The 144,179-nt window shown below is 40.3% G+C and overlaps 2 protein-coding genes across 5 annotated transcripts in view; both read left to right on the top strand.

Annotated features, from left to right (window-relative positions):
• Positions 1–1,099, top strand: part of ODAD2 (outer dynein arm docking complex subunit 2) — a 128,942-nt gene extending 127,843 nt beyond the window's left edge. Inside the window, exon 20 of the mRNA XM_037510160.2 lies at positions 672–1,099. Coding sequence (XP_037366057.1) covers positions 672–785 — 114 coding nt within the window. The 3' untranslated portion in view covers positions 786–1,099. The remainder of the gene's footprint in view (positions 1–671) is intronic.
• Positions 1,100–54,031: 52,932 nt separating this feature from the next.
• MKX (mohawk homeobox) lies at positions 54,032–113,017 on the top strand. Of its 4 annotated transcripts, none has more exons than XM_037510162.2 (6): positions 54,032–54,240; positions 55,924–56,083; positions 63,159–63,312; positions 63,742–64,077; positions 110,305–110,338; positions 110,445–113,017. In XM_037510162.2, the coding sequence occupies exons 1-6, from the start codon at positions 54,053–54,055 to the stop codon at positions 110,629–110,631; spliced, it is 1,059 nt and encodes a 352-aa protein (XP_037366059.1). In that variant the 5' UTR covers positions 54,032–54,052; the 3' UTR covers positions 110,632–113,017. The 4 variants fall into 4 exon arrangements, with proteins under 4 accessions (XP_037366059.1, XP_037366061.1, XP_037366062.1 ...); XM_037510164.2 differs by having other exon boundaries at positions 110,450–110,480; XM_037510163.2 differs by lacking the exon at positions 54,032–54,240 and adding an exon at positions 55,197–55,358.
• The last annotated feature ends 31,162 nt before the right edge of the window (positions 113,018–144,179 follow it).

The following is a 144,179-nucleotide window of genomic DNA, read 5'->3' on the forward strand; positions in this document are numbered from 1 at the left end:
TTGAGTAAATTGCTGAGAGTTCTAATAAAGGAGAAATGATATGTTGCTTAATGGAAATTAGTAAAAGCCTTGGGGAAAGGCTAGATGGGTCATGAAAGTCGGTAATATTTAGAAAGTCAGAAAAGGGGGTGGGAGGGCATTCTAGGTAGAGGGATGGCAAGAAACCTAAGGAAGTATGACCTTAAATTGACATTGTTGACATCGAGTTGACATGTCCCTTAAGTTGACATTGAGAGTTCACTGAGAGTTTCTACTAAGGGACTGATATATTAGATTGGGACATGATCAAGTGGATTGTAATGTAGAGAGATTAAATCAGAGAGGACACACCAGTAGTCCAGGCGTGGTTTGCTGTTGGCTTGTCCTGAGAGACAGAAAAGTCAGAAAGGATATGAGATGTTTCAAAGCAGGATCTGTAACATGGAGATGACCAAAGAAAGGAGAAAGAAGGATCTAACTCATCATCATAAAATAAAAACATAAGCATTTCATGAGAAGTGCCTGTATCTGATTAGGCATCATTTACATTTTGGTGACTTTTAAGAATATTTAACTATAATGCAGTGTTAGTTCAATGAGCAAAGAATAATATTTAAAACCAGCCTAATGTTCTCTTTTTGGATTCATGATTTGATTCTCCTTTCCCTCTCCTCCTGTTTTATGCGTGACAGCTTCTGCTGGATATGGTCGGGTCCCCGGATGAGGAGCTCCAGGAAGCTGCAGCTGGCTGTATTTCCAACATCCGCAGGCTGGCTCTTGCTTCAGAAAAGGCAAAATACATTTGAAACCTGAATAAACATTACAAACGACCAAATTTTACATGACACAGAACATGTCACTCCCATGGCCAGGAAGCCTAAATTGGGAAACTTTTATTAGCAAACCCTTTAACAGCAGACAAATGTCTGAAAGAAAATATGCATTGTAAGATGCAAAGGATGTTGTTCATCTCAAAATTACATGGGTACTTTTGTTCTATGTATGTTTTAGGGACATGCCATGTAATGAATTGAAAGTCAATAAATGTGTGATAATTTTCCAGGAATTTGAGATGAGCACACAGTCTGTATTTGTGAAGATTTTAATAAAAACATGTGACCCTCCCCTTGTGCAGCTTCGTGGTTATTCACGAATTCCTTCTGTTAAATCTATCTAACTGGCCTGTCATGATGCTTTTGTCTGCTCGATCACTTGTAACCCATGAGAGAGTTCTGAGGAGATGTGCTGATTTCATAAACTGTTATTAAATAGAATTTAGAGTTAAGCAGCTGGACTGGGGGGATCATCCCGAGGTCATTCCAAATTCGCCTAAATACTATCAAACATCTGAGAACATAATGTATAACCGTCACTGTAGCAGATAATGCTAATCACAAAAACATAAGTGGCGGTGATTTCTCTTTTTTACTTTCTGGACTCATCACGCATAAACACTGATAAGTTTTATTTCCCTCCCAGAATTCACCAACATTTTTATAGAAAGAATTAATTTATGCTGATGTAAGGATAATAGTACTTCACATAAAACTTCTGTGAGTTTCTGAACTTGTTTTCAGCACACAAAGTACTTTTTAAAAAGTGGCTACAAAGGTTAATAGCATTTTATCAGGTTATAGAAACATTAGAACCCACTTAAAAGAATCACATATGTAATCTCAGTGTGCTGAAATGTTTGGGAACTAACTGTTCCAACCACCTAAATAGTAGCCAAGAAAATAGCGAGTGCACACCAGGTTCCTGACGACAGTCTCACTTAGTGCTTTAAAGAGCAGGCAAACGGATTTTATTGAAAAATATCAAGGACTGTCTATATTTGTCATAATTTGGAGATCATAAACCTAATTGAATTAAATGTAAATAATTTGTGTGAAATGAAAAGGCTGTGCGGGAGGAAAATCATACCAGCGATAGATTCTCCAACAAAATATACGGCCTTTCCGAGAATTTTAACGTTTCATCAAACAAAAATTCATCTTCACTGTTTTTTAAGAGGGTTATAAAACAACAGTGGGAACAAGGGACTGTTATTAATGGTAATTAAGAATTGAATTTTAAAAATGGTTTAAATCCTATAACTTTCAACAGTAACTATTTCTAATGTTAATGTCACCATTTTAGTTGTTTCACTAACATTAAAAATGAGCCTAGAAACCTCAGATTATGACAGCCTCCGAAAGTTAGTAAGTATAGTACAATTACAATATCATTAAAGCAAGCTTCCACAGTTGTTTTAGGATTTTAATATATTATGGGAATTAGAGGGTCATGGAGTCAAGAGAAGCAACAGCAAAAAACATCAATGTCAAAAAAAGAATTGGAGTTGGCCTCTCCAGTGGCGCAAGGGGTTAAGATGCAACCTATGAAGCTGTCCTCAGCCTCTGCAGCATGAGTTTGATCCCCGGCCAGGGAGCTACCCACATGGCGCAGCAGACCTCTCCTGTCTCGCCCTCTGCTCCCCTCAGCAGTGCATTTCAGTCAGTCTGCCTGTTCTGTTCCCCACTCTGTCTCTGGTGAATCCTGTCACCCACGCCCCCACCTCTGGCCTGTACTCCAGTTCTTGTTTGCATAAATAAATAAGTCTTTAAAAAAATTGGATAAATGGTGGGAAAAGAGTGGAATTACCCTTCCCAATAGGCCAAATAGAAGGAAATTCTCCTCTCTGTGCAGTTATCAATCACATAAAATAAAGCAAAAGAAATGAAACAGATATCTTGAAACAGATAATGGAAATTAATGTGAAAATTGACCTGTGTGTTTCTAAGTAAGAATTTTCTTTTTAATTCTTAAACATTGGCAATGTTGTACCTTCAGAGTAAACAAATGATAGGCTAAATTTAAAGGTCAGTTTTTGGCTTCTGTGTGTGTGTGAACTGGCAGAAAATTCTGATCTTGCTACAAAAATGTCAAAGCCAATGAAAGTTCCCGAAGTTCCCTGAGACCAGTGGTGCAGAGAGTCACACCATTTCTCTGCCTCCACTGGCTGCAGGAGCACTCACTTTTCAATTGGCTGGTTTTTGTGAGATTTTTTTGGTGTTACGTTTATTTCGAGCTGTTTCAAGCTGGCAACATTAATCCCTTATATGCAGAGACAAGGTACTTCTCTAGGTTTTATTCTTCCCCAGTACAGCGTGGGGTGATAGCCAACTGTTATATTTTGAAAGGCATGTAAGGTGGAAGGAATTTCAACAGATATTCTTTGATCTTCCACTGTCTTGGTTTGCAAGGTTTCCTTTCAGAAACTAATATCATCCTGCTGTTTGTAGTAAATGTTCTTTTGCCACGATCAGGATGGCTTGCACTAAAATTAACTTGTTTCTTTTGAAGACTTTTAAAGCTCAGAAAGTGAATGGTAGGTCAGTTTCCTTAGGAGATGGCATTGTGAATCCTGTTATTTTAATAGAATCTAGGTGTTACCATTATACACCTCTGTAGAATTTGCATGGAATTGAGAGACTGCGATCCAGAATATCTGGAAAATTTATTTCCACTCAGGAAAATGAGAATTTCAGGCATTGATAAACAGACAACCGAGAGCCCCGAATAAATCCTTCCCTTTTCTTTTAGGTTTCAGTTAAAAGGATAAATAGAATTTTCCAAATAGCTGGAAATGTTTGATCTCATTCCATGGAAGAGAGGAATGGACTAGGATAGATACATCCATTCCTGTAATTCAGTGAAAACAATATGAAAACCCACATATTTAGGGACCACACTGTTACAGTGTGCCCAATGAGGAAAAAAATGTACTTAAGTGTACATGTACTTAGGTGTAGAAAGTGGAATTCCTTCCCTGAATGAGAACGGATTAGAAAGGGAACCAAATTTCGTATAATGCCACGATATGCCTGCAGGCGCGGCTCTCGATACTTCCCACCCACAATCCCACTTAAAATACAGGAGAACTGTTAAAATGGATTATCTCATATCAAACTTGGGCCTATCCAAATGGGCACGCTCATCCTACAAGGGCAATTTGGCAATACACACCAAGAGCTTTATGATTTGTGGGCCTTTGGAATATGCCCAAGGTTTTCTCTCCACTGGTGTTTACCACATCATTGTTTACAAGAGGTCAAAATGTCAAGAAAAATTGAGTTAATTCTATTATGGTTCGATCACATAATGAAAATGATATAGAATAATAGCTAATCATAAGGAAAAGTTCTCATAAATTGTTAAATTGCAAAACAGGTTCTGAAACAATACAGAGTATGAACATATTTTAAAAATATTATCTACACCTACCTTGTTACAATGAAGCAAAACCAAAGTACATATACCAAACAGTGATTATTTGTGCAAGTGGTTGTCTCTGAGGGTGGAATAAAAATAATTTTTGGTTTTTGTTTGCTCATCTGTGTTTTCTAATGTATTTAAACAATGAACATGAATTACTTTCTTTTTAAATAAAAACACTCCTGATGGATTTATTATTATTATTATTATTATTTGGAAATTTCTAAGACAGACATTCTTCCTAGTAATAACTATGAGAGATCTTCATCTTACTAATGGAATACACAACCCATACATCAAATAAATGAGTTTTTTTTTTTTTAACAAAATAAGAATTGTAGCTTCAATATTTAAAATACTAAAATATTTCAATTTACAAACCCACATTTGTTATAGTTTTCAACCACAACTAATAATAGTACAGTATAATTGAAGTAAACCGAAATGGCACATATATACATTCAGAATATTTCCTTATTTGGTTTTTGCTAAACAGCTGAATTCTGTTCCAAGAACATAGAAAGCAGACAAATAACTCAAGAGATCATTGATCGATTGCTTCATACCATGTTGTTGTTTTGAAAAGGGATGATTCTGATCCATTCATTTATGTACTCCATTATATATGCCTAAGACAAAAAATACCATGATTTATTAACTCTTTTTACATATCTTTACCTGAATAATTCTAATAGAAATATACTCTAGCCAAATGTGCCAGCCAATAAATATAGCGCAGCCTCATAGGCTTCTGCTCTCCTTTAAACTATTTTATTTTTCCTCCTCTGTGCCATTCCTTTATCGTCTATTGCTATGTTAATTTTCCTCTTTCCAGCGATTGTTTCCCTTCTTTCTCCTTTTTCCTCCATTCTAACTTCTGTGTCTCCCGTTTCCATTTTCTCTTATAAATGGTTTTTACATTTTCTGCCTCTTAAAATGTTTTATGCTTTAATTTCTAGAATTGCAACATGTGAAGTTACTATCTCAATATGTTTCTGATATACAATTGTCATGGCTGACTTGAAATCATGGAACAGATGGAATCCTTATATTCCCAATATATTATTTTCAAGTTTTCAAGTAAAAGTAATCTTTATATCTGTCAAGACAAAAGGGAGTTTCTTTTGCCAGCTCACCACCCTGATTTACTGGCGAATGAAGGACAGCCTGTGCAAATTACATAATGGGCCCATGATGTTTAGAGTTAAATTTTGTTATTATAGTTTAGATTTATGTCCTAATTTATTTCCTCATGGGAGGTATATTAGTGTTTATCAGTATGGTTCATATTGGGCTTGAAGAACAAACAATGTCAATATTTTATACTTTAGAGAATGAGTCCCTGATCAGAAAATGAACACTACCTCTCTGCTGTTAGACCATGTTAGGTCCTAGATTATCTCCAGCTCAGGGCTGCCCATTAGAAATATAAGACCAACTCACTGTGTAATTTAAAATTTTGAACTCAATATCACTAATCATCGGGAAAACGCAAATCAAAACCACAAGGAGATATCACCTCACACCTATTATTTTGAAAACCTAATGATTCCAATCTTTAATTATAAAGACAGGGTGGCTTGGGTCATCCTTTCCAGCAGTTGGGGGACATGAGATGCTCACCGTCTGGCTAGAGGGGAGCCTTTTCCAGCAGCTTCACAGCCACTGACTCATAGACAAAGAATCCCCTCAAGTTGCTCAGTCAGTTCAGTATATTTTTAATTCTGAATGAGCCAAGTTCTCCCAGTGTGTGATTCAGTGAGTGCAAATTAGGCATTTAAGAAGGTATAGTCATACTTTTGGAAAAATAGTCAGATCTTGTATCTGTGCCACTCATAGTACCAAAGTGGCCTAAAAAATGAACATAACTGTCGTAAGTTCCAAGTGAGATGTTTAGGTTGTGCTAACGGGAGAATGTGAGTTTTCTGCAATTCCTGTGTACAATGCAGCATTTTTAGAGAGAAAAAGCGGCTGAGAGCCTGTGAAAAAATTGTGCTGGAGCTGTGAAAAATATTTCTTTGGTGGCAACTGCTATAAAAATTTGCTCAATTTGCATTGTGGATGTAATCCAAATTTACATACAAATAGGCACACGAAGTCGGCAAGACTGGCTCCCTCCCTACTTGCAAATTCCACTCTCTGCTTGGGCACAGCCTCTGCCTCCCACCGTGTACCTCTCCATCCAGAGAAATGGCAGCCCCCACCCAACCCAGCCTTGCTTGAATGTCGACCACACTCTGGGAGGGTGGGGAGGGTGGGCCTCTCACTGTTAGACTCTGGTTTTGCTTTGAAGGGAAATGTATTGCTTTTTAAAGCTTTGATGGTCATTCCTAATCTTCTTTTGCAAGGTGTAAAACATTAAAGCACCACCTTAATTTTTCTGTCCTGTTTGAAGCGATAAACAGGTGGCGACATTGATTTAAAACAGAAGACAAACTAACACGTTATAATCTCCGAGGTCAACTCATTTGGATTATTCTCTTTAACTGAACTAATTATGAGCTGAAACAACAAACTAGAAGGTGCAGAGGACAGCAGTCTTTTCTCTCTGCCTCTCAGTACCGTGAATGTGCTCCTGCCCAGTCCTGTGGTCTGTCTTCTCAGATGTGCCCCTGTGCACAAAGAAGCTCAAATGGACTTGCCCTGCACACTGACTGTGTGAGATTTTAACTTCTTGAATAATAACATTAATACTTTCCTCAGAAAAGATATCTCTTATTTATGCAGCGAGGAGCAACCTCTGAGCAAGCAGGTGGCGCTCGTAGCCAGCTCAGCGGTAGAAGGTGGAGCTTCCACACTTCACGCCCTGAGCAGGGGCTGAAGGGAAAGAGCTGGGGCCTTGGCAGTTAAAATGTCTGGCACTCTGGCAGTTGAATGACTGGGAGGGGTGTGTCGGGGGAAGTCCACAGCTTGTCACATGCAGCTTCAGCTCGGACCTGCATCTCTGCTCAGTAGATTCTACAGAGGGTAGGAGAGACTTCTAGCATTTGGATATATGGCAGCCTGAAAACGCTCTCTCTCTCTCTCCTTTCCCTGTCTCCCTTCCTCCCTAGCAGCCTCCCTCCCTACCCCTTCCCGTCATACTCTCCTCCTTTTTCTGACTCCCACTGTAAAGAAATCTTGCCGATGTTTCTTACCATGTGTCTGCTTTTGGATCATCTACCGTGTTCTTGTTTTTGTTTTTTTTTTCTTTCCAAGAGTTTATTTTTTTAAATGATTTTTTATTGAGGTACTATTGGCTTATAACACTGTATATGATTCAAAGGTGTAGGATCACCCCCTTCAGGTGTTGTTACACACTACACCACACCAAGCCATCTATGGTCCTCCACCATTATCCAGTGGGCTCCCCCTGACCTCAGGTAGCACAGTCAAATTTCTAGAATTGGGACCGTATGGTATTTTTCTTTTTCTTTCTGGCTTATTTCGCTGAGTATGATCCCTTCCAGCTCCATCCATGCTGCTGCAAATTGCCTGAGTTTATCTTTTTGATTGCTGAGTAATATTCCATTGTGTATATATACCACATCTTCTTGATCCAGTCATCTATAGCAGTAATTTAGAAAGCCTAAATAAGGGACCAGGAAAAAGGCTAATTATAATAAAATCAAAATCAACAAGCAACTATAAACCAGAGACACACTACGGGGTGGGAGGAGGGAGTAGGATCAAAACAAGGGAGGTGGGTGGGAATTGTATGGGGACTATAACCAAGATGAAAATGCATACATTGTGCAAAAATGAAAAATGATGTAAAAAATATATAAAATTAAAAAATAATAAAAAATAAAAAACAGATTAAAAAATTTCTAGGATTGGTTATTGGTTTGGTTTTATTTGACCTTTTGTTTTGTTTCTCTGTATTTCACATATAAGTGACATCATCTGATATTTGTCTTTCTCTTTGTGACTTCATTTGCTTAGCATTATCCTCTCCAGTTCCAGCCATGTTGATGCAAATGGCAAGAGTTTATCTCTTGTTATAGCTAAGTAGTATTCCATTATGTGTGTGTATGTGTGTGTGTGTGTATGTGTATTACATCTCCCTATCCACTCATCTGTCTTTGGGTACTTAGGTTGTTTCCATAGCTATTGTAAATACTCCTGCAGAGAATATAGAAGTCCAAATATCTCTTCAAATTACTGATTTTGCATTCTTTGAGTAGGTGCCTAGGAGTAGAACTGCTGGATCATATGGTACATCTATTTAATAATTTGAGAAATCTCCATACTATTTTCTATAGAGATTGGATGAATCTGCATTCCCATCAACAGTGTATGAGTGTTCCTTTTTCTCCATCCTTACCAACACTTGTTTCTTGTTTTTTTTTATATGGACCAATTTACTGTACTGATTCATTGTTTCAACTAGTGTTCTAGTGGAATCTTTAGGGATTTCTGTGCATATTATGACTTCTGAAAATAGAGTTTTATTTCTCTCCCAATTTGGATTCCTTTTTATATCTTCCTTTTGCTTAATTGCTCTAGAACTTCAATGCTGTGTTGACAAGTATACCATAATCAAATGAGAGTTATTCTGGGGACACAAGAATGGTTCAAAAATCAACAAAAATTCGGGCCTTGCTGGTGGCGCAGCAGTTGAGCGCTGGGTTGTGAAGCTGCCCGAAGCCTCTGCAGCGCTGGTTCGATCCCCGGCTGCTCCCCGGCCACCGGAGGAGGGTCTCACATGGCACGCAGACCTCTCCTGCCGCCCGCTGCTCCCCTCAGCAGTGTACTTCAGTCCTTCTGCCTGCTCTGCTCCCCGCTCTGGCTCTGGTGAATTCTCTCACCCTCCTGTGCTTCTGACTGTACCCAGTGCTTGTATGTATGAAGAAAGAAAGAAAGAAAGAAAGAAAGAAAGAAAGAAAGAAAGAAAGAAAGAAAGAAAGAAAGAAAGAAAGAAAGAAAGAAAGAAAGAAAGAAAGAAAGAAAGAAAGAAAGAAAGAAAGAAAGAAAGAAAGAAAGAAAGAAAGAAAGAAAGAAAGAAAGAAAGACTTAATGGGTGCCAAAAATTGTGTTTAAAAAAAATCAACAAAAATTCAAAAATCAACAACATAAATCGCCATATCAACAAAAGGAAATATAGTGCATACAACTCTTGCTTTTCCAAAAGGCAGAATGGAAAAGATAGGAATAAAAAGTTCCAAGCTTGAGAATGTTCTCCAACCTGCCATGGTTTGTTGCAGCTATCCTGTAGGATAGCCTTGTTGCTATTACGTGCCTACTTATTCATTCAGACCAGGGCAGATTAGTAAAGGAGAGTTTATTCCTGTTTCTCTTCCACAGCACAAACTCCTTGAGCTAGGTATAGTACTAGCTCCATCCATAGCACACTAACTTGGCCATGTGGGTTGGATGAGATGGAGCCACTCATGTTCCAGTCTCTACATGACCCAAGTAAATCAGCATAAATACATATATTCACTTGGCTCTTCAAGGATGGACACACCAAAACCTAAGCCTATCTGTATTATTACCAAAACTGGTTCAATCAGCATGAAGCTCATACAATTCACTCAGTGACTTGAGGAACAGAAACTTCTCAGAATGATGTGGTATGAAGAGAGGAGATTTGGAATTGCTGTAGCCATTTTTCAGCCAGGAGGGAATCCAGCTGAGAAGAAAGCCAACATACAAAATAGGACACAGCCCGGATAATCTCAGAAAAATAGAATTCCAATCCTGATGAAATTTTACTTGAAGTTCACTCTATTTTGGACTTTTGGTTATAAAAATTAAAATTCTTTTTATTTTAAAAAACATTTTGAATTAGAATTTCTGCTACTTGCAGTTGAATGCATCTTATTTCCTGCTGATTATGGTGCCAGACAACAGTCTTGCAGAGAAATATATAAAATCCAGAACTGGTTATCTAGTCAAATGGTAACATAGTCAACAGTAGCTTGGTTTTTATTAATGCAGCTGATTAACTGCTTCCTGATGTCTTTCATGTCTACCATACACTATATTATCTTTCTCACTTTTGATGTGGTCCCTACACATTTATGCCCCTTCTTTTTGTTCATCCTTGGTGATCTGGCTGCACATCTTTCCTTGGTTCTCCAATTTGCCTTTCAGAACTTTGCACAGTTCTACTTTGCCAATTTGGCTGACTGTTCCCTGTCCTGCACTTTCCATACAGTTTGTTCACCTGCCAAAATTGTTTGTTTAAAGAGCATCCAGCTCTTCTGGCTCATTTCTTCCCATCAGGTTTTTTTTTTTTTCCAGTGCTTTAAACTTTGATTATTTTTTCTTCATCAGCTTCTTCCCTTTTCCTTAAGAAAGAAATGTTATTTTTTTATTACTTTCACAGGAGATTCACTGATTTTTTTAGTTCTATATTAACTAACATTATTGAAAATGTAATTAGAAATAAACTTTCCCTTATGATGCATTTTGTAGCAAGTAGTTATCTCCAGTGTACTTGAATGTGTGGCTGCCACATTCTGTACAGCAAATATTAGAGTAGCTAGAAACCTGTCTAATCACCACGTGCAGTTGTAGGTTACATGTCTTTATGTAATTCTGTGTGGGATGAAATAAAATAAAGCAGATGTAAATGTATGTTTATATTGTTTTCTTATCTTAAAGTCACTATGATAACCAGCTTTGAAAATTAAAAATTAAATCATCACCATAATTCCAGGAGCCAAAAAATGACTTAATTTTTCATAACTTCCCTCCTTTGCCTTCTCCCTCTGACTCTCACTCACACTGACATGATTTCCAGGTGTTCGTGGGAAGGAAAAAAAAAAAAAAAACAGAAGTTGTCTGCAAAATTCTGAGGGAAGAGAAATATCTGTTTAGTCAAAACAATTTAAGGATTATTTTGATTGTGGAAATATAGTCCTTAGGATTTGTGCAAAGGGTTCAGAGGGAGACAAAGAGAATTTAATGGCTCTATATAAGAGAAGTAAGAAACTGCAGTGAATTAACTATGAAAATGGCTGCAATTATTACCAATTTCACCCTTCTCCACCATATGGACACCACTTTGCAATGTGACTGTATAGCTCACGCCATCAAGTGCCATCAGTAACTTGCTTTGACCACAGGATGTAGCAGAAGAAATGGTGAACCTGTTGATGCTAAGGCTCAGGAAACCTTGTGTTCTTCTGCTTGTCTCTTGGAATCTGGCCCCACCTCCATGTGAACAAGCCCAGACTAGTCTACTAGAGGATGAGAGAAACTGCACAGAGCAGATTCAAGTCAACCCAGTTGTCCCAGTTACTAAAAGAAAAGTCAACCAGTAGTTGGAACAGATGCTTAGATGGCCAGCTGAGTCCAGTCCAAACTGCTGACCAGCAGAATCACAAGCCAAAGAAAGGGTCGTTTGGAATTTTTTGTTAAGCAACAAAAGCTAATTGATGAGATATTTAAATCTCAGAAGACAGCATCACCAGGGTGAAGACAGATTTGCTGGGAGTGGGGTGAGACTATGGGAAAGGAAAATAGGTGGTAGGATAAAAAGCACCACAAGGCAGGTGACATCACTGATTATGAGAATGGCTGGGAGACAGCTGAGATGTGGTAATTCAGAGTGTATGTTCTTCTATCCTGTGCTAAACCCCAAATCTTCAGCCAGCATCTCCTACTCATTTTGCCTTGGATGAGGGGTGCTTTTCAGAAGTCAAAGTAAAGGGATATTGTTACACAGCTAATATCCCAAGGGGGTGATGGGGAGAAGGAGAAAGGAAAGGTTGCAAAAGTGAAGCTTGAGAGAACGGAACACTTAGAGGAAACAAAGACCAGAATCATGAGGGTATTGGAAAAAATCTGTTCCACTCTGGAATTCCTGAAAATACCAGAGTGTTGTTTTTCACTCTATGTAGGTTCAAGCAAATTTTATCTAAATCTTAGTGGTTAAGGTTGATGGAGGAAAGAACAGAAAACCTAAAGGAGGCATTGCAGGACTAAAACCTGACTCACACAAGGAGGTGGGGGTAGATGGGGTTAATGTGACCATTGACTCAGCTGTAGAAATCCAGACTCTTAGGGCCAGTGCCTTATCATGAGGCATAAGGTCCAAGCAGGATCAGACCCTGTAGGGAGTATCTGGAGTACTGACCTGAGGGTAAAGATGGAGATTGGCTTATTTCGCTGAGCATGATCCCTTCCAGCTCCATCTATGTTGCTGCAAATTGCATGTGTTTATCTTTTTTGAATGCTGAGTAATATTCCATGGTGTATATGTACCACATCTTCTTGATCCAGTCATCTATTTTTGGGCATTTGGGCTGTTTCCAAAGCTTAGCTATTGTAAACAGTGCTGCTATAAATATAGGGGTGCAGGTGCTCTTTGGAATTAATGTTTCTGTGTCCTTTGGGTAAATTCCTAGGAGTGGAATTTCTGGATCATATGGATCATGCTCAGTGAAATAAGCCAGAAAGAAAAGAAAAATACCGGATAGTCTCACTCATAGCGGAAATCTAGAAAACCTAAATAAGGGACCAGTATAAAGACTAACTATAAGAAAGAAAAAATCAAAATCAACAAACAACTATGAACCAGAGACACACTATGGGGGTGGGGTGGGGAAAGGAGGGATTGGGGTCAAAATAAGGGGGTTGCAATTGTATGGGAAATATAAAAATAAAATAAAAAAAAGGCCTTCCTGGTGGCGCAGTGGTTGAGTGCCACACTGTGAAGCTGTCCGCAGCCTCTGCAGTGCTGGTTCGATCCCGGCCAGCCGGCGAGAATCCCACATGGCGCAGCAGACCTCTCCTGTCTCACCTGCTGCTCCCCTCAGCAGTGTATTTTGTCTGTCTGCCTGCTCTGTTACCCTCTCTGTCTCTGGTGACTCCTGTCACCCTCCCGCACATCTGGCCTGCACCCCGGTTCTTGTATAAAAAATAAATAAATCTTTAAAAAGAAATTAAAAAAAAAAAAAGATGGCGATTGGGCCCACCCTGGAATCTCCTGTCCCTTTCTAGTTTTGCCAAGTTATCCGACATCAGCAACAAGCAGGCCACTCCACTCTTTGACACCTCCCAAAGAGAAAAGGACCATATCAATGTCAGCACAGGCTGGGCAGCACTCCCACTGCTCACCTGTGCCTATGCAGGTGCTTCTTTTCACCAACTCTCTCTTCTGCAGGGCAGCAGCTTCTTGCCTGCCCACAACCTGTACCTGCCAGGACGCCTCTTCACTGACTTCCCTCAGCGGAGGCTGCTCTCCTCAAGGTCTCTCTCAGCAAACCTGTCCCCTTCAGGGCAGCTCTTCCTGCCTGCTGGTGTCTATGCAAGTGCCCTTCATTCTTCCGTCCCTTTCCCTAATAAACCTGCCCTTTAAATATAACCAATGTCTCTGTCTCGCGGAGAAACTTGCCTGGGAAACTTGCCGCGTGTCGCTGAAACGGGAGCTCTGGTGACACCTTTCCCAGAGTGACACTAAGGACCCCACACTCCAAACCCACAGACTCCAAAAACCCCAACAAGGTCACCTATACAGACCCACATAGACCGGAGAGAAATTTTAGCCATTAGGAGTTAACTTTAGGTTACACGGCATTTCTATCTACCATACATAAATAGTTTGTATTTTGTTTGGAAAGTGTAAAACACCAATTTATCTCTGGCAATAGTAAAAAAAGATTGTCATTGCTTCATTGATATTTCTTAATATATCTGGAATCGCTGAAGAAACCTGTTCATTGATCTTGGTAAAAAATCCTAATAACAGCAAAGCAAGTATGAAGTTAAAACTGAATTCCTGGATGTATTTAAGGTGAAGGGAGCAATGCAGACAAGCAGGAAAATCCAGAATATTTGGAGGAAAGAAACAGTTTAGTTTGGCTGATTATAGTGGGAGAATATTTTCAAATACCATGTGATGTATTTTTTTTCTCCTTAGTATATCTAGAGTTGGTTTCTTTGTTTGTTTGTTTGGTTAGTTAGTTGTTTTCAAAACTCTGCAGCCTTCTATCCATGAAGCCAAGAAATGAAAGATAATTTTTTACAAGACAAAATGCTACTGTAGGGCCTCCCCAGTGGCGCAGCGGTTGAGCGCTGGGTTGCGAAGCTGCCCGCAGCCTCTGCAGCACCGGTTCAATCCCTGACCACTGGACGAGGGTCCCACATGGTGAGCAGACCTCTCCTGCCGCCCGCTGCTCCCCTCAGCAGTGTACTTCGTCAGTCTGCCTGTTCTGCTCCCCGCTCTGGCTCTGGTGAATTCTGTCACCCTCCCGTGCTTCTGACTGTACCCAGTGCTTGTATAAATAAAAAAAGAAAAGAAAAGAAAAGAAAAGAAAAGAAAAGAAAAGAAAAGAAAAGAAAAGAAAAGAAAAGAAAAGAAAAGAATGCTACCCTAAATAAAGGAGTCCTTGCTCAGTTTGGAGTTTCAATTTGGATTTTAAAAATAAAGTTCATAGGTAAATAACAGTCTCCAAAAAAAATCAGACTTTTAAGGATTAAGAGGTTTTCTCAGACTTTGTACGCAGAGTTTATAAAGGAGAAAAAGATTCCAGAAAATTCCTGCTACACAGAGGAGATAGGAAGAGATACCTGGGCTTGTAAGGAGGAGAGGAAGAGAAGGTGCCTGTGAATATGTGGCCTTCTTGGGAATTTGAGGGAAATAAAAAATATCAGATATGGCCAGAAGGTGTCAAAGCTCTCAGAGAAGTCCACGTTTCAGCAAAACACCGTGGCCAGCTCAGCTGGGGATGTCTAAGCTAGTGAGCTCAAGGTGACTCACAAGTCCTCACCACAGGCTGTGTGGCACAGTCAGAAGGTCCCTAAGGGGACTGCCCACACTGAGAAGACTACCTGAGATTCCTGAGGAAGGCAGCAGTGGGGGAACCTCTTAACTACGATTCACGACCCCTATAGGCATTAGCACAGGTGCTAGTACAACCCCCCAAACACCAACCACAGGTCAGCAGCCACTTTTCCAGGATGCCCAGTGACGGCAAAAGTCCAAACTCCTACTTTGTGATGAAGCAAAGGAAGTTGGTGATGAGGGAGCAGCAGAACAACATAATTTACCTGCTGGTTCCTTTGATTCCCTGCCAACAGGTGCCAAGACAGAAGGAAGTATGGGAGAGTAGAACATTCAAGGAGGGGAAGAGCTCTGAAATTTATAATAGTTAATGCAAAGGAAAGCTCTCCAAGGAGGCTAAACACTTAATTGGCAAAATCACATTTTTCAACCACGAAGACTCTCACACACAATGGAATACCATTCTGCGATAAAGATGAACGCTGCCATTTGTGACAACATGGATGGAACAGGAGGGGATAATGCTAAGTAAAGTAAGTCAGAAGGAGAAAGACACAAAGTACATGGTTTCATTTATATGTGAACTAGACAACCAAGACAAAGGATTAGTCAAGACCAAACAAATATAAAACTTTACCAATCTATAAGTAAAATTAAGGGTAACAGAGGGGTTGGCCGAGGGTGGAGAGCAAAGTGTGGAATGGAAACAATGGACTATGCATGCCTTACTGGTGGGAGTGGGGGATGACATGCATCTGAGAAGAGGTATCTGAACCTATATCTCTTAATGCCATACAGTGCTATAAAACAACATTAGCTTAATAAAATTTAAAAATCCAATAACTGATCATGTACAAAGTACCACTCAACAAAACACAATACAATAAAATTACACACGCAATCAATAACTAAAGATAACCAAGCAACCATATACTCAGAAATTTAAAAATCCACTTCTAAATAATTCATGGCATAAGAAGACATCACTGAAAATTCTCAAGCAGAAATGATTGACAGTTTAAACACCACATATTCAAAACTCACACAGGATATTTTCCAGGGAAAAATCTTTCTGAGCAAACTGGAGCTAAGCTTTTTCTGACAGAATATTTTGATCCAAAATGTTGACAATGATAGAGAAATTTGCTAAAACACATTACCTCTTCCATATACATTGGGAAAACTGTCATTATTCTTTCTTTCCCTGGTTGTTTTCATGAACTCTCAGCTAGAGTCCATATGCTGTTCATTTTGTCTTTATTAGGCATTTTTGTAGCAATCTTTATTGGAATAACCAGTCCAGCAATGGTCAGTCTTTCTGCACTGCCACCTACAGAGGAATATTTTCCTTATTCTGTTAGGTAGCTATTGGAAGAGTCTGTTACTCTCCTCTTGAACCACTTCACAAAGAAATCCAAATTGACCTAGGTATTGCCAACCTCATTTTCTGCTTGTGAGCTCTGTCATTAGCTTCACAACTCTGCACATTGGTAACCTCCTCTTGTTAAAGCATCTTCATATACGAATTCTTAAATCTATAGAGATGAGAGACATTTGTTCAAAGCCACGCAACACTTTCTGTCAAGCAGTAACTCAACTGAATTGCATGCTCAGCCTGGTACAAGGAATAAGGAAGAAAGAAAGGAACATTTCGGTTTGTGCCCTGTTTAAAGAGGGTATGCAGAGTCTTTCACTTGACTTGTCTAAAGGGGAAGATAATAAATTCAAATAAGGAAGATGATTAGAATGACAGCAGCTTTCAAGTGTATTATAAAAATAACATTATTATTTAAAATTGATTTCTTCTCATGGGTATTTTAAGATGGACATACTTATATAGATCATCTGTTATGGGATTTTACAAATGGCTGTATAAAGGAAAATCCATTTCAGTTTCCTTTGACTTCATTCTAGATCACAGTGTTGGCACTTTCACAGAACAAAGGATGGACTTCCCTAAGCATGTTTCATGACAATAATTTTCATTTTATTTTGGTTGGCTAGATGTATATTGCCTCTCCAAGACCTCAATTATATAACCTGGGATTTCCACATAGTTTTTGACAGAAAAGTAGAACAAAAATAAGTTATGCAGACAAAATTTGAAACACATGATATGGAATTGAAAGGACTTCGTTGAAAAAGTTGTCTGACTTAGTGGTAATCAAATCTTGAAATAGATTTCTTCTTAAACAAGCAAAAAGTTCAGAGCATTTGGCTATGGATCGCTGTTTTTTCAAGTCTGAAAATGTTATATAGCTCCATCTCTGGTCTATAGTATATTTACAGCTGAACTTTGAAACTGATGCCGTAAACATCAAACTCTTCTTCCAATCTTGAGTTATATTCTCCATTAAGCAGCATCTGCAAGACTCTGGCTCCAGCCTCACAGAGAGCAAACAAGGTTTTGTAAACTTCATGGAAAAGAACAAGATTTTGAAAACCAAGAATTGTTGTAACAGATGTTCTGCCTTTGTCATTCCAATAGGGTTAAGCTGCTTTAATCTTCTAAGCAAAAGCACCAACTTATATTAAATGCTTATTTGGTATCTATTATTTCATACTTTGTAGGCTCACTCTATTTTGGGGTCATAGATGCTTATGAACATCTGAAAGTCATGGATCTACAATATTCTCAAAACTTTGACTGTCACTTTAGTCATAAATTCTCAGACCCATAAACTCATCACAGACTCCAGTTAAGAATCCCAACATTGGGCCTCCCCTGGTGGCGCAGGCTGTTGAGCGCAGTGCTGTGAAGCTGTCCACAGCCTCTGCAGCGCTGGTTCGATCCCGGCCGGCTGGCGAGGGTCCTACATGGCGCAGCAGACCTCTCCTGTCACCCCCGCTGCTCCCCTCAGCAGTGTATTTCAGTCAATCTACCTGTTCTGCTCCCCACTCTGTCTCTGGTGAATCCTCTCACCCTCCTGCACATCTGACCTGTACCCCAGTTCTTGTATGCATGAATAAATAAATCTTTAAAAAAAAAGAATCCTAACATTTAGGAATCTGAGAATGTAAAATCTGTAGAAAATGAGACAATGTTGTTATTTCTTTAACTCTTGGAGTACAAGGTCCTCTTAATGAATATTGGCTGTACATAGGGATCATCCATTTTAGATAAAAATATTAAAACAATTGATGAGGATTTTTAAGGAAAAAAATTAATTATTAGAGGGATTTTACTATTAGTAATCTTTCTATCAAAAATGTGCATTCTACAAAGTGCATAGCTAAAGTGTTACGTCAGATTCCATGTCTGAATGGTTTTATTTTTTCTTATTTCTTCTAGTAGATTAGAAAATCTTGATTCACAATTATAGGTCATCAGAACTGGCAGAAAATTTTGTCAGAGTGTTTTATGGCTCTGACAAGTGGTTCTGGATATTTGGATTGAAATTATGAAGGAATTTCCAACTAAGGACAGCTTTCAGAGTTCTATCAAAGACTAAATCAAGGAACATGTCACACTTAAAAGCTAGACTGTTGTATGTTCCAAGTTGGGTGTTGGGGCAAATAGTTACTATTTATTGGTTCTGTTTGATTCTGGATAGCTTTCCTACTCCTGGTACAGCACATGGATGTGGCTTTATAAAGTCCCCAATATGATGTCACTATTTTTCTCTAACGAAGATTGAAATTTGAGCATTTGGTGTTTGAAAGAAGTCATAAACTTATAGTGCACCACAAGAAATTCTCATATTGTCAACATTAAAAATTGTCGGTTTTGACTCAACTGATAGAATCAGACTATTAATGAAACCAACTCCTCTATGCTTCCTTTTCTTTATATCACTACCTGAGTCCTTTAACATGTCTTTTAGTTCTCCTTGTATGAACCCTTTACTTCCTTTGATTAATTCCCTTAGTTATATTTAATTATTTTTGAAGCAATTATACATCATGTTATTTTTTTGATTTCTTGTGTTTCTAATTGGTTGGTTGTACACAAAAAGCTACAGATTTTGTATAATGATTTTGTAAACTTCCACTTTACCATTTCACCTATTAATGAACTGCATAAGATGCCTGAAGAAGAGTTCAGGGTAACAGTATAATGATATTTGCTGAACTAAAAAAAAAGAAAAAGAAGAAGAAGAAAAGAAAATAGAGGGTGATATAAAACAGGAATAGAATGAAGACAGAAAATATGAAGCAGTTACAATTCAGGTCCAACTCAATTGGGAACTGAGGAAAGATGATATGATGAAATCAAATGTTGGAAAGACAGAATTTTTAAACAAAATGGAAGACCGATGTTGCAAAATTTTGTTAGCATTAATCTGCTAGATATGAGAGATTATGAAGGAAGGAATTAGCTCCTATGTTCTACTGTCCCTTTTCTATTTAATCCAGGACAGTTAAATACTTTGGGATAAGGATAAATTATAATCTATTCAAGGAAGTTAAGAAAATGCATTTCACTAGGAGTGCATTTCAAAGGAAGCAGTTACTCTGTACCATAATATATTACTGGTCACTGAAATGACCATGAGATAAATATGTGTGCTAATTAGCTACTGATACACTAATTAGGCACAATAAAATTTGTAAAAAATTTGAAAATCAACTTTGAGATGCTATTTTATCAAATTTTATTTACTTGGTTTTAAGCAATAAAGCAGATGTTTGGCAGAACATTATTCAAATAATGAGCCTGGCATCTTCCTAATGGCTAAATACCACAGTTCCTTTGGTCTTCTAAATTTCAGCTCAGTGTTCCTTTAAATTATCTCACATAATATGTAAACTCAAATCTAAGTGGTTCTTAGACCTTTTAGCATTTCAAAATTTAGTCTGTTTTAAAAATTTGGCAAAAATACTTCAAAATGACTCCATGATATTTAGTGAAACTGTCACGTTATTTTGAAGACTTGGAATACAGATGAGTATCTATGTAAATGCTGAAATTGCTTTCTCTTTGGGTAAATTAATTAGAGAAACACAAGAAGGACTTACTAATAAGTTCTTATAACTTAGTCTATGTCTTCCATCTAGGATACAAAAAAAAAAAAATAGGAATCTGACTCTGTGATATGTGGTAGTGTTTTAAAATCTGACATAACCAAGATAATAAGAAATTGCAAACTACGCATGATTTTAAAAAATGATTAGCTATCATTTTTTCCACATTAAAGAGTACTTTTCTGTAAGTGTTATATAGATGTGGTATTGGAGCATCAGTATATTTTTTAGACAAGAACATTTTTGTACTTGAAGAAAACTTAGAGGTCACTTTATTTAGCCTCTCAATTTATAGAGCTGGAAGGTAATCCTCAAATAAATTGAAGCGATTTGCCCAAAATCATGCAGCAATTTAAGCATCATCATGATAATATCTAATACTTATGTAATTTACACAGCATTTTACATTTACTATGTCCATTAATTTTAGTGACAACTTTGTTAAAGTATGCAGCACAGTTTTCATCATAATTTTTTAGATGAGTAAAACAAGGTACAAGAATGTTAAATAATTTATCCAACATCACAAAACTCCAAAGGGACACAACATACCACTACATCATTCTACCTCTTCACGACATCAAATCAGCCCAGCTATGCAAGTTAAATCCATGGTGAGCTGCTGCTATGCACCCGTCAAAATCAGAATGTCTAAACTGAAGGAAAAAACGTTGACCTTACCATGTGCTGATGAAGATGTGGGGGGAAGGGAACTGTCATAGTCTGCTGTGGCATGCGACATGGGTTAGCAGCTTTGGATCACAGTTTGGCAGTTTCTTTAAAAGTCAAGCATATACCTACCCAAAGGTCCAACCTTTTCAATCCAGGGTATTTACCCAAGATAAGAGAAGAGCTGGGGTTCATACAAAGGCATGGACCTGACTTACAGCAGCTTTCTGTCCTAGCCCCGAATTAGAAACTCAGCAACTTAGAAGGTTCTCAAAAGTCATGCTGATTGAAATAAGTCAACAAGAGTGAGTATGTATTTATAATTAGGGTATCACAACGATACACTGTCTCAAATAAGCCTCACCTCAAACTTAGTAGGATCCACAAGTGTTTAGGAGTTTATTGCTTCTCCCTCTCTCTCTCTCTCTCTCTCTCTCTCTCTCACACACACACACACACACACACACACACACACATAAAATCAGTGTTTTTGCATTCTTTGGATACCTAGGAGTTGTCATCTCTGGGCTCAATTTATAAGTTCACCTTTATCATAGGTGTATATGTCTGGGAAAATACGGTCTACACAGAGTTCTGTGCTAACCACGATTTCAAGCATTCATTGGGTGTCTTGAAACGTACCCCCCTCAGATAAGAAGAAATTGCTGCAGTTACCACAGCTCCTTCTAGACATTAGGGAGGAACTGAGGTGCTGAGGAGTCTGTGGCTTCTAGGATCTCGCTCACCAAACAAGGCAGTGATTTCAGGAAGCAAAGGCTCTCCTTGGGGCCAGCCTGGGAGCAGGGTTCTGAGCTGCACGTCTCACAGACGTTTTGTGAAAACTATCCCCAGGAGCTTGTGAGTTTCTTCCACATTTTAAAGGGCCTGTTAACACTGAGCCACATGAAAAAATAATAATACTCTGGAGGGATTTTCCCCCCTCCATGATGTGATTAACATCTGTAACTACTCAAATTATGCTCCAATGAGGAAAACTTAAACAAGAAAGGTTCTCTTGAACATTAAAAGAATCGACTTGTTTTGTAATCTGTGCTTTTATTTCCAAAAGTCCTTTTATTCCTGTCTGATTCTGCAGGATCCTCTGGTGCTTCTTCGCAGCCTGCATACTTTGATGTTTGTATCAACCTTATTGGTGGATGGTCACAAGTTTTGAAGTATTTTGAAAGCGATTCTTGCTGCTAATAGCAGAGACACATGCACTTTGTATGTCAATCCTTTGATGATGAAAATATCTGACAGGATTTGGACACTCACACTTTTGCTTATAGTTATTCTGCCAGGTTTCATCATCTGAATTTGGCAGTTGGTCTTTTTTCTATCTTTCTTTTCTTTCCTTTTAGAATTTTTTTTCTTTCCTTTGATCTCGGTATGCTCTTACAACGAATTTTAATTTAATAGTCACCTAAACAAAAGGAAAGCTACTCAAAGTTAGCAAAAAGAGGCAGCAAGGCATTTACTAGAAAAATCTTCAACTTGAAGTCAGACAGGCCCTAGTCAGATTTTATGACTGCAAGAAGCCACCTACCTCCTAAGGGTATCTTAGATTCCTCAATCATAAAGTGGAGCCATCAGAGGTGGGATTTCTAAAATGTGTTTAATATATGAAAATCTTTAAGAAAAAGTAGAACCTCAATGTTGACTCAAAATGTTTTCTAACTTGGACCTCCCCGGTTCGATGTCCCCCCCCCATCCCCCCGCTGCTCCCCGGCCACCCGGAGGAGGGTCCCACATGGCGCTCAGACCTCTCCTGCCGCCCGCTGCTCCCCTCAGCAGTGTACTTCGGTCCTTCTGCCTGCTCTGCTCCCCGCTCTGGCTCTGGTGAATTCTCTCACCCTCCCGCGCTTCTGACTGTACCCAGTGCTTGCATAAATAAATAAATAAAATAAAATTAAAAAAATGTTTTAAAAAAATGTTTTTTTAAAAAAAGTTTTCTAACTTCATATTAGTGAGCTATGTACAAACATAAAATTAGATAGAGATTCTTTTTGCTTATACTTCTTATACCAAGTAACCTACTTGGTATATTGTATGAGTCAATTGTATGAATCAACTACTACTAAAATAATAATGCTACTACTAAATAATAAAATAATGTTGCAGAACAGAGAACTCCAGAAGTCTGTCCTTTACAAGCTCCATGTATTTGGCTGATCTTAGCTGGGCTGGGTGGGTGAGGATTTGCACCAAGTTACAAATAGATTCAGTTTGCACCCTCCCACTTCAGCTCCCCACCACACACCCCCTTACTATCTGGGATAGTATGTTACTTGGAGCATGAGGTTTTTTTTCACTTTTTTAAATTTTTTACACCACTGTTCATTTTTAAGCAATATTTGCTTCCCCCCACCCCAGGTGTAGTCCCCATACAGTTTCCTTCCCCAAGGCACCTGTGCACCATCACCTCAGTCCCCTGTGCTCCTCCCTCCCTCCCTGGGATCCCTCTCCCTCCTCCTCCCCTGCAGGATGTCTCTGGTTTATAAGTGTCTGTTTTGTTGTGTTTTGTACTGTTATTATTTTTTACACTGATGTCTTATTTGGTTCCCCTATATTCCTGCTATAAGTGAAACCATCCGATATTTTTCTTTTTCCTTCTGGCTTATTTCACTGAGCATAATTCCCTCTAGTGGAGCATGAGTTTTTTGGTGTTTTTTTTTTTTTTAATGACATATCATGGAAGTGCAGAAGCCACGCCAAATCCTGCGCACTTATTTATCTTCTCTTCTAGTGTCATGTTCATTAATATTCTCGCCAAGTCCAGTCTGGATAGGGCAGGGAAACATACTCTAGTGCAGGTACTGCCAAGTCCCCTGGCAAAGGGCAGGGAGGTATAAATCTGCAAAGGGAGGAAGTGTAGAATTGGGATCAATAATTCAATCATCACAGTCTCTCTTGGAGTGTAATTACTTCTTTTGTGCGTTGTAACCCCCAATACTTACCAGAAGCTTCATCCAATCATGGCCTCGGGCTTAAAGTGCAGGACCTGCACTCCGCATTTGGACCAGATGTGGCTTTTCTTGATCCCTATCCTTATAAACTAAAACAAAAACAATTCTGTCACCCTACACACCTAGAAATCACAGAGAATCAGGAATAGGAGTAGCAGTGAACACTACTTTTTTTTTTTTTTTAAAGCAGTGAACACTATTAACTGGAAAAAAAGGGAAGACTAAGGAGCATAAGTGGTCCCTGGTCCACAGGGACCCTGAAATCCCATTTTGAAAATATTGATTAGTCACTCCTCCCTCCAGGAACCTTCCCTGATTTGGTCCTGGCTCTGCTCCCTGTTGATGTCCCACCTCATTGTTGCTCATGACTTTCCTGCCCAAGGCATGACCTTTTTCTGTCATCCTTCCTGGTCACGTCGGAAGGGATTATGGAGAATACTGTCACCTACTTCCTACCTGTAGAAAGCTGGGTGAGCCCAGAATACTTCTAGCTTCTCAAGGTCAATCTTGTTTAGTCTAGCATGGCAGTGCTTTTGCCACAGAGCTCCCAGAAGCCTATTGTTTTTTAATGCAGTTAATTACAGGCAAACTCCGGGTGCCAAAAACCATACTTGTCATTTTGTGAGGTGTGTCCTGATAGTTACAAACACCTTCATTACATCTGGCAGTCATTTTGTGCAGGCAAAGTACCTACTACTGAAGTTTCTCTTTTTTTTTTTTAAGATTTATTTATTTTTATACAAGAATTGGGGTACAGGCCAGAGATGCGGGGTGGGGGGGAGAGGATACACTAGAGACAGAGCGGGGAACAGAACAGGCAGACGGACTGAAGACACTGCTGAGGGGAGCAGAGGGCGAGACAGGAGAGGTCTGTCCCACCATGTGGGTTTCTCCCTGGCTGGCCAGGAATCAAACTCGTTCTGCAGATTGCTTCATAGGTTGCGTCTTAACCCCTGCACCACCAGGGAGGCCCTGAGGTTTCTCTTAATGAAGCTGTCTGGATTCTGTTATTTCTCTGCGGCTGCTAAAAGACCTACTGGTCTTTCAAATACAAGGTATTGTTCAACTTTAACTTTTTAAAAATTTTTTAAATTATTTTTTTATTTTTATTTTTTTAGATTTATTTATTCATGCATATAAGAAACCGGCATTTAGGCCAGATGCGTGGGAGGGTGAGAGGATTCACCAGAGACAGAACGGGGAGCAAAACAGGCAGACTGGCTGAAATACACTGCTGAGGGGAGCAGTGGGCACAACAAGAGAGGTCTGCCGTGCAGTGTGGGATTCTCGCTGGCCAGCAGGTATCAAACTGGCGCTGCAGAGGCTGTGGACAGCTTCACAGTGCTGCGCTCAACCGTCTGTGCCACTAGGAGAGGCCCATCAACTTTAACTTTTTTTTTTAAAGATTTATTTATTTATTTATACAAGCACTGGGTACAGTCAGATGCGCAGGAGGGTGACAGAATTCACCAGAGCCAGAGTGGGGAGCAGAACAGGCAGAAGGACCGAAGTACACTGCTGAGGGGAGCAGTGGGTGGCAGGAGAGGTCTGCGCGCCATGTGGGACCCTCGCCCTGTGGCCGGGGAACGAACCGGCACTGCAGAGGCTGCGGGCAGCCTCCCAGCCCAGCGCTCAACCACTGCGCCACAGGGAGGCCCCAACTTTAACTTTTATTGGAAATTACAAACAGTTTTGTTCATCAACCCTACAGCTTCCGGGAAACCTAGGCTTTCCACATTCCCTCTCCATTTTGTTTGTAAGCTGGTCAATTCTTTTCTGAGTTCATCACTTCCTTGTGCCTTTCCAGATGCAGGGAACGGTAGCCCATTCACATGATCAGCACCAATTCAAGCTCATTATCCAAGGCCACAAGTTCATCAGGTCCACGCCATTTGCCTTCTATGTTGTTAAAAGTGGTCGTTTCGCCAGTGTTTCACATCCTCATAATGCAGGCTGCCTTTCTTCCAGCTTCTTCTAATGTTCTACCTTCTTTAGTAAGACGGGAATTAAAGTCTCAGGACACAAGGCTGTAGGGTTCTATAATAAAGAGTGAGTGGAAAATTGGGACAAATAATCCAATTTGCCACACTTATAAATCAACACATTTGTAAATTTGTAAACAAGATACTCATCAAAACAACAAAACTCAAAGAAGAAAAATTAACAAGGTAACATTTCGCTTAAAATAAATCACAGCACAAATATTAATATTGCAACAGGGTGGTCCCCAGGAAAGGGGGAGGTTCCCTGCCCCACCCAAGGGAGGGTGGAGCTGAGCAGTAAGAGGAGAAGCTGCAGAAGAGACTGAGGAAGGAAGGAAGCAGGATGGAGCCAGGAGACCTGGAGGAGGCGCATGGAGCCTAGAGACATGTGAAGAAACTGAGCTTGTCTTTTGGTCGTGGACTGGGTGACACAGATGTGGGTGAGACCCGTGGGGAGGTGACAATGGCAGCTTTTATCTGGATGTTGATTTTGCTCTTTTCCTTCCGGGCTTGTCCAGTTGTTTGTGACCCTTTTCTGTGGGTCCCCACTGGAAGATGCTTTAGACTTGTGGCAGGCTTTGGGGCCTTGCTCTGGGCCGACCCCATATGGATGGAGTTTTACCCACAAGGGGATGGGTAACTTTGGGTGCTTCATTTAGAAACTAGACTCTTTGCCTTACCTGTATTGTTTCCTAGTTTAATTAAAGTTCCTTCCCATTAAAGTCTCCTATGTTTTGTGTTGATGCGGCGGATGGCAGAACCCATTTAGAATAGGCAGGTTTGCGGGGCTTGGGCTGCCCCTCTCCCTGTCCTATAACAATATGACACTGCTACATGTTTGCCCTTTAGAGTACCACCTTCCTACCACATGCCAGGCCAGGACAGAAGTCTCTTAGCCTGTTGTTAACTTGAATTCCTGCAAAGTCATTGCTCATTTCATATAATGTGAATTATTTTGGCCTCTACTTGGCATGCATTGCCATTTGCGTATTAAGACTGCCTTTATTCCTTTCTAATCAGTCTACCTCAATGAAAGTAGTATAAAGGGATAGTGTGTGAGTCTTTGGCTATAAGTGTGATTCTAAGATAAACTTTCTGGTGATCCAAAATGTGCTTGTGTGTTCCAGATTGTTCTCAGCTTTCTGATAGTGATATTATTAGCTAGGGAAGACTGAAGTACCCCTTTTGGGCCCCCATTATGTGTGGGGAGCCACACAGACATTGTCGACACCAGAGTCAATGCTGTGTCTGGGCCAGCCCTTGTGGTGCTTATTATGACTGCAAGACACATATCAGCAGCAATGATCTGGGAACTTGGGGGTGGGGGAGAGGAATTTATTTCTCATAGTTACGTATGGTACAAGTCACAGCCAAGGGCCTCGGCCTCCCAGAGAGGCAGAGAAACGCGGAGTACCCAGACCTGGGCTCTGCCTTGAGAGTGTCTGATGGGGTTTTGCTGGTTCAACTCTTTATTGAAGAATTTAAAGACTAAGCAGAAATTAGGATGTGGAAGCAAAAGCAAGGTTGGTTAAACGGTCAATTATCTAGGTCACCTAGAGCTTCTCCAAAGGGAAATTCCATGGGCTAGGGGTGTCTTGGTTCTTTATCTAGTTGTTTTGCTAGTAAACTGGCAATATGTTCTTTCTAGATGGGTGTTTTTGAAATGGATGCTTAATGTCACGCACTCATTACCACCCAAAATGCTTATTGTCCAACACTTATACTACATGGTGTTAAATATTTTAATGACATTTTTTGCTATGAAAACACAAACATTTCAAAATATGACCACTCATGTACTACTGAGAATATGATCTGTCGATCCCCAAGCTGAAAACATTGATCTGAAGAATTAATAGGGGTTTTAAATGACATGACACTGTTTAAAGAGCTTAACACAATACTTGAGTAAGAGCTCAATAATTTTTAGTTTCATTCCCTTCCTTTTTCACTTTATAGATTAGAATTTCATAGTCCACTGTGAGCATTAATTTGTTCAGTTCTGCCTTCAGGTGGAACATCTGTATAAATCTAGCTTCGGGAATATTTTTAAACTGAGAGATTTTCCATCTGTTTTGGAGTTCTAGCCATCCACATTATCCTCACTTGAGCTCTTAATGATAGATGTGTGATGGAAACAAGACGTTTTAATGTGTAAGAACTCATAGTCTCCCCATTCCTGTCTGTACAGATTTGACCCCTCCTCCACCATTTTAGGAATTCTTTCTCTGCCAATCTAGTTCTTGGCATTTTTGTAAAACAAAATTTGGAGAAAGGGAGAGCAACCAAGCCAGAGATGCCTGAAGAAAAGGGAAAGACTTTCTGCTTTCTGGGTCAGCCTTGGGTTCTTTTTTTGTGGAGAATCCAGGTAATGAGCAAAGCAGAAATGAAAGTATAAAAAGAAGCTCAATTCTAAATTGAACCAAATAAGAAAAAAGCTTGAAGCAAGGGCAGAGGAAGAAGACAGAAAAGCCATAAAAGGTGGCTGTCACGAGAGTTTGGAAAGTTTGGGGAGACTGGAACAAAGATGTATGAAAGATGAGAAATGATATTTTAGAAAGTATTGAGGGTTACAGCACAGCTCACCTTAAAGGTTTGGAGAAATACAAATTAAATACTAAATTTACTTTTTGGTTACTTAGGCTAAAGAATATATTTCTTCAAAAGGAATACCATGTTCAAAATAATTCATCTGAATACCCTCCATCCTCCAGAAATAAACATACTTTAAATTTGGATCCTATACAGTCATTCTTAACCAGTCAACATCAGGATTACATAGGGTTAGTCTTGATCACACTTAAAATCTAACCTGGAAAAGGGAAATATTCAATTCTAGCCTATTCAATCCATCCTGTCTTGCCTAAGGGGCTAATAAATCATAAGGAAAAAGAAAAATATCAGCTAATAGGAATATAGGGGAACCAAATAAGGGACCAGAAAAGAAAAAAGAGAAAACTATCAGGCATCTATAAATTGGAAATATTCAGCTGGGGAGGAGGAGTAAGAGGGACTAGAACAGTGGTTGGAAGAGCAAAAGAGACAATGGTGATGGTTCACAGGTGACTTAGTGGTGGGAATTTTACGGGGACTATACCTGAGATGAGAAATCAAACAATGTACAAAAATGAACAATGAGGTATATATATATATATATATATATATATATATATATATATATATATATATATTTTTAAGGATCAGGGCTAAGGACGGTAGGGAGCACACTAGAAACCACATGTGAAAGTCATAACCAGGGGTGTATGCTCACTAAAATATAGAAACCTAATCATAGGATTATAATGCTTCCTTTCCTCCCCCCACAACTTGCCATCACATCATAGGACTCATGTATAATAACAGAGTGTACCTGAGAAAGTTGTGTATCTCAAATGATATTTTAGAGTAAGTCTGTAGGGCTAAATAGATACTTCTCTGAACACATGCAGGTGGGCAACAGGCATGAAAAGTGCTCATCATCAAGGAAATGCAAATCAAACCCACAATGAGATGCAACCTTATGGCTCATATCATAAAGTTGAGAAGCAATAGGTGTCGAAAAAAAAAAGGAACCCTTATAAATTGGTAATGGCAATGTAATCTGGTCCAGCTGCTATGAAAAACAGTATGGAGAGTTCTCAAAATATTGAAATTAGGTCTAACATATGATCTAGCAATTTCACACCTCAGTATCTATTTGAAGAATGCAAAAACACTAATTTGAAGGGATATATGCACTCCTATGTGAATATATCATTGCAGCACTTTTACAATAGCCAAGTTATGGAAACAATCTAATTGGTCAAAAACAGGTGAGTAGATTAAGAAAAATGTGGTGTATATTCAGTGGAATACTACTCAGCTATAAAAAAGGGTCTGTAGGGAAACCTGAAAATATTGGGTGTTTACTATGTACAGGACAATATAGTTGTTGCAGATACAGTGGTGTTTAAACAAACAAAAGTTCCCCCCACCCCTCTTAAGGAGCTTCTATGCTAGTAGAGAAATGGAATAATAAGTAACATAATTTCAAGTGTGATAAGTGCATGAAGAAAGTAAGATAAAGCAGAATGTGAGAGGAAGCTATTTTAGATCAGGAAAGATCTCCCTGAGGGCTAGATCTGAATTAAGGCCTGAAGGGATGATAAGGTCTCTTTGTGGAAGCAGAAAATCCATATCCAGTCTTTTTTGGGGGATCCTGACCTGCAGGACCTCCATAAACACCATGCATACCAAAGAAGTTGATGCAAACAAGGTTTGAAGGCCAATGTATTAGGAATATCAATGGATTGATCTGTGATGGCTAAGACTTACAATGTTGGATGAACAAGAGCAAGTTATCAAATCTCTGAATAAGTAAAGTGATAGGTCTATAACCAGAGTTTCTTCCCTTGATAGTTTTTCAGAGATATTCTTCTTATGTTTGTGATGTTTCCATTGAGATTGATTTTCATGGGCTGACTGGTTAGTTACAATTTATTATGTAATGTTCTTTATTAAATAAGATGTTTGTAATTGGTTCATACATCTCCCATTTACCTGAGTGATATGAGTTATTACTATATGCTTACCAAGTATATTTTTTCTAGCCAATAAAATACAGGTGTCTGCAGTAATTTTTATTTCAAAAATTGGACTTTCAGTCAACACCTTTAGTCCTTATTTTGACATTATTTCTACAGAAAAGCCAGCTTCAAATGGTATCATATTATATCACTTTGACAGGCAATGTTCTTTCCAGACAAAGAAACCAGATTCCACATATAATAATTTAAAAATTGGAAAACAATAGTTTTCACACTTTTTATGAGCAGTGGAAGTTCTATGTAAAAAATATGAATTCAGTCCTGCTTTTAATGAAGTATGATGCGAGATCAGCCCCTGCCATCCCCATGCACATTTCTATCATTCCTAGATCTATCTGTAATTGCAACTTTTTTTATACAGTCCTTTACATTGCAGGACCAGAGGGGAGGGTACTCTGAAAGCCCAAGCAATGGCTTACAAACTGACCCCCCCAGAAGTAGTTGTGTAGAGCTACCTTGGAACGTGGGTCAAGAGCTGGGAAAGAAGAAGAAGCAAAGACCTCTCTTTGCTGGAGTAGGAGTGATCAAGTGTTGACTACAGTACCTTGTTTGTCACAAATGATAGACTGTATTGTGGTAACATACAATCCTAGGGATACCCCAAATGTTTATTTCTCACCGGAGGCATTCCATCATAAACCCAGGTCTGGTTGTCACCATTGAGTGATGCCACAGTATGAAGTTGAGGACTCTGCTGTTGCTGCATTGGGGAAGAAGCACCCAACAAAGGGTTTTTGGATCAGCCCAACAGTGACATGTCCCGTTCATATTGCAGTCACGTGGCCTACTCTAACTTCAAGGGAGCCTGGAGACACAGCGAGTACCTGAAACAGGTGGGAAATGCAAAATATTTCTTCCATAAAACACTATTGCTGCATCAATGAGAATAGTTATTTGTTTTCTTGTGTGTAATGTTTCCAAGGTATATTTTATTTGAAGAAAGAGTTCTCTGGCCAAAAATAAATGGAGGAAGGTACTGATTCAATGATAAAAAATTTTATTTCATGTCTAAGATAACCTAATTTTGGTATATATCTGAGAATATAAAACTTTCATTGACCAAGATGAGGGAGGTTGTTGGTTGATTGTTGATAAACACACTGACTTGTCAGAATCAAGGGAAAAAAGGACATCATCACATCCGGATGTTGAGTTTTTGTTCAGGGACCCAACTTCTAGAATGGAGCATGAAAGATAGTTATCTATTACTCATACTACCCTATTTTAGTTGACCTTCTCAGAGGTCAACTATAGAGGGTGCAAACCTAAGATCTACCTTTCCCAGACTCCCTTGCAGTTTGATTATGAACTCGATTTAGGTTTTACAAACCAGATGCACTCTTTTGAAACTTGGCCAGGATTTTTTTTTTATAGAGGCATGTTTTATTTTATTTGTTTATGTGTTTGTTTGTTTGTTTTGTCCATACATGCACTGGGCACAGTCAGAAGCGTGGGAGGGCGAGAGAATTCACCAGAGCCAGAGCAGGGAGCAGAGCAGGCAGAAGGACCGAAGTACACTGCTGAGGGGAGCAGCGGGCGGCAGGAGAGGTCTGCGCGCCATGTGGGACCCTCGCCGGTGGTCGGGGATCGATCCGATGCTGCAGAGGTTGCTAGCAGCTTCACAGCCCAGCGCTCAACCGCTGCGCCACCGGGGAGGCCCTTGGCCAGGATTTTTTAAGGACCTAATATATGGCCAATTCTTTTTTTAAAATATTTTTAAGGAGGTAACATAGGTTTATATCATTATATAAGTTTCAGGTGCATGGCATTAAATTTGACATCTGTATACATTACACCATGATCACCCCCAAATGTCTACTTTCCATCACTGACTACAATTGACCCCTTTACTTATTTCACTCACTCAAAACCCCCTTCCACTCTGGTGACCACCAGTTTGTTCACTGGATATAACAGTTTGGTTTTGTTTGTTTATATTCCACCTGTAAGTGAAATCATATAGTATTTGTCTTTCTCCATCTGCATTTACCTGAGCACAATACCCTCAAGGTCCAACCATGTTGTCTCAAACAGCAAGATTTCATCCTTTTTTATAACTAAGTAGCCAATTGTGTCTGTTGGTATACACCTGTGCACCTCACATCTTCTTCATCCAGCACAATGCAATGAAACTAAAATTTAATGACAATTGTTAAAGTCCCTGTCACCACCAATTTTTAAATCTTATTCAAACCATTCTACATTTGAAGAGATATTTTACTCCCAAACTGGAATATTTCCAAAAATAATGATAATGAAAACTAAAGTTGTCAAAATCTATGGGATATAATAAAAGTATTAATCAAAAGGGGACAATGCTTGAGGGGAGAAATTAAATACTCTACAAAAATTGACAATGATGATGGGCCTCTCTGGTGGCACAGGGGTTAAAGTTTCAGCACTATCAAGCTAGTGCCAACCACTGAGACGTGAGTTCCATCCCCAGCCATTGCTCCCCTCAGTAGTGAGTCTCAGCAGATCTGCCTGTTCTGCTCCCCACTCTGTCTCTAGTGAATCCTCTTACCCCTCTCCCCCACCTCTGGCCTATACTCCAGTTCTTATATCATAAATAAACAAAAATAAAAATTAAAAAAAAAATTTCCTATAAAAATAACGATGTAAGAAAATAAATTTTAAAATGAATAAATATCAAAACAAAAATAAAACAAAAGAAAAGCATATCTTTAGATATAAAGTTCTGTCCAAACAACAACAAATAAACAAATAACAGGTACTTCCATGTGGGATTTGGCATTTGAAAGTCAGGTAGAGGTCTTGCCTCTTAGTTTTGCTGCTTCTTCTGTCAGGCCTCCTCACAGACATTTGAGGTTTTTGCACTAGGGCTAACAGATGTCCCAGCATCCCCATGTCCAAGTTACGCCTGTATTGGGGCGTGGTGCTGGCTTCCCTGCAGCTCATGGGATCAGAGATCTGGAGCCAGCACCAGTGGTGGCCTCTGAGTCATGGCATTTCTCGACCAGCACGAGGCGCCAGTGTCCTGGAGCCAGAAGCTTCCTGATGGGGGATGGGAGAAGCGCTCTTGGTGGAACTGCTCTGTGGTGTACTCGGGCTGTCATTTCTCAATGATCTACTGAGAGTTGACTTACTCAGCACCTTCCCTTCCCGGTCTTATTCTCATAATGATTTTGTATGTCATTTAATGTCCTGTCGTAAATCCCTGCCTTATTAAATTACATAGCTTGCATTCAGTAAGTCATGACACATGACCCAAATGTGAAACAATTATAATTTTTATCTTATCAAGAAAAAGAAAAGATGATACTGTGTAGGAACATTTTGATAAATTTACTCAAAAGATCTCCCAGGACAAGTGCAACTCTCCTCAGACCCTATTGTGGAGGCGGCTGGGTTTTATAAATGACCTGAACTTGGCTGAAGATGAGAGAAGAGGAAAAAATAGCCTGACAAATGTAACAGCATCTGGATTTATGGCCATGGTCTAGTCACTACAGAAATCCCTCTTAATTTGTTTTACAAATCTCTCTAGACCAAGAATACTGCACAGGTAGTTTCCCTCAATTCCTCATCATGTCTGCACCCCTCTCTACAATGAGAGTGTATCAGTGGGTGCTATTTTTTTTTCTACATTAAGAAGAGGATGGCTGGGCCTCCCTGGTGGCGCAAGGGGTTAAGACACAGCACTATGAAGCTATTTACAGCCACTGCAGCATGAGTTCGATCCCCGGCCAGGGAGGTGACCCACATGGAGCAGCAGACCTCTCCTGACTCGCCCGCTGCTCCCCTCAGCAGTGTATTTCAGTTAATCTGCCTGTTCTATTCTCCACTCTGTCTCTGGTGAATCCTCTCACCCCTGGCATCCCTGACTACACCCCGGTTCTTGTATGCATAAATAAATAAATCCTTAAAAGAAGACAAAGAGGAAGACTGAACTACATTATAGCTAAATTCTTTATGGCCCTTGGAAAATAAAAGCGGACTTTCAACCATAAACATAAGGCAGTATAGATACAAGTTGATTCTCAATGACACACAAGAAACTTAAAGTTATACGGGCCTCCCCAGTGGTGCAGCGGGTCGGGTGCAGCGCTGTGAAGCTGTCTGCAGCCTCTGCAGCGCGGGTTCGATTCCTGGCAGGCCAGGGAGATTGCCACACGGTGCCAAAGACCTCTCCTTTCTCTCCCGCTGCTCCCCTCAGCAGTGTATTTCAGTCCCTCTGCTCCCTGCTCTGTGTCTGGTGAACTCTCTCACCCTCTGGCCTGTACCCCAGTGCTTGTAAAAATAAATAAATCTAGAAAAAAGAAACAAAGTTACAATAAAATGTTACTTCAATAAAAGATATTAGGAAGGAAGGCAGACAAACAGGTTTAGAATGAAACAGATGTGTAAGTTTAAACAAATTTGGAAACAACTCTCTAAATATGCACATAATCAGAAAAAAAATCTACTAAATAAAAAAGTAGTGCTGATGTTCTAAAAAATGGCATTTTTATAGAGTCATTTGGAGATCCTTCAGACTATTAAAGTCTTTTAAATGAATGCTTGTATTCCTTGAGTTACCAATTTATTGAGGGTCAGCAAAAAGGGCTATAATACTATTTCACTGTAAATATGTCAATTTCATGAGTGCTATAATTTCAAGAATATAAAATCTTGTTTTCTTCCAAAGAAAAAATGCTGCTTACTACCTAATTGGTTAATAGATTCACATTTGTATTTCAGGGATTTGGAGGAGAGCTACCAATGTAACTAACAGTTTGAAAATACAAACTTTGAAGGAAACTTGAAAGTTTCTAGAATTAAAATGCTGTAAGAAAATTAATAGATAATTTCTCACATTTATTGAAAGTGATTCTGTCTGTTCACAATTTCTAGCATCAATCAGAAAAAATGATTTTATAGAAAGCATGAGAATTTTAGGTAAGACATAAAATTATTAATGGAATATTCCTTTTTTTGATGATATGTTAAAATATATTGGGTAGAATACCGTTGTGGCCTTGGGTAGACATGAAGGGTGGGTTCAACCTAACAATCAATGTATCTCTGCATTAACAGTACTATCTATAATTAAGGTTCTTTAGTGAAAATCAACTCAAGCACTTTACATCTTGTGCCATTCTGTTTTCTAAGGTTTGGATGAAATATTGATGATTACATTACCTTTTCTGAAGAAAAAATAGTGACATTCTTGGGGTCTGTCATACTGGCTTTCAATGTACATGTAAGAACCTATGAAATTAAGCCAGTTGTTAGCTATTTATCAACTCATTTTTAAATAGGAAAGAAAAAAGCTGAAGTTCAATATCTGTATTGTTCAACAGAAAAGAAAATTTCCCAACTAGAGATATCTTGCTTTGACTGGGTGAACAGGTCTTCAAGTGTTGCTTCCCTTCCAGTCTTAGCAAATCCATTTCCAAGACTAAATTTATTTAAATCATGTGAGGTTGACAGACTGAACTTTACATGCCATTACTGGTCACTGATAGATGGCCCATAGGTGCAGTGAAAGGGATTTTCACTCTTCTGTCAACCTCATTTTTTCAAAATATTCATCAAGTTATAGAATTGGTTCTGTTTTTGGGTTTTTTTTTTTTTTTTTTCAATAGCATGACAGTGTAAAGCAACTGATGCTGAATTATTCAACTGATAACTTTTTAGACCAAATACATTTCAGGGATGTAGGGACATTGGCTGAATCAATGAAAATGCTAAATAGATGTTACCCAAAAAAGGAAATGCCCCCCCATAATTAACATTTGAGGTCATTACTAAGTGAATTCTTTCCTCTGAAAATAGGAATCTAATAAGAAAAATTAAACATTAATCCTGCCTTCCATAAGACTATATATCAGAACAACCACAAGAAAAAAAATGATGAGAAAAAAACCTTTATTTTACAGAAGAATAGCACCTCATTGAGAAAAGGAAGGATTGAATTAGATTTTAATCACTCTCAATCCCTAATGAAATGACTGACCCAGGCAAAGATTGTCAACTAGTGTTAAAAGCATTAAGTGCATGATTTATGGGGAATCTGACATTCACAGAGTGCCAAAGTAATACCACAAAGATTTCTTTCTAGGCACAGGAGAAAAACGTAGTGTACATTCATGAAGGGATCAGATTTTCATCACCCTAATCCAGTGGTCAGATTTAGCCCCATGAGTGGTGGAACCATCAAATATTATGTCTCATGAAGTGATATACAGTGAAGTACAAAGTGTGGCTTGTTTTAGGCAAAGTCATTAATGTGAATCCAGCTAACTTTTAGACCTAAATTTCAGTACGAGAAAGTAGAGGGAGTGGGGGAAATTTCAAAGACGGCACAGCACACGGGTACCCAGGCAAATAAAGAGGTGAATCATTCTGTTGGGTTCCTTCGCTGGTCTATTCAACAAGTCAGTGTGTTCAAGGGGAATAAATCAGGGACGATATTAGTTTGGAAAAGAACTGCTCTGGATCCCATAGATAGATCTGAATTAGATCTAGTTTGCACAAGCTAACTCTAAAGAGCACTGTGGGGATAATTAAAGACACTTGACTATGGATAGACCACTCTATATTAGATAAAATAAAAGTTTTGACTTTATAAAGATGAAGACTATGAACTTAGAAATTGAGGCACAAAACTACTTGTAAGTTATCTCATTACAATAAAAATGCTACATACATTTATAAACTATCTGAAAACACAATCCAAAAGATACTCTCCATGGTAGAAATAATATAAATATACAATTATAACATACTTATAATTCAGAAATGTTTGTAATTATTGTGATAGAATAATTATAAAAATTCTTTTATTTTCTTATTTTGGCGTATCTTATTTTCTCACTTTCTCAAGGCACGTACATAGCTTTGTACCAATAAAATACATTCAAGAAACTGAGCATGAATGTTTCATGGTTCAATTACAGTAGAGTTTTAGACTCTCCTAGTACTCGGTGCTGATTACCACAATAATTTCATAGTACTTTATTTTTTATTTTATTTATTTTATTTTTAAAGATTTATTTATTTATAAAAACACTGGGTACAGTCAGAAGCGCGGGAGAGTGAGAGAATTCACCAGAGACAGAGCAGGGAACAGAACAGGCTGACTGACGAAGTACACTGCTGAGGGGAGCAGCGGGCGCAGGAGAGGTCTGAGCACCATGTGGGACCCTCGCGGCAGCCAGGGATCGAACCATGCTGCAGAGGCTGCGGGCAGCCTTGCAGCCCTGCGTTCAACCGCTGCGCCACTGGGGAGGCCCTTCATAGTACTTTAAACAGAGAATTTTTAATCCTAGGTAAGGACTATTGGTGCAGATTTGTTCATTCCCGTTTATTGCTAACGATACGATGACCTTAAAGGGTCAGGCAAAGCCAAACCAACACAAACCTCAGAAATCTGCAGAATTTAAACTACCAGAGGGGGAGGGGACAGCAAGGATGGGAGGGGATTATGGCGCCCGATGGTGGGTGTGGTGTGTGACATACATCGGAGGAAGGAAGGGTGTGGTCCTGTACCTCTAAATCCTGTACCTCAATAAATGTTACCTCAATAAATATATAAATTTAAAAGTTATTCTCTTTTAAAGAAAGGAAGGAAAAAACAAGGGCGAATGGGAGGTAAATGGGAGTGGGCTAGTGAAAGAGGGAGTAAGACGTCCATTTTCTTTTTCTTTTTTCTTTTTTTTTATTGTTTACATCACCGTCCATTTTTAAACAATATTTACTTCCCCCACCCCCTCAGGTGTAGTCCCCATAAGAGTTTCCTTCCCCAAGGCACCCATGCACCATCACCTCAGTCCCCTGAGCTCCTCCCTTCCTCCCTCTGATCCCTCTCTGGCCTCCTCCCCTGCAGGATGTCTCTGTTTATAATTGTCTGTTTTTGCTTTGTTGTGTTCTGTACTGTTATTGTTTTTTTTACACTGATGTCTTATTTGGTTCCCCTATATTCCTGCTATAAGTGAAACCATGCGATATTTTTCTTTTCCCTTCTGGTTTATTTCACTGAGCATAATTCCTTCCAGCTCCATCCACGTTGCTGAGAAAGGCATGAGTGTATCTTTTTTGATTGCTGAATAATATTCCATTGCAAGTGTTATTAAGAAATGCTAACAGGGGCCTCCCTGGTGGCGCAAGGGGTTAAGCACTGCACTATGAAGCTGTCCTCAACCACTGCAGCACAAGTTCGATTCCCAGCCAGGGAGATACCCACATGGCGCAGCAGACCTCTCCTGACTTGCCCGCTGCTCCCCTCAGCAGTATATTTCGGTCAGTCTGCCTGTTCTGTTCCCTACTCTGTCTCTGGTGAATCATCTCAGGTCCCCCTCTGTCCTGTACCCAGTTCTTGTATGCATAAATAAATAAATCTTTAAAAAAAAAAAAAAGATCTGCTAACAGAAGCCTCATCTCCAGCCCTGGCTCCTCATCAAGACCCTCCCCTCCAGGTCCCTCCTCTTCACTCCCCAACTCCTCACCCACCCCCACCCCTACCCCATCCTCCACCCAGCCAACTCCAAATCATACCTTTTGGAAGCTTTTTCTGTCTTCCCATTTTATCCCTATACACGACTTCAACATACTATGTCGACTGCCTCCTCACTTATCTGTTTCTCTCCAGACTGTAATTTTCTTCAGAAGAAAAAGGGCAGAATTTTGAAACTATTGTATCTCAAGAATTCAGCACAATGCCTGGGATAGAATGATGCTTATATTATTGACTCATTCAGAGGAAGCCCTCCAAGGAAACACAAACTAATACCTATAATGGTCCAAGAAAATGCTCCAGCCAGTAATATTACATCTTTGTAAGTCACAGCAATTAAGGAAACACATTCTGAAGTAAATGATATCTAAAACAACCAAACGGAGAACTCCTGCCAAGAAATCTGGCGACCTCAGGAAATCAATACTCCACAAGATCAGCCAGAGATTCCCTATCGCGCAGCCTCTGCTGTGTGCGGATCTGAGAGCAGAGGGCAGAGCAGAGGGCAGCGTCAGCTGGAGGGATATTTGCTTCCTGAGTGAGTAGCATTCAGCACCTCACGTCAAGCAGCTCCTCGGTCTTACTAGAAAGCCAGGCTTGAGCCCAGGGCCAGCTCATCACGACTGCTTGTCCACGACTGAAGCCATCACCCAAACCCGACCTCACGCTCAGATGCCTCACTGGAAAAGGCTAGAACTTGGGCTGTACTTAGAGCACTGTTGGGAATGCAAAATGAAGTGGACACATAAAAGCCCTCAAACAGTACTTGGCATCAGAGATCTTCATAAATACAAGTTCTTGGTACTGCTCTCCCTCTAAAGTGGAAGATTCGCGTATCCACCCAGTGCTTAAGAGCTGACAGTCCTCCTAGAAGTCTCTGCCTCCCTCCCACAGTGAATCAGCTGCAGTGTTCGTGATTGGCATTTCCCACTGATCCAGCCTTACAGGATGAAAATGAAAGCAGTGGGCATAAAATGCAGGGCTCCCAGTACCTGGCATTTGCCCATTTCTGGGTTTCTTAGAGCATTCATTTCGTTTGCTCCTCCCAAACTTCAGCCAAAGTCACAAAATCTGGTGCTTGTCTCAAGGATGTGACTTTTAATGGATATCTGTCTTGTGCTGTTTAAAAATAAAAAACATACAACACTCTTCATCTGCCCCCTTCAGGTAAAGATGACATGTAACAATAGTTGTGAAAAGTTACTTTCCTAAAGGATACTTATGATTTAGAAATGGAATTGTTTACCAAAAGACACTCATGATTTTGAAATGTACCATGTGTTTTTGTTCCTGAAAATGATTCACATTGCCTATTGAAACACTCATCACACTTGAGGAACTTGGAAGTAAACTTTTCAAATCTATTTTAAAAATATCTCTTTCCACAAATTTTTGAAGTCTTTTTTTTTTAAAGATTTATTTATTTATTTATACAAGCACTGGGTACAGTCAGAAGCACGGGAGGGTGAGAGAACTCACCAGAGCCAGAGCAGGGAACCGGAACAAGCAGACGGACGAAATACACTGCTGAGGGGAGCAGCGGGCCAGACAGGAGAGGTCTGTTGAGCCATGTGGGACCCTCGCCCGGCCGCCGGGGATCGAACAGGCACTGCAGAGGCTGTGGGCAGCTTTGCAGCCCAGTGCTCAACCGCTGCGCCAGCAGGGGAGGCCCTGAAGTCATTTATTATTTTTTTTATTTTTATTTTTTAAAGATTTATTTATTTATTTATACAAGCACTGGGTACAGTCAGAAGCGCAGGAGGGTAAGAGAATCCACCAGAGCCAGAGCCGGCAGCAGAACAGGCAGACTAACGAAACACACTGCCAAGGGGAGCAGCGGGCGGCAGGAAAGGTCTGCGCACGATATGAGACCCTCGCCTGGCGGCTGGGGATTGAACCAGCGCTGCAGAGGCTGCAGGCAGCTTTGTAGCTCAGCGCTCAACCACTGCGCCACTGGGGAGGTCCCTGAAGTCATTTTATAAAAATAAAAATGCAGCATTTTGTGATTAATTTATAAGAACTGGCTAATTACAAAGTAGACATATAAGCATAATTCAAGGAAACCCTTTATGTAATTTGTGGCCAGGACTGAAAACAAGTCTTTAATGCAGTCAGATTCTGTGATTCAGTCTTTTCCTGAATTTCTCTTTCACAGATGACAACATTAAAAACAACTCTCTATTTCACCTGAGCTTGAGTCCTACCCTTTGTATCATAATTAAACCATTTTTTTTTTAAAATGTATGAAGCAATTCAAATGATATCGCTTTCACTAAAGATAGCCTTGTTGGTAATATTAGATAATCACAAATTCATTAACAATGGCATTTTTGTGGGAGCAAAAAATATTTTTGTATCATTAACAGATAAAGCACAATTATTTAAAAGTAGTATTTATTTCATTTTTACTTTAAAAACATTTTATTTCTCTATGTTCCACATATGTGTCTTTCCCCTTTTGACTTATTTTGCTTAGTATAATCCCTGCCAGCTGCATCCATGTTGTCAGAAATGGCAAGATTTCATCTTAATTTTCATGTTTTTTAGTAGAAGAGCAATATTATTATTTTTAATAACAGAGCAGTATCCCATTGTCTGAAGCTACCAGAGTGGGAGGGAAGACAAGGGGAAGGGGACACACCTGCTTACACAACAGCAGATAAAGGGGCCCCTCCCCAGGGGGGAACTCTTAGTCACCAGAGCCTGAGCCCAACTCAGGGTCACCTCTGTAGCAGATTTGGTGGAGGGTAAGGGTATCTCGGAGGTGGGTGTGGAGTGTGGTACACCTGAAGGGGGTGATCTTTTACCTCTAAATCATATGCAATGTTGCAAACCAATGTTAACCCCGAAAATTTTCTAAAGTTTAATTTTTTGTGTTTTATAAGATACATGATCTATGTGCACAAGAGTATATTTACACCATTTATGAACAAATGACTATACAGTAAATGTTTTAGAGCTGCCTGATCAAAATATAGTCACTGATAAGGATACACAATCAAAAGAGCTTACGGGGCCATATCTCTGGCCCAGTTTTTCTAAATTTATGGCTTGAGAAGCACTTGCGTAGTATCACCTGAACTTGAGTGTGTACAGTGGGGATCCCAAGTCTGTATTTTGAGCAAATACCCCTGTCTAAGGTGAGTCATAGGCTCTGTGTCAAGAAACATGGCTTTGGAGAAAATACAGAGGATTCTGTGGAGACCACTCATGCCAGTGAAAAAGGCATGTAAATGGTAGCCATATGCCACCCCCCAGCACCCACAATCAGCTGTTTCCTCCTTAGCCCTGTTAATGAAAAGAATTTGTAAAACTGACCTTGCCCAAGCATGTAAACCTCTGACCTTGGTGAAAATATTTCCTAAAGGACACTTGTGTAATGATTGCTCCTACTGAAAATGCACGCTGCCCTGGTAGGCTTGTAAAGATGACCTGGCTTTCTGCAACTTCAGGTGTTATGGCAGGTGGTCATCATTAGGGGATAAATTCATAGGAAGTATGATTTGATTTGATTCATCAGTTGGCCCAGGTTTGATAAATTTTTTAAAATAAGTATAAAATAAGTAAAGCAAGTATATTAGCATAAAAATAAATACATAGCTAACTAAAAAGAACTTAAAAACCTCTCCCAATAGTTGGTACCACCTTTAGGCCCAGCAAAGGGGACATTGTCATGTATACTTCTCGTTAAAGTACTTACATCACACACACACACACACACACACACACACGCAGAGAGAAAGAGAGAGACAGAGACAGAGAAACAGAGAGGCAGAGAGAGAGGTAAATGTATTAAAGAGCACACGGTACCTCTGTCATTTGGGATTTACAGTGCAACTTAAACCTTAACATCTGCTCTTGTGACTAACACCAATCAGGGGCCAGGGAAATGCTTCTACACATTGTTTGCCTTATGTCCTCAAAGTCAAAGGTGATTAAATCCACATGTTGTAAAGGTTTGGATGCTGCTAAGAATATTGCAGGTGAACACTGCTCCCAAGAGCAGGAAGAAAAGACAAATTCATCCTTCCGGCTGTTTCTCTGAGTGCAAGGTATCCTTACCTCATGCAGCGTTGCTTCCCAGTAGTGCTTGGAGTCATTTTCTTTTTTTCCAATTCACGGTTCTGGATGTGTTCAATAATTAGCAGATCTTTGCAAAAGTTGCATCTGGCGACAAAAAAACATTTTGCAATTAAATGTCTAATATCATTGCTAAGTTGTTAAGTGTCTAGATCTGGTAGCCATACCTTGCAGTGACAACCTGCTGGTCGCTGAACCTGGCCACTGCAAATAATTTTGTTTGCATAAAATATTGTAAGTTAAGTTTTATTTAAATTCTTATCTTCCCTGTCATTTCTCATAACAGTTTAATTGTATGTATAATTTGAGTATTTTAGAGTAAAATGGCACTTCAGAAGTTACACATTAAAATAACTTTAACTGCAAATTTTCTATATTTTTGTCAATGCATATTCTTGATAAAATACATTCAATTTTTGAAACTTTCAGTAAAATCAACTTTATTTGTAATCCTTTGGAATGCAAATTATGAGAGAATATTGTATATTGATTACAATAATACAGTTAGTCATTTTTTGCTGAAGTAAAGAAAAAGTTTAGTGGAATAAATACATAAAGTATGAATTTTGTCTCTTTCATTTTATTACCCATCTAAACATATCCAGCCCAACAACAAAATATCCAGACATATGTAATAACAATTAAACTTATTTGTCTTTGCTATTTTTCCAACAAAAATCATAACTTTACAGTTTTCAATTTTTCATCATGATGGTTATTTGTCAAGGTAGAAGAACGGAGCATATTTTATTTAAGTGTTTTAATTTTGATTTATAACTTTTAAATATTTAGACATATGGTATGTGGGTGTTCATTTGTACTTTTGCCTTGGGCTACACAAATGTTAGAGGCAGGCCTGACAACTATAACAAATGAAAACAAGACAAAACAAAACAAAACAGACTAAACAGCAAGAAAAGGATCATGGAGTTGCAGGGGTCACTTAATCAAAGCTACTGGTTTTCACCACACTTCAGATAAGTCACTTTTGTTGCTGCTGTGTCTACTGCCCACACAAAGCAACATTTGTAGACTGTTAGGTTTACCCCACAGCATGCTACTTCTCACTGCTGAACCACTTCATTGCCCACTGGAAGGATGTTCTCCAGATTTAGAGAACCCACAGTATATTCAGCAATTACTGGCTTTTGAGTGTGACCCACAATGAAGAATCACATGAAGAGCAGCTTTTCTACCATGATGTCAAAGCTGCACAGTCACCATATTCCAGGTGACAGTGAGGTCCCACTTCCCCTCACCCTGGAAAAATGTCACACGGAGAAGGTAAAACAAATGCATTGGTGTTGAATTTCCAGCTGTTAAGTAAAAAACTTATTTACCGATGTGCAAAGGTATAGTTAGCTGTGCCTATCATTATGTAGTTGAGTCTTTAAAGTTCTTTTTTCTTATCCTTCCTGTGAACCTTCAAAGAAGCAGTTAGATGGAGTTAGTTGGTGATTCAGCACACAAGCTTCTAGTGCCTGCCTGACTCCTCAAATTTTCCTCCACCAGCTAACAGATTGCGACTTAGAAAGATTCTATGTCTAGGTATCCTCTCCTGCACAGTGGGTACTGATGGATCTTACGCTTTAGAATGTCTGTAAGAATGACATGGGCTTGCACATAGGCATGTAGGAAGTGTTTTGTGTGTATTATGCCAATTTCTAAAATATCCTTAATTAGGTTCCATTTGTAAGAGTCTGAAAGAGCAGGGCAAGGATGTCTGCCTTGAACTGACTACTCCTGCAGGTTCAAGAAAAAAATTCTGACATTTGGGGATTGCAAGTCTCCCCTTATCCCAGACTTGAGCTAAATTGCACAATTAATTGATATATCACACTTTCCTTTTCCCCTTTCTGCTAGCCCAGATTCCTTCTAAACGGGGTGGGAGGTAGCCTGCAACACTGAAGCACAAGTGACAAAGATAAGCGACTATCGAAGTGTAAAGATGGCTGATGATTTAGGATCACTGCCTGGGCTCAGAGGCCCAAGTCTGATGTAAGAAGTAAAAATGCTGTTTTTCAATCAGGCTCAAATTTCTGAAATAATGATCTCTTTTTGCCTGTTTTCGGGAAGGATGCCGGTAATATGGTCACAAAATTTTTAGCAGACATATAAAATGGCTATTCTATTGTCTTCACGCTCCCTCATGCATTTCTACAGATGATTTACAGATTTACTGAATTGAAGCAATCTTTATTTCAGATATCCTAAAACTTTTTGGGTGAGGCATATTTGTTTTCCTGTGCTTTCTTAACAGGTTTGTAAGCTAGTCAATGGTCATGTCTTTTAAATCAAATATGATGCAGTTCTTGGCACAGGATTTTGTGTGCAGGTGCCCCATAAATATTTTTGTTGATTATTTAAAAAGAAAACAATGAAAACATGCTTCAAATTGTATGGGAGTATGGAGTACTTTCTTGGGAGGGGTGGAAGGAGTGGATCAGAAAATAGTAACCCTTAAAAATTAGTTACTATTTTTCCATGACTACAAAAAATTTAAGTATCAAAACCCAAACACCAACTCTGTGCCTAAGACTGTATCAATGCCTTTAAGAACATGGTTAAAATCAATTATAAAGAGGACATAATATAAAAAATTATAGGGGCCCCCCTGGTGGCGCAAGAGGTTAAGATGCAGCACTCTGAAGCTATCTGCAGCCACTGTAGCATGAGTTCCAGCCCTGGGGAAGGAAGCTGACACACAAGGCACAGCAGACCTCTCGTGACTCGCCCACTGCTCCCCTCAGCAGTTTATTTCAGTCAGTCTGCCTGTTCTGTTCCCCACTCTATCTCTGATGAATCCTCTCACCCACTGCACCTCTGGCCTATACCCCAGTTCTTGTATGCATAAATAAATAAATCTTTTTAAAAATCATACAAATAAGTAGGCTCATTGTTTTTCAGGAGAAGAGAGAAGACTGCATTTTCACATTTCATCTCTCCAGTTCATCCTGGTTGTAACATCCTCTACTCACCTGAAACGCACTTTGCTTTAAGCCCTCCCAAGATAAGTAAAATCATCTTAGTGCAGGTATGCATTTCTTAGGGTACAGGCTAAGTTCCTGTAGCCAGGAAACCAAAACACAGTGTCTTAAGTAAGGGGAAGCTTATTTGTCTCCTGTAATAGACCAGCATTGAGTAGTCTAGGTCAGAGGCCAGCAAGCCCTTGGGTCAAATATAACCTGCTCTCCATTCCTGTTTCTGAAATAGGAATAGTTTTTACATGTTTAAATGGCTGGAAAAGAATCAAAGGAAGAATAGCATTTTGTACTACAGTAAAACTCAATCTTCAGTATCTATTAAATGCATTTTATTAGAAGACAGTGATACACATTCATTGATTAATTCACAGTCAAGGCTCTAAGTATGGTTGCTTTTGTACTACAGTGCCAGAAATGAATAATTGCCACAGAGACCCAAACAACCTAAAATGTTTACTGTTTGCTCCTTTATAGGAAGTTCGCTGAGCCTAGGCTGGGAAGCTGTCACTCATAGTGCCTTCAAGGGACCAGGTTCCTATCATCTCGTGACTGCTGTTCTGTAGGTGGTTATCTGATCATGCATTAGAAGTGGGCCGCTGCCATGTCTGTGTGCCAGCCTTGGATAACAGGAAAGAATTAAAGAGGAAGGCACGCAATTCCTTTTTAAAAGCTTGTTAAACAGAAGTAGCACACAGCACTTTTGCTCATATGCACTCCTTTGGTGAATTTATTCAAATGTCCTAAACATAGATGAAATGAAGATGTAAATGAAATCAGGGAAGATGAAATCTGAAGAGAATCCAAACAAAATTTTGTCACAGTCTGAAGTACAAAGAGTAATTAAATCTTAAAAATCTACTGAGTATCTTAAGTCCATCAGGTTCCAAATAAAAAGAGTCATATCAACCCATAGCCAAAAATCTTCACTCTATTTATTAAAATGGTCCCTTTCTGATTTGAAGGCATGTTGATTTTCAGGCTCAAATGATCTGGAGGAAATTCTAGTGCTTCAATGTACATTTTTTTTTTTAAGATTTATTTATTTATTTTATACAAGCATTGGGTACAGTCAGAAGTGCGGGAGGGTGAGAGAATTCACCAGAGCCAGAGCAGGGAGCAGAACAGGCAGACTGATGAAGTACACTGCTGAGGGGAGCAGCGGGTGGCAGGAGAGGTCTGCGCGCCATGTGGGACCCTCCTCTGGGTGACCTGGGAGCAGCCGGGAATCCAACCAGCCTGTAGAGGCTGAGAGCAGCTTTGCAACCCAGCGCTCAACAGCTGCGCCACCAGGGAGCCCCTTTCAATGTACCTCTTAAGGATAAAATGTTCTCTGATCTCCCCTCAGGATGCCAGGACCCTACACTGTGCATTTCCATGTGGATAACATAGTAGAGACTCAATAATTGTTGCTTATTGAAGGTACTTTGGTATCAAGGGGAAAAGTGGTGTGCTGAGACTTCAGGGTGACCTTCAGGTTCTGCCTCAAGCCCTGTGATGTATAACAAGAAATCAACTAACTCATCTGGATCTCTGTTCTATCAATTGCTTGTTATTTACATTTCCTGAATTCATATGTAGCTAAGTAAATAGCTAAAAAAATTTCTTAAAATGTTTTCAGAAATTGTGGTGAGAAAATATTGCATTTTAATCCAGAGTGAATTTGACTGATATGTATATAATTATATCAAAGTTTCCCAACTTCCTTTTTGTGAAAAAAAAAAAAATTAATTCACATACCATAAGGAATTAAGCAAGAAGAAAGATGCATTTTACTTCTTGAGATCATGGGTTCCGGGAATCATCAGTTTACATGACTTTGTATAACTTGTGGTTGGTTATCACTTTGTACAGGATGTATTTGAAACACTCTGTGCAGCCTGCTCCTCTGTGCCTGAAAGTGACCTCCTCCTGAGCAGGACAACCATAGATTAAGTGACAACTTCATTCTAGGACACTACTGAATTAGCCTTCTAAATTCAAACAATAACCAGGCAATGCACATCACTATTTCAATACATGGCATGTTCTGAAATTAGAAACAGATTAATATTGGAAGTCTTTGGGGGTGCAAGATGATTTAAAATTTTGAAAATTAAATTTGTTATTATCTATTGAGTGTTTTGCAACATCTATCCAAGTCTTATTGTACCAAGCTATATACGGAAAGGAATTCACCCATTTGTGAAAAAAGTTATTTCAAATCAATAGGAGAAATCTCTTTAATAAATGCCATAGGAATAATGGGCCATTCAATTGGAGAAGGAAAAAAAATAGATTTCTACTTCACAATATGTAAAAATTAATTCCAGAAGGATTGATGAGCAATGTGAACACACTTTTTCAAAGTATTAGAAGAAAATATGAAGAAAAACCTTTGTAGGAAGACACAAATCCCAGAATCCACAAAGGAAAAGACACATCTATTGCCTTATATTCATGTTTAAACATTACTTAGGGCAAAAGACAAAACAGGCAAAGGTAGACTTCAGACCAGGTAGCATATTGGTAATATTTAAAACATATGTATAAAGGCATATAATTTATAAAGGATCTTTATAAACCAATAATGCATCTAATAAGGATATAAGCGAAGATTACCAGCAGTTTTCGCAATTAAAAATTACAAATGACTTATAAATGAAAAGGTTTTCAAACAATGAGACATTATTTGATTCATCATATAGATAAGCATAAGAAGATGGAACATATGCAATGTGGGGGTGGGGTGGCACTGAAGAAATGGGGACTTTCCTTTGCTGCCAGGGTTTGCTTGGAGGAGAATTTGAAGCACTATCAAAAATGTTAAATCATGTATAATTTAACTCAGAAATTTTGCTTTGGGTAGTTTATTCTAGAGTAAAACATGTATAGACAGAATAATATGCAAAGAAGTTTAACGTTTATAATAGTTAAAAATGGAAAGACAAAAACATTCATAGGGGAATGGCTATATAGATTATGGAACACTACAAAGAGTGGCATTTATATGCACTAATAAGAAAGTTCCCTATGCAATAATTTTAAAAAGCAAGGTTTAGTTTAATAGGCTATATGTGCACATATAGAGAATGGTCTCTTCTATCTAAAAAGCCCCTAACATTTTGTTTGCATTCATGCATAGGAAAGCATGGGCAAAGGTGGAAGGATGCTGAAGAGGAACTTTCTTCTGTACTCTCTCTGAAAGAAAGGGTTATCCATTCTGTATTTGTAATTCAGGTTAAATTATAAACCAAGCAAAAATGACTTATATACCACTTCATTACCAGTTCTTCAGCCGGTTCTTCTACCATCTGCTATGCTGTTCCACTTAGACACTCCAAAATACAGCTCCACAAGTCAAACTGGCCAAGTGTGAGGTGAATCTGCTATTTGTTCATAAATTTACTATTTTATACCATTTAGACAGGAAGCCAGTCCCTCCCTGGCTTTGAAATTTGTTTCATTGCCTGCGTGTAATGATTGGAAAAGAGAGTTTAAAGCAATCACTGTTTTCAAAGTTTGCCTAATATTTGTTGCAAAATGTCAGGTTCCTTGACAAAACAGTAAAAAGATAAAATAAAGTTTCCCTTTTGTTTTTCATGAAAGTAAAAACTACTTATATTTATAACTACATTCTAAGTCCAACAAAATGGATTAAGATTTCTGCCAAATGTTTCGTAACATTTTTTTTTCTAGAGTTAGCAAGAGCAATACATTACTTTCACATTAAAAATTCTTCATAATGTTAGGCAAGTTTATGGAGAATTTAATATCTTTGTTTTACATTTTAGTTAATTGAAGCTAAACATCACATGAACCAGAATTAAGATTAGGATTCAAGTTTTCTGACTCTGGCTGTTTCCATGCATGGCCACCCCCCCAGAAACTAGACATACTTTCTTTAATCTTTTGATAATGTTTTCTCAAACTGGAAGGTTTACTTGAAGATTATAATGCAGCATTTCTTACACTGACATTGAGCTATCACCTTAAAAGCCAAGTAAAATTCATTTTAGCAAAAGATGAGATTTAGTATGATAAAAAATGTACCTGAATTGTGGATTAAAATGGAGAGGAAATTTTACTCTTGCTTAGAAGATGAAGCTACCAAGAATAAAATCTCAGTCTATCATAGAATATGTGGTCATGTGTATATTAAAGAAGGATTCTACACACTATTTCATTTTTTTCATTTTTCTTTCCACTGTTTTTTTTTTTTTTACTTTTAAATGAAATCTAATTACTAAACCATAGTCTAAAGGAACGATCAGGTATTAACTTTTCAATGTCTTAACCTGAGAGTGGGATTATCTCATTTCTACACAAAATAAAAGGAAACATGTTACAGAAAGATTTTTTTTTGCAGTATGTTCTGTGTCAGGCTTTACATTTACATGTAAATTTACCTTAAGTTAAAATTCTCAATATGCATTTTAAAATTGTGTAACTACAGCCATGTTAATTTGTCCTAGATCGACCTACAGTCAGCAAACTGCCCAGTAAGTCAGGGAAGCGCTGTGACACTGCAGCTCGGACATACGCTTGCTGCCTTACCCCACGCAGCTCACCAAAATATATGGCAGAAGGGCATGTTTGCAGCTGACTCATTCTGATGTCTGGTGATCACCATCAGCCATTGAAACCATAGAAACGAACACCCCCCTCCTAGGAATTATCACAAGGGTGACTTTTGTTTGGTGAAACGTGCTCACGGAAGCTTTATGGGGTGTCTAACTTGAAGTCCCCGCAGTGAGGTCTGCAGAGGAATGTCTGTGCTGAACCCACACCACACAAGTCAAATGCAGAGCCAATGACCGGATATGAGCGCTGCAATTGAAAGTTATGTAAGAGAACCGAGGACATCGGGAAAGCTGATCAAATTATAATATTTATCTGTACGATGAGAAAAAATGTCAGCTCACGTCCTTTTCTGCTTTAGAGTGCGCCTTTCTCTGGTTGGCTGTAGCGTTTTGGGGAGACAACAGAATGGGAAATTCGGGGGTGTGATCAGTCTTGGAAATAATAGCTGCAGTAAACATTTTAATCACTGCCAGGTCATTTAAAAGGAAGATGCTTAGGTGGGCACTGGCCCGGCGTGGGCCAGCAAGCTTTAGAGGAGAAAAAGACAAAAGATGCTGTAACTTTCAGGTTGAGAGAAATTTTTCCTTCCTAACAATGAAAAATAAAGAAAGGTCTCGGTGCGGCGGCGAGGCGGGCGGCGAGAGCGCGGACCTGCGGTTGGTCGGCGCCAAGGGACCTTTCCCGTAGAAAGAAGCGCTGAGCTTCCATTCACCTAAACCTCAGGCGTCAGCGTCTGAGGTGGCGGTGGGAAACCAAGAGTCCTCGAGAGGACCTGACAGGCAAGCTCTCTCCTCGCGCAGCGTCCCAGCTGCGGCTCCGAGTTCCATCTCCCCTGCTTCTTGCAGCTCCCTGGCCCCGGGCTCACCATCTCTCCCACCTGGTCCCTTGGGTGGTGGACCTGGGCTCACCAGGACCCCTCCAGCCCTGCGCCCGGCGGCGAGCACAGCCTGCGCAGCGTCGGCCCGGGACGGCGAACGTGCGCCTAACTTGGCGACAGCCGGGGTCTCAGAAGCCCAGCAACGCCAGAAACGAGGCTCTCTCGGGGCGCAAGCACCCCCTGCCAGATACGCTCACGCGGTACAGGCTCAGCCCGGAGCTCTGGTTAACTCGACTCCAACTGGCCTGGAGGAAAATACAGGGCGCGGGGCAGTGGTCCCTCCAGCCCAAGCACGTGCGGTGCAATTCCCCGCGCTCGCGCCGGCTAAGACGCGGGATTTGCACCAAAGCCTCCCCGCTCCCAGCGCCGGAGCCAGGCGCCACTTGCGTCTCCAATTTCGCCCCTGAGAGGGGAGGAAAGAGCCCCTTTCGCTCCGCGCCGGCGAGGCAGGGGGATTAGCAGCCCGGGCCTCCCGGGGCGGGCGCGGCGAGGCCGGGGCATCCCCCGGGGCGCCGGCGGCGGGGCTCGGCCGCGAGGGTTAACAGCGGGCGCAGCCGGGCGGCGCGGAGGCTTCCTCTCCCGCCCGGGAACGTGGATGTCGCGCCCGCAGGATGTTCGCCGGCTGGGCCGGGCAGTCAGGAAACATGAGAAGACCTCGCCATTCCTGTTCCCGGGCCACGCGCGCCTGTCTGGGTAAATAAAGCCGAGACGCCGGCGGCGGCGGCGGGGAGCGCGCCGGAGCCCGCGCAGAGAACATGCGGCGGGGATGGGAGCGCGCGTAGCCTCGACGCGGGAGAGCCTGCCCCCGCCGCCGGCCGCCGGCCCCAGCGCGCCAGGTACGGCCTCGAGTCCGGCCGCCCGCGGGGGCCGCCCCGGCCTCCGAGTCGCTCCCTCCCCCGGCCCTGGACTCCCCGGCGCTCCCGCCCTCCCCCCACGTCCCTCCGAGCGCCGCGGGGACGCGCCCCGGGAGCGGCCGGCCGGGGGTGGAGGGTCCGAGGCCAGCCCGGGGTCCCACCTGGCGGCGCCTCCTTGGCTTTAAAATTGTTCGCGGGCGCTGGGCGGGGCCGCCCCGCGGGGGGTGAGCTCCCCGGGCGGCGGCTGGGAATCCACCAGGGTAAGTGGGGCGCTCTGAAGGCCAGAAGAGGCGCTCGGGACCCGGCCCGCGCGGCTCTCACACCCGCGGACCCCTCTCGACGCGGCGGGGTTCTCGGGCCCGGGTCTCCTTCCCCACGCGCCCGCGCTCGCTCTCGCGGCGCGGGCTGGGGGCCGCGGGGAAGGGCCGGGTCTGGCACAGCTCGGCGCAGACCCTCTGGACCAGAACCACGCCATTGCTTTCCCGAGGACAGGGCGGGCGTGGGAGGAGGCGGCGGGGCTGGGCGAGGGTGTGATTACAAGTGGAGCAGCGTGAACGCAGATCACCAGGCGCACTGATTGGCAAAGTCCAGGCGACTGGAACGCGGGCTGTGAGCACGGAAATCGGCTTGCACACTTATCGCCGGGCGCTGTGCACACCCCGACACGTACCTGTCTGCGCGGGGGGACGCAGCCTGCCGCGCGCCGGCGGCGGCAGAGGTCTTACTGCCCCTCGGCGCCAGCGCGGACGGTAGACGGCGCGGGGTCGCCGTGGCCACGGCCCCGAATGTCGCGCGTGGCCGCGGCTGTGCTCGGGGGCGGGGCGGGGGGCGTCGGCGCGTGTGGGCGCGGGGCGAGGCTGAGCATCTGTGTGTTTGGGGGGGGCAGCCCACACTGTAGTGGGACGGGGCGAGGGGGGCTGGCGGCGAAGCGGAGGCGACTGAGCAGGAAAGGTAGCGGCCCCGGGGCGCGAGGCGCGCAGATGGGGCGGGCTGGGCGGTCACTCGGCTCCCGCGCCGCGGCGCGTCCTGGCCCCCAGATGCCCGCGCGCGGCGGGCGGAGGCTCCCGGTGGCCGCGACCAGGGAGGTGAGCTTGGCGACTTGCCCTGACGGCGGCAACCGCAGGCCGGGTGGTGCGCGCACGGGGGTGCCTCCTTCCCCTGTGACACCTTTGTAGCCTCGAAAGGGCTGCTCGACACCCCCAGAGGGGGGCAGCGTGAAAGGGCTCCCAGCTCGCGGCGGGCGCCCGCACCGCGGGAGAGCGCCCTCCGGACGGGGCCCGCGGGCCTGGACGCCGGGTGCTCTGGTTCAGGGACCCCGCGCGTCCCGGAGCGGGCGCGGCGCGAGGAGGGCCAGGAACACCTAGGGGACAGGGGCGAATGTGGTGCTTTTGTCCCTGCCGCCACGCAACTTTTTAGCTCTGGAATCCGCTAACTTGCCCTGCGCTTGCCCGAGCCCAAGGGAGGCTGCTCGGAATGAGGACGCAGGGGCTTCAGCCAAACCACCCAGGATCTAGAAAACATGAAAATCCCCGAAATCCCGGTATAGCCTGGGACTCATTAACTAGGGCTTGCGGATGCGGCTGTTCAGATCATCCAGTTTTTTCCCTTCTTTCAACCCCTCCTTACGACCCGAGCGGGAGCTCGGAGGGCGTTAGTCTTCAGTTGCCCTTGAAGAGCCGCGCGTGGCCGCGCACCTCTCCGGTTGCGCTGGCCGGTGCGTTTCTTCCAGATTAAAACGGAGACAGGGAGACCCGTTTAGGAATCCCTTTCCTTTGCCTCAGCGGGTAATTGCTCCTGGTCGAGTTCCTGGGGGGACTCTGTCGCCGCGGCCCGAAGATGTCTGGGGCGCGCCCCGGGAGCGTGCGGGAGTGGGGAGGGCCGCGGGGGGCCGGGTGGGGGGCGGCGGCTCCCTCCTGCAGGTGCGGTGGCGCCGCCCCGCCCGTGGGCTCCGGCACTCGGCGCCTCAGCCCAATTCCGACCCGAGCCGCGCCAGGGGCGAGCGCTCTCAGCGAGTAACGTGATGCACCTTCGTCTCCTAGACCCCGAGCCCCGCGGAGCTCCAGGCGGCCCGGCTCCGAGGCGCTGCGGCCGCGCCGCGCGCCCCTGCCCGCCCGCACCATGAACACCATCGTCTTCAACAAGCTCAGCGGCGCGGTGCTTTTTGAGGACCACGGCGCTCCGGAGCGGGAGCGGGGCGGCAGGCCCTACGGCGGCGTGCTGGACAGTCCCCACGCCCGCCCCGAGGTGGGCATTCCGGACGGCCCGCCCCTCAAGGACAACCTCGGCCTGAGACACCGGAGGACCGGGTACGCGCACCCTCCCGGGGCCCCTACCCCCTGCGCCGGAGGAGGGGTCGGTGAGCCGCTCGGCCTGCGGGCGGCAGCCGGAGTGCGGATTTGCTGCCCGGAGTTCCCGAGAGGGCAGGTCCCCGCCTCCTGGACACGGGCATCCTCATTTTAAGTTATTAGTTCTTCCAAAAATGGGGGGTGGGTGGGGGAGCGGGAGTCGACTGGGCAGAGGCTTGATGAAAACTGAGGTCACGAGGAACTGTCCCGGGGTCCTCCGGCATGTGGACCTCAGGGCGAGGGTCTCGCGCCCCTCCCGGGAGCGCGGGTGCGGACGCACAGCCGAGGATGGGTGCGTAGGAACCGGGCAGGGCCGAGCAGTCGGGGATTCCCGGGTCGGGCCAGCCCCCTGGGCGGCCTCTCTTCGGTCACTGCAGCGCCTCGCCGAGGCCTCCAGACTGGCCTTGCCGCGGCCAAAGTGGTCGGCCCTGCGCTGGGTGCCCTGGAGGCGCCAGCGGCTCGGACCCGGGAGGGCAGTGGGGAGAGCGCGCGGCCCCTGGGGCGGGGGGGCGGGGTGAGCGGCTGGGGGGGCGGGGCGGGAGCCCGCGGGTGGGCCGCTGCTGGAGCTGCGGGTGCGGGGGGCTGTCTCCAGCCAGGCCCCGTCCCCGCGCCCGCTGCGGGGGGAGCCGTCCCGGCGGGCTCCACCTGAGGGATTGCATCAGCTGCTTGTTCCGCGGCGCGGCTGGTTAGTGAACTAGAGATTGGATTTCGTCAAAATGTTACTACCAGTCCTTTTGGATGGAATTGTGTTTCAAAGTGTTTAAAGAGGCAAAAGCCCTGGAGGCTGCGACGCAGGCGCGCGGGGCTCCTGGAGCGGCCGCGCGGCGACACCTCCCGGAGCCTCCGGGGAGCGCAGCGCGCGACGCCGACGCCTGGCGGCTGCTCGGCCCGGCCCCTTCCTCCCGAGATAAGGCTTTGCTGAGTTACTTCACTTGATGGGACGGAGCTTTCCAGACTTTTAAACACTCCCTTATGTTGAGAAAGGGCCCCTGGAGTGGTTTTTGGCTTCTGCCTCTTTGCTCCATAAACCGCTCCTTTGGAAAGTGTCCCCTTTGCCCAGCGGATCTAAGCAAACTGGGGTGAGCTCGAAGAGCCCCACGGCTGCGGGCGGCCATCACCCCTTGCTTTATCCTCGCCGCACAGGGCGAGACCCCCCTTCTGACCACAGGCTACGGGACGCCCCAAGAGCCAGGCGTGGATTCCCTAGAAGACAAGTCCAGGGCTGACCGGGGTTCCCGGGGCCAGAGTCCCTCCAGGGCGCGGCGCGGGCGAGCGGGGTGGGCAGCCCTGCCGCGCTCTCTGCAGCTTGAACATTTCCTACCAAATCAGACCCCATCCGTCTCCACCCAGACCTCTGACCTCTGGCTACTGCCAACGGGTCCTTGCGACACCCGGGCTATTTAAAGAGAGATGCCCAGGAAAGAATATTCCCCCCCCCCTCCCCAAATGTGTGTGGCTCCCATTCCTTGCCTCGCCCTAGCCTTGGGCGCGGGGTGGGGCCCAGGGCGGGGCTGGGGGCGCTGGGGGCGCTGGGTGCGGAGCACCGGCTCCTGGGCCCAGTGGCGCGTCCAGGCTTAGGGGGTCCGGGCGGGCAGCACCCACACGGGCTGCTCACCCGGGCCTCCGCCTCTCCCGCTGTCCCAGGGCCCGGCAGAACGGCGGGAAGGTGAGGCACAAGCGGCAGGCCCTACAGGACATGGCCAGGCCCCTCAAGCAGTGGCTTTACAAGCACCGTGACAACCCCTACCCCACCAAGACCGAGAAGATACTCTTGGCTCTGGGCTCGCAGATGACGCTAGTGCAGGTAATCCGGGCCCACCAAGGCCTTGATGGGTCGGGAGCGGGGCGGATTAGCCCAGCGGCTCATGGTGGTGTGGAACAGAGGGTGGCTGGTCCAGCTGAGGCATGAAGAAAGCTGGCACGGGTGCCAGGGTCTGTCGTGGGGCGTCTCTGGGCTTACTCCTCACCATGTCTGGTCCGAGGGGGACAGAAGGTTGTTTTGTTAGGGAGGTAGTGAAAAGTCAATGGCAGGGTTATAAGGTGTTGGAGAGTCTGGATCATACACAGATGGCACAGATAGGACCATGAGAAGTGATTTTCAAAGTTGAGAAGACATCCGAATTGCCCAGAGGATTTGGTAAAATCCAACTTGCTGGGCCCCATAGGGTTTCTCATTCAGTAGTAGGTCTGGGGTGGCGCTAGTAATTTGCATTTCTGACAAGTTCTCAAGGTGATGCTGACATGGCTGGCTTGAGACCACACTTTGAGGGCCAGCAGAATGGCACCCCACATGAGGGCTCCATATTAAAGGTCAAGTACAAGGTGACTTTCAATTTTTCCATGACTAACAGAACTAGAAGGTGGGTGGAAAGTCACTAGTGGGTTTGGGATATATTTTTTTTTTGTAATAATAAGAGACATTCTGGGAATTAGCTAGACTCCACGAAATGTTGTTGCTGGTAGCGTGTGTGAGATGTGAGATGGTTGTGTTATTTTGTCAGGTGTAGAGAAATAGTGCAAATTTGTTTCTTTTTAAGTGAGCATCACCACTTTACATTTCACTAGCTTCATCCATACATTGTCTTATTGGATGTTCACAATCATGGCATCTAGAAATGAAGAGAAAGTCAGGGATAGAGGTAGGCCTGGAAGTAATATAATTCCAGTCAAATACTCATTCTGTCACGCCACGTTTTTCTTTAATAAATATGACATAAACTTTTATATATGTAGACAGATCAAACTTATTCAGAGAGAGGAGGAACTGAATTAAGTCTCAGTTAAGTGAACTGAGACTCTCATATGTTATAGTAGCCCTACATCATCACATTTGTGAAATTTTGGTCATTCCATTAAATGTCTGGTAAGGAAAAATGCCCAAGTAAAAAACATATAACTATAGATAAAGTAAAAATGGCTTTCCAAAGTATTTAAAGTTGCCATTTAGGAATTATTGGAGATTTTGTCAAAGCATGAAAGTTGACATGTATTTAGTTTTATTAAAACTATAATATGTACTTGTCTGCTCATTTCAGAACACAGTTACAGAGAAAAACTTCTATTTTCTTTCATATAAACAGGCAATAGTATTAATAGTGCTTTGTTGTAGCTCGGGAGGGGAAAATTAATTTAGTATTCTTGGCTTAATATTTAAACTAGTTATTTAATAGAAAACTGAATTTTCAATGATTTACAAAAGTTAGTTTCTAAAAAATTTTCCAGTCAGAAAAACTTGACTTATGAAAATAAATACATGTTCAAATTTCAGTTTAAACAGATATGCTATTTATTTTAAAGTACGCTAATTTATGGAGCTGTTTTGTTATTTCATAATGATGTCAGCAATAAAACATTGAATTCTTCTGGTTGATTAAATATGGAAATAGTTCCATTGCTTACCATTTTCACATACACATTTAGAACATTTTTATTTATGAGAAGTTATATTTGTCAAGTGAAGAGACATTTAAATTTTGGGGTATAGTAGTTTGTTGAATTTCAGTATGACATTTAAAATACAGGATCAAATTATTGTTACCTGTAATTACAGTTAAAATACAAATAACTTTAATTTTTCCATTAAGATCTTGGTGAAGCTACATTTTTCCAATTTATGTGAAATTTTATTCATGTACTGAAAATTTTTCTTATTACATTTTCTTTCTCTTACATTATTCCTCAGGAAAATCCACAAAAGTATGTAATTTTAATGAGGCAAAGATAATTATAAAAAGTGATATGTTTTACGATTTCCTAATTTCCTTGTAAACAAAGTTGGTTTATGAAAGTTCAAAGTGATAAATGGAAAAAATTGCGAGTGTATGTGTGTGTGTGTGTGTGTAATCTAATTTGGGTGCAATTAATATTTTCAATTAGGCAAAATGGAATATCTAGGTAAGAAAAAATATGTTTAAATAAGTAAGTACATATATGCATATCTGTTTACTCATATATATTTATATATAGGGTATTTGTATAAGTCAAACAAACGTTAAACATCCAAACCAAATTCTTTATGTGAAACCAAATAAATTATGTAAGAAGAGAACCATAAAACTGTGATCTGAACAAAACTTCTGATTCCTGAAAAATTGGACCCCTACTTTATGAGTCAGGTTCTGCCAGTGAATAAATTTCTCCTGTACAGTCAGGCTTATTGAGAAGAGTGAGCTCGTCTTATTCATCTTCTTCCCCCATGTCACTCCAGTATAGTACTTTCCATATACTAAACCATCTACTAAACCTGTAAATCTACTAAACCTTCCATATACTAAATCTGTTTCTAGAGTAAATAAGCTCAAACCAGGGGAAACCACTATAATACAAAGCAGTTCTCCAAAACATCTTTATGAATTTCTTAGGCATTGAAGAGAATGTCTTAAAATCTAAGATATTCTAGTTTTAAAACCCATCTCAGATACATAGCAGGCAGCTCAGTATCTTTAATGCCATATGGTAGCTCTATAGAACAAGCAAAGTACACATCATTTTATTATTTTCACTGTATCTGGAAATACATCATATTTTTATGTTTGTGGAAAAATATAGTGTACCTTTGTTTCTGGCTCCAAACTCCAAACTCCTATTTTTTATTTATCGCAATATCTCCTATTTCTGTTCCTTATGGTTAATGTTAGCAAGCTCTCAACACAACTGCTTTATTCCTTAAATATAAGAATGTCTTGTGTTTTGATAATCTCTTTTACATTTGACATTTTCCTTTTGGTTGTGTGTGAAGCTGTCAAACTTCTCATAAGAAGTACTTTTGCCTTCTATTGCTACTCTTAAATTGATTAGGAAGGGTGTGAAATCTGGTCATCAATCTCCCTTGAAACCTAGAAGCAAAGGGCCAAAATTTTAGTGTAGGAAATGTGTTTCAGAAACTCTAAAGTATTTTTCTGATGAGAGAAGTTCTAAGGTCATTACTCAGCATCTACATTGAATTCATCCCTGAAAACTGAAGCAAAAAGAATTATTTCTCACTAGACTTGGCAACTTGTCTATATTTGCTATGTTTGACTCGCATTTGCATTATCAACCTGGAATTTTCCTGATGAGAGATAAGCATGCTTATAAAAATTAACAGGGAGATATGTGTGTGAGTGTGCGTGTGTGTGTGTGTGTATTTCAACCTTAACCAACCCAAATATTCCAATATATTTGGTTCCTATGATTGACCATTATTCAAATATTATCAACATAGACTCTGTATTCTCAAAATATAAGCAGTTTTATTGTGGAATGGTGAAGTAGTATGTGATTAGGATTTTGTAAAATTGTAAGATTTGGAGTTTACCAAGGAATAATTGCCTTGGAGAGTTTTATAAAAGAAGGGCAAGTGGGAACTCTATCTGGTTTCAAATATATATACCGTATGTATATATATTTAATTTCTGGATTTTAAAAGTGAAATGTCACATTAGGACCATTTCTTTCATGGTCACCACAGAGAATGCAGCACAAGTATAGTTTGAGACTGCATTTTAATGGTTGGGTGTTCATGCACCGCCCGCCTCCCCAGGCCTCGTAAAGATGTTTCAAATGCCTACATATGTCCATGCACATATGACTGAAACTGGAATATTTTGCCTGATATGAGTATTTCTGATGAGATATGTATGTAATTAGCAAATGCCAGGATATGGCAACTGTTAAATATTCAACAAAATCTCAGATTACTTCTTCATATTATTCCAGGTATTACACTTAATGGTGTGGAAATGTGGTGTTCAGTATTTCAGAGCAATAGTCCAGAATAAGCTTGTTAATTGTGTATGTTCAAAGGTGGAAAGATGCCAGTTAATCCCTTTGGGTTTACTATAATGATTGTTCTATCAATACGACGAAGTATGTAAACATGGCTGTTAGAGTAGGATGAAAATTTCCTAATTTTCTTATCCAGCTTCTAGATATTCTGTTCTCTAAGCTTTCGCTATAAAATACATGATTTTAAAGCTCTGAGTTTGACATTGAAAAAAATTGCAAAATAAAATGCATGCAAATTTGTTAATCAAATATTTGTATTCACAACTTATTGCAAATATCTATTAAGCAGCTTGGACTACATCCAGCTCTAACTTGTACTATAAATTTCTGGATATAAAGTCTTGGTAAATATATTAACAAATTGGATGGCAGTTGAGCTTATGAAATCAGTTTAGAAAGAGCCTATGTTAGACATCAGAAAACATTTCTTGAAAAATCATAGAATATGTAATTAATATACTGTGATAAGACTATGTGTGTAAACAATACAAAAAAGAATGTGACTCCTATATATGAAAAGCATGTTAATTCTCCATGACATATAATGACTCCCATTTTTTGTATGTTAGAATTATAGTATGTTAGTATTTTGGAAATTATAAGGTTATTATATTTTAGTAAAAGTTTTAAGAGGTGTGTGACAGTGATGACAAAAATTGAAGAAAATATGAATAAATAAATATATTCCATTCAAGATATTTTTGGGTTGGAAGAATTTATATTGCTAAAATGCCCATACTACCCAAAGCAATCTACAGATTCAGTGCAATCACTATCAAAATTCAATGGTGTTTTTCACAAAAATAAAACAAAAAATTCTAAAATTTGTATGAAACCATAAAAGACCCCAAATAGCCAGTGCAATCCTGAGAAAGAGCAAAGCTGGAGGCATCATGCTTCCTAATTTCAAACTTTATTATAAAGCTACAGTAATCAAAACCATATGGTTTGGCATAGGACAGATCAATACAGCCGAAGAGACAGCCAGAAATAAACCCACACATATATAATTAATTTATAACAAAGCAGTCAGAATATTTAAAGAGGAAAGGATAGTCAAGTCACATCAATACATGGTGTTGGGAAAATTGGACATCCACACACAAAGGAATGAATCTGGACTACTATCTTACACAAGATACAAACATTAACTTAAAATATTTGTCCTGAAAGTCAGATCCAAAACCAAAAATCTCTGAGAATAAAACATAAGCAATAAGCTCTTTGTCATCAGTCTTAGTGATGATTTTTTGGATTTGATACTAAAATCATCCCAAAAAACAGTTGGTCAACAAGCACATGAAAAATGCTCGTCATCACTTATTACCAGGGAAATACAAATGTTGTATAGCTGAAACCAATATAATATTATTTGTCAATTATATCTGAGTTTTCAAAAAAAGAATGTTCTAAAATCTCTACTTAGTAGTAATGAGAACTTAGATAGACATTTGGCAATAGAAAGAGGTTTGAAAAATGTAGTGAGGAAATGTATGTGGAGCATTTTGTGCTTTTATAATGGATGTCTCCCCAGACACTACAGTTAATTGTGTGTGGTTCTTCACAGCTAGTCTTTCTGTGTGTTCAGTTTATCTATTTCTATCACTTAATGCCAAGGCTTAAGCGCTCGTGTGTACATGTGTGTTTGTGTGTGTGTTATCTGTCAGTAGAGGTTGGAGAAGACAGAATATTAAATCACACTGAATCAATAATAATAGCAGAGCTTGACAGGAAGAGGGATTGATAAAGACTAAGACTTCTGAAATTCTTGGTGAAATATTAGTCATTGCACATAAATTTAAAAGGACAGTTATCATTGCTTAAGGCACTAAGGAGGTACTATTGAATATATGTATAACATATGATATGTCTTTGTATATGTGTGTATATTACATACACTTATAAATTAAAACGTATTTCACCCATGAGGACAAGGAGAAAATGCATTTTCCGTAAAGCAGAATTCACCGCAGGTCCATTCAATAATTAGGGCTTGAAAATGTGCAAAATTTGCATCTTTATAGTGCAAATGTAAAAGAAAAAGAAATTTCCCATGTGTACCTTGCACACAAACCATTATAGTAATATTGGGGTCATGTTCTAAAACATATTGGCAGAAAGACCTAATTCTCTTCCCACACTTTGTTCTTTTATAGCCAAATATTGGCCTTTCAGTATCTATATATATATACACAGTATACACACACACAACTATATGTATCCTGACAAAATAGCCTGTCTTAGAAAAAATATCCTTCAGTATCATTTAGCCTCTAGAAGTCCAACAGCACCTTAGAAAACAGTGGAAGTAACTTTCCTTTGAAGTTTTTGGTCCTTTACCCCTTTTTGCTCTGTCCACTGTCATATCTGTGCATTTGACACAGATCTGCGCTCCCTCTCCCTTAAGTCTGATACCATTTTTATTTTCTTGCTGTGTATCTCATCTGTATGCTTTCCTAGTGCCTTAATCTAAACTTCCACAGACCACACACATCATTTCACCTTTGGGCAGTTCTACTTTCTTCTTCAGAACGCCACTGTCCTTTTCATGGTTACACAGCTTTGATGATTTTGGGTCACTTTTAACTCTTTTCTCTTTCTCACCCACTGCAGAGTCTCTGAGATTTGACTTATATTTGTTTCCGTGACCTCTTTATTGGGAACATATTTCCCTACCCATTATACCTGACGTAGTCCTTCCAAGCCTAGCTTAACTTTCTGTGAAGTCTTAAGTCACATGTGAAAGTAACTGCTTCTTTTGGATTCCTGTATCATTTCATTTCAATGCCTCTTAAGCCATCTATCATATTCTTCCCTATAGCAGTTATTTATACTCTCCTACTTCTCATACCAGACTGAAAATTTAATGGTGAGTCTTCTTCATTATTTTTTTGTTCCCAGGATACAGCAAGTGCTCAATATTTGTAGTAAGTGCTGATTATGTTTGTTGAATAAATGAATGAGTGAATGGTATGAATGTTCAATTCTATTACTTTCTTCTGAGAATATATAATGAGTAGAGATATGGACAGAGGCTTAGGCCCTATCTGGGAAAATAATGCTATGATGCGTTACTTTTCTGTCTTGTTAATTGAAAAATTATACTTTTTTAGGTGTCAAATTGGTTTGCTAATGCAAGACGTCGTCTTAAGAATACTGTTCGACAGCCAGATTTAAGCTGGGCTTTAAGAATAAAGTTGTACAACAAGTATGTTCAAGGAAATGCTGAACGACTTAGTGTAAGCAGTGATGATTCATGTTCTGAAGGTGTGTTAACGTTTTAATCTTGCTTTCTTTGCTTTGCTTCTGTAATAGACTTGTTGGTTTTAAGGTTGATCTCACAAACTGTGATAATACCCTTGTAACTTTTTTATTGCATGAGGTAACTTCATTTTCCAGTACTGTCAATACCAACAAAATTATGGCTGCTTCCTCTTGTTTATAGATTTATTGTGTGTCAGAATAACAATTTCTGTGCAATTCATTAAAATTAAATCCCTTAGGGGGAGATTACATAGATTCCTGCTTTTCTCCTGCTTAAAAAATTAATCTTGAATATCAAGTAAATTTTATACATTTTAAATATTCTTTATATGTTTGTACACACACACATACATACTAATGATTAAGTATTACAATTTGTTGGTGGGGGGAAAGTACGTGTACATACTATCTAATCATATTTTTACCCCTTAGATGGAGAAAACCCTCCAAGAAACCACATAAATGAAGGGAGCTATAGTAATCCAGTTCACCATCCTGTGATTAAAAATGAGAGCTCAGTCATAAAAGCTGGAGTGAGGCTGGAGCCACGGGCCAATGAGGACTACGTGTCACCCCCAAAGTACAAGAGCAGTTTGTTGAACCGTTACCTTAACGACTCTCTAAGACACGTCATGGCTACAAACGCCGCCATGATGGGAAAGACAAGGCAAAGAAACCATTCGGGATCTTTTAGTTCCAATGAATTTGAGGAAGAATTGGTGTCTCCCTCGTCATCAGAAACTGAAGGCAACTTTGTCTATCGCACAGGTAAGTCTGTGTTTCTTGTGATATTTTGTTTCAAACAGACCCAAAACTGCCATAGAGGGGCTATATTTTAGCAGGTGTAAAGACAAAACTTTTATTACTTTTGCATCATCTTTCTTTTTGTTTTTAATTACCAGATATGCTCATTAGTAGGTGATGGTCTACTGGGGAATTTTCATCTTTTTTAATAAAGTAAGAATTTTTATTCTTAATAATAATTTTATTCTTAATGATAAACATTCTTAAAGGAGATATGTATTGGTCTTAATGAATAAATTACAATGGAGAAATATCCTGGATTTACCCAGCCATGCAAATACTTTTTATTCCATCTTTTTTCCTCAGTTATTTCATTGTTAGTAGTGGATAGGAAAGTGAGTGTATTTTGTGGAGGAAATTGCTTTGGGAATTTTCCTTTTATTCCTGGAAAGCAAAAGGAGGGCTGATAAATAACTTTGAAAATTTTACTTTTATACCAGAAATGGTGATTTGATTTCTACCTCTCCGAAACTTTCAAGTGGAACAATGAGTGTACTAAAATTTTCTATCTTCTTGACTTCAGTTCCCAGAGAACGTTGCTTATGAAAAATGAGCAAGTTGCTTCAGAACAACGGTTATGTGTGACCTATATCTGGGCTAGCTGGAGTCTGGTCCTAGATATGCCAAAAATTAGAGTTGGAAATGTGAGAGCTGGAAATAACTTCAGAAGGCATCTCATTCACCCATGTTCTGTCACAGATAAAAAACATATTTACTCTTCTATAGATCAGTCATGCCTTTGAGCTCCCACAAGTGGTAGGAGGAGCATAAACACTATAAAGACCATGGTTACTGTTTATATTACACCTACTGCCACCAGTCATTAATTGAGTGTTAGGATATGCTAGATCCGGTGCTAAATACTACACAAATGTTACTATATTTAGTCCTTATAATATCAGAGAGCTCAATATGTAAACAATAGTGTTTTACAAAGGAACTTAGATTTAGTCTGTTTAACGTATCTTCAGATTATGGAGCCAGAAGTCTGATTTTTGAAGTGTCTGTGCATGTGTACATGGAGACACATATTATCCACAAGGAGTCAGAGGAAATCTCAGTGCATTTTAAATAATTAAATCAAATTCATTTGCTGTTTGCATCTCTAATTCCAACAATGAAAACAGCTCCAAGCACTTAGGAATATAAAACGAGTCTTGTAAGTAGTAATAATTGGGTCTAGAAAGAAGTAAAAGAAGCAATAAAAGACTATTTAACCAATAACAAAATTATTAAAATATGTATTAACATTCTAACTAACGTTACCAGAGCAGGACTTGGAGGTAATTCAGAACTTTATGAAGGAAAATAAATCAAGCTATTCAGGTACATGTAATTGGAAATAGAATCAAAATAAAATAAAAAGATAAACTGGAATGCAAAAAAGGTAAAGAAGGAAAAAATATAGTAAGCTTAACAAGCAAAAATGAACACAGATTAAAGTTGGAAGTGAGAAAGGAGATATAGCAATACAAATTTACTAAAAAAAGTTTATTAAACTATGATGTATTATGTACAATTACTTGACAATGCTATGTGTGAAATATAGATTAAATCATATTCATTATGAGAACAGTGTTCAATGATTCCAAGTTTAGAAGACTTAAAGTGTTTAGCTAACCCAGTTCCCAAAACATACTTTGATAGATATATTGGATTTTCCTCTAAACTTTGAAGAAATAGTTCATTTCTACGCATTATATGTTTTTCAGAACATATAAAAACATGGGAAGTATCTTAGCTTTTAAAAATGTAAATGTTTTCTTAATCCCAACCAGATTAGGATACCATAGAAAATTATGCTTGAAATATGTATTGAATTTGGCATTAAATGACCAGTATTTTTATAAAAAATTTTATTGGTGATATTAATACTGATCATAAAACAATGTGAGAAATATTGATAATGTAATGTTACATGAAAAACTTCTAAAAAGTATGGAAACAACAATTATGAGGATACAAATGATAGAAACATAAAAACGATTTTTGGAAACAATTGCATTTAATTTTGATGAGGTGGCATATAAAGTTATCTTTTTTAAAGATGTCTTACAAATTTCCTTCTATTTCCAGTAAGACAAGATCATAGACCTTTGAAATGTATGAGTGTATGTCTTCTGAAAATGCATGCTTTTCAAAGGTGGCAAATATAAAATCAAAGAGAAAATAGCATGCTTGTATAGTTGATGCTTTTCAAAGTTAAATATCTTGGCTATTTATTTTTATTAAAACATTCCAAATGCACTTGGTCCGTATTATGGATTACTCACTTGCCAAGTTCTATTTTTAAATAAAAACCTTTTTTTTTTTTTAGTTGTGCAAGCCATGAGAAAGCAGCCTAGACACATAAACTTCTAGTTTTTCATGCATGTGTATAAACTTAAAAAGAACAGAATGAGTTTTTTGTTTTTGTGGATGGAGAATTAAGAAAGACTGGTGGTCTAAGATTGGCCTGCTAAATTTTAGAACTAAACAATAACTGGCTGTCTTGTGTGGGAATGGAATGGACTGTGTTGCTGCGATTGTAACTGGTTTACCACTCAGGCATAAATAGTAGAACAGGGGACTTCAGTAAATACTTTCTGAGCAACTGTGATGGTTTTCTCTGGCATACAGGCTTATTCTGAATTCCTTCAATTCCTTTTGGTTATATCTCTCTTTTCTCACCTAAATAGAAATAGTCTCAGTCTGCTATTAAACTCCACTCCCTTCCCCTGCCCCAAATGCATAGCAACAACAACATTTTAACTTCAAATTGTTTTTTAAGAATAGATCACCTTTCAAAAAAATATAGATCACCTTTAAGTACAATGTATTGGTTTATTTGTGCTAAGAAATGGTATCCATTTTCCATCCATTTTGTAAAAAAAGTTGTTATCTAGTGATACATTTTATTAAATATGGAATCAAAAAAATCAAAGGAAAAAGTTGGTGTGTGGAAGATTAATGTACGACTACATTTCATTTCAGATTTATGGATTCAAGGAAGGAGAAGTCTGGTTAGATTAATAAAGTAATAATTCTAATTGAAGATATTAGTAGATATCATCAAAGCAAATACAAACATGTTTTGACTGATTTTTACATATTTCCTTGTAATCCACAGTTTTCCACATCATTGCAGAATCATTTTAGACTCCCAATAAATATTGGAGATTATATTTCTGACACCAGCAATTAATTGGAATTGATCAAAATGATTAGGGTCATTGTTTCTAAATACATTAAGTAATCACCAAGAAAAGATGGTCATGAGTGTCGAATTATATTGTCTAAATTAAAATTACAGTTCACTGACAGTCTGCTTTCTGAGGTTTCAGAATAAGGACCCTGGCACACTACCCTCCTGTTGAATCAGTGCTCATATTCTCTAGATATTTGTGAAAAAACTATCTGCTGTCTGAACCACCTCACAGAAGGAGTCCTCATTGGAGCCTTTCCTGACTTGAATCAGCATTTGATTGACCCTTAAACCATGTCATCTTTTTTTTTAAATAAATTTTATTTTTATATTCCCCATACAATTGTAACCCCCTTATTTTGACCCCAATCCCTCCCCTCCCACCCTCTACCCCCCCATAGAGTGTCTCTGGTTCATAGTTTTTTGTTGATTTTGATTTTCACTTTCTTATAGTTATTCATTTTCCTGGTCCCTTATTTAAGTTTTCTAGATTCCTGCTATGAGTGAGACCATCCGGTATTTTTCTTTTTCTTTCTGGCTTATTTCGCTGAGCATGATCCCTTCCAGCGCCATCCATGTTGCTGCAAATTGCATGTGTTTATCTTTTTTGAATTCTGAGTAATATTCCATGGTATATATGTACCACATCTTCTTGATCCAGTCATCTATTTTTGGGCATTTGGGTTGTTTCCAAAGCTTAGCTATTGTAAATAGTGCTGCTATAAACATAGGGGTGCAGGTGCTCTTTGGAATTGATTCAAACCATGTCATCTTTACTGAAGGGAGAGAGTAGATGTTTTGACTGAATATGTCAGTGAGGGGAAACTCAGGCAAGTCTTGAAATGAAATGTGTAGATTTCCTCTCTTCTCTGCTTATATTGAGCACAAGTCCAGATTTTCTTCTTTCTTTTTATAACCCGCAAATGATCAACTTATAAGTAGCTAGTACATTTGAACAGTTGTTCTTGAGTCCCTGCATGCTGGGATATGATTCATAAATTTAACCTGCTCTCCAGATACTGGATTTTGAACCTTATCTTGTTAAATTGTCTAAAATCCCTGTTAATTGTACACAGCTGGTATACACAGCTGGTGTAACAAAAACATATACGTGGTTAGGACTCTTTTCTGTGTTTTTGTGAATGAATCAGACTAGCTCTTTCTCCACATGACTGAGGTATAAATATCTATGAAGAAATGCAGATGTTGATTAAGAGAAAAGAAGTCATTTATTTGGAACATAGGAGTCTTTGGGAGATAGAGATCATTTGATTGGCTTGCCACAGTAACTAGAGACTTTAGTTACTGGAGACTGAGAAACTAGGAAATAGAAAGTTTGGGAGGATGACAAAGAGTCCACGCCATTTCCAAATGTTTATCTTGGTTAATGAGGACCTCCTGGGGGCCTGTCTTTCTGTACACTCCTGTACTTTACAATTTTAGCTAGAATTATCAGTAGTATAAGCCCAGGTATGTTCATAAGTTCAATAAGCCATGGATTTGCCTGAGATGTAATCTTAATTTCTAGCATGGCTTCTTTGGAGAAATACACTCTCAATTCTTAAACTCTCAATTCACAAGCCCTGGCTGGGACAGAGTCCTTTTTTATACCAGGTGCTCTTTCTTGTATGCAGTCCACATACCAAATGTTTTGAAGAGCTGCTCTCTTCAGACCCTATTCTGGAATCATGGGGGTCCTGCATTGCTTGCTAGACCACTCATCCAAGAAACCATGCTTAGTGAAGCAGAAGAAAGTTTAAAGAGGTGTCATGGCACAATATTTTGAACAGTAGATAATCACTTCTAATTTGTGTTTGGTCAGTTTTAGGTTTTGTATTTGGGGGTTGTTTAGAGGAAGCCACACGGCCGTCAAGAGAAAGTTTTATCAAGAGCCAAATGCCGAGGGTAGTGTGTGTTCCTCTGTGTCCATTAGGTTTCTTTGGGGATTTTGTTGACCAGTATATCTACTTTGGAGACATTTTTTTCTTTTTTCATTACATTTTTTTGTGTGTGCACACATTCTTGTTTTTAATGGAAACATGAAACTACCATTCTGAACTATTCCAGACATTTCTTTTCCTCTTATGCAAATGATGGCTGATGCACCCTAGCTGAGAATAATAAAACCCACCATCACCAGCCCAGTTAGTCACATTTAAAGGATGCTAGAAAGGTATTCTCTTCTTTGTCTTGTATCTTTACTACCATAATACTTCACCTATCAAACATCATCTGGAAATGAGATAGTCCAAATGAGTTCAATTTTCAGCTAGAAATTTAAGTACTGATTTTTTTTAAATATAGGACTTTCTGATGTCTTAAACTATTAAACAGCATTTGTGGGTGTGCTTCAATAGCCTCTCCTCTAAGCTTTCCCATCCTCTTATTGCCTGCTTTCCAATCAGTAATTTTAGGATTAACCACAATTCTAAATGTGTCTGTAAATCCCTTGAATAAAGAGTGATGTCAATTCCTATAGCCTTTTTATTTATTTTAAAGGGATCTTTCTTGATTACTTATTTCAAAGTTGAAATCATTTACATGAAATTTTATGAACTCCTGACCTTTGGCTAGTCATAGAATTATAGAAACTTAAGCATTATTGCATTATTCTATAGATTTTTAAATATTTATCAAGGACAGTGATAGCAAAACACATTCATAGATTACTTCTAAAATTCAAATTACTTTGATTTTTTAAATTAAATGCTTTTATGGATTCACTTGCATAAATTTAAATGAAAGTGTATGTGTTCTGCCTATTGAGATTCATGGCAGACAAAAATAGAAAAGGAGAAAAAATTGAAAAGAAAAGGAGAACAAATACTCGCCTGAGCAGTTAGTTGACTTCAGTGGTGGATTTTCATTCACTTTTTCTTGTTTGTTGTTTGGTATCTTGTGAGAACCTGAAAAACGCAAAATATAAGTGTAGCTGCTGAGACTTACAGCCCCACACAACACACATACATAAATACAACACACACAACATACATGCACCAGCATGGCTTACAAACAAATTGACCGTACCAGCAGCTTAGTTTAAAAAATGTTTCCATTTTCAAAGCTGTATTTGATCCTGACATTTTTTTTTTTTTGCCCTTGTGTGTTCTGTTTTCTCCACGTCACATGAAACCTAAAAATGATAGCAACATGGATTTCTTATTTGCAGATAAACTGTCCTGAAATGCAGCTGCGTTTTGTCTCTCCCTTTGTGATCCTTGCTGCCTTGTGTGTATTAAAAGCTCTTTGAGGCCCTGAAATGGTGTTTTATTATTTTTATAGTCCCCCCAGCTCTTTATGCTGTCTTTCACATATTTGTCCCATAACTACTTCGTAATGAATAAGTTAGTGTTTTCGTGATTTACTCTGTCTCTTAAATCAGAAAAGACATTTTAAGGTGCATATGTATATGTGATTTGTATCTGTTAATGTGACAAGAGAAAGAAAATGGTCCTGAGTAAATTTAAATGAGTTTGAAAAAAAGCGGCAAATGTGAAAAATTTAAAACCTGAGGGGGAAAACTGAACAAAATGCAGTTTAAAACTGAGCTGTTTAGCAGATTTAAAATAAAAACTTAGAAAGTATAAAATGAAACTAAACCAGTTTTCAAGCAAAAGAGTGGCTTTCAGGAAAATGCAAGGATATTAATGGAAAGGTTACTTAATTTAAAGAAAAGCTACCAAAGAATAAAACATATGGCAGATAGAAAAATAAAAAACTTTTCTAAATCTGACACCACTAAGTAATGCTATTTATTATCTGTCTCTATCTAGTACACAGCCTGGTAGGTGGGACTTACGGAAGCAAAGATTTAGACCCACTGTTTTTAAATTCTTAAGGAAGCACAGATTTAGACACACTGTTTTTAAATTCTGCTGTCACATCCACTCCCAGCCTTAACATGACAGTTTTGACTTTTTAAACTTGACTTTTTTAATCATATGTTAGAATTGAAGAAAGTCTTACAGAAATTTTACATTTTCTCTTTCCTTCATGTGTAACAGTAAAAATCCTGTCTAGTTTACATATGTTCCTGTTAAAAACAAGCTTATCAACATGAAAATTTGAGTTTGCAGGGGCATTCTCTACATTTTGGCATTACTGTCGATTGCATTCTGTCCATTGTAATTGATTTTCTGACACCCTGTGCATTTAAACCTGCTGCAGTGGCCGTTCACACCCTGGTACAGCCTCACAGAAGTGCTTGTTCATGTCACTATATTTAAGAATCTGTCAGTATTTCCATTAAGAGGCTTTTATTCATTCCCCAGGGCTTCTAAATGTCATAAAAATTTAAGCCAACTCAATGCTGGCATAAAAGGGCCTTTTTTCCTCTTCTCCTATGTATAAGGAATATAAATGCAAAACTCCCACTAATTCTAAATTTAGTTAGGTTTGTAAACTCTTTACACACTGACAAGACCAAATAAGATCCATGACATCTATCCAGGCTGGGGCTGAAAAGGATGTCAAAAAGTTTTTACTGTCTGTGAAAATAACAAGACCTTCTATTTAATGAATATGGAAGTGGTTTCTTTTCTTTCTTTCTTTTTTGGTTAGTAGCTGTAAGCTTTTCCTTTCTACCTCCCTGCTTTGTTTCTAAAATTAAGCAGGTATTTTTTTTTCTATGTCAAAATTTGTCTTGTTGATGTTAACAGCTTTTACTCAGGATAAATATGTGTTTTCTTTTAGACCAGAACTTTGGTGATTTTACAGTTTAGAAGTTTGTGTTTTTGTTTTGTACTCAAAATAATGTCATTTATAATTGTGAATTTTGAGGACTCAAAAGCAAATAATTTTGTTCACGTTGGTCCCTTTTACAAAATTTGAGTTTTTTCCCCTAGTTTACAATTTAAATGGAGGATGTCATGTTTAAATTATAACTGCATCATGTATCTTTTCTCCCTTTTTTGATGATCCCTTTCTCTAATCTTTATTGTAGTAAAGAGGAAAGAAGTCAAGGATTTTTATTAATCTATCAGCATTACTTAAAATAATCCTTCAGCTCAGCCCCTCTACTTGCCTATTAGGAAACTGATTGAGGCTCTATACCGGGCTGGCTTTGCTGGTCTTTTGGATACGAGTTACTTATTTGCTTGGAGAAGTAATCCTAATACTTTGGGTAATTGCAGGTGCTTAATTGACTTTAACTAAAAAATACGTAAGTCATTACTATGAAACTGTTAGGGGGAAAAAGGTGTCCTAAGCTAATTCAAAGTATATATGCACATTTTAAAATACAGGTTGTATATATAGGCTTATACGCTAGGCATCATCATTTCATTACTAAGGAAAGTAGCAATGCTTTGCAGAGATTCTCTATTATTACTGCTGACACGTGTGTGCAGGAGCAGTAGAGGAGGAGTAGGTGGAGGAGGAGTAGAAATTGAACATCACTCGGAAAACAAAGTCTTTGAAAATGACGTGGTATCTTCCCTCTGCCTTGATATACAATGGAGACATTGAGCCATTATCTAAAATGTGTCAGAAAAAAAATCTCGAGTGATATAGCAACCCAGTTGGGAAGTAGCTTGGGGAAAATAGATGACCTGTAGCTTTAAGCAGCATCACTCATCTACTTTCAATAGTTTTAAGTCTTCACTGGCAAAAAAGGGAGTTGTGAATTATTTTTTCCCTGCCCTTCAGACTCTGCAGTGTGAGGTACACAAAGGTGCCTCAAAGTTGAATTTGCTTTTAGCAATTCCCCAGGTGAGGCACTTGCCTAGATATAACTCGAAAAAGCAAAATGGAATTTACGTTCCACCATCTCACAGTCTGGGGGGCGCCTCAGTGGCCGTGTAGTTAGGGCGCTATCAGGCAATTTTGTCTTTGATCAAGCTTCATTTAAATAAAGAGAACCAAAAAATGTAAAATAGTGATTTGGACAGAGAAATGTTTGGGTAATATAAAATCAAAATGGAAAAAGCCAAGAACCCAAATGAAACTCTGTAAATCACTGAAAGGCAGTCAGAGATAACCAACCGCTCATAAAGTAGGATTTCCAAGAAACTGTTCGCTCTTGAAATTCTTACGCATTTGCCTGTTTTTAAAATTTAGAATTGGTTGTCCCTTCAAAACTCTTAGTATGGCAGAGACATTTCAAGTAAGAATGTCCTGTTCTGCCAACACTGTCATTATGATACTAAAATGTACCCTTTTGCCGAGGGCCAAGAATCAGGGTTTCTCCTTCCAGTTTCTACACTGATTTGGACAACAGATGCGTCAACAGCAAAGTGCTATTCAGCATCATTTGTCACGTGGCTGAAGGGCCAGGAGGATGGCTGTTTGGCAAGAGGGAGAATTCCTTAAATGTTACTGGGTCTTACATTTCTAAACGTAAAATTCCCGGCCAGAGATTGCCTGGTGCCAAGTGCCTTTGCTGTGATGTCTACGCCCAGAAACTGCTAGAGGGCTGCAATATTGTGGCTGCCTGAAAATCCACAGTGCCTACTCTGGTTTGCAAACTGAGATCGAGAGCATTTTGCATTGTTTTGCATTGTTTTGCATTGTTTTGCATTTTCTTTGATCATTGTCTTAGTTGCATTCATTTCTGTAACTTTTTTCCCTTGGAATTCTCTTTTGAGCCACTAAATCTACCCGGTTGGATCGAGGAGTTTCTTCAAAACCTCGTCAGTAGTGCAGTTGGTCCTGTTTGAGTTTTTATTGTGTCCCCTGGGTTCCTTAACTTCAGACCTTTTCAGAATTATGGCACCAATTCAGATTTACTCATAACCCAAGAGGCCTCCAGTTTATCTAACCTGTGTTCTTTTTCTTTCAGAAGATTTTTTAAATCTATGTGTTTTTCTTAAAATGTGTTTTTAAAAGTATGAACATAAATCATCTGGAATAGTAATTTTCAACTATCTTGAAAGGTGTTTGAGGACTATTTCATGGTTACTATGATTGAAGCAGTAAAATTTAGTTTATAGTTACAATAACTTTCCTCTCATTAGAAAATATAAAAAAGCTCAACTTTATGATTTCATGACATATTACCAAACCCCCAAATACCATTCCTCAGCCCCACTCCCCTAACACACACACACTCAGTGAAATGTTAATAGGAAGCGCAGAGAAGAATCATAAAGGCTAATGATCTCTGTTCTATTGGGCCTCCCCTGGCCTCTCAGATGCTTTAATTAAAACGATAGTGTGAAAGTATGGACTGAGGCTGGGTTACAGCCATACAAGTTAAATCTGTATCTTGACTACAGTTCAATTCATGTTGCCTCAACTGCGGTTCAGATGACTTTTCTAGGCCCACATTCTCTCCCCAGTAGGCCTCCTTGCCTGATCTGAAGTTACCTGCTTATAGGTTTGACCACAGGATGTTATAAAGTGGAAAGAGCAAAGGACATTGCCTCAGAAATCAGGAGCCCTATGTCTAGCCAGAACTGTTGGCAACTGGGCACATGTTCTAAGGCGAGTCCCGTTATTAACTAGGTCCCTTTAGCTGTAAAATGAGGGTGTGTGACTAAGGAACCCACACATTCCTTAAACCACTGATAATATGAAATTTTATGAAAAGCATAGGGAGAGGAGGAAGCCCACAGCTTACAGAAGTGCATTATCTCCCTCAGAAACAGAACTTGGACTAGGAACTCCAGGACAGGAACAGATGAGAGAACCTTTGGGGAACAAGGCAACAGAGAGCCCCCTGGTGGCAGGTGCTGGCCTCTATACTGTGTGTTGACCTTCAGACTGGGTTGGGAGGCCCAAGCTGGAGGGAGAAACAGTTCTGTCTGTCACCATATTCCTTATGTCTGCGTCATTGTAGGAAGACCTATCCTAACATTATAAAAAAAGCTCTATATTTTTCTACTAACTTTACTATTTTAATCGACATTTATATACCCATAATCTACCTATATATTTTTTGTAAATTGTACAAGATAATGAATGATCAGACTCCCCCCCAAAATGATAGCCTGTCCCTCAACACAATTCATTGAGTCTTTCCATTTTTCCTTACTGATTTGAAGTGCTTCCTTATTAAATATTAACTTCCTTTATTTGTGTGTGTATTTCTAGATTCTGATATGTACCATCAGACTTAAAAAATTCTCCTATATCTGTAATACGCTGTTTTCATGCTTCCTTGTGCATTTTGACATATGTCAGCTTTCAATTTTTTCATAATACTGTCATCTCGCTTCTTGAATTTACTCTTCCAGTTGAACTTTGGAATAAGTTGCCATGTTCTTTTTTAAAATGCCATTGAAAATTAACCTGGTGTTGCATTAAACTTATATATTAACTTTGGGAATGTTTTTCTCCTCCTTATATATTTAATTTTTATTCAATAGAATTTGATAGCTTTACTTACATAGGGTTTGCATATTTCTCATTAAGTTAATTACTAAATCATTTATTTTGTTGTCCTTGTGGATTAGTTCTCATCTATTACAAGTTATCCCTGATACAAAGAAAATTTGTTGGGTTTTATTTTTTTTAGATTCAATTGGATTGTTATAGTACATGCAAGCATATACCCTTCAAATAATGGAACTTTTATGTATTTATTATCCTCCCCCTTTCATGGCATTGGCCACGTTTTCTAAAACAATGTGGAGTAATAGCAGTGAGAGCAGACACTAAAGGGAATTTTTGTTTTCTTACATTGTACCATTAAATATATTTGCATATTGGTTTAGTATAATCACTTTATCAAGTTAAGTGATTCTCTTTCCATTCCTAGATTATTTAGCACACATATAACTAAATAGACTATTGCATTTATCAAATGCTATTTCCACCATTTTTAACATCATGACCTAGTGGTTCTCTTTCAATCGATATACATTTCCTGGTGTTTATCCATTCTTAAATTCCTGAGAAAAAACTATTCCTGCTCAATATACCATTTTAAAAATATATTTCTGGATTTAATTGACTAGCATTTATTTAATAATTATATGTAAAAATTCTCATATCTCATGTCTTTAATTTTTTCTTTTCTAATGTTCTCCTTGCATACTTTTGAGTTAGGTTAGCTTAATTTAGAGTTAGGTTAAATTAATTTAAATTAGAGTTAAATTAGAGTTAGATTAGACTCATGGAATAGGAAATATTTCTATTGTAGAAAAGTCTAATTATAATAAAGTAAAAATCAAAATCAACAAGCAACTATAAACCAGGGACACACTGGGAGATGGGGGAAGGAGGGAGTAGGATCAAAACAAGAGGGGTTGGGAATTGTCTGGGAACTATAACCAAGATGAAAATGCATACATTGTTCAACAATGAAAAATGATGTAAAAAATATATAAAATTTTAAAAAATTTTTAAAAAGTTCTAAATAAAGTATGGATTTAGCTTTCCCTGGTATCTTGACAGTTGGGAAGACGCCATCTGGGAAACCATCTTGCCTGGAATTCCTTGGTTCTCTATTCTTTCTCTCATGTTTTCATCTTTCACCTCTAAATCATGAACAGTTCCCTCAGCTTTACCTTCCAGATGACTCCAGGGTCCCAGATTACTTCATCGTTGCCCCCTCCTCTCATTTAACCAGTCTTTCTCTTACAGTTTTCCATTTCCTTTCGGTATTTTGTTTTTATTTTCCAAGAACACCTTTTTTTCTTATTGTTCTTTTTTTGTAGCAGCCACAGCTATGTGGTGGTCAGAAGCCGCCTGAATCCCTACTCTGCATTTCCTAGAAGCCTTCCTGTCTTTGCCCCGAGCGCTCTTCAGGGCGGCCCTGCCCTGCTGTCCTGGGCTGGCATACTTGGCTCTCCGTTGGGCTCATCAGAAGTCTGTTCTTTCACTGGTATCTCTAGGGCTCCCCCTCCAAGGACAGCTTGCTGTCTGACTGGGAACGGTTGACTTGGAATGTCTTCTGTGCCTTCGGCAGAAGCATCTTGGGCTTGCCCAAGGTCTTGTTTACCGCCTGCTTCAAGTTATGGTTCTCTGCTTAGATTTCCCTACTTTGATAGCCTATGCATTTCATCTTTTGATAAGTTTCTTGACTATTCTGATTTTGTGATGGGTGCCTTCATTGTTTCCAGCAGTGCTAGGCATTTTTTTGTTTTCAAATTTATATTCTGTAATTTTAATGGGATTTTGAAAGAGAAATAAATAAAACATATCATGTGCACCATCTTTAAGGGAATGCTAATACAGATTTTTAATAGGTGTGTATAGTACACTATAGTACAGTATAAGTATAGTAGACTATAGTAGATCTATGGTAATGCAGCCTTTTAATAGGTGATTTTTAAAAAAAATTTTGCATAGAAAATCTGGGGTGTAGACTAGAGGTGTGGGCGGTAAGAGGACTCAGCAGAGACAGAGTGGGGAGCAGAACATGCAGAGTGACTGAAATACACTGCTGAGGGGAGCAGCGGGCGAGACAGGAGAAGCCTGCTGCACCATGTGGGTCACCTCTCTGGCTGGGGATTGAATTCAGGTGGTAGTGGGGATAGCGCTGAGACCTGAGCCCTAGGCCACCAGGGAGGCCCTTAAAAGGTGATTTTTATCATAGAAGATGTTTCTTTTGTTTTTAATACCTTTTAGGGGGAATTTGCACACATTCAGAATTATATGTAGATTCTAAATATCAGAGGAATAATAGATTCCTTTTATTTATTATCATTAATAGTAAATAATAAATATAGAGTTACTTATAGAATGGAACATGGGGATTCCTGGAAAATTCCTGATAGGTTTTATGTACACATTATGATGCGAAAACTTTCCAAACTACTCTAGTACTTCAAATAGTGAGCTAAATATAATTTAGTTTTTTTTAAAAAGCCGGTAATTATAATAATATGATATAGTGGTGCTTGGCAATTGTGTACCTACAGTTTTCAAATGCAATTAAAATTTGAATGGTTACTATTTTACTCTGTAGTTAAGCTCATGGCAGGGCATGCTACAACTATTTTTTCGTACTATTTTCGTACTATTTTTTCAACTGCTTTTTTCTTCCAGTGGAAAACTTAAGTCCTTTGTTTGAATGTATACTATTGGGAATTTTAAGTAAAACAGAGCTAAGAATTCCATTCCTTTTTGCCAATCTTTCCTTTAAACAAAATGATCAGTTAATGGAGCATTAAATAATCATATGCTTCATTTTGATTTTTTTTAACTTTCGTACTTGCATTACTTTAATCATTTTCAGCTAGATAAAATAGAAAGCAAAATAAAAAGATATCAGTGGAAGGAAAGTGTTATCATAATTCAAAAATATTAATAAAGCACCTATTAAGATTTGTATTTTTGATTTATTTTGAAAATGTCACAATATTTTTGCTTTCCCCTTCTCTCTCACTCTCCCTCCATTTTTGCCTTTTTCTTCTCTACCTTTATTTCACATTGTTTTCTCCTTCCTTCACCCCCCTCCCCCATTGTGTGCTGTCTCTGTTCCAGGCTATCCCCTTCAGGTTCCCCTGCAGTTTGGCCAACTGTGACTGAGCTGACTGAATATTTTACCACCCTTCTGTGTCTCTGGCAGTGGTGGACTGACCACGGAGTACTTTTCTATGAGTTTTCTTTCTTCCCTCAGGGATATGCTTGACTGTTCAGCTGTCAACACTTGAAGACAGTGCTTTTTTACTATAATAAATGTAAAGTGGGTCACTGTTCCCAGTATCTCTCTTAGACTAGCCCTTGTTTTTGTTGGAGTGCAACCATTCCAGGGTGCTTTGCTTGCAGTGACTTTATTGTTATGGGTCTTTCTCTGGATTACACAGTGAGTACTTTGTTACCTCCTATGAAGCACTGGAGTCTTTCAGACAGGTCATGAGCTTGACTCACCATTGGACAGAAAGCATGGACAGCAAAAATCCAGCCAATCACTGCAGTGTGTGCCTTCACAAGGCTTTTCCTGGCATAGAGGGATTTGAAAGATTTTCTTTTCCAATGATCCTGTACATGTTTTGTTGGAGATGTTAATGGGAAGCAGCATAGTCAAGCACTTATTCTAAGAACATAGTAAGCAAAGCCCCTGAAACAAAGAAGGACAAGAGAATGCTAGAAGGCCAGCTTGAGGTCATGGCACAGACGTTGTCAGGAGCAGACAGCTTGCATGTCTCGGTCAGAAAGTCTTCTCTGTCTTAAACCTTTCTGCCTTCCCCCTTCCCACCCTAACCAGGAGAAAGCTCTGATTTTGTGGGTTCAGATGATCACATTGAGCCCACCCAGATAATCTAGGATAATCTCCCTATTTTAAGGTCAACTGATTGGTAATCATAATTATATCGGCAAAGTCACTTTTAACATGTAACATAACATAGTCACAGATGTGAAACCAGAGGGAAAAGTCCTGGGGGCAAAATTTTGCCCACTCCAGGAGACATCATTTAGCAAGGGGATTTGAATGAAGTTTTGCCAGTTTAACCTCAAATGTTTAGACACTAAGCATTATCATTAGTGTGATGTTTTAATTATAAAGTATGCAAAGTATACTGTTTTAAATACTGTTGATATGGGTAATCTAAATATGTTAGTTGAAATTTTCCATAATTATTTACATATGAGCACCCCCCTCCATGTACATATTGCCTTTATACATGTAGTTAATCTTGCTTTCCTTAAGGATGCATATATTTTCTCTTATAACATGACTCAAGCATTGTAACTGACAAGCATCAGGTAACTGACAGTGTGTTTCTAAGGTAGTTGGCTAGATAATTCCCAGTGGAAAGATAAATGTTTACTATACGCAGTAATGCAATCTACCATTATTATTTTGCCTGCGTGTGTCATAACTTTATGATCTATATATTACCATCATTTTTTTTTTAAGGACAAGAATTTGCATCCAGAAGCTGCAATGTTGCAGAGCCAGGCTCAAACTCAGATCTGCTTCAATCCAAATCCTGGTTCTTGACTACTATATTTTACTTTTTCCCAATCCAGGGGAGAGTTACCAAGGTAGAAGCTTATCTTTGAGAGGCTCTTCAACCTTTTTTTCTAAGTCTTTTGCTGCTGACTCCTTCTCATCTACCCCCAGGGCTCCTATGACCTGCTAGCTGGATCCTCTTTTCCAGCACAATCAGAAGCACTTTGAGTCTCCCTTCAATCCTCCAGAGTTAATGGTCTGTCCTGACCTTGGTCTAAAACTGCAGATCTTTATTTCAGGACAGCTGACATCAGTGAGGTGATGAAAAGATCATGGTCAAAATAGCTTACACTAAGGCATCATAATTATAACGACAAAAAAACAAGGCAGGTACAAGCACAGTAGTAAGTACTTGACATGCATTTTCTTACTTCATTCTCTTCAACCACCCCATGAAATAGGTTCCATTATTATCCTATTTTCCAAGGGATATTTTGAGAACAGAAATTATAAATTACTAAGTGATTGAATGAGTGAGTTTTATGGGAGCCTCCTTTGGCTACGTTGGACCATCCTAATCCTTACCCTATTCCCGAAGATTATGATCAGCCCATGTAGCTCCTTCATTTTTGATAACAACTCTCAGTTCAGAATTGATTTCATCACCTCCTCTGTTTTTACTGCAGGGACCCAGTGTGGGCATTTGCGGTGAGGAACAATGCCATCAGAGTGGTGCTTTCACTGTAGGACAGGGCAATGAATGGCATTTGGGTCTTAGAACCCCAAGAAGGAGCCTGGAGCATCCTGTGGCGAGGAGAGGGATCCAGGGACATAACAGAGGCCAAAGAGAGGCAAGCATCTGTCTGATGCAATTCTGAGAGCCATGGAGACCAAGTGCATGATGAAGGTGGATAAAGCACTGGCCCAGAGCAACAGTGAGGAGGTCCTTGATGTTAGGGGGACTGTCCCTATGAAAGGGGCAGCCTATCTGTTGAGAAAACAAGCAGAATTGCTGTCAGATTCCTTTGGCAACTTCACTGAGTGGCTCTAGAATGCTGATAGGAAAGGAGACAACACTTGCTTGGAACCCTAGGTCTAGATCTGCACTTAAGGCCCTTCTTGGTGCATTGACTTAAGATTTCTATTCCAGACCCTTGTGCCTAAATGCACACAAAGTAAATTTGGGCCTTGAATTTCATAATAGATAGATACATTTCAGAGACATCAAGTTTCCATTGGATCAAGTTTTAAGATAGTGCATGTACTTGGTATTTTAAAATAATCCTGCAATGAATTATTTGTTGTTGTATGAACAATGCAACTGGACTTAAGTTCTTTGTAAGTTTACATTCGCTGATACTGTCCTTCTCTTACATTGAAAGCTACATAGCAATATCAACTGCCTTTACTAGACCTGCCATTGTGTGAGCAGGGACACCTATTAGAATGTTGCATGATGGTCATAAAATGCCACTGAAATCACTGGAAATATAATACTGAATAGGTGAACTGTGACTGTCATAGTTAGAAAACCCCCCAAATACTGTCTTTCTGTATGTGTATGGCCTCACTTTTTTGATTTTCCTATATTTAAATGGAGATTGCTACTTTATGAGAATAAATTTATTTAAATTTCAAAGGCTTTCTCCAAAAGTGGCATTTAATAGCATTTCATTAAAAAGTTCACTTTTAATCTGTATTTAAAGCCAAAGTTTTCTTTTAATTTTAAAACTTGTCCTTGAACTAAAATAACATGGAACATTTTAAAAACATGGCTCCAAGCTGCTGTAGATACATTTTATTTAAACCACAGAGACTGAAGTTAGAATTCTCAGTGCCAGACAGACTACAAATTATAACTATAGCAAAACTGACTGAATTTCTGGAGGTTGTAGTACCAGCAAGACTGGTTGTTTTTTGGGAGCTGTTCCTCCCCTTGGGCTCTGCTTATGAATGACTTAATTCCTGTGTAAGATTAAATGTCATGCCCATTGCATGCGTAGTAAAAGCAATTGAAGCCTCTTTTGTCCTTGCAAAATTTTGATGTACTCACGTTCAGAGGAGAAATGCAGTCGGTAGGAAGAGTCCCAAAACAGAAATTTAGTCAAATAAGGCTAGAACACAGTGAAACTTCAAAAGTTGGAGGGATGATAAAATATCCTTTAAAGCAGGGTATCATCGTTTATTATAGTAAGGAAAGGGGGTAATAGCCATGATTGAATTGTGAAAATATTTTCACTAAGGTCATTTTTGGATTTACTATTCTGGTATTAGGTTAGGAAACGTAGTGCCAGATTAGATCTAATAATATATTTTGTTGCGCCATGTACTGTAGAAAGTGGATGAACATCTGTTATTTTAGTTGATCCTCATTACAACTCTATGAGGTAAAAATAACGATAATTATTCCTGTTTTCTCTCGGGGTGGGAATGACCCACTGACGCACAAATACTTAATGGCAGAGCCAGAAAGAGAAGTTGAGTCTCTCAGCTCCTTGTTCAGTCTCTTTCCACTCGATTTTACAGTGTTTTCCACCCTGGTAAAGTGTACTCAAAATAAAAAAATCATTTATAGAGTAGAACTCTCTAAAAGCAGTGACTCTCAGCTTATTTTGAGCTGTTCCTGCTTTTATACATGGGCTGCTTTGAAAGCTGGACTTAAAAGCTTTGGATCCTCCTCCAGAAAAATGCACACCTAGACCCCTGCTCGCATACTTATGCCTCTCCCAGATGCTGCAGGGGTCTCTCTGACCTTTTAGGGCTACATAGGAGTCCCTCGGGCACTTTATTCCATGCTGTGGAAAGTTGGCCCTTCTGCAGATTTCTGATGCGCTTGAGGGTTCTGTCTCCAAAGCGAGTTCAGTTTATGGGTAGCATTGACAGCCCACACACGTGTGTTCCCCCCTCCCCACCCCGCCCCGTCCCGGGGATTCAGATGTGAAATGGATTTCCTTATTCAAATGTCAGAAGACCTCCCTCATTTGCAGAAGGCCTGTGCTTATAGTAGACTGCATGGAAAATTTGGAGGGAGAAGGAGGGTCTTACATCATAGCAGCTCATTTCACTGCCTATGGGGTTCAGCGCCTCTTCTCCTCGTAAGCATCTTTCACCTCCCCACACAGGACTCTCCCCACCTGCTCTGCCCTGCTTGGTTCCCAGCCTCACAGCATCCTCCTACTTCCTTTTCCCCTTCCACCTTTTCCTACTCACCCCCAGCTTCCCAGTTACTTCAACATCTCCTAGATTGTTTTTTTTTTTTCTTTTTCTTTTCATGTTGTATCCTACAAATGAGTTCTCTCCAGCTTCAGCTCCAAACTCTGCAGGCCTCTCTCTGATCTGTTCCACTTCAACTACCAAGATGCTATGCAAGGCCTTGGATCTCATAACCTCCACCTTTCTTTTCAGTCAGTTGTGATGTTAAATTGATACTGAACGCTGGCCTCGGTTTCCCCCAGCTAATAAAAGGAAACAGAGTTTGAGGAGAAGGAAAGTAATCTGTTGACAAACTGAGGAGGGCAGCAGACTTCTGTCTGAAAGTCCACCATCCTGCTCTTGACAGAGGGCAGGGTTATTTATACATGGGAGTAAAACAAAGGGGGGATGGGAGAGTGTCCTCATGTCCTTGGATGCAGGCATATGGAGATTTCTGGTGGGCACCAGCTTGCTTCGTTAACACCTGATGTTTAACTTCCAGATGTTTAACTTCCTTATTATCTTCTCAGGGATGTCCTTCCTTCTCCTTAGAATGCAAGAAGACAAACTTGTTAACTGCAACAGATAGGAATGCTTATTTGACGGGGCAGGAAGAGAGACCTGTCCTGTTTTACTGCATCACTATGGCTATTTAATTTCTTCAGTTATATCTGTTTGTAATTTTAGGGGTTTCCAGGACTCCCTCCTACAATGCTGCCATCATTCCCCTTAGGTTTGGGGTTTTTGGTCTCCCTGGGGCTGTGTGAGTTTAAAACATTCTTGAAGTTCCTCTGTGGAGCAGAGCTGGTGACTAGGCACAGAGCTTCGCGTGGCCCCCTGCAAGGCTGTGTCCTGGTATCAGAACACTGGCACGGGGACTTGCCCGTTCTGCTTACCCGGCCACCTGAGGGTGGTGGTGACTTTTCTGGGGGAAAAAAAGAAAACAAATCAATAAATCCAACAAAAATCACTGTTTCTTGCTCATGTCCACTATAGAGAAAATGATACATGTATCATTAGGAAAAAAGAAAAGGAATAGAAAGTGGTACACAGTGGTATAAAAAAATAGATTTTGTTTTTAGGCGTCTGTTGGACCATTTCTCCTGTGTGATTATAACCCGACACTGCTGTTCTAAGAGATGCACTCTCCTGCCAAGGACGGCCAGTCCTTCCTTTGGTGCTCATCTGTGATTTCAAATACTGTGGCCTGAGCACTCTCTGCCCCTATTTCTAGGATATTCTAGCAGATATCACACCTTACTTGAAAAACAGTGATATAATTGGGCTAGAATTAATCACATTCTGAAGAAAACTCCTGTTCAGTCTAATACTGTGACTTAGAACAATCACTGGTATACCCAGATGGTAAGAAAAAGTGACAGAGGTCTGAGTTAGGGATAGGCCAGAAATGTCTTTATACTTATTTGAGGAGGGCAGCAGACTCGTGTCTGAAGTCATGTTGAAATCCTGAAGCCTGGGCCTCCCCTGGTGGTGCAGTGGTTGAGCGCTGGGCTGCGAAGCTGCCCACAGCCTCTGCAGTGCCAGTTGGATCCCCAGCTGCAGACAAGGGTCCCACATGGCACGACAGACCTCTCCTGACAAGCCTGCTGCTCCCCTCAGCAGTGCACTTTCGGTCCTTTTGCCTGCTCTGCTCCCTGCTCTGGCTCTGGTGAATTCTCTCACCCTCCCACGCTTCTGACTGTACCCAGTGCTTGTATAAATAAATAAATAAATAAATATTAAAAAAAAGAAAAAGAAAAAAAGAAATCCTGAAGCCTGTCCATGCTTCCCTCCAGCATCAGAGCCCTGGTGCAGCCCTCCAGCCCTGCACTGGCCCTGATGCCTCAGGGCACTCTCTGGTCAGTCAGGGGGAGATGGGAGCCCTGCAGTGACCCCACCCCCACCCCCAGGCGCAACCTCAGGCATCCTTTGTCTTCTTTAACCAGCTTATCAGGATTAGATAAGTCCTTTTTTGAAAGTCCTTAATTAAAGTACTTAAAAAGTACTTAATTCACCTCTTTATTTTACCGCTGAATATTTAAGTTTAGACACTTGAGGAAAATTATATATAAACATCTTACTTGGAGGGATGGTCTGTCTTAGTATTTATGTATCAGATCAATCTATCTTAATAAAGAATTAGAGAATCTGCTTCTGAGAAACGATAGTAATCAGAACAAAGACAGAAGCACAAATATGGCTTCCTGGCAAGTACAAGGAATTGTGATGTCAGAGATAGAAAGAAATAATGAGTAACAGGGAAGAAAATTGAGAAAAGAAAGATCTAAAAAATCTCCATAGTGATGTGAGGAAAAGACGTGTGAAAGGGTATTTGGATTGAGAAAGGAGAGATCTGAAGAAGAAGAGAAAATTCAAGTGCACGGAATCTTATTTCCAGATAAGGTCCTGCATGGTAAGGATCAGAGAGCTTTAAACTTCAGGGGCTAATTATTGACAAGTTAAATCTGAAAGAATTTGTGGATTTGAGCAGTGCTGAGTGAATCTTTAAACTGCTATTCCTCATTATTTGTTGAGGACTGCGGGATTCTCTGTATAAACCTGTCCTGTCTTTTCCCAGAGCCTATGAATAAAACCAGAAGGCATCTTTAAAAGAAAAATAGGTAAAGTGTCCACCGAGTCAGTAACATCAAGGACTATTTCCTTCTCCTGCCAATGCAAAGTAAAAAGATTGTGAGATGGAAATGCAGTCATTATAGCCAATTAGGGGTGAAGCTGGAACAAGAGATCTCTTTAAGCCAAGGATTAAGAATAGGAAACAAAATACATGACCACAAGTTAATCCCTAACTGATCTTTAACTTATTCATTGCAGGAAATTTCTAGGAATCGGCTTTCACAGGGATGCTATAGGAAACTGTGGATGTTAATGTACTGTGGAATGTTCCTCAGAACATTGTCCTATGTCGCTGTAGGATTTAAGGACTGATAATGGAGTGGTTCATTTTTGTTTAGAGATTCCTTAGAACTGAGGCATTCAAGATGGTAGCCACTAGCCACATGAGACAACTGAGCATTTGAAATATCATGAATCTAAATTGAGATGTGTTTAATTATATGGGGAAATTATACGAAATAGCTCATTGATAATTTTTATGTTGACTACATATTGAAATGATAATATTTTGGTTATATTGAATTAAAGAAAATATTTTATGAAAATAACTGTATTTCTTTTCACTGTTGCAGTGTGTCTACTAGAAAACTTAAAATCATTTATGTGGTTTGCATGTGTGGCTTGCATTTTATAATTCTGTCTTAATGGTCATGTTGGGAGGCAGCATCTCCAGCACATCAATAATGTGAAAAGACATCAAGGAGAAGGAAGGTAATTCCAGATGGCTGAAAACCAGCTAATACTCTTCAGTCCATTCCATCAGCCCAGAATCCTAATCTTAAACCCTGCTGTCTCCATGGTCATAAATGTATATGGCATAGAGCCACATCTGAGTATCAGGTCTTATTGCTTGGTGTGCATGCCACATTAGCTGTTAAATATCTTGATAATCTCTGCATGGAAGTATTTCTTAACTCTTTAAAAGTTCTTCAAATCAATGCAGAGAAGCAATGGTTTCCCTCTTCATGAACAGCATATAGGAGACAAATATTTAGAAAAATTAATTTTGGCTAACACCATCCACTCTTCCCCTTTTTTTTTAATTGGGTTCTAAAATCTGCATTTTTACAAGCATCCCAAATAATTTTGATGAGCACTGAACTTTGAGAAATAATACTCATGTTAGGGTTATGAAGGAAGGGGAGGAAGTTGGAGGAAGAAAAAATATCTTTGTTTTCTCTACCTTGTTTTTTTTCTATTGTGTGCATTTTCCCTAGCACCATCCTTGATACCCCTGTGATCCTTCTTCTTCCCTCTTAACCTCAAAGCCTAACTTCTTTTATTGTGTACACTAGTTTTTATAAATACTCTCCTTTGTCAAAATATCCTCTGTGTAAAGATTCAGTTTGTTTTCATCATCCTGTCTTGCTTTCCTACACAAGTCTCTGGAACTCCTTCCATTTTGCTAAAAACGACAACATTTTATCCTTCCTTGTGGCTGAATGATAGTCCATCGTGTGGATCTGCCACTCTTTTTGATCCAATCTTTTATCAGTTGGCACTTAGGTTATTTTCTATTTCCAGCTATTATAAATAATGCTGCAGTAAATACTGCAGAGCATATAATTCTTAGAGTGTTTTGTTTCACATTCTTTAGATAGATGCCCAAGAGAGGGATTAATAGATCTTACAGCATTTCCATTTTTAGTTTTTTATGGTAATCCAGATAGCTTTCTGAAATGGCTGCACCATTTTGTATTCCCACCAACAGTGTAATAGTGTATTTTCAAGTCGAGTAACTTGATTCTTCTATTTCTTTCCTTTTTTTTCTCAAGGTTGCATTTATTAGGTAGTCAGAAAAAGAATGGTGATATTCACAATCTATATTGCGTTCAGTTGTCAATAAAAATTACTTTGTTTCCCATTTTAAAAGTGTTGACCTTGATTCTTTTCATTTAATAATATAATTTGGAGATGGTTCTAAAATAGCACATGAAAAGTGTTATTCTCCTATTTTATAGCTGCATAACATTCGATGTCAGTTGCAAATTGTCCTCCACAGGTTTGGCATCAGTTTGCATTCACACTGTGTAAGAGTGCATATTTCATTGGTCTGTCTGACACAGTGTTATTAAACTCCTAGATTAGGTTATTGATATGAGTTATATCTGAGCATCTCTTTACAGTTTTAAAGCTGTTATCAATTCCATTTTTTTCTATGTGTCTATGTTAATATTCCTTTTGCTATGGGGCTTTTGTTGATATTGTTATTAACTTGAAGAATATTGTATGCTGTAGAAAGATTAACAGTGGTGTTTAATGTATTAAAATTATTTTGTCCCAATTAGTTGCATATGTTTTGATTTTCCTCCACGTATTGTCTTAAAAAATACACAGTGGCGCAAGGGGTTAAGTCTCAGTACAATGAAGCTATCAGCAGCCACTGCAGCATGAGTTCGATCCCTGGCCAGGTAGCTAACCCACATGGCGCAGCAGACCTCTCCTGTCTTGCCCTCAGCAGTGTATTTCAGTAGATCCACCTGTTCTGCTCCCCACTCTTTCTCTGGTGAATCCTCTCACTCCCCACACCTCTGGCTTAAACTCCCGCTCTTATATGCATAAATAAATCTTTAAAAAATACAATTATGTTTATTAATTTTTCTTTTTATGGCTCTTAGATTTTAAGTGATAATAGAATGACCTCAGTTCAAAACTTTAAAAGGATTGCCCTAAGTTTTCCTCTAGTATTTCTATGTTCTGAATCATTTTTTAATCTTAATTCTATTATCTATTTGGACTATATCTTAGTATGAGATGTGAAGATGTGGTTTGAAGAAAATAAACAACTTAATTTTTTCTCACATGCGTTATCAGTCACTTTTTCTTCTCCCTTCCTGGCTGAAAATATCACATTTTAAATTGAGTCTACCTTATTTTTCTATTTACCTTTCTTTTACTTCTGTTCCAATCCCACACTGGAATTATTGAGACTTTGGAATTAGTCTCCCTTTCTTCTTTTTTCATAATTTTTCTAACAATTAGTGTTTGTTTGTATTTCCAAATTATCTTTATCAACCTGTCTACTAAAGTAAAAAACACTTTATTTTTATTGAGGATTGTGTTACTTTTATGAATTAATTCTAGAAAATTGATATATTGGGGAGATATATTTGTTCATTTCTTCTTTGTATTTGTTCATTTGGCCATCAGTGTTGTTTTGTAATGTTCTAGATAAGGTTTGCACATTTCTTATTAAATTTATTCCTAGGCATTTTATCCTTTTGTTGTTTGTGAGGTCTTTGCATCCACCACATTTTTATACTGGCTATTGTTTTTTATATGAGAAAACCATTGATTTATGTATATTAATACTGTGCTCTCATACCACCATAAATTTATCATTTTTTTCACTTTTTCAATTAACTTTCCAGTAATACAATTCTTATTTGCAAATAGTGGTGGTTTTCCCACCTTTCTGAACATTTTGCTGTGAATTTCTTTTTCTGACTTATCATATTGAATTGCATCTCCAGTAAAGAGTCAAATAAAAGTGGTAATAGTCTACATTCTTGTCTTGTTGATGACCTTGTTGCCAATACTTGTAGTATTTTCCCACTGTGTATGCACAATGCCAACTATTGGGTATCCATCAATGGATAAACCTTTTAGACTTTGAAGATCTGGGTTCATTTATTTTTTTCTCCACCACTAACTAACTGAGCAACATTATGTAAATCATCTAACTTCTCTGATGTATTTCTATATAACGTAAGAGAAAGAAAAATTCCTACCTCCCAGAACTGTGGATAATAATTGTGAAAACTTTTGATATTTTGAATATTCAATCACTTAAAATCATTGTGCTTTGTAAATGTCCCTTGTTATTCCTGTTTCCTTCTACACAGAGGCCTTCTCTACAAAACTCTTTTAGGAATTGTAAACTGGATTTTCCGTTGTGGCTCTGAGCCTTTTTTCTAATTCCATTCACAACACAGCTTCTACATATATTCCAAGGTTGGAAAGAAAAGTGCTTTTTGAACGATGAGCACATTCCTTTGCTGACATTTAACCAAAATGTATTCCAAACCTGAAGCTTTTTGGAAGGCTACGAAAATGTTGGTCACCTTCTTATAAAAAAGTGAAATAAAAAATGTTTATGTACCTCAGCACTTCCTGACAGAGCTGGAAGTGAGGTGTTGTTATTATGTGGTGTTTCATTTCTGGGAAAAATGAAACCAGAAAATATAGGAAATTTTTCAACATTTTTGGTTGTGAAAACTTTCCATTTAAAACCTTTTTTCCCTACTTGGGTTAACATGGAGTGGGCCATATAAGTTTGATTCAACAGCAGATCTTTTGCAAACTAATTCTGGTCAGTGATCCATAACTAACATTTCTCCTGTATTAAATTCTGCATTTTAAAGAATAAATTCCCTGTCTGGAGATATGGCAGCTCTTCTTCTTTCCTTACACAGAGTACTGCCCCTTGATAGCCTTGACTGAATGTAAAGTAATGTGTGCATGTAGGATTTTTGCCTTCCTTGTTAAAAATGAGCTTTCTGTACTAGTTTCTGTGCCATTATTTCATGGTCAAATCTGATAAGAATTGCACATGTGCTTTCCTTTGTTAGCAACCACCCAGCAAGGAGTGCCATCCCTGAAAGGGTTTTCCTTACTTTGAGATTTGATGCTACCGGTGCCTCCTCCCCTGGTTGCCTGAAGAGTAAAAAGTTTGGTCATTGTTAGTCCCCCTGTGTTTTCTAATACTTCTTCCCTCCCTCTTCTAGACAGCTCTCACAGGACCTAGGTATCAAGCTGTGAAAGTTATTTTCCCCAGCAGCGGCCACCTCCTTCTCTTGGCTTGCTGTTGCATCGGTGGCTTTGGAGATGCCTCTGGCTTGTCACGTGGCCGAGCTTCAGAAAAGAGTTTCAAACTCCCTCATTTTCCTGGACTCCATTCTCTGTCTACACGTTGAATCTGAGGAAGCTGCCCTTTCTAGAATGATTGCGGATGCAGTTTTGCATGAAAAGCTAACAAGGCCTTAATGTATTCTCTCTGAGATCAGTAAGAAGGGGACACTCGGGGCTCCAGCACGTGTTATGGATTTGTTTCTTCAAGGCATGCACATTTGAAAACATATTCCTTCTTTTATTTATTTAAGTAAATTCATCTTTTGTGAATTTCAAAGTGAAAGCATAAGAGAGAAAACAATGAGGTGATGTGCCATAAGATACATCCATTCTGTTCTTCAGAGGGAAAGGCCTTTGAAAACCGTTGCTTGTAAGACATAAATAGAGCTAGCAGTAGAGCTAGCATTGTCCACTTTACAGAGTGCTTATCACAGCAATTTTAGTAAATTAGAATAAAAGCCAAATTAGAAGCATTAAATGAATCCCTCAACAACTAACTTTACAGATATAGACTGAACTGCTAGAGAGACCTGGGCCAGCAGTAATATGTGACTTCCTTAATAGACTGCTATGGAAGGGCTCTATCCTTAAGTTAATGAAATAATAAAATAGGAGTCAGGGAAGAAAACAGTCCTCTTCATTGGGCAAAACTCTTCATAATTGTATAAATTAAAATGAGCAATGTAGAAAATGATGGTGGGTGTTCAATTTACCATTTTTTCTCAGTAGACAAACTTAAGAGGACAGAGATTATCTGTCCCTTGCTCACTACTGTATTACTGGCTGTTAGCAAAATGGAATCAAGATCTGTCAATTGATGGATTTATTGATTGATCACTAGGGAATGTAAGTACTTCCACCTTTGAAACAATCTTAGTATGGAGAGGAAAGTATGTCTATCTTTTGTTATGTAAATATAACAGCAAGCAAAGTCAATATGATGGACCAGAATCATTTCTCAAGTAATCAAGAACAGACTCTATGCTGTGGAAATGGTTTACATTACTCAAAAAGCAAAATTTTTACATTTAGTGTAAGATACAGCGGTAAAACATTGAGCTTTTGCTTTTTTACTGATAGTGTAAACACTACTCCAAGATGTAGTCTCTGGAAATAATTTAGTTAACTCTGACTTTTATATGCATGTTCTGTTCTGGAGACTTGTTGCAAAAAATTGATGGAAAGTTATTTTCTGTAAGTGACAGTTTGTTTACAGAAATTCCTTGAAATCTTGATGGTTATTGAAAAGACTGAAATAAATGTTGTCTGAAACTCCCAGTTTCAGAACTACTCCACACCTTCCAAAGTAGTACCATACTTTGTTAGGAAATCACCTAAAATCCGTAAGGTCATTGAGATTGCTCCCTTTGTAAAATGAAATATTTATGTTTCAATCCCAAAACATTTTGGTGTTTTAAGTTGAGGGTACATAGTAAATTATTCCAAAATTATGGAGGCCAAATGTCATTCCCTCCAAAAGTTTGTGTAATATCTATTTATCTGCGGGCAGATGACTGCAGACTATAATCAGAGGCAGACTTTGTCAAGTTAAGTCTAAGTAAACACAGCTGAACATAAGCAAGTTGGACTACAAGGTTTTTTTTGAGCTTTGCCAACAGCATATGACCTTGGAGAATGCTACTTTTTTTTTCTACAATCTGCTTTCAATGGAAAAAAGAATTCTTTTTGTTTCAAATTAACAAGTGATGATTAGAAGCTTGTTATGTTCTAATTTTTAGATGCAAGACAAATGAACATCATGCACAAACCCAACCAAAAGCCACCTTCCTGGGGGAGCTGGTCCCCATTAGGGAGCTGGATATTAACTAGGTGGGTAAGGGTGGATGTCAATTCAACGGGATTTCTTTTAAAAGAAAACCTGTTTTTTTTTTTTTTTTTTAAAGATTTATTTATTTATTTATACATGCACTGGGTACAGTCAGAAGCGCGGGAGGGTGAGAGAATTCACCAGAGCCAGAGCGGGGAGCAGAGCAGGCAGAAGGACCGAAGTACACTGCTGAGGGGAGCAGCGGGCGGCAGGAGAGGTCTGCGCGCCATGTGGGACCCTCCTCAGGTGGCCGGGGAGCAGCTGGGGATCGAACCGGTGCTGCAGAGGCTGCGGGCAGCTTCGCAACCCAGCGCTCAAATGCTGCGCCACCGGGGAGGCCCAGAAAACCTGGTTTTTGTTGTTGTTTATTGCTTTTTGAGATTTTGTCTTTGTGCCATTTCCAAAGGTTAAATGTGTGGTTTCAAATGCCACTAGAAAATGAAGTTTATTGGTTTATCCATTCTTTAAGAAGCATCTGTCCTCAATAGGAAAGAAATTTTGTGTTATCATTAAATTTGGTTTTCAATAGAAAGTCTCATGAACTGCTTCATGTTTTCCACAAGTTCTTGTCTTCTTATTTTTTAAAAAAAAAATACATTTTTTCCTGTCACCTAATGCCTTCTTCTGTTAGCCTAAGATAGAGCCCAATGTTAAATTTTTTAAAGAGCACTTTGTGGCTAAAATAAAGTTCCTACTAAATGGTTTGGGATAAAAGGTGGACTTTAAGTGAGAACTTTGATAAAAATGGATTAGTAGAGATTTGCCTTAAAACTGCTAACTGGCTAGTGGCCAGATAGATCCTCTGTTGTTTTACTTAAGGAAACTGTTTCTACTCTGCTTTACCCTTTGGCTGTCCATTTCCTTCTGAGAGCGCAGTATGCATGAAGGGTGTATGACTGATAAATATTTTTAAATAATTCATCTTTCAGAACTTTGGTATTTTATACTTTTTCTCCCTTAAATCACACATTGAATAGTATTGGCTGAGCATATGGGGAAAGATTTAAATCTATGTGTGAAAATATTCTGCAGTTAGAGTCATATAAGACCCATCCGTATTTACTTATGTATATATTTCTTTATATACTCTTTCTTGAGTGCTGATGAATTCCCATGTTCAAATGAATGTTTTGAGGAGAAAGTATAAAAACAGTTCTGAATATGTTGCTAGCAATCCCACAATGCAGTATTTTAATTTTGTTTTTTGTTAAGAATTGTGTCTTCTGCCTCTGACATCTACACCCACACTCGAAGGTCCTCACAACAGCTCTTACTCAGTTGTCAGAATCAACTCATTATGGCCTCCAGAGTATCCTTCATCTGCCCCTTTTGGTCCCTAACTTGGAGAATGCTGTCCCCATCCACCTACTCCATCCAAGGCAGAAACCTGAGAGATATCTCAGGCTCCTGTCTCTTGTACCCAAGCTCCATTGAATCATTCAACAAGTCTATGCCCTTGGTGTTTCCCAAGTCTTGCCTTGCCACTTCCACCATCACTTCTGCATCCTACACTCCATGCATCTGCTCTGGGTTCCTACATGCTCTGGCTTGGCTTCTCCAATTTAGTCTTCCATGAGGGCCAGAGGGATTTTCCCTAAGTCCAAATTTAATCACACCACTGCTAAATCTCCTTTAGTAGCTCCCCATACCATTCAAGGTAGAGTTCTCCATACTTCTCTTGGCCCCCAAACCCATACCTCCCTCACGCCTTGCCTCCTGCTAGTTTCTCTTGGTTCATTTTTCTGCTGCCCCTTCACACACCTCATTCATTTCAGCTATGCCAAAAAGAGTATCCTACGAAGAGTTTCCCCCTTCGTACAGCTTCCTCCTTACCTGGAATGCTCTCTCTGTCTTCTTCACCTCAGAAGTTGGCTTATGTTGACTTCACACTTGTGCTCTCCTGTCCTTTTCCTGTCTCGGCACTGAGATAACAATGGCCTGAGTGGAGCCAGCTGATGTGAGTGGAGGCAGCTGCCTCTGTCCCAAGGGTGTCATCTCCTCTGCTCCTTCCATGTCCACCTCCCCAGCCTGTGTTTGCTTTTGCTCCTCTCTACTCTTACAGCACTTTCCACACTGAGCAGTTGTCATTCATTTATCAAATTGTGGGTTGCTTAGGGATAACATCCATGTGTAATTTGTATTTCTAGGGCTTAACATGGTATCTGGTGTATTAGTCGCACTCAGTAATGGCCTGTGCAATGCAGCCATGGGCAAGAGAGTAAAGATAACATGGAGAAGAGCAAACTCTATGACAGTTAAGCTAAGAGATTGTCTTCTGGTCCCAGCCCAATTTTTTTTAAATAAGTTTCAGGATTTATTATTTTTTTAAGATTTATTTTATTTATAGAAGAACTGGGGTACAGGCCAGAGATGCAGGAGGGTGAGAGAATTCACCAGAGACAGAGTGGGGAGCAGAACAGGCAAATGAACTGAAAACACTGCTGAGGGGAGCAGCAGGCGAGGCAGGAGAGGTCTGGCGCGCCATGTGGGTATCTCCCTGGCTAGCCGGGAATCGAACCCTCACTGCAGAAGCTGTGGACCGCTTCACAGCGCTGCGCTCAACCCGCTGCACCACCTGGGAGGCCCCCAGACCGATTGTTGATAACAATTTGGCCTTGGATCTGTCAGTCATCTTTAGTTTCAGTTTCCACACTGTAAAATGGGGGAAATGATTAAATTGATGTAAATGGACACAAAGAGAAAGTAAAATAAAATTGCACATTTAGGACTTGCAAAATGCTACATAAATATTATTGTTGCCATGAATTGTATTAAGTCAACTGCCCCTTAGTTATGGCCAAGAATGGAGGGCTCCATGAACAAAGTATATTTTTCCATTTGACATTCACAAAGTATAACTTGGTTTGCATTTGAATAAATGCAAACTCACTGTAAAGTGGTCACACATTTTCTGTCAAAACACCAGGTACTCAAATATGACCAAAAAATTCCAAAGGAAATAAACTGCCCCTCCCATTCCGCTATGCAAGAGAGAATTTTTTCATAATGGTCTATCTCTTTGTAAAATAACAGGAGTACATGAAAAAAAAACTATACATTCTTGCTCCACTCAACTTAAGAATTTAAGAATAGTTGTTTAGGAGAAAGCAGTGATAGAATTAAAGTCTTCTAAGTGATGTGTGTTTTAAGAATTATGTTAGGTATGCAACTAGTTAGAACTTCTTAGAAAATTCTTAGTAACAGAAATTAGAAAAGTAGCTTTTAAGATTTGGGAATTTACAAAGCAGTTCTCCCAAATTCAAATGCCATAGTCTATCTTGAGTAAGAATCTCCATGTTTAAAACTTTCTCCAAACAACGAAGCATAAATACCCTAATGTATTTATATGATTGCATGGGTAGCATGTGCAAGATTATGCCAATCCCCAAAATGAACAGCAGAAGACCAGTTGCTGACATAATCCTGAAATGCTCATTCTCACTCTCATTGAAGATTTCATCCAAATGTTTTGCATATTATGGCTACTAAGCAACTTAAGTGACCTTCTCCGAGTCATCACAAAACTGGAGCCTCCATAATAGGCACTTTTGAGCCATATAGACATAACATGGCTGCCCTTAACCTGGCTTAGACAACTCAGCTACAAAAACTGTTTTGATTTGTGTTACTTGTTATCTATTCCATTTCAAGGCAAATCTTCATCATTCATCCAAATTTGTTGCCACTGCAAAAAGTATTTGCAATTGTGGAATAATGGTGGCTGGTAGTTATTACTACTAGGCTCCTGGTGTCTTACAATTATTATTTTTTAAATTTCCACAACAGTCCGCATTGTTCAGTATTTTAAAATCTGTTTTGCAGAGAGAGAAAAATGAGGCTAAGAAAATAAGTAAGCCAAAGCTTAGAAGCAGAAGGACTGAGTTTCTCAGGTTCCAAATTCTCTCTGGCCAGTGCATTACCATTCAGGGAAAAGTGTTTTAAGTAAAATTTCCCTTCATAGCTTGCAGCAATGAGCAGGTGCACTAATTTTCTCCATTCAAGACAAACCACGGAAGATACCAGCCCCCTTAAAAGCAGCTGTAGGAGTCTGAGAAACAGATTATTCTCTCTGTGTCTTAAAGAATACTAAAGTTAGCATGGAATTTCTATTTGAATAATTCTTCAAGTAATTATAAATTCTGACTCCCATTTATATTTATTTATTTTTAAGAGATTTATTTATTTACACATACAAGAGCTGGCGTACAGGCCAGAGATGCAGGAGGTGAGAGGATTCACCAGAGTCAGAGTGGGGAACAGAACAGGCAGATCGACTGAAACGCACTGCTGAGGGGAACAGCAGGTGAGTCAGGAGAGATCTGCTGTGCCATGTGGGTAGCTCCCTGGCCGGGGATCAAACTTGTGCTGCAGTACCTGGGAATAGCTTGATAGTGCTGAGGCTTAAACACTTGCGCCACCAAGGAGGCCCTGACTCCCATTTTCAAAGTAACCATTTGATGCTTCCAACACTTGCTCTGCACAGCTCCTGTTGCTTCCTCATCAGTATAAAAATAACGATTTTTTTCCACTTCTGGGCCCACTTTCTGCTCTTCCTAGCCCTGCTGGTTACTTTTATTGCTACAATAGTAAGTCACGTGAAAATTAAGTGCGTTTTTAACTTGAGGCTCCTCATCCTCTTTCATGGCTTTTCCCTCTCCTACGGGCACAAGCACAGACTGCATGCTCCTTTCACTTGGAAATATCTTTCTGTGCATCTTCTATTCCAAGTAAAAGTCTACATATTGCAATCTCTAATAAGCTATCATATGGGATGGTTTTTGTAGAGATCCTAAAATTAGACCAAGAGTCAGCTGTATAATGTAGCCACTGACTTAGAGCTTGAAAAATTTAGAAATATGTCTTCTCAAATCCTTGCTGACCCCCTCTGCCTTCCCACCTCCTGTTCTGGTCTTATGCTGAAGGATGGGCCACCAAGTGCTGTGCGGAGGCTGGAACAATGGCTCACGTTTTTCCTGGGTGTTGTGTAAGGTCTTGTGTTCAGTTCATACTGTGGGTGACCTAGGAGGACACGTCCCTTCTGTACTTGGTGGATGCCTCAGCCCTCTGGACTTTGGAGCCACATGCTGAGTAGTGAACAGCACACTCCTGAGGGATGTTGAATGGGCGTCTTACTGGCCAGTGGGTGTCTAACTGGATTGTGGGCATCTAACTGGGTAGGCATTGGAAATGAGGAAGGATGTCACAAGCAACAGTCACCCTATTTTCCCAAGCCCTTCATAGGGCTTAGTTTCTTTTAAAAAAAAAAAAAAAAAAAAAAAAAAAAACAACTACTCTGTCCTCAAATCCCAGGAATGGCCTGTACCTACCCCTCCTGCTTCCAGTTCCTGAGTTTGTAAAAGTCACCAGGACCACACTGCCCATCGAGGAAAGGAGAGGGCGCATGCCTGCAAGAGGCTGGGAAGCTGGCAAGGAATGTGTGATTTCCCTGGCAATTTTTACAAAAGAAAGGGAGGGAAAAGGGAAGGGAGAGAGACAGACAGACAGACAGACACAAGGCAAATTTTATTATCAAGATGAAAATGCGTAGGCTTTTCACTCTTGTCTATGAGAGCCAAGCTATTTTGTATAATACTTTTATTTAAAGCATTAACTACTGTCTTCTCATTGCTCATTCACCATCTATTTCTTGATGTCTGAAGAAAATTTAGAATTGTGGGATTTCATTTTTAAATCACTTTATGTATAGTGTATTCCATCACCAAACCCCAAGGGTATGAGTAAGTGGATATGGTTTGTGCTAGGAATGTAATTTTAATTTTTGCTTTCTTTTCTTTTTTTGGACAGCTATCTGCCTTCCACCTCTTTTTTGTTTATTTTTAAATTGATTTATGTTATTGATCATTAAGATAGTCCATTTTCTCCAAAGTCGTTAAAATATATGAGAAAGAGTACAAAATATAGGGAATAATAGAGAACTGTTTTAAGTCTGTAAGAAGTATTAGGTTCCTTGTCCCTTTCTCTATATAATTTTTAGCCAGTGAAATATTTTTTCTTTTTTATTTTTAGGCATCTGATTTACTTATAACATTATATAATGTTTATAAAACAATAGCTCTGGTGTATCTTGGTATTTAAATACACTTAAATCTTGTGTCCATGCCCTTTTTTTTGTATTTAAATTCTCATGAATTGGCTTTGCAAGAACTTTTCTGTATTTTATATTCATTCTCTCCTGGTAGTCATTGAGTTCTGCTATTGTTTAAGTATAAGATCATAACAGTGATTGCTATTTTTATCATTTCTTTGCTTCATGTCTAAGTATTATATGTTTATTATCTTATTATGATGCTCACAGGAAGACACTCCCACCCCCACCCTACTGACCCTAACACCTAAATTCTTAAGGCTATGGTGTGGAGCCTTTTGATTTCAGACTTTCTAGATCTAATTTCGGTAGGCCTTTGGCGGTGGGGTCCCAACACAGAATGACCCCACGTGTCTAGCTCACCTTCCTCATGCTCCAGTCAAGAGTTGCCCTGGGTTCTCAGCCCGTCCCTGGATCTCTGGGACTTCAGGACTTTTGGTACTTAGGCCTCTTCAGCCCTTGGTTCCAGATGCTCTGAATTGCTGCTGTGGTTCAAAATAAAGCCCTCAGCAAACCTAGCCTGGGCCTCCTGGATCTTCCTTCACAACCAGAGTCAACATCGCAACTGCCACCCTCTATTTTATTTATTTATTTTTTAAAGATTTATTTTATTTATTTATGCATACAAGAGCTGGTACAGGCTAGAGGTGGAGGGGGTGGTGAGAGGATTCACCAGAGACAGAGCGGGGAACAGAACATGCAGAGCTACTGAAATACACTGCTGAGGAGAGCAGTGGGCGAGACAGGAGAGGTCTACTGCGCCATGTGGGTCAGCTCCCTGGTTGGGGATTGACCCTGTGCTGCAGTGTCTGCAGATAGCTTCATAGTGCTGATAGTTAACCTCTGTGCCACCAGAGACCCACCACACTCTATTTTAGTGATGTTGGGCTTGGTGCCTGCCAAGTTGCTTCCTGGAGGCTTTGTGTACCCCTTATCTCTGTTCCTCTTTAGAAATCACATACTTCAGCCACCTCTCATGGCTATGCTAAAAATAACAGATAAAAATAACCCCAAACTCTGTAAAACCTCATCACTATGTTGATGAATAACAAAACAGTGCTCTGTTTTTTTTTGAGGCAGGCCTAAATAAAATATTCTACTAAGGGCAGCAGAAACTAAGTTTACTTTAGTTTACAAAAGCTTATTATCTTGCCCTAGAAAGAAAAAATTCTGTGTTAGTTTGAATAATTAGTTTTTGATGACCCCATGTGGATTGCTATTTGTCACCCTTTTTTCCCAAAGGAAAGATTAAAAAAAATACAAGACTTAGAAAAATAAAGGTTCCCTCCATCACTGCAATACAGAGCCAGGCCAATGTGTTTGTTTTCAAAACAGAAAACACAGATCTTATAACAGTATATTATTATCTTAGCTGTTCCAATTAGAAGAAGGATGATTTTATTATTTTGAAGTATTCTGAAATACATTACAATGAAAATCTTGGTTTCCTTTATTCATAAGTATATATTTTTAATGGCATTCCTTGAATTATATATTATAGCATATATATATATATATATATATATAGTTTTACCCCACCTCAGCCCCAAAATTAATTTTCAGGGGTCTATATTCATGCATAAACAAAAATAGACAATAAAAAGTATTTTTAAGCTGGAGTCATAATTTCTGAACAACATTTTCCTACAAAAACGTTACATCTGCTATTCTGCAAAAGTAGAATCAAGAACTTGGTTCACTGGCTACAGCCTTATGCTGTTATTGGACCCAAATACTAGAAATCAGTGATGATTTTTGAAATGTGCCAAGAAAGTGCAGCCTTGTGCTGCTACAATGCAGTGAACACCCAGGAATTCCATCCTGATTCTTAACTAAAAGCAGGGGAAGCTCCTTTACCACTGACATGAGAACACCCGGGAGCGTGTCCAAATGCAGGGCCCTTGGGGGTATCTGTGATCCACATAGTCACAGTCTCAGAGATGGAATCAGGAGCCTGCCTTCTGAGAAGATCCCATAGGAATTTTATTCTCTTCTCCACGGCACCCTAAGGAGGTGGCTTAGAGGCTAAGGTGTGATAGAAGAAACCCCATGTAGGGCTTAGCACCTCCATGGAACTTGGGGTGGTCCCCTTGGCTAGTGAAGGATGAGAGGGTGTCACTCCTTCATTTCAGGTGCGATACTATCAGAGCCTTTTCTATGTGCCAGGCTGTTGAAGATCTTTACACTTCTCACCTCATTGAATCCTCATAGCAACCCTGGCAAGCGGTGGTTGCCATTACTCCCATTTTATAGGTGAAGACACTTGGGTACAGAGTACAGGTCACAGAAATAGTGAATTGGCTATTTTCCTATTGTCCTAGGACACATCCTGTACTTAGATAAATTATTGTACAAAAAGGTGACCTTTAATCTATAAAGAGCTGGCTCTTGCTCCCCATCTCCCCCAAACAGGTTGACTTGTTAGGTGTAAGTGACTTATCCCTTTCTCTTTTCTAGAAATCTCTTGTATTCTAAATGTTGATGATGATACTAGAATAGGATCTATATGCCATTGGAACTTAATGGCTTGGGATGTAGATTCCTGAGCAAAATTTGGGGTGCCTCCCTCTGGTGAGATTAAACTCAGGAGGAGTCACTGGGTGTTCTCTTGGTCCAAACGGTCATCAGACCTTTTGAATAGGGAAACCCGGGCACCCCAGCCACAGACCTCTTCCCCAGGGCTCTATCTCACCTTTATACCTAATTCCTTTTTAACTTCTCCTGCCCTTCAATTATTCATCAATAAAAATTGTTCCCATTCTCATTTTAAAGTCCCCCCCCATCACAGTTTAGATTTTAAATGACTGTTTCTGAAATTAAAGCAAAATATCTTAGAACCTTTAAATGTAGACATGTGTGAACCCAGGACACAGCATGCCAAGAATAGTTTTAATATCCTAAGTATATTAAAAACTTTGAAATGTAGAGGACTGGTAATACTGTTCATCTTATGTCTCAAGTATGTTTCTTTTCTATTAATAAATACACCAGATGAACTGTGACTAGAGAAACTGTCATTTGCTATTCTTCGGAGAGATCCAAGGAGTTTGTGAACCTCATTTCTCTTATTGTGTCATTTCTGGTGTTTCTGCAGTCAGCTGGGCTGAACACCAGATCTCCCAGTCTGAAGTGTCATTTCTGGAGATGGTTATCTGAAGAATTCGAAAAGCATGGCACACATGCGAGCCAATTCAAAGATACTCTATGTTTCATATATCAAAGAAAAATATTTTTTGATGGTTTTTGACAGATACTAAAGATTCTACAGGTGGGTGGATGAGGCCAGAGTGTTCCACCCATTTGTAGATTATTACAATGTACATTTTTCTGTTTAAAAGTTTCCTTTGCTGAAGAAAGTCACATTAATACTTTGTAACCTAATGCTATTCTGTTATATATTTATTAAACAAGTCGACCTTCTAAAACTGCAGCATGGCTGTTATAAAGTTAATCCCTGGGGAAATAATCCTTGTGCTGGTAAAAAACTTAGAGGATGAATATCAATACCGGGGCATTAGGACACAATTATGGTTTAGCTCAGAATCGGAATACGTTCATACAGTTTCCAGAACTAGTGGACCAACTTGCATTAAAAAGGAGTGCTCTTCTAAACAATGAATGCTCTTTGCCACAGCTGGGCACACACAGACATTGTTCATGCATAGTTAGGAAGTCATTTTCTGAGACTTTGGCTGCAACCCTAGCTTTCATGGATGAAACATTTTGGGTAACATCTCCAATATTCCCCTTGAGAAAATGAAGTAACAAAATCCATTAGACACTTAAAGCTAGTGGATATTCTTTAATGTGGCTCCAGTGCTCTTTGTCTTGGCATGCTGTGGTACGCTGGCATGAAACAGCATCAGAAAAGCCATTTTGTCTTTGAAGATAATAGATTCTGCACACATAAGCCATTAGTCTGAGATGATGAACTTTGCCCGGAGTTAAAATATTTTATCCTTACATAATGGTTTTCTTATTAAATCTGCGAGCCATACTAGTTCCCCTCAGACTGCATTCAACCCATATTCTAGATGTAAAAGATAAAATGAGAGAGGAGGTTAACTTCTTTTATTTTACAAAGATTTATACAGCACTTGGTATAGGTGCTCAAGCTCTGTTCGGAGTGTCGTACACTCAGAACACGTGATCCTCGTGTCAGCCATGTACGTTGGTGCTATTGGAAAGTTGAAGCACAGAGAAGGAGAGCGGCCAGCCCGCCGTCACACAGTAAGAGGTGGAGCAGAGGCCCAAGGCCTGCTGCCTGGTGCCAGTGCCTGGGCTCTGATCACTGCATGACGCTGCCTCTCTGCCTCACACCAGACCACCCTCAGAGTTAATAACAAGGAGCTAAGAATAGAAATGAGAATATTTAACATTTCCAGACCCCCTTTCTGGTCACTCACCAACAATTTCCTCCCCATAGTCTGTATTCTAATCTTCAAAGTGAAGTTTCGGCCTGAAAGTTTTAGACTTTGGGAAGGTGGAGCCTTTGAGATCACAGAGGAGTGATCTTGGTAGATGGGGCTGTGCCAAGTAACTTAACATCAAGATTTACTCTTTGGTAAAAAAGATTGAAAGCGAAGTTGATGTTGAGACATTATAATTGGGTGGTACTCTGCTTATTTGAAAAATTGCTTTCACTTGTAAATCCTACCTCCTACACCTTCAGTCCACCAGCGCAGACTACCAAGGTCCGAACAGCTGTGTATTTTACCAGAACAAAGGCACAACTGAGGATTAGTATGGAGCCACCAGCCTCAAGCTCTTTGCTCTGCATAATCAGCAAAACCATTATGCCCCAGTGTCCTAACTGATAGGGAATTGGGCACCACGAGGGTTTCCTCGCAGACAGGAACATTCCTGTTGTTGCTGGAGTCAGAGCCAACCCGGAAAGCCTGATCCCAGGTCATCAGACTCCCCTCCTGACCAGGGAGCTCATCACAATTGGTCCAAAATGGAGGGATGTGGTTTCTAATATGTATTTTCTGGCAGGAGATGGAAATGATGATGAGTGACAGAAAGGCAACCAAAGGTGGGGACCCTGTGGGCCAGAGCATCTGGTAGTCCTCAGCCAGGGGAAAGGGCCAGCCCCTATGAGAGGCAGCAGGAAGGAAAAGAATCTTCGGCCAGATGGTAGAAGTCATGAGTGGAGGAAACAGAATCACTGGCTTCATTTTTGGAAAAGATGTTTCTTCAAACTCTGAAATGATTTTGGAAGCCGCTCATTCCTTCAGGTCCCAGGACCAATGGTTTACTAATATATTGCCAAGGGAAAAAATGTATATAGACCCACCCGTGAAGATGGGGGCGGGGGAGTTCATTTTCTAATTCTCACTATTCTGAAAGCTCACAACACTTCCTCGCTCAAGGTTCACAAAATCCAGGCTCTGGTAACGCAACTTTGAGCAGTTGCCTTGCTCTTCCAAGTTTTCGTAGCAGCCTTTCCTGTCATGCAGAAGTTTTAAAGTGGGGCTCATATTTGGTCGGTATAACTGGAAAAAGCAGTTTAGTCATCAACAGATAAATGTTACAGGTTGTTGGGTGGTTTATTTTCCCTTCCTTTTTGGGTAAATATCACTTAGGATGAATTATCGTGACCGTTACTCATGCAAAAGCTCTAACTACCCTCAAAGACAGATAACCACAAAAATGTCCTGTGAAAGTAATACGGCAGGAGCTGTCTAGGAGCTACTTAGCTGTAAGCTGCTCTGGGCAACAGAGAGTGATTGATTATAGGAATAGCACATCTACTAAAATGTCGCTTTCATTGAAGTGTGAGGAAGAGCTCCCTGGTCCATAAGTTAGAGTTTTTGCTATTATGGACTAAATCACAAAGTGGGAAAACCAAGTCTTTTGTTTATCTCTGTGATCCAAAATACTGGCGGAAGTTACAGAAAAGATGCTTAATATGTTTCCAGTAGGTTACTATTCCCCTCCTTCTCTCTGTAACTGTGCATTAGGCCATGGTCCTGGAAGGTGATTTTGTCATCAGAGATTCCTTGGATAATGGATTGCAGTAGTTAAAAGCATGACCTTCAGAGTCAGCTGATCTGGACCTGAGACGCATAGTCCCCACTGCCTGAGTCCTTTGTAAGTTTCTGGATCCCTTGGTGCTTTATGTCACTGTAAGTGAGTGCACTTTTTAATTTAGTTCAGTAGGGGTGGTAGGCATTTAACCAGATAACATTCTTGGAGTTCCTGGCATAATGCTTGGCATAAGAGTAAGCCTTTAATCAATGTTAATAATTGCTATTTTAAAGATAACAATTCTCACAGCATCAACTCTCTTGATATTCAATTTAAACCAAATTAAGCTGATTTTGAATTCTTTAAGCCATTTCCTTTTCACAGGCAAAACCCATTGTTACATCAGGGAAGGCCAAAGATTATTATCTTACTTATTAACAAAGGGCGAGACAAAAGTAGAGATTCAGTGGGGAAGTCCAGTTATAAAACATGTACAGATTGACCCCATTTTAAAAAATGTGCATGAACTTACTTGGAAGGTCATAAGTATTATTAGTTCTCCCTCACTTTCCCTCAGTTCCTCTTTTATACTTCCCCCCAGATTTTCTGCATTGAACCTGTATTGCATTCTTATTAGAGAAAAACACGAATGCTATTTTTTAAAAGATTTATTTATTTATGCATACAAGAACTGGGGTACAGGCCAGAGTTGTGGTGGGTGAGAGGATTCACCAGAGACAGGGTGAAGAACAGAACAGGCAGACTGACTGAAATACTCTGCTGAGGGGAGTAGCAGGCGAGTCAGGAGAGGTCTGCTGCACCAAGTGGGTAGCTCCCTGGCTGGGGATCAAACTTGTGCTGCAGTGGCTGTGGATAGCATCATAGATTGCGTCTTAACCCCTTGCGCCACTCAGGAGGCCCACAAATGCTATTTTTTAAAAGAAAGAAGCACAGAATCCCCATGGACCCAGTCTAGAGAGTGTGTAATGATCCCCTGGATCTAGTGTGGGGTGGGGTGGAAGTGGGGGGCAATGTACTTGGGACCGGCAGGGAGTGTGCTCAGTCCATTTGGTGGAGTTCCTATGCATTTGGAGCAATCTGTATTTCAGAACTCTTAGTGAGGTTTTAGATGTGCCCCACTCACCAGAGTCTTTTTCTTTATTACAGTTTTGCCAAATATGCAAATATTCCAGAAACTAGTGTCCTGGAGGCTCTGGGGACTTCTGAGATCTGACCCAGCACACCCTGGCTGGCTACTCACACAGTTGTGACCCCCAAACTGACTATGAGGGAGCTTAGTTGTAGAGCCAGGGCTCTACAACTTTTCATTTTAACTCAGGCTCTCTTCATTTTAACTCAGGCTCTCTTCATTTTAACTCAGGGAAACATATATAGTTTTCAGGTTACTTAATTAAAAAATCCTTTATACTCTTAATTTTATAAACAATTCAGTGGTGTAAGTAATATTTTGTGAAACATTTTAAAACATCCCTAACTTTAGGACTCACTGATTAAATTTGAAAAAATTCTCAGAGAAATGATTTATTCCTATTTTTGTCTCTTGGTTGTACTGTAACACTTCAGGAATATATATCAGAATGAATGTGTTTCTAGATGGCATTTATCTAAGTTGAACGAACACTTTGCCCACAGAGCTTTTTGCTTACACATCTCAAGTTTCAGTAGAACAGAATTTTCTGTATAATCGTTTCTCTACTTAACTTTATAAGGAAACACATGTCCAAACTGAGGATAGCCCCACTTTAAGTTTCAACATGGTTTGGGTTTTACAGCATCCAAGATTTTCCTAACTACGCACCTCTTTTTTTTCTTTCCTTTTTTTTTTTTTTGGTCTTAAAACACGCTCTTTTGGCTGGTTCAATAAGTTGTCCTGCCAACCAGTTGCTTTTATGGTAATTGACAGCGTAGCTGATTTTTTGGAACTTTAGAATCTAAAAAGGCATTTGAGCTCAGACTCTGGAGACGCTGAGCCAAGCTACTTGCAGAGTAAGAGATACAGCTGAGCTGAATGTAGGGCAGGCAGACCCTAAGTCTGTGCATGTTAATTAATAGCAGTAGTATTTCTGCTCTAGCTCAGACTGCTGATTTCTCTTCCCAGCAGTGTGCAGAATCCTTTCTTCTCCTGTCAGATTGTTTCTTGAACTACTGGGCCACTTCTGGAGGGGAGCCAGCGAGACCGTGTGTCTGCAGCGGGCAGAAGCGTGAGGAGCGCCGTCCACACTGGTTGGGTCACAGACCTGCGGGCCCTCAATGCTGACTAGTGGCTGGAAGCCACGTGAACCAGCTACACGTGGACAAGCTTGTACTTCAAAGGAAGAGAACATAAAAACATCTTATATTTAATACAAATGATTTAATATAATGAGCAGATTACAAATTCTCTGAGTTTCCCTCAAATGTCATTTCTCAAATAGCTGGGCTATTGCCCCAGATTTCATCTCAGCATAACAAATAGAAAAAAACCTCAAACTACTAGATCATTCTAGTCCTTTGCTTGCCTACAAAAGCACAAATGTTTCAGAGTAAAAGGGCCCCTGTCTGCTGTCTTCCTTTTGCTAGTGCTTCTGGGAATGAGCGCACACCCCTCTATGGGAGGTGACTCTTGGACATACAATATCCCAGTGACACCTGGCAGCCCACCAGTAACAGCAACAGGAAAGTGTGCCCTCTGACAACAATTCATGTGTTGAACCAAATCCTCCTTGGACACAGAGACCCCCCAAAGTGGTGGTAGTCGGCTCTTTCTGGTTGATTTGAAAGCTTTGAGATTGAACTTTGTTACACACGCGTGTAGCATTAGCTATTAACAGAGAAGCAAAGTCTTTCTTCTGTGCATTGCTTTTTATGGAAAATTTTCTTCTGTTGCCAATCAAGGAGCTTACATCCAGACCTCATGACATTGAACATGCCCATCTTCTTAATAAATCAAATACAGAGCCTGATCTTTTCGATACCCATTGTTGTGCTTCATGAAACCAATTAAGAATACTGGAACGGGGGCGGGACTCTCTGTTTTTACACTTCAAAGGTATTTTCATAGGCACCAAACTGTAAAACACATACATCCAAAGAGTAAGCAGAATTTATAATTTCACAGTTGGCTCTAGGAAACTCATTTCTTAATGGAACAAGTTCAAGGAGGCAGCCACAGAGAGGGCAAGCGGCATCCGGTCGTTCATAGGATGAAAGGACATACGAGTGCACTTTTCTTAAATTGAAGCTCTCGGTGCATCTAAGCAGTGATCACATATTCTCCTCCCACATGCAGGCCCCATTCACCTCTGGCGTTTCAGGGTCCGGAGCTCATTGCACCTTTCATAGCCATAGGCTTCCTCGTTGCCAGCTGTGCTGTAATCTCTTGCAGGTTGAGGTCCAGGTAGGATTCTGATTCGGGCCCCTTTGCATATGTGAGACTTTAGTTTGTGAGCCAGATCATCAGTTACATGGTCTTTTCTAAATTATGTTTTGTTATTTCCCTAATGTTATTTAAGCTTCATGGAACTTAATCTGCTTTTGCCAAGTCTTTCCATTGAATAAATATCTCCATAACTTATTGCTTCACTTTGGCAACAGAATTGTTGCAATTTGTGGGCAAAATTGAGCAAAGGCCTAACTCATTTCTTTCTTCCCTCTGTAAAGTGTCCAATGTCGCTGGCTTTCCTGCTGCACAGAGGCCCTGACTTGTTTTCTGTTCTGGTGGCACCTTGTCTCTGTCATCATGGAGGGAAGATTTAGATAATATCACTAAATGCCATGACACAGTGGACGTAACAAAGACAAGCTGTCCACACACAGAGTCGCTGATACTAACAAAGTGAAGGTGCAGAGTGCTGCCAGCAGGGCCTGACACATAAGAACTAACCCACAGGCTAGAATTATCAGAGTTCTGCGTATTAATGTCTTCATTCTGTCTCTCCAGGCACATGAGTAATCTCGGAATTCCAGAACTCTCTCAGAGATGTAGTTACCCATCCATGTGGACCTGGAGGACCCAGAAGCCTACAAGGCTCTAGCAGGGACATTCCAGCCCCTTCCAGATCCACCTGTTTCCCCAAAGCAGCCATAAAATGAAAGGAGACCAAAGAAACTGACTTCTGTTCCATTCTGGGCCAGACACACATTAGCCCATTGATTCTTCATAACAACCGTGTCATTAATCTACTAAGTGCTGCTGTCTTATTTGGGTCCTAGGTGGAAAGGGCTGTGCAAAGAACTCAAAAAATATTGTCGCCTGCCCCATACTCTGAGCCTGACTCGGGATCTGTTAACAGACTTCCCTGATTCTGTCCCTTCACAGAGGGCATTGAAGTTTAGCTCCCTGATCTACATGTCATGGAATTATTTTTCCTAGGTTATATTTTCCCTAGGAAACTTTGTTCTATTTGAGCTAGGGCTGTTCTTCTCAGGTGTTCTAGTTCCATGTCTCCCTGAGAGCCCCGAACTGGAAATTATGCTGCGTTGTCTAACTAGCCCTGAGCACTGCAGAGAGAGAGAAAAAAAAAATCGCAATGAGAAATATAGAGCTGAACAAACAAAAGAAAAGGAGGACAGCTTCCCAAAGGCTGTTAGGCTGTCCAGCAAGCGTTGTGTTTTCAGTGTTTCCTGGTGTGGTGCAGTCCCTCATTCTGGCATTTGGTAATGTTTATTGCTGTAGATGATGATCGTGCTGGTGGTGACTGAGCCACTCGACTTTGGGCTCACGAGAGGTCCAGCCCCTTCCTTTGTGCCTACCTCCAGACCCAGACTGGTACCCTAGAACCCTCCCACATCTCTCCCACCTTCCCTCTTCTATTTTTGTATTCCTAAGACCACATTCTTTCAGCCAAAGGAGTTACCTGGAGGGATTTAATGAAGGTTAAGAACCTGTTTTATTTTTATATCTACGTGGTATGAGTATGCATCAGTGTTCTGATTGAGGAGGGGGCAAATCTGTACCAAGTTGAGTGCACAAGCCAAAACCCACCTCCTAACTTTCATTTCCTGCAACAGCAGGATGAGGAGTGTTTGGAGCTGCAAGACGGTGCCGGCGTGTTCCAAAGTGCCAGGAAACCCTGCATGGCTATTGGCGTTGGGTCTGTGACTCATCTGCTGAATCTCCAGAAGGACCTATTTGTCAACCTTTTTTCTCAGATGAGGGTTTCAGTCCCACGAAATCCTAGATCATTGAGCCAGAGGCACCCTGAAGAGCTACAAGCCCCCTTATTTAATAGTAGAGGGCACTGCACCCCAGACCTGAAGGGACACTGTAATCTGTCCACAGCTGGCCGGTGGCAGGGCAGGACCAGAGCCTGGCCCTGGTCTACCTGGGTCTCCCCTGCTTCCACCCTTTGATGCCTCACAAAAAGGCCTGGTTTCTCAGAATAAATGAACCTCAGATTTTTGTACATTTATGAAAACTACTCTTTATTCGTTATTACCTGGTCTCATCTTATTCCTGCTTCTTAACAGAGAGTTGTTTTTGGTTTTTTTTTTTTTTTGCAACTTCATTTAAATGACTTTATCTGTGTAAAATGATAACTAATTTTCAACCATGTTTCCTGATGAATTTTATTCCTGGTAACTAATGATGAAACTTCTGAGATTAAAAAAGTAAAATAATTGATTTTTACTTTTATTTGCAGACACTCTGGAAAATGGATCCAGTAAGGGAGACAGGTGAGTAAGATGTTTTTATTTGCTATTTGAGCTTTTCAGAGATGGCATTTTCTATGTACAAGCTGTGAGTTTGATAATTTCTTTTTTCTATTTTGCTTAAATCCAGTGCAGCTAATAGAAAGGGTCCAAGCAAGGACGACACATACTGGAAGGAGATTAATGCAGCCATGGCCTTAACAAATCTTGCACAGGGAAAAGACAAACTGCAGGGAACCACCAGCTGCATTATCCAGAAGTCATCACATATAGCAGAAGTAAAGACGGTCAAAGTGCCACTGGCCCAGCAGTTCTAAGCATCTGTCACATGTCAGATCAATGGCTATTCCTCATGTCCGTGTTTTTTCATAAATCCTCATTTTCAGAGCCGAAGTAGGCGTAAAAAAGACTCCCTTTCAAACCTCTTCTTGTTTTTTAATTATCCTAACTATATCATTTAATTGCTTCTATAAAAGACATATAAGTTATAAAAAACTCACTTTAATCAAAAAATATTAACTTATTTTATGTTACTCAAAACTATGCATAAAATGTCTGCATTGCCATTACAGTAAGTGCCTTGCTTCCCGAAAATAAGCTACAACGTGGGCATAGCAGAACAACTATGCCTCAAAATGACAGCGCCATCATGCTTATTAGCCTGTGTGTATCGTTCCAGATGGACATTCCAGGGTAGAAACCATAATTGTTGAAAGCCCTTGAAATGCAGTCAATAATTCACATGTTAGAACTTGAAAATCTATTCAGTCCAAGTGAAATGTTCCCTTAGAAAAACTTTTCTAGTATCTTAAACTGTTTGGTGTGTTTTTCCGAGTGACAGCGAGAATTTTATGCCTGCATATCTGATATACAAAACTGAAAGCTATTGTGCACCTTCAAGAAGAATCTCAGTGAGTTCACTGTGATCAGAAACCTTTCTCCAAGCACTGCTGGAAAACACCATGCCTTTTAGAATGAATTTGGATTTTCTTTCTCTTAAGTCATGATGAAGGTTAGGGAAAAAAAAAACAAAACTTCTTTATATAAATAACTCAAAATGTTCTTGCATAGACCTAAACCTATACTTTGTTTTTAAAACATAGCCCTGTTTGCATTAGCTTTTAGTGGGTTTTGTGATAGAAAGTGTTTTTTATATGGAACAGCTAAAAACTTTTTATTTGGTTCATTTCAAATTACAGTTGCTGGTAGACAATTATATTGCAATGAGAACAAGACAATGAAAGAAATGTATCTCTATGTGAATATGCATATACACACATAACATTGATTTTTAAATTTAAAACACATGGAAAGCAAAACATTGAACAGTCTCTGAATTTTGCCAAGTAAGACATTCAAGTAAAAGTTAAGTGAAATCATGCATTAAAAGAAAGAACGTTTTGTTTCTAAATGAGACTATCATTGAGTGAGAATAATCAGTATCAAGAAAGAAGAATATCTTTTTCAATCAAGCAATAATATTCTAGTCAGCTTGGGTATACTTGAAACTTGAATAAACAGTGGAGATGCCAAATATAACAGAATATATGTGCTCCAGAGAAATAAAAAGGATTTGACTCTTTTATGGTTGGGTGTTTGTTCTGGGTTTGTCAATCTATTTTGTAGCTTTGTTTTTTTTTTTTTGTTTTTTTTTTAACTGGAAAATGTTTTTGTGAGTGTGAATGAGAGCCCATAGTGCAGCCACGTGGGAACATTTTCTTTATTTTTCAAAACCTTTTTAAAACCAAAGGCTGCTCTGGTTGATAGATGAACAAAATCAGTCTTGATATAAATTGTGTGACACTTTTTCATGTATCACAGCATTTGGGGATAGGGTTAATTTAGTGTAATGAAGATAATTTGATATAAAAATATTTTGTGTATATGTAATACTTTGTTTTTAAATTGCAGTAACAGTAAGTGCAAAGCAAGATATGTAAATTATGACTGTATGATCAGATGAAGTATGAGTTCGTTTGATTACTTAAGTAGATTCAGATCCATGATAAAAACTTTGGAATATTTACAAAACAGTTTTGCCAAAATGTGATCATGTCAATGACAACAAAGGACAAGTACTTCAATCTTTTTTCATACTATTATAAGTTATTCTGGTACTAAATATTTTAATAAAATTGTTTTTGTTTTGACATTTCAGTTAGATGAATGGATGCTGGTTGTTTTTTATTTGAATTAGTCATAATTCATTTTTGCCATCTTTTAAAAAAGAATCAGCAAATTTGTTCTGTTAAAAATTATAAATAACAAGCCAATATAGGACATCTATTTGTGTGATTTTTTTTTTTTTGAACTACCATAGCTTGAAGTCTGGCCTATAAATATGTCAAGAAGATTGTATAATTAGCACATCCTTGGCAATATGTCCAGTTGGGATTACTTTTAATTTATTTCTTCCTTTGCTACTTTAAAATTTTCTGGAAATTAAAGTCCACCCAAATCTTTAAAAGAATCTTGAACAATGCTGAGCCAGCAGCTGAGAATCTAACTCATAATTTATGTTATAGAGAAATGGAATTACCTCTATTCTTTGTTTTGTCATATGTAATCATTTTAATAAAATTAATAATTGCCAGGAGTTCTTGACAGATTTAAAATAAAAGTTAATTTCTAGACCTCAGTGATCATATGAATTTTTGTTTTCCTTTGAGAGTTGACCAGGTGGAAAAAAGAAGCAGAACAGAAGGGTCCATTATATGCTGTAATTCTCCTTAGATTGTTAAGAGTATGAGATGGGAGTGCTACATTTGTATTAGGTTTTAATTTCATCACCTTAGACCACCAACCCACTCTTAGGAGTTGAGGAGAAAATATGATGATAGCTGCTAAAATACATGACATTACAATGAACATTTTCACTAAATACTGAACACAATGGGCATCATTACTGTCTGCTGTGTCCTGGAGAGAAGCTGGGCTTTGAAGCTTGACTGATCTCTGTTTGGTCCCAGCTCCGCTACTTAATTATGCTGAGATCCAGACTTATCCCTCTAGACTTCAATTTCTTCATCTGGAAATGAGAGGAATGAGTTAGGCACTGTAGAGTTTCTTATGAGGGTTAGAGATAACATAAAATACATGAAGTACCTACCATAGTACCTGGAATTTAATAGGTACTCAATAAGTGGAAGGTAGTAACCCATGGTTATAATAGCTCGATATAAGGTTTATGTGCAGAAAATAGAAACACAAATGTAATATGAGATGTGGGTAGTTTAACAAAGAGCTTTGGGAAAAGAAAAATAATCTGACATGAAAAACTGCAATCAAATTGATGGAAGTAGGTATAAGAGTTAGAGAGACCTTCAAGAAAGATCATCTTATTGCCATTACTTTGAACTTCTCAGAGAAAAGCGTAATGTAGAACCACAGAAGGGAAGAACACACTTGCCAGTGGGGAAGACTATGTTTGAGAGCTTCCTTCATTGAGATTACAAGATTTGTTTTTTCCTCGACTTGTCCTGCTTGATTCAGTTCAAGATGACTAAGAACTCAAGCTGCTGTCTGTATTCTCTGCCTGTTCCAAGTAGCAGTGTTTCACAAACAGTGGCAATAGCCATGCTCTGCTTTTAAACTCATCCAGCTCAAGGGCATAACATGCAAATAAACAGAGAATAAGCACAAGCTGCCCAGACTCTTCTGTCTAGGGCAGCTTAGGTCGACCATGCCTTGGAAGCGTGTGGGGTGGTAGTAAGAACTTGGACGGGCACAATCTGGCTTTGCCTCTTCACTCATTAGTGACTTTGGGGAAAAAAAGCATGAGCTTGCTATACCCAGTGGTTGATCTGTGACATTTACCTACTCCAAAGATCTGTTGTGAGGATTAAATAAAACAGTGGATATAAAAGTGCTTTGCAAACTACACGGTACTGTACAAATGTTAACGATTATTAATGTGTTCCAGATGATGCTGAAAGGCCTAATATCCCATACTTTTGGCAATACAAATTGTGGTTTCCATGAAGCATATGGAGCCCTAGATTTCATCAAATGCATGTTATGATCTAACATCTTTGAGCCCTTTTGAGCACAAAGAACCCTTTTGGCCTGTCCTGCCTTGTAACTATTGCGACCAGAATTAGGTGATTCTTTGTCACACTGCAGGGATTGAACCCTGACTTCATGACTTCCTAGCCTTGAGACCCATCGTCGAGAGGGACTAAAAATTTGGGACCAAAAAAAAATTTAAGATGGGAAAAACAGATTTCTGAGTTTGGAAAACCCAGCTGACGTGTTCTTACATCTTTATACAAATGACTTCATGGAAATTTATCCCATGTAAAGATTGTCTCAATAAATCTTCTGAAACAAATTTCAGCCCAATGTCAGTTTCTGGAAACATGATCTGCCTTGAAACAAATCTGACTTCATTTCATGACTTTTCAGCAAAATTGAAAATTTTAATTCATCTTTTAAAAAATCATGTATTTAACTTACGTTAGCTATAGAAAAACGTAAGTAGTATGAAGGACACGAGATAAAAAAAACCCTGCCCTATCTCTCTACAACCATAATTCCATCTCCCAAAGATAACCATGGTTAACAATGCCTTGGATATGCTTCCAGAAACTATGCATATACAAACCCTTACTCTTCTGACCTGCACTTTTATTCACGTACTGCACTTGCACAATGTTCATAGTGTCCTTCAATGTCCTTTCCGCCCCATCCTCTGTGTGTGCATCAACATATGTTAACGTCCTTCTTTTAAATGAGTGTAGAGGAATTTATTTTTGGTTCTTACAATTTATTTAGCAAATACCTTCTTTAATGGACTTCTGAGTTATTTCTGATGTTTAGTTACAAGAAGCTAGTGTGTTCAAAGTGTTGTCCTACATCGAGATAGGAAACTTGTACCAGAATATAAGTCAACATAATGCTTTCTTTCTCAAGAAAGTCTCTCTATGAAGAAAAAGTTATCACCTGAACTCACAGTGCTCTTAGAAGTGTCGTTGATGTACATTCCAGCCCCTTATCTCCTCAAAGATTAATTACAGGCACTTGGTGGATTGTCATTGCCATGCAAACCATATTTGAGGAGCACGATTATAAATACCAATGTGGTAAATTTCCTGTGCATACATGCCTTGGCACTTGGGTGATGTTGTGTATGAGCTCACTGGCCATTGATCTTTCTTTTCCGTGAACTGCTTGTTCGTGTCTGCCTGCCTGCCTGCCTTCTATTTCTTAGTGATTCATATGAATTCTTTGTATATTTAAAAATTAAGTATTTTTTCTATCATATATATTGCAAGTATTCTCCCAGTTTTCTTTTTATATATTTTGCTTTAATAGTATTAAAATAGTTTAAAATACAGATGCTTAAGCTTGATCTGTGCGTACATTCAGGGCGTGTGGGGTGCACTGCTTATGCTTGGTCATCCTTGAGAAGTCGTAGTTCAGAGTACCAACGCTGGAGCCAGAACACATGTCCTTAGTAAGTGAATGAATAAAGAACCTGTTGTACAGGGCCTCCCTGGTGGCGCAAGGGGTTAAGATGTAACCTATGAAGCTCACCGCAACCACTGTGGCACAAGTTCGATCCCCAACATGAGGTGACCCACATGGTGCAGCAGACCTCTCCTGACTCACCCGCTGCTCCCCTCAGCAGTGTATTTCAGTCAGTCTGCCTGTTCTGTTCTCCACTCTGTCTCTGGTGAATCCTCTCAGCCCCCAAAACTCTGGCCTGTACCCCAGTTCTTGTATGCATAAATAAATAAATCTCTAAAAAATAAAGTTAAAAAAAAAAAGAACCTGTTGTACAACAAGACAGTGAATGCGATTCAGAGCTAAAAAAAAAAAAAATGAACTATCATGTCATGAAAAGACAAGGAGGAACCTTAATATTGACATGTATTACTGAGTGGAATAAGCCAATCTGAAGAAGCTAGGTACTACATGATTCCAGCTGTACGGCTTTCTGGAAGTGGCAAAGATGTGGCAACACTAAAAAATCTGCATTTGCCAGGGACTGGGTGGGGGAGGGGCAGAAACGGTGGGGGGGATTTTGGGAGGGATGGATAGGCAGAGAGTACAGAGGATTTGGGGGGCAGTGAGTATAATCCATATGCAATAATGATGGATACATGTCATTATACATTTATCTACAGAACTCTGGGTAATAATGAGGTGTCAATGTAGGGTCATCAATTTAAGAAGTGTACCACTCTCATGGAAAATACTAAAAATGGGGGGGAGCTATGCACATGTGGGGCCAGGGAGCATCTGGGAATCTAAAGATGCTCTAAAAAGATAGTTTTTTAAAAAGATTTATTTATTTATGCATACAAGCACTGGGGTGTTGGCCAGAGGTGTGGGAGGGTGAGAGGATTCACCAGAGACAGAGTGGGGAACAGAATAAGCTGCTGCTGAGGGGAGCACCAGGTGAGACAGGAGGTCTGCTGCGGCCTTGTGGGTAGCTCCATGCTGCAGTGGCTGCGGATAGCTTGACAACACTGAGACTTAACCCCTGCATCCCCTGACAAGTCCTAAAAAGATAAAGTTTTAACAAAAATTAAGTAGATACCTGTTCCCTCATCTTCCACCCCACACTTACCCCACAAAAAGAAACCTAGCTGGTGTCTCAAAATGATTTACCAGATAATTTACTAAATATTGGCTCCTGAACTCTTTTTTTTTTTTATTTATTTATTTTTAATAGAGGCATGCTTTATTTATTTGTTTGCTGGTTTGTTTGTTTGTTCTGTTCATACATGCACTGGGTACAGTCAGAAGCGCGGGAGGGTGAGAGAATTCACCAGAGCCAGAGCGGGGAGCAGAGCAGGCAGAAGGACCGAAGGACACTGCTGAGGGGAGCAGCGGGCAGCAGGAGAGGTCTGTGCGCCATGTGGGACCCTCCTCTGGTGGCCGGGGAGCAGCCGGGGATCGAACCGGCGCCGCAGAGGCCGCGTGCAGCTTCGCAACCCAGCGCTCAACCGCTGCGCCACCGGGGAGGCCCATGGCTCCTGAACTCTTTATTCAGCCTCTTACTACCGTGGTGAGTACAGGTGCTCCTCATCCACGATTTTTCAAGTTGACAATGGTGTGAAGGTGAGGCGCTTACCGTAGAAAATTCCGTTGCAACAGTACTTCTAATTTGAATTTGAATCTTTTCCTGGGCTTGGTGTAATATACACGATGCTGGCAGCAGCAAGCCGTGCCTGCTCAGTTATGCCATCACAAGAGTCAGCGACCTGCAGTGCACAGTGCTGCCAGCGTTACATTTTTGACTAGCTATATTCAATTTAGGGTGGGTTTGTTGGGACATAAGACGACTATAAAGATCTGTATAGAATCCTTCATTACTGTTCTTCTTTCCAAAATTTTCTTGTTTTTATTCTTATCTTTTAAAGATAGTCATGATAAATACTTTATCTGAATCCCCCATACCCCAAACATTGTGCTGGTATTTGTGAATTGCATGAATATATAGATCAATTTCTACTTTGCTCTATTGTGTTTTATTGTCCAATTTTCTTCTGTCATTTTATCCTCAACGGTTTTACTTTCCCTCCTTTGTGTGTTTTATAAATTTTATTCATTAGTGTTTAATCATTGTATTTATTGATTGTGAATTAAATTTTTCCATTTTATATTACATTGTCACTTGTCAGCAAGCTATTCCCTTTTAAATATTTTTATTAGACATCCATATTAATTGGCATTCTATTTTATAATTAACTTTCCAGATCTTTCACTTGAATTTCCAAGTGTAAAATCATATCATTTCCAAATAATGAAACTTCACTGATCCCTTTTTGATATTTATGCTCCATTTATTATTTTTCTCTTTTGGTATTAGCATTTCAAGAACAATTTTTAATGACAGAGATGTATTCCTTTTGGATTTCAAAGGGAATTGTATGAACAGCACCCAGATCAAGATAAATAACTTGCAAATGTTCCAGAAACTCCACTAAAGGTAAACGCGTGACTGCCTTCTGCTTATTTTTGACATTTAAATAAATGAAATCTTCAAGGACTACCCTTTTTCTGTCATCTTTTGTTCCTTTGTATGGCTTGTGAATTGCACCCATCTTGTGGTATATAGTAGCAGGTTGCTCTTTTTTATTATACTGTATCATTATGTGAATATACAACAAATTATTAACACTTCCTATTGTTGATAGACATTTGAATTGTTTTCCATTCGGTGGGCTATGACAAATAAAGCTATTACAAACACACTTGTACAGTTCTTTTGGTAAATGGATATATTTCTGCTAACTTGGCATGAACTTCTGAGTTGGGTTCTGTTTTAGGAGCTATTATTAGCTTAGCACAGCAGTAATACCAGTTTGCATCTCCACAAGCAGGATATGAGAAATCTAGTTGTTCCACCAATTGCCAGTGTTTAATGTTTTAACCAAAATGACAGAATTGCAGTGGCCTCTCACTTTGATAATGAAGTTGTATTTTATTATTAAAATAAAATAATATTAAATATAATTGGTATTTTCAAATTTTAGTGTTTCTATTTAATTTGTGGTTTTAATATGTATTGACTGGATATTGTGGAATGCCTGTTCAAGGATTTTTTTTTTGGCCTTTTTTAAAAAAGATTTATTTATTTATGCATACAAAACCTGCTGTGCAGGCAGAGATGTGGTGGCGGGGGTACAGTCTTCACCAGAGACCCAGAGACAAGAGTGGGGAGCAAAGCAGGCAGCTCCACTGAAATACACTGCTGAGGGGAGCAGCAGAAGAGACAGGAGAGGTCTGCTGCGCCATGTGGGTAGCTCCCTGGCCGGGGATTGAACACGTGCTGCAGTGACTGCCATTAGCTTCATAGTGCTGAGACTTAACCCCTTGTGCCACCATGGGGGTATCATATTTTCTGTTCTGTTCTTATTGATATTAGTATTTAATACATTCTGGACCTGAGTCCTTTGTCAGATTATACATGTGTGAGCTGGTGAGGGAAGCATCCTCCAGAAAAACATCTTGTATCATTGTATAATCTAATCTCCTTAAATGAAGCTATTTATTATCAAGTTGTAATAATTCTCCAATTGTTGCAGTGGATATTGCTGTAGATATTGTCTATTGTTAGGCTAATGACTATACTATATGTGTTATTCCTCTCTGGCAGCTCAAACTCCACTTTTCATTGCATGCTCAAGCCTCTCTTGAATTTGGAGTCCAGGTTCCCTTAAGCAGTGGAAAGTCTATGAGTAGTGGATGGGGCAGACACTTCACACCTGAGATCAGGGGATAGATAGGCCCCTGGCAAAGCCTGAACCCCTGTTCAGGCTCCTGAGGAGTTCCTTCACGCTACAGATTCCAGAACACTGCAATAAAGAGGAAGAACTCACTGGAGGGACAGGACCTCACCCTGTCTTATGCTTGCCTTTCAGAAATCTCTGTATTTTCACAAGCCAAAGCTTTCACAAAGATTTTAGAGCTTGATGTGACCTTGGGCTTCACCTCTACAGGTCTTCAGGTTTTAGGCTAGATAACACTGATCTCCCTTCCTTCCTATCTTCCTTCCTGGCTTCTGTCTCTGGTTTCTTTTTCTTCTCAGCCTCTCCCCCTGCCCCCATCACCTCCCTTTCCAGCTCTTTCCTTGAAGGGTCAGGTCCTTTTCAATTCTGGACTCTACCTGGCAGCTCAAGAACAGATTGCCTGAGGTGTTGAGTGAATGGCAGTGAATGGAAAGAGCAGCTGAGATGCGCGGAGACCGCCATTCCCCCAATGTCTGCTTCTTGAGTTGTACTTTTTAAGTACTGACTGTTGAATCCTCAGTTTTCTTTTTTTTTTAAAGATTTATTTATTTATTTATTTATTTATTTATTTATTTATACAAGAACTGGGTACAGTCAGAAGCATGGGAGGGTGAGAGAATTCACCAGAAACAGAGCGGAGAGCAGAAAAGGCAGACTGACGAAGTACACTGCTGAGGGGAGCAGCGGGGGTGTGGCAGGAGAGGTCTGCGCTCCATGTGGTACCCTTGCCAGTGGCCGGGCATCGAACCGGTGCTGCAGAGGCTGTGGGCAGCTTCACAACCCAGCGCTCACTGCTGCACCACCAGGGAGGCCCTGAATCCTCAGTTTTCATGATGAAATAACTAGAATTCTTATACTGCTTTTCATCCTCACATACCATTTTAACAATGTTCTTGTAATTTTTACATTATCATTATTTATGCGACTTAAATGAGTCTCAGAAATCATAACTCTCAGTAACACAAATGGGTTTTAAGCTGGTTTTGAGTTCTTTTATACACTACCTTGCCTTCCAGCGTCATCTATGTTGACTTGTCCTTTAATTGGATGGATTTTTCTCATTTTTTTACATTGAGCTGATGAATGCTCATTTTCTAAGGTTGAAGTTGCCTTTGGTTCCTTTACATATCTTTGGTCCCCTAGAGAGGTGTGGAAGTCTGGGGTCATGCTTTTACCTTCAGCTATGAGTCACTATACACCAATACCAATCAAACACTTTGCTAACAGAGTATAGCAGACTTCTATACCCTGTTCAATCCCATATTGACCCTTTGTACCTACTCGTCTTAAAGCATTATCATGTTTTCTTCTTGTTTTCACATCCTTGTGGGTTTTATATTATTATTATTATTTTCTCTTTCTTTTCTGCCCTCAGGAGTCTCACTTTTCACATTTATTTTACTCTACTACAATGTGATATCATTTATATTGCCTTCAGATTTGCTTCTCAAGACGTTTTTTGCTGTTTGGCTTCTTTGAGTATGTAGAATATTAATTGTCAGAAATGTTCTTTTCCTGGAAAATTTCCTTGTATGCAGGTTCTTCATTTCCTTTGTGCTTGTTATTTTTGCCTTTTCTCCTTTTGGAGACAGCATTCAAGGAGCACTGTTTGTCCTTCATACTTATTACTATGTTCAAAAATGTTGGGGATGGAGGTGGGGAGGGCACTGCCCCTGGCAGCTCCAGGCCAGGTGACACGGTCAGTGCTCGTATTTCTGGCCAAATCTGTGCGGTGTCTGGATGGGCAGGTCTCCCAGGCAGGAATTAAAGTGTCTCCTGGTGAGGGATGGCAGCGTTCACAGATGACTTCTTTGTTCAATTGACTCAAGTGAGCAATTGCAAACCATATCATTGCCTTCTCTCCTCTCCACCCCCCCAGCTCTGTATCATTTGTAGCCCACTTCTTAACAGGAGCCCCAGTTCCCTTCTCATTATGTTTTGAAACTCAACTCCCATCTGGCTTTACTCCTTTACCTGTAGTTTGTTCCTTTCCTAAGTCCTGTCCTTCTAAATAGTGATTATTAATTGTCTACATTTGGATTTTATTCTACCTTTTTTTTTTAAGATTTATTTACGTATACAAGAACTGGGGTACAGGCAAAAGGCGTGGGAAGGTGAGAAAATTCACCAGAGACAGAGAGGGAAGCAGAACAGGCAGATGGACCGAAAACACTGCTGAGGGGAGCAGCAGGCGAGGCAGGAGAGGTCTGCTGTGCCATGTGGGTATCTTCCTGGCCCGCTGGGAATCGAACTGGTGCTATGAAGGCTGCAGACAACTTCACAGTGCTGTGCTCAACCCACTGTGCCATCAGGGAGGCCCTTATTTTACTTATTCTTACAGCAACCTATATCTTGCTTGGCAACCTGTATCTTGCTTGAGACTCAGATATGTATCAACTCTTACATTATCTCTCAATTTGGTCAACATGTCACTGCCTTCAACCAATATTCTCTATAATCTGTGGTTGAGCCAAAGGCAAGTCTCATCAAAGATGAGTGGGGGGAGGGGTTGGGGATTAGTGGGGTAGTTGGGCCTCACCTTCACACTTAAGAATGCAGAAACACAACACAAAGGCAGACACAGGAAAAGAAACCAAAAAAGGGTCTATTTATACAGGGACTGAAGAAAATGGAGACCAGGAGAGCGCAAAGGAGAAGCAAATGTATTGGCAAGCACTCAGCCAGGTGCTCTTTATCCAACCCAGACAGATCAGCTCAGCTGAACCTGGGGACCAGGCAGGAGCCACATTTGGAGCAGGAGGGGCTGCCGACTCAGCTGAACCTTGGTCCAAGCCTCCCCAGCTGCAGGCAGGAGACAGATAAAAGTGTAACAGGGTGGTCCCCAGGAAAGGGGGAGGTTCCCTGCCCCACCCAAGGGAGGGTGGAGCTGAGCAGGGAGAGGAGAAGCTGCAGAGGAGACTGAGGAAGGAAGGAAGCAGGATGGAGCCAGGAGACCTGGAGGAGGCGCATGGAGCCTAGAGACACGTGAAGAAACTGCGCTTGTCTTTTGGTCGTGGACTGGGTGACACAGATGTGGGTGAGACCCGTGGGGAGGTGACAATGGCAGCTTTTATCTTGATGTTGATTTTGCTCTTTTCCTTCTGGACTTGTCTGATTGTTTCTGACCCTTTGCTGTGGGTCTCCACTGGAAGGTGCTTTAGACTCGTGGCAGGCTTTGGGGCCTTGCTCTGGGCCAATCCCATTTGGATGGACTTTTACCCACGAGGGGACGGGTAACTTTGGGTTGTTGATTTAGAAACTAGACTCTTTGCCTTTCCTGTATTGTTTCCTAGTTGTATTAAAGTTCCTTCCCATTAAAGTCTCCTATGTTTTGTGTTGATGCGGCGGATGGCAGAACCCATTTAGAATAGGCAGGTTTGCGGGGTTTGGGCTGCCCCTCTCCCTGCCCTATAACAAAAGGGCCCTCAAAATGGTAGGTGAGGGGGTTAAGAACAGCACTATGAAGCAAACTGTAGCCTCTGCAGCACGAGTTCAATCCCCCAGCCAGCCAGGGCGCTACCCACATGGTGCAGCAGACCTCTCCTGACTCGCCCGCTGCTTCCCTCAGCAGTGTATTTTAGTAGGTCTGCTTGTTCTGCTCCCCACTCTGTCTCTGGTGAATCCTCTCATCCCCCCTCCTCCCTGCACCTCTGGCCTGTACCCCCAGCTCTTGCGTGCATAAATAAATAAATCTTTTTTAAAAAACAAGTGGTAGGTGGGAAAGCAACGAGAAGAGCCCCCAGGTGCACGTGGGAGCTAGCCGGAAAAAGACCCAAGCTCATCCTGCCTGCTGTGTCTTTGAAAATCCATCTGCAGGTCCAAGTCTGCCCTTTGGTCCCAGCAACCCCTGACTCAGGAAATCAGCGGGTGCAGCTGTGAGACCCACCCTTTCTTCCAGAACTTTGCTGGGTCTTTGTTTGTTTGTTTGTTTGTTTGTTTTGTTTTGTTTTGTTTTCCTGCAGATTCTGTAGGAGTCTCTGGCAAAGGGAGCAGAATAAGTTGTACTACTGTCTTTTACCAAGTCTTCAGGGGAATTACATTTGTCCATTTTTCTTTATGGTGGTCTTAAAAATTCCTGTTCTGATGTGTGTGGGTTGTTTTTTTTTTTCAACTTTTTTGTTTCCACCTTTGCTGAATTTGCACAAATCTCTAACTCTCATTTTGTCTGACAATATCATGTAACCTAAAAATGATTTCTTCCTTTAAATAACCTCAGTCTTACCTTTCCTTATGTGTCATAAGACCCCCCGAGGTGAATACTGAATGCAGTGGCTGAAGAAGTGATAACCTCTATTTCCTGTTCATTTTCTCAGAGGCGGTTAAGCTTAAATTTGTGCTATAAAATCTCTCCAACCAACAAGCCCAACCATTTATCCCTGTAGTCTTAACTACCTCTGCTTTTTAGATATCTTAACTCCCCAAAGGACTGTCAATTTAACCATAACTACCTAACAACTGCCAAGCCTCACTTTATGAGCTGCTGTTGAGAGTTTAGCTATTTAAGGCTGATTTTTAAAAATTTTTATTGGCACTTCTTGGCATTGGCTTGATTTACAGTGCTGTAAATAACCACAAATTAGGCACATTTCTTTTTCTTTATGGTATAGGCAAAAATTAAAATGGCTGTTGAATCGTCTTCCTCTATATATTTAACTCCTTGCCAGGTCATCTTCCAAGTTCACCCAACCCACAAAGGTGGAATGCAGTCAGTTTGTGACGGGAAAGAGAGCTGTGTGGGAAAAAGGAGTGGGTTCATTAAGGTAGCAACTCTCTTCCTCAGCCTGAGCTGCGAGGGCCTGCTTGTCCACCAGCCATAGTGTCTTTTCTTCAGACAAAGCCTTCAATTACAGGCATGGCTTCGTGCTTCTCACTGCCTTTGCTGTGTTTTTACAAAGGTATCTGAAGTGGGAGAAAGCCAATGGCTAAAAAAAAAAAAAGATGTGAATATTATTCATCCATAAGCGAGAATGGAATTCAGACACATGCTTGAAATTCTACACCATGGATAAACCTTGAACGCATCATGCTAGGTAATTTCATATGCATAAATACTACAGGACAAATATTGGATGAGTTCATATAAGTGAAGCACCTAGAATAGGTGAATTCATAGAGAGAATAAAGTCAATTAGGGGCTCCCTGCGCTGGGGGAGGGGCAGTGTGGAGCTATTGCTATATGGTTTCAGAGCTTCTCTTTGGGGGTAATGAAAAGGTTTTAGAAGTAGTGGTGATGGTTGCACAACATTGTGAAGGTAATTAATGCCATTTCACTCTACACTTACATAATTTCAAAAATGGTCCTTCTTTTCAAAAAAATATCAGGAAGTTCTTCAGTTTCACTTCCTCCTCATAAACCTCCTCTGGGAGGGCCATGAGTGAGCGCACAGTCTCCAGCTTCTGCCCCAGGACCTTGTCTCCTCACTCAGAGTGTAAAGGCCCTTTGTCTCTCTGGGGATCTCTTTCTAGCTCCCTCCACAGCTGGGGATTCCTGGACCTCCTTCACCTGACACCCCTCTCCCGCCCAGCCCCTCTCTGACCACTCTGACCCCCAAGTCCTCTGCCTCACTTCTCCAGACTGGGCCACTTTCCCTTCAGCAGTTTCCTGGCCCTGGTGATACCATAATATCAGGTTATCAGGCCTACTCTCCTAGCCAGGAGCCGATCCCAGTCTGCAGGGGCAGCGCTGAGCCCCAGCCGCTAGATCACCACGGGTTGGTGTCTCATGAAGCCGCAGCAGGAACTTCTCTGCATTCAGGTAAGCAAGTGAGAAGAAGGAAATTTGTTTAGAGAAAGAAAAAGTTTATTAAGGAGAAAAGGAACAGAAATAAAGTGGGACTCCCAGGCCTGCCGGTGGAAGCAGGCCAGGGAGAGGCAATGAAGCCCCTAAGGAGTCGTGCCTCAGGGAATACAGACCTTCTCTCCCTCATTATTCTATAGCTCCGCCAGGCTCTTTGTGATTGGTGAGTTCTTGGTGGTCTCTGTCCTAATGTCTCTGTGCCCAGAACTAAGTCTCTTCATCCCAGCCCTTATCTTAGAGTCCTTTTTCGTCCCTGTCCAGGAATGTTCTGTTGCCCCTAGTCCTGGGGGTGTTTGATTAGTCCCCTTTGGAATTTGTTGCCCTTATCTCTGGAGCCCTCCTTCTTCCCTGAGGGTTTTCCTGTTCTATGCTGACCCTGGAGGCTGTCCCTTGCCCTGTGACTCAATGGAGCAGTAAGTGTGAAGACCTGGGTCGGAACCTGGGGCTCTTTGTCTGCAGCTGTCATGAGAAATGGAAGGGCACGGGGTGAGTTGGCAGCTTACTGAGGAACCGTGGCCACGAAGGGCCTGAGCCTCGCCATCCCCTCAGGAAGCAGGCGAAATCCTGGAACCTGCGTTCCAAGTCACCAGGGAGGCACGCGACCACCTTGACCTCTGCCCCTGCCCACATCCTCAAGCCAGGTGTGCCTACTGCTGAGTCTCATTCCCAGAGCAGCGGGCCCTGAACAGGGCTCAAAGGCAAAAAGACCCCTCCTTCTACAGCGCCACTGGGCTGCGGCAGACACTGATGAAAATCAAATACCAGACCACAGGCTAAATCTGCCAGAGCAGAAAAGACTGTGCAGTTACAGGAAAGGCCGCCAGTTGCACACAAAACAGAGTGACAAGGGCAAGGGCAGGCAGGTCAGAGACCTTGGCAGAGGCCACAGCACAACCAAAACTGGGGAAATCCTCATTGATTCAGGAAGTGGGTCCTAAGGCGATTTAATGCTTCGTGAATTTGCTTTCAGGGAATCGATTTTCAGGAACTTGAAGGCATCGCTAGCTCATTGACTCCCAGTTCAAACCTATGCCAGGTCACATAAAACTTATTTTCAGATTTCTCAGAAAATAATATTGTCATGTGGACATAGCAAGAGAGGTAACATGCCCATATCTGTGTTCAATAGCAAAGTTCTTTTACCCAGTCGTGACAAATAATTCCAGCTTCCAGGAACCAGAGGAAGTAACTTTTCATCGCATTTATCTGCTTAAATCTGTTAGGAATTATCAGGGGAACTTTTGCAGGAGCAGGTAAGGGTGTCAGAGTTTCTGAGGCGGCTTGGCCTGGTGGAGCCACAAATGTGCAAGAGCAAAAAGGGGGACTGTCTTGTTAACCTAAGAAAAACATCATTAGGAAGGAAATCTACTTCTGAAAACTCGACCATCGTATATCATGCACCCCAAAGCCAAATACATTGGAAAGTTTTTGTTTATTCACTGTCTGGAATTTTCCATACTTTTGCCATTGACCAATGGAGAAACGGTCTCAGCCTCACGCTGGCTCATTAAGGCCTTTCGGAAAGGAGCCAGTGGATTTAGCATCTCATCCCAGGGGGAAGGCTCCCAATCACATTAAACCAGAACGGAGCTGACTGTTTCCTGCCCTGCACTTTTAGTTCAAAGTGTAGCTGCACTAGAGTATCTGGAATTACATTTTACTCTCCTTTCTGCCATTGTTGTCCCCAGAAATAACCTACACAGGCGAGCTCCTTCTCTCACTGGGCCCCACACATTTGTTTGGCTTTATTGTCTTTATTCTTTGTCCTCCTGCACCCCCCAGCGCACCCCCACTTTTTATTTCCCTCTCTCCTTTTCTATCTTTTTGTAGCTACTTGGTAATTCTGACTGTCAGTTAAAGTCAGGATTCTGGTACCAACGACAAAAACAAAATGATTACAAAACTCCCACACAAAAATAAAACCCGACAACCTAGGTATGAAAGCTTCATTCTGGAAACATCTCCTTATTTGGCTGTCTTAGAGAATGAAAATGACCAGATTGTGTTTGGGGTTTAATATGGACTCACTGTTGAAGCTACAAGGGTTGGCTTCTACCCCCATTAATAGGTGGAGTCTTGCTGGAAAGATGCAGTGGTTTCTGGGCCAACTTCTTTGGGAAAGAAGCTTGAACTTCAAAAAGGAAATCGGAACCAATAGCAAGACGGGGGTAGGTGTGAAAGAGAGATCAGTTTTTCTTGGTCTGGACATCACAGGTCTAATGACTAGGAGACAGGTCCCGAATGGCGCTTGTTAAATACGGTATTTTCTAACTGACACCTATTAAAAGGGGTCTGAAAAGAAGACTGTATTTGATCCCTGAGTCCCACACCTGACTGTGACCCCTGGGTCACAGTTCTGCTTTGCAAGTAAGGCTCCTCTATTTTCAGTGCTCCCTGCCTTTACTTCCCCTTAGCTCTCCCCATGCGTGATTAAAGAGTTTTTCTCCGGGTGTCAAGGAGAGAGCTCCTTTGCCAGTGGATAGGTCTGAGTGTCTTAAGGATGTAATGAGTCCCTGAGGCCAGCGTGACCCCACAGAGGAGGGTCTATGGCAGGAACAGACTTTCAATTTCTCTCAAGAATTCCCTATGAACACTAACTTGAGAGTATCTTGTCCTTAGTTCACTGTGGAGGTGAGTATTTGTTTTGCCTTTTCTTGCCCCATTCACTTAATGATCTCTTTCCTTCCCAAAATATTTACAGCCAGTTACTAATTTTTGAGCAACAGGATTAACTCAGATCATGTACTTGAGTTCATGTAATATTACGAGTCTCTTAGAGTTCTATAGGAAAAACTAGAAATCAAGTTTCTTTTTTTAAAAAGATTTATTTTATGCATACAAGAACTGGGGTACAGCTCAGAGTTGTGGGGGTGAGAGGATTCACCAGAGACAGAGTGGGGAGCAGAACAGGCTGATCTAACTGAAATTCACTGCTGAGGGGAGCAGTGGGGGAGACAGGAGAAGTCTGCTGCGCCATGTGAGTCACCTCCCTGGCTGGGGATTGAACTCGTACTGCAGTGGCTGCCAATAGCTTCTTAGTGCAGCATCTTAACCCCTTGAGCCACCAAGACAGTGACCACAACCCCCACCCACCCACCCCCAGAATCTGCAATTAGGGTATGCTACCACCAGGTGGCGCAGTGCTTGTAACTTTTCCATTCACACCTGCGGTTTTAAAGCCCTGGACCTAGCTATTGGAGTATCAGATGGTTTCCCTTGTAGGAGCAATTTAGGGAAACCAAACAAAGGGTCAAAAAAAAAAGGGGGGGGAACAAAACTTGCAACAAACTACAGATCAGAGGCATACAGCAGGGGACAGAGGAGGGAAGTGCACAGGGACTTTGGTGACGGTTCACAGGTGATGTGGCAGTGGGAGATTTATGGGGACTACACCTGAGAGGAGAAACCAAATATTGTGCAAAAATGAACAACAATGTAAGACCATAAAAAAGTTCAATCAAAACAAACAAACAAGCAAAAAAAAAACCAAACCCTGGTCCTGACCTGCCGTATCAAAATGAACAAAGATCATTTGAAAAACAGATTCTCAGGCCTGCTCCAGATCTACTCAATAAAATCTCTAAGGATGGGATTCATGAATGTTTCCTTGACAGTTCTCAGGTGATTCTGACTCACAACTGGTTTATAGGATTCATGATGAAACCACGAACACACATTTATATGTTGTTTAAAATCCAACCAATTTTTTAAGCCACAGGGCCTTCCATTTTATAAGTTTTCCACCTTGTATTTACCAAAATATAGAACTTTTTACTACATTTACAAAGATGGCCTCCAATGACATTCAATATTTTTCCTCCTCTTCACTTAGGGAACTACGTTTGTCTCGCATATTTCTAACTCAGTATTTCTGGATAGCAACTCAAATCTATTGCATCTTGCTTTTCAAAGCATTCCTTGCATGTCCCTTTTAGATTTTCAGGAAAAATCTTAGCTTGATGACTGATTTCAATTCTATTTCATAGAGTCCACACTTTCTCAAGTTTTATTGAGCCCATGGCAGGTACTGCCTAAAATTGACTTTCTTTTTCTGCAATAAATCTTTTATAAAATTATGTTCCCTCTGCCTTTTGAGTACTATTTTGTCCTTATGTTAGAGAATTTCTTCCTAGGCCTTGTATGAGTCACAATTCAACCAGGAAAACATAAATACTCTAGATATTTTCAACAAGGATGGGAGATACAGGGGATTGGTTCCACGGGTTACAGAGGAACTGAGCGGTCAAATAGGCGTGCTGAGGCCACCTGGAGAGATGACAGCAGCGGTGCTAGTGGCGCCTAGGATGTGGGCTACCTGGTGGAAGCTGGGACCACACTGGCCTTCCTGGGGGTCTGTTGGGTGGGACCTGGAGCCCCAGCAGTGGTGTACCTACACTGCAGGAGCTTCTTATCCAGAGGGAAACACCCTGTCTTCTCCCTTCCTCTCCTTGCTCCAGGCTCTCATGGGGGCCTCCAAAGAGCACAAATGTCATTGGCACAGAACAGGGCAAAGAGTAACAGAACAAGTAAATTAAAAAAAAAAAAAAAAAAAAAAAAGAAAAAGGCCTCTTACATGCCAGGCAGCTTGACCTTCTAATTAGGGAAAAAGAGAAAGAGGTTGGGGCCCTTCTGTCTGAGGACCCACTGTCTTGGGCAAGGCTGCTCCAGCGCTGAGCCACCTCCTGGCTGTGCAGGGCTGCATCATAGTCCAGCTCGAGACCACAGAGGCCCCTGTGTGAGGTGGCCACCTCCCAGCCCACCCAGCTTCTTTCGGCCTGGCCCTCTTCCTGATGCTGTGGCCCAGTAGACTTTATAATGCCCACCATCGATGGCTTGACAGGCCTCCCAGAGCCACACACTCGCGCTGGACCCAGCTTCTGAAAGGTGATATGTTGACAGAGACCTTTACATTCTGTGTGTTCCATTCCCCAACCCCCCCAACTACCAACCCCCAACCCCCACCCCACTGCTGTCCAGCTGTCCCTGCTGTGGGCCTTGGGGGCTGGGCCTCCAAGAGAAGTGCCTCTTCTTTGTCTGGTCACCTCTGTCCTGGCTTCAGAGGCCATGCCTGGGGTTGGGGTCTCTGCACTTCCTCCAAGACCACACAGCCAGGGGCTCTGTGACACCTTGGGGAATGCGGCACAGTTCTGCCCCACATGCTTATGGCCCCACTAAGAGAGGTGGGTGAGGAGACAGAGAAGGACTGGACGGGGATGAGCTGTGCTTGCAGGAGGTGCAAGTGGGAGAGGCGCGCACCCCCGCTTGGGGGGAGAGGCTCCCTGTGTGGGGAATATACGGGAGACTTGAGGGAGACAGCGCCAGTGGGCAGCTACCACTGGACACAGGAGACAGCAGGAGGCAGGACACTAACATGGAGGGAAGAGCGTGACCAGGGGGTTAAAGGAGGAAGGAGCGCAGGTGGCTCCAGATCACGACGGGGGTCTCCCGCCAACATGTTCAGACTCTGCTGCAGGAAATGGGCCCCAGGGAAAATGCGTCTCAGCAACGTGTTTGTGTTTCAGCAAGAAGTTGCTTGGGCCACAATAAGTAGAATGGTTCTGAGAGAAGTCAGTTCAAAGGCGGGGAGACCAGTTAGAGCAAAGTTAGAAATAAAGGCAGCCAACCTGGGGTTGGCAGAAAGAATGGAGAAAAATGATGGTTCTGGAGAAATCTCAGCACTTGGTGGTTCACTAGGTGTGGGGTGTCAGGGAGGGAAGTGACTAGGGTGATTCTGAGGCTTTTCTAGCCCCAGTGACTGAGAGAATATGATAGCAAACAGAGAGTGAAAACTAGGTCACTAGGATTGAGGGACAAGATTTAATTTCCTTTTATGAATTTGATGAGTTTGAGACAATGCAGAAAATCTGCTTAAATATGGCACTGGAGAGCAGTTGTTAAGTACAAAAGGTCAAGATGCATGTTGAGCTAGATAAAGTTGACATTCAAACTAACTACTATTTATTAGATAAACCACATTTCCCTTCAGAAATGATTCCCTCTGAAATTTGTCAAGATCACACCAGGGACAAGGGTTAGTTTTAAAGATGACATTTTTTATTTGAATGTGTCATGTAGTGACACCCCTTCAAAGTTTTACAAGTCAGCAGATCCTCCTGGAGCATCAGAAGATAGCTGTGAAACACATCGAGACAGATTTAAGTCACAGCAGAAGCATCAGCCTGCGTGCACAGAAGTCCTTCGTGGAACTGGCTGGCTGCTCAGGAAGCTCTGCCTCACAATTACAGAGCAGGACAAACAAGACTGTCTCCCTGTGCAAACATGGCCAAGTCAGGAACTGTGAAATTTGGTCTCTATCAAAAAAGTCCCCAGAGAGCCTGAAACTCATTTTGAACTGTTTTCATAGAGTGCCCGGTCGAGGGCATGACTGGCCTCATACAGCACCTTTAAAATAACAACTTTCCATTAAGCTGTGAACACTAAGGAAAACATTTTCTCACAAATATTTTTTAACCAACTTGCAACAGAGTGTTGCCTTATACAGTTGAAACACTGCTCTCCTTCTATGTGGAGCTGCAAGGTCTCCTGCAGACACAAGTCTCAGGCCATGGCCCTTTGCAGCTTTCTCAGGAGCAAGATGGAGTGGGAATTCTCCACGCCATGTGTAATGTGAAATATTCTTTGGTTCTGTTTCATAAAGCCACGTACTAGAATAAAAGTATTGGAAAGCGAATATGGATTTATATTGAAATTCCATTCTTTAAAAAAATAATTTTGAACACTTACTAGATGTTAGGCACTATTATAAGTGCTGGGGACAAGAAGCTAAAATATAAGGCCTCACTGATCTCATCAGGTCATGTTCTAATCTGGAAAGAGTATAAACAAGAGAATAAATGAACAAAAGGCTTTCAGCTTGTCCTGAGTGGCCCTACAGATAGAAGGGCTATGGAAGAATGTTAGGAATTGGGGCAGGGTGTGCATTAAAAGGAATGTTTAGTATAAATATTTTACTGAGACTATGATACTCCATGACAGGAAAATTACATAAAATTCAAATTTTAGCATCCATACATAAAATTTTATTTGGAAACAGTCATTTTTATGTATTGCCTGTTGTTAATTTGTGACATAACAATAGAGTTGATTCATTGCTTCAAAGACAATAGAACTTGCAAAGAAGAAATATTTACTATGTTGTTCTTTCTATAAACAGTTTTCTGACCTGGTCTAGATTTTTAAAATGTTAATAAAGCAGATTCTGAAAGGCTGAAATTAAGAGTGTTGTGTCTTCAAGTATTACATTATATATAGAGCACAGAAGAACTGTGGTGATATTCTACCAATATTCAAAAATTACTATCCAGTTCAACAATTTCCCACACCATTACCAAACAAGCAACGTTCTGGCATATGTCTATATTGCTTTGCTTTCTTAATCAAAATAACAACTTACATTTATGATATGTGATTTATTTGTTGAATCAGACAATACTCAAGCATTTTTTTTTATAATTTGATTTTGTGATACTATTACTAGAAGTAGTATAAAGACTGGTAGTGGAGGAATGATGTCAGAGAAGATGACTGAATAGGAATCTCCAGGAACACAGTTCTCCACCTGGACAATATTTGTACTGTTAAAATCTGTCTGCTGTGATTATTTTGGAACTGTGGAGTCTATCTGAAATCTTGAAGTTTCCAGGGAACATTTTTTCTGTAAATTGAAGTTAATTTCAGACAATTTCAACAATTAGCATGGTAAGGGTTACCTGCCACTGGCTGCATATAAGGCAGCCCTTGAGTGATTTGTGAGAACCAGGGCCCCCCAAATATTGAGAATCTGTGCTCTGAATACTGACTGCTGCTTTTGATCATAAAGATGCAAACACAGATGCAGACCATTATAGTTGCAAGCACCATCCAGTGGCTAAAGTGATTTCTGAGAAATTTAAAGAAACAGTCTACCTTTCCTCCATTAATTTCCCCCTTGTATGTTTTGGGAACCATTATTTAAGGACTAGAATATTCAAAAACAACCACATATTTGGAAAAATTAAGAAATTTAATAAGCAAGGCTAGGAAAAGATGCAGGCTCAGAAAAAATTCTGAGATCTTAAGTTTATACATCACTGGCTCCCCACCACAGAGACATCTTAAGGAATTAAAAAAAAAAAAAAAACCTGGTGAAGGGAGAGTATCTAATTTCAAGTTCCTACACTATATGATACATATGTTCACTTTTAAACAAACAAACAAAAAAATACACAAGACATTCACATAAACAGGAAAATGTGACCAATAAAAGGAAAAAAATTAGCAGAAGACATCTATGAAGGAGAACATATAACAGACACACTAGACAAAGACTTTTAAACAAATGTCTTAAAGATTCTCAAGGAGAAAATGTAAGACAGACAAATTCCAGAAAATGATGTATGAACAAGATGGAAATATCTATCCATAGTGAAATGGGAAACAAAATACAGGAAGAATTTTGGAGTTGAAAATTAAAGTAACTGAAGTAAAATATTCACTAGAGAAATGCAAAAGCAGATTTGGGAAAGAAGATGAGGAAACTTAAAGCTAGACAGCTGAAATATCACACCTGAGAAAAGCAAAGATTGAAGAAAAGAGAACAGAGGCCATGGGATCTGTGTGGGACGCTAACAAGCAGACAAACAGATGCATTGTAGGAGCTGCAAGGACGAAGGGAAAATAGTGGGAGGAGAAGAGATTATTTGATGAAATAATGGCCAGAACCTTCCTGAATATGATGAAAGATATGAATCTACAATCACAAGAGTCTTGATGAATTAAATTACGATAAAATCAGAGATTCCTTTATACACACACACACACACAAAGAGAGAGAGAGAGAGAGAGAGAGAGAGAGAGAGAGAGAGAGAGATATTATAACTAAACTGTCAACAGACAAAAACAAAGAATCTTGAAGATTCCAAAGAGCAGTTTCTTGTCACTTATAAGGGATCCTCAACAAGATTATCAACAGATTTATCATTATAAACCTTGGAAGCCAGAAGTATTGTGATGATATATTTAAAAGTGATGCAGGAAAAAACTTTCAATCAAGAATTTTATGTGCAGCAAAACTGTTCTTCAAGACACAGGACATTCTCAGATAAACAAAAGCGGAAGGAGTTCATTACCACTAAACCTGAAGTGCTAAAGGGAGTTATTGCCTAGTGAATGCTAGATGGTAAGTAGGAATCATATAAGAAATAACGATCTCCCATAAAGGGAAATACATGGGCAATTATAAAAGCTAGTTTTATTGTAATTTTGGTTTATAATACCTCTTTTCAATTTGTACATGATTTAAAAAAACAGCCCATTTAAAATATTATTAGTCAATGTTTTTGAACTCACAATGTATAAAAATTTAATTTGTTGTGACCTCGGTAACAGAAAGGGGGTAAGACAGAGTCATAATGGAACAGAATTATATGTTTTTGAAGTAAACAGGTATAATATCAAATGAGAATGTTACTACTTTAGGATGTTCAATGTAACACTCCTGGTCACTACAAAGAAAATAATGATAGAATAAACAGTCAATGAAATAAGAAAGAAATGTAAATATTTCACTGCAAAAAAAAAAAATTACTAACTGAACACAAGAGAAATGAATAATGAACTGAACAAACAACCAAAAAAAAAAAAAAACCACTAAAAGGCATGTAGAAAACACATGACAAATTGCAGAAATAAATCCTCCTTATCATTAATTACTTTATTTTTTTTTTTATTTTATAGAGGCATGTTTATTTATTTGTTTGTTTGTTTGTTTTGTTTATACATGCACTGGGTACAGTCAGAAGCGCGGGAGGGTGAGAGAATTCACCAGAGCCAGAGCGGGGAGCAAAGCAGGCAGAAGGACCGAAGTACACTGCTGAGGGGAGCAGCGGGCGGCAGGAGAGGTCTGTGCACCATGTGGGACCCTCCTCCGGTGGCTGGGGAGCAGCCGGGGATCAAACCGGCGCAGCAGAGGCTGCTGGCAGGTTCGCAACCCAGCGCTCAACTGCTGTGCCACCGGGGAGGCCCTCATTAATTACTTTAAATGTAAATTGGTTAATCTGTCCAATCAAAAGACAGACATTGGCAGAATTGATTAAACTGAAAAACTATGACCAACTATGCTGTCTACAAAAGCCTCACAGACAGAAGCCAAAGACACAAAGTGCTTAAAAGTAAAATGATGGAAAAAGATATCCCCAAATAGTAAATAAACGAGAGCTGAAGTGGCAATACCAATATCAAACAAAATAAAATTTAAATTAAAAGGTTTACAAGTGGCATAGAAGGACATAATATTTAAATAAAAGTTTCTATTCAGCAAAAAGACATAATTATAAACATTTATGCACCTAATAAGAGATCCTCAAAAATCTATGAAACAATTGAATTAAACAGAATTGAAGGGGTAGTTATACAATAATAGGCTTCAATATACTATAATAGCTATAATTATCCCCTGTATGTTTATGTAAGTATGGATGTAGATATATTAGAGGAATGGAGATATAGACGCGCTAGACTACAAACACAAAAGCAGAATTTTGGGGGCCTGATCTTTTTGTATTGCTATGTCCTCAACCACTGAACTGTGCCTGGCACTGAGTAGGCATTGATAACCGTTGATTGAGTGTATACATATAGTACATAAGACTGGACAATTGCCATTAAATATGTGTGTGCTTTTGGAGGCAGGAAAAAAGATGTGAGGAAGGAGGGACCAGCCTTGAATATCCCACCATACACTTGGGTTTTGTGACTCAACTCATCCTTATGTCTGCAGATGACCAGTTGTTGGGAGATAGCCTGCTGTCACTCTGAAAAGAATGATCACTTCCAAATGCAAATTTTCTTCAGAAAAAGACAAAGTTTGCAAGCTGACCATAGATCTGAGGTATACAGCAAGGGGAGAGGAGGGAGAGAGATCAAAACAGGGGAGGGAAGAACACAAGGGAAGATGGTGATGGTTCACAAGTGGCGGGAAAACTGTGGGGTCTATACCTGTGGGGAGAAACAAATAACTGTACAAAAATGAACAACAGTGTGAGAAAATAAATAAATTTAGAAAAAAATTATTCAGGGTCTACAAAAGATGAGGGGGCACTGTTAGTATTTGGGATTGATATTTTTCTAAATGCATTTTTATTGGGGTTGGAGAAATCTGTGTAGGGCAGGCTTGCAGCAGAGAGAAGGCTTGTGAGCAAGGAACAGGAGAACCCTTATGTGAGGCAAAGAGATGGGACAAGGCCAAGAGCAAAGCCAGAGAAAAAGGCCAAGAGTGATACAAACTTTGGCTTTTGGGGCACAACCAAAAAATAACTGGAACCCGCTTGACCTAGCTTCAGCAATAGGTTCTCATACAAGAACCATTTTCTGCAGACAAATAAAAGTGAAAGCAGTTCTGACTTTCAATTTGAGGAAAGTTAGCAAGAAATGTGGAGCAGACTATACTTCCAGTGTACAGCCAGTCACCCCAAGTCCTCTCTCAGGGTCTCACCCACTCTCCCTAGTCACCACAGAAATCACAGCTGACCTCAGAATCCTTTCTCCCTCCTCAACTCCCAGTCCAAATCCTCACATGACCCAAGTCCTGATACTTTCTATTCTCCTTCTCTCCACCCTCCCTTTAATCTCCAGTTTTCTTTCTTGTGAATAATCTTGTCTTTGGGGGTATAATCTTGTCTATGTCGTCACTTGTCCAACGTGTGCATCTCACCCCCTTGGGATCACAAACCTGTGCTGTAGGCAGACAATGCTAGGGTTCCCTGAGAGAGGCGGAGGGATCCAGGAAAGGCCGTGACCACAAAAATTAGTCATTTTCTTCCCAAATGCAGTAGAATAAAATCTCTTTTTCTCTTCCTGGATGGCAAGTGTCTTTTAATATCTGGTTTCAATGGAAAAAGGAGAAAGAACCCCTTAGAAAGACAGAAATACTAGTGAGAAGTGAAATCCCTCTCTTTGATGAGGGAGCTCAGCCAAGTGAGCTCAAAGGCCAGGATTCTTTTTAACCGTCCATGCCACAAGATGTAAACGAATCTATTTACTCAGCAAAATATTTCCTTATTACATTTTGAGTAATTTCCCATTGAAAACAAACAGTGCATGTCAAAAAGCTCCAAGATTCCCTCGGGCCCTGGAGGCTAGAACGGGCCCATCTCAGTCATCTTTGCTCTTCTTTCAAGAGAGAAAACCAGACAAGTTTATTTTTACTTTTGTCTTTCTATTTTGATTTACCAAATGCCATTGCTCAATTGAGCTTTAGAAAAGACAAACGAGCAGCGGCCATCTTAGTTTAGGTTGACTACAGGACTTTTGAGCTGGGAGGGAATCTCAGTGGCAGCTAATTTTGTCATGTTTTATTTACTGATAAGAAAATAGGGTCAAGGTTATGAACTTTGACCCAGGATGTCCAGTTCCCACGAACTTACCTCAGAAACAAAAATAAATTCATTCCTGAAATAAAGATAAAATTGTTTCCTTTTTCATTTTCTAAAGATTATCGATGCAATTCATGGGACAACGTAACTTCTCCAACCAATGTCAAACGCCAGTGAGGTCCTATGGGGAGGCCTCTTGTTTTCTCTTCTGTTCTATTGAGCTTTACATTCTGAGAGCAGAAACTCACACTTCATTCCTATAATTTATGATTAATTTGACTATCTTAGGTCTGCTGCAGCTTTTAAAGTTATTGTCTTTTCTATTTATTATTCTGGGTGAAATTTAGTCTCCTTTGACTATTTTATTAAAAACCTCAATTAGCATTTATGTACTAACATCATTGCAATTTTACTGCTTTAAAAAGACTGAATTTTGCTGTTTTTTTTTTTTTTCAAGTAGGTATAATCCAACTGCCCTCTGCATGTGTTTTTTGACATTCAAATTAAATTGTCTTAAATGCTCCCCAAAAGGCGATGGGAAAGGCTGAGCAGGCAGACCCTGGAACACAAGTTGGGATACTGGTCAGACTCCCCAGGTGACGAGCACAGTGTTGACAGCCCACAGCCTGGGTTGTTCAGCTGACTGGCTCACTTGGGTCCTGTTGAAAGACAGTAGCTTGGAGTTCAAGAAACACAGGTGCTTGCAAGAAAGGATTTGAGCAGTCTTTTTATTTGGGCTGGGCAGTTGAATAAACAAATCTGCTAGAGTTCATGCTGGCTGTCAGATTTCTGATTAGCTATCATTTTCTATCCTCTTTTGAAGGAAGTGGGGCAGTGGCCTCACACTGAGGGCATCAACTTTCATTGGCTCTTCTGTTTCAGTATGGCACCTCACTCCTACTTTCTGCTGTGCCCCGCATGCCCAAATCCAGACCTGGTCAAGTGGACCCTCTCCAAAGAGAAAACCTCCAGGCTTTTTTTTTTTTTTTTTTTAAATTTATTTACTTATTTATACAAGCACTGGGTACAGTCAGAAGCACAGGAGGGTGAGAGAATTCACCAGAGCCAGAGTGGAGAGCAGAGCAGAGCAGGCAGAGTGATGAAATACACTGCTGAGGGGAGCAGCAGGCGGCAGGAGAGGTCTGCGCACCATGTGGGTCCCTCCTCCGGTGGCCGGGGATCGAACCGGCGCTGCAGAGGCTGCGGGCAGCTTCGCAACCCAGCACTCAACAGCTGCACCACCGGGGAGGCCCCAACCTCCAGCTTTTAAGGAAAATAGGAAGAAGTGAGGTGGCCGGTAGCATCCTGGAGTCTAACTGCTCCATATTAAGACTTCTTACCAACATCCTCTACCTCAGCAGAGCCTATACTCTTGACGTCATAGCTCTGGCATCTAAGGTGGCTGAGCTTTTCTGTCTCTGTGGAAAGTGCCTCACCTCACTTTCTGTTGATTTCTTTGTCTATAGACTTAGAGTTCATCTTTTTCTCCACTTTATTAAAGTCATCACCATTTTCTGTTTTGCTAAATACGATTAGCTATTATTTTCTATCCTTTTTTTTTTTTTTTTTTGTCTTTGTGGGTTTAGACCTTTTAGTCATGTTAATGTGGTTTCTGGAAAGAGTAGAGTTCATAAATTTAGGTGTTTCATCTATCATCTTCACTATTTGCTTTTTAAACATTTTCTACATTTTGAGGTATCTTTTGAAAACAGCATATGGTTTCATTTTCAAAAATCATTTTGAGTCTTCATCAATTTTTCTTTCCTTTGAGGTATGATTTACCTTGGTTAAGTGTGCAAATACCACATTTCCAATTGAATGAGTTTTTACATTTGCCTATACTTGAACACGCAACTCCCAACTCAAATTACAGGCCATTCCTAACACCACAGCTGCTCCCGTCACCCATGTTGCTTTTGGGGTTCTCTTAGAGACAGATGTTGAGACAGTTTAGTGCTCAGGATACCTACACGGAGGTGCCCTCAGGATCTACACTGAAGGAGGGAGAGAAGGAAGCAGCATGGGCTCAAGGAACAATGCAGCACCCGCTGCTGATGCCAAACCCACAGGCAGTTCTGGGGCTGATGGAGCCCATCAGGATCATCTGGAATTGGGCCACGGTGACCCGACCTTTGCCTTTCATTCCCCAGCTGGGTCAGTTACTGGGTGTGGACTGAATCAGGCGGCTCTCCAGCCTGGGAGCTACTGACAGGGCTCCCAGCAGCTGGAGCCAAAATCCTTCCTTCAAGGGGGACTCTGGGCCATGCCTCCTCCTGCTCCTGTCTACCAGGCCCTTCTTGTCAGCATCTCCAGAGGAAAACGTCATTGTAGCCTCTACTGCCATACATGAGTTTTGCCTGATTTTGAATTTCATTGGGATGGAATCACCAGTGTATACTCTTTGCATTCTGAAGCCAAATAAACCCCATTGGTCGGGCCTTGAATGCCGGCAAGCTGGACATTGCTCGAAAGCAGGCATGCTGGGAGAAACAACAGGGTTTATTTATAGCGAGTGAGAGGGCAGCTGAGAGAGAGAGAGAGAGAAAGAGAGAGAGAGAGAGGAGAGGGATAGGGAGGGGGATGAGAGAGAGAGACTGAGACAGAGAGAGTTAGTTTATAATGTCCTTGGTTCAAGTCACAAGGTTCAAGCAGTCACCACCATATCAAGGCAGGTGCTGGCTCGCTGAGGACAGCCTGGAGGACGAGGCCAGAGCAAGTATACAGGGAGAGCCTGGCCAGGCCTGGGGGCAAGTGTAGGGAGTCTGAGGAGAAACCCCCAGACTGGATCCCCCACATGGGGATGAAAAGAGAAGACAAGGGCACAGGGACCCTCTGCAGAGGGGGTCCTGGAACATGAGAACCAGAATTCAAGTCAATGCCTTCAGGGAGCAAGAAGGAGGGAGCACTGCTCCAGTTTTTGAAGGCTTCATGGCCACTGTCCCTCCCTTAGTCCCCAGGAGTGGAGGTGGCTCCCGCTGCCTGCTTGGCGGGCACTCGGGACTTTAGCACCGGTCCTAGCTAAGGCTGGTGAGTTGGAGGTGGATGCCATGCCATGACTTGCCCCCTCCACCTCTCCCAAATTTGAGGAAGTCACTATGGCACCAGCTTCGAGCAGCCACGTTGTTGAATGTGACAGGCTCCGGCCACGCCGAGGGCTACAGCTGCCCCTGCCCATTTGAGGCGCGCCAGCCAGGGGAGTCACATGAGGAAGAGCAGTGGTGAGCTGGCCGGGAGGAGGCTGCGTGACTCTCTTATGCTGGAAACAAGCTCCTGTGGCCGCTTGTGCCAAGAACTGCAGCGTGTGTGTCCGTTCTGGACCCCGGTGGCCCATGGACCGCGGGCAGGAGCCGGAGGGTGTGAGCGAGGGACTTCTCAGGCCACCCTCACTCCTCTTACACTTATTGCTTATTTTGTTCAACATTATGTCTGTGAGAGTCCTCATGTTGTTGCATGGAGCATAAGTCATTATTTTTCACTGTTATATGGTGTAAAATATACATACCCCAATTTATCCCTTCTTCCATCGACTATCATTCAGGTTGTTAAATTTGGGGCTATTATAAATAAGTAGCTATAAACATTCTGATGTCTGTGTAGTCCACACTTTGTACAGATCCTAACTGGGAGGAACTAATACTCATCTTTCTTGATAGTATCCCAGGAACTGCTGGATCATAGAATCTACATGTTTAGCTTTATTAAATATGGCCAAGTAGATTTCCTAAGTACTTTGTACTTTTAACTGTCGACTTCATTTTTAATTAGATTTTTGTATGCTATGTCCTTGATTTCTGCCTTAACTTTATTTTTCCTTCTATTTTAGGTTAATTTGCTTTCTATTTTCTAATTTCTTGAGAAGGAAACTTAGAGCACCATTGTTGTTTTAACTATTTCTAATATAGATATTTTAAAACTATAAATTTCTCTATGGTCAGAAACTCTATGCCACAATATTTGATCTGACATTTTTATTGAGTTCAAAATATCTCATAACTGTTACTGTAATATTTTTTGATGCATGTGTTATTGAAGTTGGAGATTTTTCTTCTTATCTTTCTGCTATAGATTTTGAGTTTAATTCTACTGTGGCCAAAGAATATTTTCTATATATCCTTAGTCCTTGGAAATTTTTTTGAGACTTAATAATGCAGCATATGATTGGTTTTGGTCTAAATATTCTATATAAACTAGAAAAGAATGTGTGTACTCTGCAGCTGCCAGTACAATGTTTTACATGTGTCAGTTAGGTTCAGATTTTCCTTGATTTATTAAATTTGTTCTCTAATCTATTACTACAAATCAGTTACTGGAAATAGCATGTGAACATCTCCAATTGTAATAGTGATTTTTCAATTTCTACTTTCTTTTCTATCAACTTTTGTTTTGTAGTTTTTAAAATTGTTAGTAATTAGGTGTATACAAATTTGAAATTATGTCTTCTTGATGAATTGTTTCTTCTATCATTATGGAAATCTTTTGTTTCTCAATATTCCTTGCCCAAATTCCTTGGCATTATCAAAGCTATGGCAGCTATCTTCTAGTTAATTTTGTATGGTATGTCTTTCTCCTTCCTTTTATTGTTCCATCTTCCTGTGCCCTTATAAATAAAGTCTCTCATAAATAGTGTCTTATTTGAAGTATATTGGTTTCATTTTTTTTAACCAAATTGGTAAACAAGCCCAGCAAAGAAAATATCTGGTAACTTCCAGATCACCTCAGAAGCCGACCTCGTGGCGCAACGGTAGCGCGTCTGACTCCAGATCACCTCAGAACTGGAATTCCAACTCTCTTTTGTCTCCACAACTCTCCTATGTCTTTAAATATATAATTTTGGAAAATTTCAAAAGCTTTTATGATACTCTGCCATGAAATGCAAGTCTCTAGGTCTTTGACATTTAATAGAAATTAACTATTCACAATCAACAGGATAAAATGCTTTATTTAATCTAACTTGCTTCTTATTTAACATTTGGTGACTACATTTCATTTCCTTTTAATCATTTTTTTAACTCTAATAATGTCAATATTGTATACCCCAGCTGTCATATGGTCCTTTGATATCTAGTAATAATAATCATAATAACAACTACAACAATAATATCATTGACCCTTTCTACTACATTCAATGAGAAATCTAATGTCCTCACCAAGATTTTGGTAAATTTCTAGGCACTTAGATTTTCATGGTGAATTTTGCTTTTGGCTTCCCTCCCGAGTCTCACGGCATTTCCCCTAGCTGTGTGTATCCCCTGCTTCATTCTAGCCCACATGTATTCTCTATTTCCTTTGCCTATGTCCCCCTCAAACTCTTCATTGCCCTAAACCTAACACTAAGTTTTTAATTACCTCCAACCCTCTTGCAGACCTTTTACTGAAGGTGATGAAGGGGTTGTGAATTATAGGCTTGCAAGAAATGAAATACTAAATGAGGCAAATCTCTTCTTAAAGACTCTTTGATTCTTGTGACATTAGCCATTTTTCACAAGTCACCTTTCTCCATAGGGGATTCTCTCACTATAAAACTGACTTCTTTCTTTCATTAAAACTTTACATTTGTATAGGCGACATTTTAGCTCTCCACCCAACTCAAGTCTATTTACCTTTGTAGAGCTAAACTTAATACTCTAGAAAAGATATACGTTTTCTGGGTCTTATGCTTACTGGCACCCTAATATTTCCCTAGTATTTCACCTTAGTATTTCCTTGGGATTTAAAGTTTTAGTCTTTCCCTTAAACTGTCATTGTATGTTGAAACGCTTTTCCTATTGGCAAAACTTATGCTTTAATTATTTTATTTCTCTATAGTCTATGCTTGTTCTATAGGAGTTTGCCTTTCAATAACAGTGAAACCTAAATTCTTGATCACATTCAAGAGAGAAATTATAGTGATTCACCATCCTTCCCTCATGTAAAATAAAACATTTAACTGTCTTTTACTTCAGATCCTTCAACTCTGAATTACTGTTGAAATGGTCTAAGCTTTCACATTTAAATTGTTAATATCAATTTTCTACATTATGTACATTACCTTTCAAGTAAACTTTTCAGTGTTCCCTGGAGTAGTACCTAAAACTATCAGAGCCAACCCTTCCTCGCCTCCACTCTCCTTTCTTTTATTTTTTATTTTTTATTTTTTATTTTTTTATTTTTTAATTTTTTTAAAGAGGCACGTATTTTATTTATTTATTTGTTTGTTTGTTTATTTGTTTATACATGCACTGGGTACACTCTCCTTTCTAACTACCAAGCTTGCTTTTGTAGAAGCCAGGTAAATATTGATGCAGATTTCTCTATTATGTATTTAATTTGGAAGGGGAAGTGACCTGCATACTTAAATGCAAGACAAGGTTACCTGCATCTTGAGCTAGAAATTCATCCATTTGCTTTTCCCAAAGCCAAGTTTCCTATCAAAACTCGTCCCTTAGATTATTTCATGGCTCATTTTAAAAATACAG

This window comes from Talpa occidentalis, unplaced genomic scaffold, assembly GCF_014898055.3.
Source record: "Talpa occidentalis isolate TD23 unplaced genomic scaffold, MPIMG_talOcc4v2.1 talOcc4.14, whole genome shotgun sequence".
Taxonomy (NCBI): Eukaryota; Metazoa; Chordata; class Mammalia; order Eulipotyphla; family Talpidae; genus Talpa; species Talpa occidentalis.

What these genes read in the sequence shown, in the direction of transcription:
- MKX (XM_037510162.2), top strand. Translation starts at nt 54,053, where the DNA reads ATGAACACCATCGTCTTCAACAAGCTCAGCGGCGCGGTGCTTTTTGAG. An exon ending in CTGAGACACCGGAGGACCGG is followed by an intron (nt 54,241 to 55,923) that starts GTACGCGCACCC and finishes CCGCTGTCCCAG; the next exon opens with GGCCCGGCAGAACGGCGGGA. An exon ending in CGCAGATGACGCTAGTGCAG is followed by an intron (nt 56,084 to 63,158) that starts GTAATCCGGGCC and finishes ATACTTTTTTAG; the next exon opens with GTGTCAAATTGGTTTGCTAA.